Source organism: Haliaeetus leucocephalus, unplaced genomic scaffold, assembly GCF_000737465.1.
Source record: "Haliaeetus leucocephalus isolate CR32 unplaced genomic scaffold, Haliaeetus_leucocephalus-4.0 Scaffold871, whole genome shotgun sequence".
In the NCBI taxonomy this organism is placed as follows: domain Eukaryota; kingdom Metazoa; phylum Chordata; class Aves; order Accipitriformes; family Accipitridae; genus Haliaeetus; species Haliaeetus leucocephalus.
The window spans coordinates 3584968-3721850 of record NW_010973307.1 but is presented as its reverse complement, the minus strand read 5'-3'; the positions used below and the strand labels follow the sequence as shown (position 1 = coordinate 3721850).

The 136883-nt window shown below is 40.5% G+C and overlaps 2 protein-coding genes across 7 annotated transcripts in view; one reads left to right on the top strand and one right to left on the bottom strand.

Annotated features, from left to right (window-relative positions):
* The first annotated feature begins 15677 nt into the window (after positions 1-15677).
* Positions 15678-78297, top strand: HMBOX1 (homeobox containing 1). 4 transcript variants are annotated; one of them, XM_010583156.1, is made up of 10 exons: positions 15678-15763; positions 28310-28789; positions 30757-30842; positions 40381-40491; positions 47643-47796; positions 68874-68956; positions 71196-71291; positions 72987-73078; positions 73287-73388; positions 76571-78297. In XM_010583156.1, the coding sequence occupies exons 1-10, from the start codon at positions 15741-15743 to the stop codon at positions 76706-76708; spliced, it is 1365 nt and encodes a 454-aa protein (XP_010581458.1). In that variant the 5' UTR covers positions 15678-15740; the 3' UTR covers positions 76709-78297. The 4 variants fall into 4 exon arrangements, with proteins under 4 accessions (XP_010581458.1, XP_010581457.1, XP_010581459.1 ...); XM_010583155.1 differs by having other exon boundaries at positions 15684-15763; positions 72990-73078; positions 73287-73418; XM_010583157.1 differs by having other exon boundaries at positions 15684-15763; positions 72984-73078; positions 73287-73355.
* Positions 78298-97222: 18925 nt separating this feature from the next.
* The window catches only part of KIF13B (kinesin family member 13B), a 129357-nt gene continuing 89696 nt past the window's right edge, over positions 97223-136883 (bottom strand). For all 3 annotated transcript variants that reach the window (XM_010583158.1, XM_010583159.1, XM_010583161.1), the window contains 14 exons: positions 135306-135405; positions 134843-134969; positions 133232-133287; positions 131800-131924; positions 130504-130680; positions 128822-128914; positions 127729-127881; positions 126649-126726; positions 125944-125997; positions 117864-117981; positions 116752-116885; positions 107485-107547; positions 104908-105931; positions 97223-102266 (listed from right to left, as the gene is read on the bottom strand). In XM_010583158.1, the coding sequence (XP_010581460.1) occupies positions 101974-102266; positions 104908-105931; positions 107485-107547; positions 116752-116885; positions 117864-117981; positions 125944-125997; positions 126649-126726; positions 127729-127881; positions 128822-128914; positions 130504-130680; positions 131800-131924; positions 133232-133287; positions 134843-134969; positions 135306-135405 (2595 nt within the window). In that variant the 3' untranslated portion in view covers positions 97223-101973. The remainder of the gene's footprint in view (positions 102267-104907; positions 105932-107484; positions 107548-116751; positions 116886-117863; positions 117982-125943; positions 125998-126648; positions 126727-127728; positions 127882-128821; positions 128915-130503; positions 130681-131799; positions 131925-133231; positions 133288-134842; positions 134970-135305; positions 135406-136883) is intronic.

The following is a 136883-nucleotide window of genomic DNA, read 5'->3' as shown; positions in this document are numbered from 1 at the left end:
CCCCCCCCAAAATTTCACTTTTAAAATAACTGTTTTAAGATACCTTGCCCATTTGATAACTGCCATCGTCTTATAGGGACATGGTGTCAGATTTTTCTGATACAAAGTGAATCTAGGAAAATCCATCTATTTTGGCTACTAGATGAGAGAGAACTTGTAACCAATGGATGCAGTGAACTTGTACTCACATCCTGAAAAAAATGTTTTAGATACTTGTTTAGAAAGGTGGAAATTGAGGAAGAGATGTAGCTCATGGTCTCCAAATGCCCTCAAAGTCCTGTTTTGTTCTCTAGAGGATCTTGCAGCAGTCTTATTGCTGTAACTTTTGAATGTCTTCCAGGAGTTCTTTAAATTATATGACTAACCCCAGTCATGGGAATTTAGCTGTGTTTTCAATGCTAAGTCATATTTAAATGGGTTAAACTGGCTTAACAAAGAGTACCCTTGTGTGGATGGGGACAGAGATTTATATAACAGATAAGTGTGCCAATACATTATCAACTGGATGTAAAAAATCATAAAGATCTAAGTAATAAATGAAGTTGAAAGTACCCCTTCATATAAGTCAGTATTTTGGATAATATTCTTACACCTAACTAAAACGAAAAAAATTCATCCTATAGTCTCCTGTGCTTGGCAGCAGAATTGTTAGTCAGCAAGAATGTGCAGAACTTCGTGAAAAATTGTTTTTTAGATAATTGCCTGTTGCAGACTGTCTAGAGGAACTCACATTTTATTTTTGGCATATTGCATTAAACAGTAGCTTTTACATTTTAGGACTGATGTGTTGATTTATATATCCTCCAGTCCTCTGGTGGACATCCAATTTCCAAACTTGGATCCTTCTTTTGAGTAACTAGAGTAAAAATTTTCAGCTCTCAGATGGGAAGAGAAACTTTCCAAGATACTGCCTATCCAGCTCAAAGGAAAATGGTAAGATGGTGAGTGTGATAGGTCTAAAGTGTGCATAGGAAGGGCTTTATGCTCATTCCCATCTGGATTTTGGTGTATATACCTTTGAATGGGTTGAATATCCCTCTGAGCAACATACATGCACTTAGGGAAGGCCAGGAAACTTATCTACAAGTTCAGAAACAAAATGCAAGTAATGTGTGAACTAAAAAGATTTGTTTTTTCTTTGATTGCCCTTAAAATTGGAAGCTTGTAGCATGGGCAGTAAGGCTAAATTAAAACAGCAGCTTATTGCTGGTATTGCCAGTTGTTAGTGTCACTGGTACACAGGAGATATTGCACAGATCTTTTTGAATTATAATTGTTAGAATCCTGTTAGCAGTCTGTGTTGCAGCAAGACATACAGGGAAAGGGCAGTTCCCACCTTTGATGATACAACTGTGCCTCTTGAAGTGTGTTTTGGGAGGATGCTGCTGGCTTGTCTGTGGTACCACAGCAGCTGGTAATAGAGGGGATAGAAGCATGCATCCACACCACAGAAAGTCTTAGGACTTTTTTTAATTGACAACCATTGTAACTTTCATTCATGTCTGAATTACAAATGTGTGTAAAACTGCCAGGGTCTTGGCTTTCTCTCCAACAGCTGCTTCTCTGTTTTTGAGTATTGGGGCTGAATGGGAAGAGGTTAAGGGACTCTGTATCGTTTATTTGGGTTTAAGATAAAGAGTGTGTGTGTGTCTATAAAATATATAGATATAAAAAACCCTCCAGAAGTCTGAATGGCAAATTATAAAGCATCTTCCCTGATCTTTGAAAATACAGGGTGTAGCATGGAGACAGAGTAACAGAAAGACACATCTAGAAATGATGAAAGTCAGGGCTGGAATAATTCTTCACATGGTTTCTGTTCATCGTGTTATCGCTGCACAACAGAGTGGTCTGCAGCTTTGAAGACAAGTCAACCTTGCTCTGAGACAATCTCTTTTGAACCGCTGTTTGAGCTGGTAGGTACCTGACCCATTTGGACAAGAGCAAGTAGATACCTTAAGACTGCTTGACTGCATGAAAGGGTAGAGAGCTCAGCTCAGGAAAACAGCTCCAGGAAAATGCTTGTGCAGAGGGGTTTTAGAGAATAAGCTGCATTGTGGCTAGGAAGCTTTTTGGTTCGGGGGAATTTTGTGGGGTTTTCAGAGCTTTCTGTAGATTGTCTGTCCAGCAGATAATACAGGTTGAGGAAAAAAGGGTTTGCGCAAACACTGGATGTGGCACTGGTTAGTTTTGGGAGCAAGGGGGACATAGCTCAACAGCACATAGATGTTACAGAACAGCTCAACACTTTGGAAAATGTGAAATGTCTGAACGTGAGGAATAAATGAATGTTTTGCTAGCTATCATTTGGCTACTTTCCTGCTGCTTCCCCTAGCACCAGACTGGACCCTGTGTTAAAGCTAAGCACAAATATTGTTTGGTCAAAACCAGCTATAGTAGATAATGCATTTTCTGCTTGTTTCTGGAAGTGGAAAAACTCCATGATCAATCAGCTATGAGAATAAATTGATGGCATCTCTGCCCGTTTTCAGTACAGATGATTTGTTCTAATTCTTCCCATCCCTTTGCCTTCTCTGTCTCTCACATTTAGAAGGTTTCTTGCAGAAATTGCCTGCATTCAGTTGCTTTATATTTGAAAAAAAGGAAGTTTTCAGAGAAGTTAGCAAGTGAAAATGGAGTATGTAATGGTGGCCATAACTGTAGCCTTTGCTGCCAGTGACAGCTATAATTATATATGGGGCACATACATTCTAGCAGATGCTTCCCATTTAAACCACACTGGTTTCAGCATAGACCAAATTTAGGATCTAAGCATGGTGACCATAGCACTTGCTAAATCTCTGATTGCATCTTCTGCCTTTTACTGGCTTTCTCAAATGCTCAGTAAGACTTTTTTTCCTAGTTGTTCTATGGAACAGCTTTGATTTTTCTCACTTTGTGGTTATTTTAAGCTTCAGAAAACAATAAGAATGTACTTTTCTTCCCCCCCCCCCCCTCCCCTCTTTCCTCTGTGCTTTTATGAAAGCAGAATCTGTGTAGATAAAGCACAGTTGATCTGTTAGGGATTACTGTTTCTCAGTTATTCTTTTGCTCTTGCATATCATGCCTTTATGTAGAAGAATATTTAAAGGTGCCGTGTAGAATAGCGAGATGAAAGATTCTTTGTGCATTGAAGAATGGTGTCACAGGAGTCCACCTGTTCTCCTGTAACTTTTTTTTTTTTAAGCTGAAGTTTATTTAAAGTGATTTTTAGTGTTCATAAAAGCTGCTGGGTTTTGACAGCCTGAGAGATTGAAAGGCTGTCCCCACAGGTGGTGGCAGCAGCACTATGGCCTGGTATTCAAGGCACAGGAGTAGGAATCAGAAGATCCACGTTCTCTTCTCATCTTTATCACAGGTGACCTTGAGGCAAGTAGAGTGTTGCTGAAGCTCAGTTTTCTGTGGAGAATTTTACCCTGGCTCATGAGGACATTGTAAAGATTTGCTACTCTCTTAAGAAAGAAAAGACAAGGATAAAAACTTCTTGCATCATCATCAAGCAACAGACCTCATCTCCAGTCTACCAGCAATGAGAATAATTGGTAGTTTTCAGGAGAAGATATTACCAACAGCCCATTGAAAGTCTCAGAATAAGTGGAAATACTTTTGTCTGTGCACAGTTGTCTAAGAGGAGCTAACCAAACCAAAATGGTTTCGTGCAGGTCCAAAAAGACACTTTCTGTTGGTGCGGCCTATGTGAAATCTTAGTAATTTTTGTGGAGAGTTGAGCTGGATCAATCTAGAGGTCCATTTGATGTAGCATTGTGTGTCAAGTAGTGGTCAGTATCGGACAATTAATGCACCTATCCAGCTTGCAAAGCTATTCCTCTGATTAAGTACAAGAGGAGTTTTCTTTTTGACCCTTTCAGGCTATCAGCTTAATTCCCAGAAGCTTCAGATTTAATTACCCATATCATTACCACAACATGCATAGCTGCAGATTTTATTAATGACCATAAAATTATTGAATCGTCTTTAAAATGAATGCAGATTCCCAGTCAGAAGGTCCTTTCACACATCAGCTCTAGTAGAAGTCAATCCCACAGGTTGATGCAGCAGCTCTCAGTCCTTTTGTCAAATGCCGAGCCTAGCTCATCCATCTTTCTGCACCAGATTTCTTGCTAATTTACTGACCACTAGTAATACTTTCTGCAGTTCTGTCACCAGAATCAGGTATTTTTGCCTCTAAAATGATAGCTGAGCGGAAGTTCTACCCTTCTTGGAGCCCATTCTTATGCGTTTAGCAGCAGACTGACCTTTATACCTCTCTGTTTCAGACTCATTCTGCTCACTGCGTTGCTTTTGTTCCTATCCCTAAAATGTTCTTTAATCCGTTTCAATTCCTTTTCCCTGCACGATGCTTTATGACTTTGTAAATCAGTCTGAGTGGTACAAAATCAAATGCTTTCCTGAGATCCTGATAACTTATGTCCACTGTTTCACTCTTGTCTAACCTAACGATTTGGTCGTATAATAAAAAGGATTTCAGCAGATTTGTCAGGCATGACCTTCCTTTTATGAATCTGTACTGGATGTCCTCTACTAAATTATGCATTTCCAAATGTTCTGCAATTTTGGCTTTTATCAACACTTCCAATACATTCCCACAGCTGAAGCTGGATTTCCTGTTCTAAGAGAATTCAGCAGAACTCTGTCACAGCCCACCAAAATTCATCAGCTTTTCAGAATTGTCTATCATAAAACTTCTCTGTTTTCTACTTTTTGTCCTCATCTTATTAGATTCTTGACATTGGAATTAGTATTCTGTTTTATATAGCTCTGAGAGTACTGTGTGTTCAGGAAATAACCGGCTCACTGTTTGCGGTTCAGCAGGTTTGCGTGTCACATGTGGAATGAGTTGCTGAGTCTCAGCCCAGTCGCAGGTGAGAGGATGTAGGCTGGTAGCTCAGAGTCTCAATTTGGTTCCAAGCTTCTTAAATAATTTCATTTGAGACTGGAGGTCAGTTCACCTCTCTGTGCATCTGTTTATTTTTCTGGCCTGCTTCCTAAAGAGTATTTTACATTGCAGGCTTGCTTTGTGCTTTTGTCTGAATATGTATGTGTGAGGGGGGAAGGGAAACTCCAAATCCTTCAAGTGTTCTTGCTTAAAGCCCTTATGCTTATACCTACTTCGAACATATAGCTTGCCACTTGGGCTATGCTTCCAAATACGGATTTCTCTTGGAGGTATGTTCTGACCCACCTACTTTGCACTGCAGATATATTTAGCAAAGTTTTGCTGTAATAGTCCTACAGTGCTGTCCCAAAGCTGTCATCTGCTCTTCTGCCTACCTCCTCCCCAGTTGCCTTCCATGTGTCAAAAACCACCTGCCAGAGTTCTGCATCTGCGGTCAAGGCTTTCTGCCACTGACACAGCTCTTTTCAGTGGTAGGCAGAGCACAGGGGCTAAACAGCCCTGTCTTCCCTGGGTGCTGCTGGCTGGGCAATGCAGCTTGCCTAAACTTGGGTTAATTCCTCTGTCTGCAGCAAAGATCATGAGTCCTGGGAGAAGCCCCCAAAGTTACGAATGAGACCAGCAGAATTGGAGAATTCCATAACCAAAGCCTCAGAGTAGGGGTGATTTTGGTGGTTTTTTTTAAAGCAAAATGCACGAACGGGTACATACTCCTTGCCCCCAAGCGTAGCTCATACAAGGCAAAGGTACTGCTCAATCTGGTTAGGTTGAGAGCAGCACAGGAGGGTCTTAGAGTTGGTTTGTGATGTCGGAGCAGACCATCTGGGGATGCGGTATGTCTTAAGACCACAGGGAATGGCTCTTTTTTTGGTCTGGACCCAGCCTGGAGTGAAAGTAGCACTAGAATACTGGATTGGTGTGTGTCTGCCCTGTATCTGCTGTTTATTGCAGGAGGAAATTGCCAAGAGATACTTAAGTTACGACAGAATTACAGAGACACTGCGTTTAATGGGCTGGCTTTTCTTTGGAAGGCCAGATTCTGCCTCCCTCGACCAATCTTCCTGTTAGATGTCATCCAAGATGGATTCCAAGTCCAAAAAAAAAAATTAAATAAATAAAGCAAGAGAACCTGCACCAAGTGAATCATTCCTACTAAATTTAAACCACTTATTATGGGGAGTGGAAAAAAAAAAAGAAAAAGAAAACTCGGATTACAGGTTTAGCAAGCGTGAGCACATATTTCAGCATGTATTGCTGTATTTGTAATTGCCAAACTACTGATTTCTTGGAACTCTGCTATTAGCATTGTTAAGCAGTGTTCCAGACAGTCACTCCTATAAATCCCTGTTAATATGTTAAGCAGGAGGAGGCCTTTGCAAGAATAATATTTAGCTGGCAAGTGATCTCCATTTGGGGTGTGCTGTCTAGGCTAAAGGGATGGATAGGGGAAGTAACTGTGCCTGCTGTTAGGGTGTCCTGCTTGAGCATCCAGTTGATGCTTGCTTGAATGTTATTGCCACTTCCAGTAGGAGCTTAGGAATATTTTATTTATTTATTTATTTAGACAGAAGTGTAAGAGAGTGTATAAGGTTTCTGTACAGGGTGTACTTCTAGCAGTAAGGCCTATAGTTTACTGATCTCTTACTCTCCTTCATAAACTATTCAGGCAATAAGTAATGACATGAAAAACACGTCAGACAAACAAACAAATACCCTTTTCATGGACAGATACTGTTCTTTTTCAAGCTTGCTATTCCAAATACTGAAGTGCCTCAAGCCCTGAAATTATGAAAGCACATTGCTATATCCCCCCCTTTTTTTAAATTTATTTTCGTAACACCAGTATAACCAGAACATTTTCATCACTTCCAGTCTGCTGACTGAAGTCATCTCTGTGTCTTCTAAACTAGTCAGTGGGTAGAAACAAGATGGGAGTGTCTTGAGAATAAATCTGCTAGAGTACAGCTTTACCTTGGAGAAAAAAGATTGCCCTCTTTCACTTGCATCTGCTGAACCATGTACCTCTGCAGGGGTGAAAGAGCCCCACAGACTTTCTGGCAAAGCATGTGAAAAAGAAAACTTGGATCAGGCTGTTTGCTTCACATGGATAATACCTTTAGAGGTGGACCTGATGAAAGTCTGGGTCATCAGAGAGGAAGAAGAGGGGAAAGCAGAAAAGGAGGGTAGGTCCACAGATCAGTATTTTAAGCACAACCCGTTGACAAGGGCGTGGGGATGGCGAGGGGCAAGGAGACTTGTTTGATCTGCTGCTGCAGTGAGGACACATCTGCCAGACCCCAACCCAGTTCCAGCATCACTGGCGGACGTGCGGATTCTCTGATAACTAATCGTATTCTGAAGTGAACAACAGATGGGAGCCCTGGGTGCCCTATGACTGTCCATCAAACCTACCTTCAGTTGTAAGGCAGAGGGCAGACATCGGTGAGACTGCCATGCTTGTAGTTTCCTTTTATGGCACAATTTTATGCAGGCTTGTTTGAGGATGGAAAAGGGTTGCATGCTTATTTTATTACAAGTAGCTGAGAGCTCACAGAGCTTTTCAGAACACCATTTAATGTTTTGTAAAGTTCTTAACAAGTTCATTGTTTGTATAGCGTGTTATCAGATTACTGTTTGGGAAAAGGGGGTGATGGTCTTAAATCCAGAACCTATTTTAAGAAAGGTAATGCTTGAATTTTATGCAGTGTATTTGCTGTTGCCAAGTGATACCACATGCCTCTTAATACTTTTTTGTGCCATGTAGCAATGCACAAATAAAGGATCATAAGGCACTACATTCCGTTGTTGGTCCTAGTTCTAGTAATGGCAGATACACTTCTAGTTTCTTTTCTTAGGTCAGCAACTGGGCCTAGGTTCTTCAGCTCACTTTGTCTGAATATGCACGCATCTTGCGTTGGGCATCTTTGTATGTGCACAGGATTGTGTAGTACCAGTTTTCTGTGCCTGCCGAGGGTTTGCGGTACCCCTGTCTTGCAATTAATCTCCCTCTGTCAAGAGACCTGATGCCAAGTATGATTTCTGGAATTCTGCTAAAGAAGGTTTGGTGGCATCTACTGAGGTGTGTAGGGGTCCCCTGGAGAGTCATAGATAAAGGAAGGTCTCTGCCTGTCTGGTTGGATGAACGCTCTGTTTTCTTGGGGCTGTTGTACGTTTTGCAGTGCCTCCCATTTTCATGCTCTTGAACTTGCCTCTCACCGGCCATGACCTACGGGGCAACTGAGCATTAGTGTTCGTAGTGGACACTTGTATCCTCTTTGGGACAAAAAAGCTGCAGGTCTGAGTGGAACTGACAGCCAAAGAGGAAGGCCTGTCTTGAAAAGACTGTGCTTACTTTAAGTCCAACATGTGAACTGCACAGCTGCAAGATCAAAAGCCAAGCCCTGTTTCTAGTAGCCTTGGTTAGTTGTCCTCTAGACATTGGAAAAGCTAGTATGTTTTATAATCTTTGTGTGTCCTGTTACTAGTAGGCTGGGATTAGTTTATCAAAGTTTTATGTACCAGATGGATGTTCTGAAGGCACTGCTGACCATCTCGGACCTGCAGGATGCTGTGCTTCTGCTGCTAGTTTTCCTTCAGTTGGGTACCTCTTGCCATGTGTGGTATGCAGGGCAACTCTGTCAGGTTGTTCTCCAACAGGAGGGAGCTCCCCACTGACACCTGGAAGCCATGATAGCAATAGTTTCTTTCTTGTTCCTTGCATGCACTGTTGGGCATAATGTGCTTGGTCTGCATCCTGTTGCACCCAAATTGCAGTCAGACAGGGTAAGTAATTCCTCTCTGCCAAAACCGATACTTGCTGCTAGCTAGACTAGAGAGATGGCAAACTTGGGGCGCTTCAGGAGGTCAACTTCCACAGCATACTGCACAGTAATTCATTTGAGCAGTTCCAGTTGGTGAGAAATTTAACTGCAGCATTGTTACAGTCATAACTACACAGGTATGGACTGCATGTGAACCTGCCTGAATAGACTGAGTGAGCAGAGATGCTTACATCTAACAATGTTCTGCAGTGGAGGTATACTCACAGTACGTACGCATCATGCTTGGCAATACAGAATCTCATTTCAGTTGGCATATCCACTGCTACTATGTCACTGTATTCCTAGCAGAAAACTGTCAAGGTAATTAGTGTTAATTGGGATCTTTTTTGAATGAGCCTCTCATTTATTGTGTGTTTGGCCCAGGCTTAGACTCAAGGACTTGGCAATCTCCCATCTGCAGTTTTGTCCAGATGAACGTATATGCCTTACAGTGTACATATCCACAGAGTTCAAGATATAATCCCTACTGTTGGCATGTAAGTGCTTTAGATCTTCATTCTACTTTAGGGTATGTCTTGCCCATTGTCGCTCTGTAGGAGTTAGCAGGCATTGGGCTGCTCCTTCAGCTCTCTGCTCTTGCCTGTTCTGACATGCACTTACTAATTTCGTGACAGCTTCTGTGATGTTGCAATGCAGCATCAAGCATTTTGAACTGAACCACTCAACTGAGAATCACCATCTCCTTAAATTCTCTCTCACGTGTGAGTGACCATCTCACTCTTCTTCATCCATTTCAGTGCTCAAACTGATCTAAGTGGATTAAGATGGCCTATTTGATCATTAAAGAAGTGGTCTTTGTAGCAGCCCTTAGGTATCGCTATTAGCCTTGAGTTGTGTGCCTTGCTGTCGATCTTCTGCTGTTGAGATTCACTTGCAATTTTAGCCAGAAAAGCTAATTCAAGTCAGGCCTTTGGTTCCAGGCAAGTTTTATATGTGATTGAAGGGGACAACATACTGAAATTCAGGAGGTACCACAGCACAGGTGCTTGGTACATTAAGGCAGGAAGCTCGTTTGTAAGCAATAATGAAAATACAATCCAGGGTTCTCTGCTGAAATGTGCCTGCAGATGTATCTTGATGACAGCATTTCATTTTTCCAGCTGCTGTTAAGGACAAAGCAATACTAAATTATGCCCTTTTTACTGGGACTGCATTGCCTTTTATGTATCTCTGGGACTTCTGGAGTAACTCGGGGTCCTTTCCAGTGAAATACAGGTGAACTTTTCTGCCTTTCTGGAAGCCTTGGGTGAGTTTGGGAAACTTCATGATTTTGTGACCTCAGTCTTTCTGTAGAGAGGATCTGTTGCTAGTCTGCTTCAAAATGGAGCCTGGCTTTTGGCTTGCACTCTAGGCAATGCCACTAAACTTGGGTAAGGAGTTTTCTTTTGTGCAGGGTTGGAGAGGGAAAAGAAGAGAGAAACAATTTTACCTGCAATCCTTGGCTAATTGTTCTGTGGAGATCTACTGCAGGGTATGTTGTGGAAGCAATGATTTACTTGCTTTTTTAAGTTTACCAGCTGTAGCTTTACTGTAAAATTGAGGTGTGTCTCTTCTGAAGGGGAAAAGGCTTCTTTTGATGGTTTCCCTTCAGGTAAAGAGTTCTGAGGAAGAAGGGGATCCCATCAAAAATTTTGTGCTGTAAGCTTGGCAGGATGCTACTGTATTCCCTCACCATAATTCCAAAATATGGCTTTCTCCTGGGTTGTACTGTAAAGGGTTTGGTAAACCAACACAGTCACAATAAGACTGAAAACAGCATTGATTGGAGGTGACTTCTGAGCAGTTTCCTGAAGAATTTTTGTGTTTGTAAAGGTACGCTCTCTTGCTCCTTTTGATTCACTGGCCCAGGTTGCCCAGAGAAGTGGTGGAGTCTCAAACCTTGGAGATACTCAAAAGCCATCTGGACATGGTCTTGGGCAACTGGCTCTGGGTGGCCCTGCTTGAGCAGGGTCTTGGACAAAAGGACATCCAGAGGTCCCTTCCAACCTCAACTGTTCTGTGCTTAGAAGGTCACAACCTGTCCCTTAAGATAAGTTCTCTGCCATAGCAATTCATGCCTTGTTACCTTGCAACTGAGCCAACATGCTCCTTGCAAACATCTGTTCAAGGTAACCCAGAAGCTCCAGTAAATGCAATGACTGTGTTGCTTGTTTAGCAATGGTTCTTGATGAGAGCTTGTTGCACACCTTCTTGGGGGTCTGCACAAGACCATGCTCAAGGTACAGATCAATGTACTAACTTAAAGTAGTGATATTTAAGTAACTTGGAGCCTGGAGACTTAAGAACTCTTCTCTTTGCGTTGTGGTATAATGACTGCATGAAACTGGATGCTGCATGTCGCCAAGCCACAGTGTGTGCTCAGGACGTGGCAGTTCGTAGAGAAGGTTCTTAACCTTGCTTTCCAGGGCACAAGTGTAACACATCCTCAAGTCATATGGCAGAGCTTTTTTTTTCTTTTTTCCTAATAGGCCTATTTTGGGAAAATGGGCTAGAGAGTCCTAGATTAGCTTTAGTATTTTGGACACTAGTCCTACTTCTGTGCATGCACCCAGATGAATTTATCTTTAAGTTTTGATGCAAACGCGGTACCTGGAGTTTTAAAAGCACTGGGTAAACAACAGCCTTGTCTGAACATCTCCCAAGAATAAAGGACTCCAAGCTGCCAAAGGAAAGCTTAACAGGAGCTACTGTGTGGAATCTGAAGCCAGACACATTCAAAGTAGAAATCAAGTACAAATTTGTAATGGAGAGGGTACTTAACCACTGGAATGAACTAGAATGGATGGATCCTTGGTCTCTTGCTGTTTTTGAGGCAAGATGTCTTCTGGACTTAAGTTAAGCCAGGTAGCAGGTTTGTTTTACTTTATGGTGGCCTCAGTATAGAGAAGGTGAAGTGGGTGAAATATAACAGCCCATGTTTATAGACACATGCACGCAGAGTCCAGCCAGAAGACCTAATGATTCCTACAGACCTTAAGCTGTACATTGAGTAAAAGATTTAAATTTTGAAATTTTCTGTGACTTCTAGGAGAGGATTGGGTTTTAATTATGCATGAGGTGGAGAATCTGCCTTTATTGCAAATTCAGCAGTGGTAGAACTTCATTCTCAGGGCTGAATTTCTTCACCATCCAATGCACCAGCTTTATCAGCAAGCTGAAACTTGGTTCTTCTGCATTTCAATAGCTGGTACGGTAATAGTCCTGTTGTAGTAGTGGGGCCTATGTCCTCAGCAGATACCATGTTCAACCACTGATACTATCCTATGTACTATCCTTAAGCCTCTCTGCTCATGTTTTAGTTCTGACAAAATGGTGATGTTTCTCTTTCCCAGGGATAAAAGCTTTTAATTTGTTATTTGTAAAGCCCTTTTTAAGAACTTACCAAGGAAGGTATTGGTGAAATACAAAGTAATGGCATTATTTTTTTTACTATGTGACTCACTCAGAAATTAAAAGGGAAAATTTATTTCTCTTCCAAATAATTGATACCAACCTCATCTTTACCAAGTGACTTCCTCCTTGCTTCTGCAGGCTGTTGTGGATCAGGGTGAACTATACTTCAAAACATTTAATTGCATACAGTGAGAAATGAAGAAAACTGAAGTGGATCCCAAGAATGTATTAAAAATCTGAACTAAAATGAGAATGATTTCATGTCAAGTGAGACAAATGCAGAGTTGATACTCCAGTGCTTCACACTTCCACTTGTCCTTGGCACCGAGAAAATGAGATTTTTAATATCTGAAAAACAGATTGCCATGAAGACTCATCCATTGTAAATTTAAGCTGCCTTTATAGCAACTTAAGCTGGGGACAAGATTGTTCATTACCTCTGATTCTACAGCTGTGGCCATGATTTCCATATTAATATTGAAATTTTTTTATTGTCTGTACCAGAAATAGGAAGGGGAGCTGGTAGTGTTTTCCCTGTGTTAGCAGATAATTTATTTAATGAATAATGCGAAAAGGGCAAAGGTTTGTGAGTTCTTACTTGCATATCAACTATAGATAGTGGTGACACCTGCCTTTGCTGCTGAGATCAAACCTGGTTTGGTGCTTCGGTTTATGCTAAAAGGAGACTGAGGTAAAAAGGGATATTGATTCATGATTTCAGAATCGTGATTTGTTGGTGACAGAAGTTCTGTTGGTTTGGGTTTAATTTTTTTGTCTAAAATTATAGGCGAGGGGTTGCTTGTTTCCCATCTGATGTGCCCTTAAATTACAAAAACATTTAAGCAACCTTTACATGGGTATGGGGGCAGGGAAGGTATTTCTGTGCCACTGAACTTTAGACCAACATCGAGTCAAAGACTATTTGTAACCCTTTTCAATAGCAGCCGTTCTGTTCTGGCATCAGATGTAGGAAGCACTAGCTTCCTCTCCTTTCTGTGTAACTGCATTTTCTTTCACAAGTCCAGCTACCAAGGCAGACCTGAGGATTCCCTGACCTGCCTTACCTCTTGGCTCTGTCTGTGACAGTTCGTGATTGCATTCAGACTGTAATACTGCTGCCTCAACCTTTAACATAGCAAAAATGGAGAATTTCTCTTATTTTCTCATGAACTCTCTCCTCTTTATTTCTGCCGAAATGCTATCATTCCCTGTCTGCACTCACAGATCTGGAGTCTCTTAGAAAAGTTCCTTCTTCCTCCTCTGTTCACATCCCAAATTTCGTCTAGATCCTAGCGGTTCTTCATTTATAACATCTGAGGTCTGTACCATTGTTTTTCTCTTCCATTAGTATCACTAATATCATTGTCCTGCCTTTGTCATCTCACACCTGAGTTACTACAGCCTGTTCTTTGGCTCTCTGTCTCATCTCCTTGTGTTCCAGTTTTAATACTGCGTTTCATGATGATGGAAGGTGATCTTTTCTTTCCTTTGTGGGTTTTGTTCTTTGCTTCTTCCGCACTCCTCACTCTGGAAGCAAATCTTTCTCTGAGAGATCTAGTTCTCTATCATTAGCCTCTCTGACCTTCAGAAAGTTTATATATATTTAAGTCTAATTTGTTCCTCTTTGGAAAACAAAACAGCTTTCTGTATTAAACTCAAAATTTGGCAATAAGTCAACAGCATGATCTCATATTTTTTGTGACTGCTTCAGGGAATATCTTTTAAATGCAGTTGAAGAGATTTAAGAGAGACGTGTTTTGGTATAGAACTATCTTTAAAAGGTTTGGGGTGGCTGACTGCGAGGGACCTGTGTGTTTGTCTTTTCCATCCATCAGTACTTTGGTGTCATGGTTTCTCTCCCAGGCCACAGTACATGACCTGTGACAGTCTGCTGGGACCACTCATCTTGTCTGTGACCTTGCTCTTGGTGACCTCCTTTCCTGGAGAGGAAGAAGGCGACTTGAGACCTAGATCTGGGGCAAATGAATTGTTTTGGAAATGGCAGCAGCCAGCTCTCAGCAGCTCCCTCCCCAAAAACACCCAGCGCTTTCCTTTGCCACATCTGGGTGGGAGCAATCATGTGGGGGCAGGCTTAAAACCCATGGGAAGGTGGGTGGCCAGAAGCTGGCTGCTGCTACTTCTGGAAAAGCTCATTCAGGCCAGCCTTTTGCCCTGAGAGTTCCGAAGTTTTTTTCACAAAGGAAAAAAAGAAAAAAGCCACATAAACAATGGTATAGTCTGTGTATGCCCAGTGGACTCCGTCTGGAATAGGTGCGGTTCGTCCCCAAAGCCTATAGCAGGGGTGGTAGAGGAAGAGTCATGCTGTAGCGTCTGGACCACTCTTAACCACTGAGAAGAGCCAAGATGTGTCCATCCACAAGGCTCGGTTGCTAGTATTACAGACATCTCTTTATGGAGCAGAGTAAATCATCCCATGCAAATCCCTGTGCTACTCTACCCTCTTGTTTTCTATTCCAGCTTAGATACGCCTATAGCCTGAAATGTAAATATTCTCTCTAGTTCTTTCTGCATCTGCCTGGATATAATAGCCTGCCTTTCTCTTTCCCATTGGTTGATAGTTTGACTTTTGAAGCACTTTCAGTCTGTGTTAGTTTGTGGAGAAAGACATCAGCAGTGATAGCTAAAGAAAATTCTATTAGGTCATTCCTTTTCAGAACATAGTACCTTGTCTTCTAAGTTCTTTGCGGATGTTAGCCAAATAATCCTTTTAATAGCTTTTGTGAGTTAAAAGGGTAGGTAACTGTCATAAGGCTAAATGATTGCATAGATTAATTTACTTGTGGCCAAAAGAAATCAATTGTAATTTAAATTTTTGTCGCTGGACTGATTACACTACCAGACATCAGCTTTCTCCTTAGGAATCTACCATGTGCATTTAAGTATATGTCTGTGATTATATATGGGTCTGAATTAGTTACAGATTATCCACAGTAATGTCATTGAACATTGCCAGTTTTTAACCTATGGGCGTGCACAAGCTCAGAATACTCAGCTGGTTGGCCTTCTTTGGATCTGTAAAGTATCCATTTATAACTTGAGTCGTTATAATTCCTAGGCTGTTTGGATATAAAAGATTATTTACCAGACTTTAAGACTATGGGTCCATTGCAAACTATGTCAAAGCTCCTGCTGAAGGCAAGGGCAAGAAAGAGGGTGAAGCTCTAACAACCCATTTAAAAAATAAAGATTGAAAGATTATATAAGAAAATTCAGTGGTTCCAGGGAGCATTTTTCTTAACCATGGTTATATTTAGTGATTGGTATACATTCTACTGCCTTTCAGCAGAGGGATGTATTGGGTGATTGAGAAGAATCCTTAAGGGGCCTGTCCTTGTTTGGTTTTTTGTTTAACGAGAAGTGATTTGGTGCTGCTGCCTGGTGAAACTGCCGTAAGGTTGCCCTCTGTAAGCTGGTTGTATAATTGTATACCAGATAACAAGAAGTCAGAATGTATTTCCCTTTCACAGAAATCTCTAACAGTTTTGTATATTTTAATTGTGTCTTACAGAATGGTGAATAACACTGAAGACCCTCAAAAGGCTTTGTAACGTCCCATCCCCATGTAAAGTATGCTCAGAACTTTTCCAGTAGTGTAAGTACAAGCTAAAAAAAACCCCACAAAAATTAAGAGTTATATGGTGGGTTTTTTTTCTTTTAATTTGTCTAAAAATTGCAAAGAAATGGTTACAATGATTATCAGCAGCTGGCCAAATTGGAGAGTTCCACTGGTTTGGTATTTCCTAGACATTTAAACCAGGGAACAGTAGCATTTAATTCCTCCTTTGGTCTGGCTGATATGTTATTTCTACTACTTTTCTGTCACTTGAAGAGAAGGAAAATCATGCAGTTCTTAGAAACTCAGCCTTGATCAGAGAAAAGGTAGTGTTAAAAGAGAGATCTCCATACATCTACTAAACGTACTAGAGGGATACCAGAGCTGTGCTAGAGAGTTTAGCACCACTACAGGCTTGCTGAAAGGGGATGAGTACACCATTAATATAAGTAGTATAGAGCAAAGGCAGAATACCTAGGGCACCTAACCTAAGACTGGAATTGGATGTGTTGGTCTAAGCAACCACTGCTGTATCTTGAATCCCAGTATGAATTGAATTTGTCTGAATCTCATCCTTGAATTTGAGCCTATTAGTTTGTTCTTTTAAATGACTTCTGTCATGAATCTTCAATGTAATTGGTATCCATGCTGTTTCTTCAATAAATAAGCAAATGTATTCAAAGTTTGAAGCTTGTCAGGCTGAAAGGAAAGGCTTGACCTGTACTGTGCTGTCATCCGTATCTCTCACTGGCCAGTTCTCTATCACTGTTCCCCATACCTCTTTTATAGGCATGACCAAATGCTTGTCCACTGGCAATCAGACTCTTGAGATACTTTGACCTCTTGACATCTGATTGTACCTTCTGTCAGACTGAGTTGGAAAGAGAAATCCTGTCTGCAGAATAGGTAGCAAGAAACTGGGCTGCTGTGAATGCAGTCAGATTCTCCCAGATGGATTATTTCAAGGATGAAGATTATTCATCTAGCACATGGACATTCATAGTGCAAGTGGCAGTGCAGTCACAGACTTCTGTAGAGGGAGTCACAGCAAAAAGTAACGACTGCCAGGGATTTCGTGTTGGAAACTGAAGTACCAATGTATTTCAAAAAGACTTCTTGATACAACCATTAATTAGTTATTTTCTATTGCTGGTGGCCTAGTCTTCTATTCAAAGCTAGTGGTTTCCTACTTGGTTGCTAGTCCCCTGAGCAACCTCCTCTTCTTTCTTGTAGCTGAAAATATGTTGGATTTCAGTATTAAAATCACCACTTGAAATTGTAAAGATCTAGCGCACAGCAGGAAAGAAGTCTGAAGGTAGGGCCACACTGCCCTGTGCATCTTTATTATACTGGTAATTCAGAGTTTGCAGAGTGATCTTAGAGCTCCTCTGTGCTTTGTGTGAGCACAAGGACAGTCTGTCAGCTTTAACTTTGAATCAGACTTTTAACACAAGTTTCCAAACTTTGAATTATATAGTTTTAATTTCCTGTGCTTTAGCTAGATTTCAGTTATGTTCTGCCCCTGTGCAGTTTTAGTTGGATATCATGTTGTTCTGTTGCTTTCTGGAATCGTTGTTGCACATTGATGTGCCTTGTTAATCAGCTACCACCCTCCATCAGAGAAGTAGCAGCTTTTTCAATTTAGTCCAGTATATGTGCAGTTAATATGGTCATCGAGAGAGCAATATAAGTATAGGTGAATAATTTTTGACTGAGTGAAAGCTGGGGTGGACCTATTTGGAGGGGATTAGAGAGTATTAAATTAGATGAAATGGGCCAAGATGACCCATTCGGGTATAAAGTTTCCAGATTAAACCATAGATATCTTTTTAAAAGGATAAGTGGGCATCGTGGTTTCGGAAGGAGAAAGAAGCAAACAGAGTCTTTAAAAAAAAAAAAAGGTTTTAAATACTGAATAAGATTAAAATTGAACAGTCTTAAAACTATCATGGTTAGAGAGTAGTTTGGTTACTCCTACCATGGGGCAGCATCTTCTCTCAGCAGAGCAAAGTAGTCAGCTGGCTGCAGTTACCATTTCACCTACCTAATTTTTATCCACAGTTGGATGAGAGTCAGTACTCAAGAGGAATTTGAGGCATGGTGCGAACACAAGACTCTTGATTTTGGTCTCACAAGAATTAGTAATTTATCTGAAACTAAGGCCTTCTGTAGTCAATGCAAGTATATCTCTGTTGGGTTCTCCGTACATATAATGGGAGTAATTACTTGTACTTCACAGGCTCTTGGTGGTATTGATTAATTAATATGTGTTAATAGTGATATATGACCATCAGTATTTCTGTTGCATGTTTCAAACTATCTCTCAAAATACAATTTCTGATAGAACTAGACAGTTTCAACATCATCACTTAAAAGTTTACCTGAATTATCAGGCTAGTGCTTCTGAATCTAACTGCCAACAATGACAGAGCTGTCTTGGGAGTGAGTAAAAGCCTGCTGAGCGGAAAGAAAATAAGTATGAGTAATGCAGATGAAGAAGAACTAGATTGAAGCCTTGTCATCATTTAGGAAAAACAACAGAAAGAAAGGAACAAGTATGTGAATGATACCAAAGTCAGCATGCATTGAAGAACAGACGGTGAAGTTACAGTGGCTTAGAAAGTCACCCACGGCTGAGCTGTGTTAACTATCCAGCTTCCTTGAAATGTGACACAAAACACGTTAATTAAACCTGGGTGAAAGAGGACTCAGCTAATTTGCTCTTTTTGTCTTCAGTGACAAGGTATCGTGTAAGTAGTTGGTGGCTGAAGGAACGTTCAGTTGGCATTTTAAGCTTCCTTAACTGAAACAATGTCTTGTCTGAGCCCTTAGTTTTACTTTAAGATAAACCAGAGGAGTTAATTCATGATTTCACAGGCAGCTAAGCCACTCTGAAAGGAACCTAAAAGAAATCTTGTTTCATGTGTGCCTCTTATGCCTACTTCTGCTTTTGGCCAAATTGGTTTGTCCTCATCTGTTGAGTTGATAAGAGCAATCATCAGAGCCTTCTCTAAGCTAATTCAGCTTGATAACCCAGGCAGAAACTGGCTATGGGTGGGTTGGTTTGTTGATTGATAGATTTTCCTGCTGGGTTAGTGAACTGAACTGGTCTGTGGAGATTGCCACCAAGTCCTGGAGCTATGCAGAAGGGCAGAAGAGCAGGTCGTAGGTCAGTTCACCCTCTCATGTATCTGTAACCTCAGGACTTGTATCTGTAGGTGTTCTCCTCCTGCTCCGAGCAGGACACACAAAGGTTTGGACTTGCCCTGAGAATATAGACTGGGTCTTCTGTATGTCATGCAAGAGGAAATTTCCTGAGTTCAGGTCTGGGCTACACAAAGAGATGTTTGTTGTTTTAAGAGCATTAATTAGGATATGTGTTTCTTTTTGAAATGCTTTTAAATAAAATAAAACTCTAATATGGATGCAACTGTGGCCAAAAGCCCATGTTTTTGCCATTGTGATTTAGGTTCTTCAAGAAGCCCCTGTTACCTATTCCTGAGTTGTTCTCCAAGTATAATCTCTGTCTTCACTAAGACTGTGCCAGTAAAACTACACTTGCAAACTGTTTTCTAGCAGAAGAAAATTTGCTTTGTAGTTAAGCACAAAATCAGGGAAAGGTAAATTTTAGTTATTTGTTGGGTTTGGATTTTAGTTTTCTGAAGTAAAAAATTTCTCTTTAAGAGAGTGTGTTGATTGTTTCTGCTGGTGATAGATCCTGAGGGAGAATGAAGGTGCCTGAAATACTTCAGAATGTCTCTTTTTCTTTACGTGTGGAATTGAGGTGGTGGAAATCCTGGTGATGGCATTCCTTGAAGCTTGTCCTACACCTTGTCATATCTGATGCTATAGACGGACTCTGTAGGATGGCTGTATGTGTGGTGAGAAAACACTCAAAGTTTGGCCAGGTACTTGGTCTGCCTTCTTGCAGAATGCTTGTGTGACTTTGAACAAGTCATTTTGATTTGTCTGAAGGCTAGCCCGTTTCTGTGAGCTCTTGGTATCAAAAATTAGCATAGTTTTCCTTCCCTGCCTCACAGGGATATTCTATAGACAGATGTGTTTCAAGTATTTAGGTACTCCAGCTAGCAGAATTAATAGAGAAGAATTCTGAGATTCTGTCTGGATTTTAATAAAGGATTGGTCAAATTCTGAAGTGAACTGTAAGAGGAAGAAGACAACAGTATACCTATCCTTGTAATCTTGACAGCTGAAAATACGTGACTTGCCAGTCTAGTGTCTAGGTTGAGCCATGTCTCAGTTTTATTGGCACGGTGACTCTGTTTATGTGGGTTAAAGACACTTATTTCGGTGTGTTGTTGAGATTTGCTTAGCTATGTAACTCAAGTGCACAAGTCCTGCCCTGATTCTGTTACGGAGCTTACATATCCAAAGTCTAGTCTTTGGTTCCGAAATCCAAGAGCTCCTCCTTTGCTCTTGGCACAGGTTTGGGCTTTGGGCCCTGGTTCAGCACTCAGCTGCCACTATAGCTTTTTCTCTCTATTTTTTAGTCCTTCTGACCCCTCCTTCTGCCCTTGAATCCAGCCTCAAAGTTTGAATTCCTGCCTCGTTGCTGTAGAATTGCAACAACGGTAGGAAACCCAGATTTTAGAAGTAGGGAAGGTTAGGGTTAGACAGATAAGGTGTCAGTGTGAATCAGTCTGTGCCTTGAGTAGAATTCAGAAGTATCTGGCTCCCAGCCCTGTGCTTAGTCAGAGGTCAGTCCCTTTTGTAAGACTTGGATTATGATAATAATTGGCATTTATATTATATTTTTGCCTTGTAAGATCGATCTCAAGTTCTCTCTCTCTCTCTCTTTCCCAAAGAGGTAAAGCGGATAGTATAAAGCAGAGTAAGTTACTCACCCAAGTGGCATCAGTGGCAAAACTGCTAGGGTTTGCTTGCTGCCAGTGTGTCAGCATCCAGTAAAAAATAGTTTATCGGCAGTGAAGAATTTCAAAGACCGAGTGGAAAAACAGCTTATGTAGCAGTAGTGAATCTGGGTTTGGGGCTCTTTAACTAGCTGAGAAACTTGAAGCCTCCTGAAGAAATGATATGTTGATATTCTGCTCTCAGCTTGCCTTCTATAATTTGTGTAGCGGTGAGTATTTGATTACGTCGGATTTATTTTCAGAAGTTTCAGGCTGCTCTTATTAATTGTCACCATTTTGATCGAAAGCGTATGGCAGTGTTCTGCATTCATAAGGCAGTGTTTTGCATTCATAAACAGAACTGGTGACGTTTAACCTCGATAGATCAGCTTGTAGTCTGATTTCACTCCTTGCTGCAATGTGAGGCTTTCGTTTCTCTGGGATGAGAGCAGTCATTACAAGCATTACATTTTGTTTGTGAATCAGGATGAATGGGAGTAGAGTCCTCTTTGAAAATCAGAACTAAGAGATGCAACTGCAGGAGATAATTATGCTAACGTATGGATAAGGATGGCTCTGTGTTCGTTGACATGATGAGCACTTAAGGCCTGATTTTTTTCTCTCTTGAAAACTGGTACAACTCCACTGAAAATACTGGAGTTGCAACTGATGAGCATAAGTGTTGGCTTAGATGAGTCAGATCCTTAATCCTCTGTTACGCCCCAGAATTCATAGCATCAACTACTGTTTTGAAGGCAGCTTTGCTTAATATGGTGCAAAGCTTTGGGCGTTTCTGATATATTTAAATTGGCTGTGAATAAAAGGAGATGCATTTGTTCAGTAAGAACAGAAAAGGCCAAAGCTTGAATTTCGGAAAACTAGATAGTGTTATGCCCTAAACACCCCAATTTTGTTCCAGCAGTGCCTTAGAACTGCACTTGATGGGTCACAGTGTTTGCCACTGAACGTGTGTGCATGGTGTGCACTCCTTACTTTGTGATATATGTCAAACGCTCTGTTTGTGGAACAGCTATAGCTCAGAATGGAAGTCCCTCTTGAGCATGTTGTAAGAACCAGCTGCTTCCTTTGGGATGGGTAACGGTGGGTGAGATACAGAAAAGGAAGGAGGAGTGAATGAAACTTAGCTTGGGTCCTTGGATCTCATAAAAATGTATGGAGAGAGAAACAAGCTTGCATAATACAAAGCATGGTTAAAAAATTAACGGACTGAGCAGCTGGAAGTAGTTTCTTTGTAGTCACTGGTTCTGATAGAAAGCATCCGGAGCGGTAGTTCATGTGAATTAGGTTGTCGAGCATCAGGCTGGTTGATAAGCAAATTATATTGCCTTTGGAAATAGCAATGCCATCCTTAATACCCATTTTTGCTTGCTGTCTAGCCCAGAGACCTCACGTAGAAAGGAAACGTAGCAGCCCAGTCATACCGAACAAGGATCCCTACACTGGTGCATGGTCTGGGGACTGGGCATGCAGAGCCAGCACAGCCGCTCTCTCTGCTGTGTTTTTAATAGCTGGAGGACATCCATCTCCACAGTTACTCAGATAGGAGTTCTCACTAGTACTATATGCACATACACACAGGAAAAAACCTGGCGGGCTAAGGAGTTCAAGCTGTGAGAAAGACTGTGATAGTTAAAACACTTGTTTAGTTAACTACTTGTAGAAGGTAATCTTTTTGCTATATACTTTGAGATAACCTACTTCAGCTGAAAAGCCACAACTTTACCTTGTGATTTTGCTATTCCATTTAAAGGAAGACATTCAATGACACCAAGAAAGTGCGTGTTATGTTGCAATAAATGATGGTGCTATACAAGATAAGATTACAGATTCTGGAGATACTGTTAATGGGACAGTGTAGTGCTGTTACGGTCCTACCCTGGACCAGCAGTATATGCCATATGTCAATGAAGGGTAGAAGTTGGCATCTCTCTCTATCCTGTTCGCCACAGTTGATGTGACTTTATCAGAATCATTCTTAAACCAATTACCAGACCTAGGATCCTGTTCTGAACACTTTGGCTCTAGCCCACATCAATATTATGCAGATTATATCAAATAGAGGTCTTATATCAAAAAGCGCAACTGGTTTTGTAAGTCTTGAGCTTTGCAGAGATTATTAGATAAAGCAGTGATGAATTTTAATGGAAATTTGGAAAAGGACCTCTGCAGAAGAGGAGCTTTTCAGCGATGCTAGAGTACTTCCTACTCATGTACAGTGGGTAGAAGAGTGGAAGAAATTATTTCTTGTGATCACTAAAGAGTCCAGAGCCATTTTGTCAAGTGTTAGAGGTGTTAAGGCTGGTTTCTGGCCTTATTCCCAAATGGGTAATTGAATTGCTTTGAACTTCTGCAAGTTCAATTGGACATGGGCTTAGCTCATAGCTGTTTTTATGGGATTATTCTGCTGTGTTCCCTCATCTAGAAAGTTAGTGTCAGGTAAATGATTCTTGTATCTGTGTGGGCCTGGGTCATGATAGTAAGTGAGAAAACCTTGCTGTGTTTTTCCTTACTTTTCTCTATGAGATGCAGGAAAATAAGGGAAGAGAACACCTCTGTATCAGGAATACCCATGGCTACGTACCCCTGCTCAAGATGAGTACTTTCAAAGTGGGGAGGGAGTCCCATATCTAAAGGGTGAAATTCAATAAAAAAGAGGCTAAATAAGTCTTGGTGGTATGACAAGGAAAAGCAATGGTATTGAGAGCAGTTATGCCCCTAAACAGCCTTCACTCCAGAAAGTGGTGTTCAGGTGAAAAAGAGTGATGCTGCATCTGGCTGGTTGAGACCGGCTGGTTATTTTATATCTGTCCATTTGGGAGGGAAAATAAGTTCTTTTTTATTTAGCTCCTTATGGTTCTCCCTTCAATCTGATACTCAGGTACCTCAGGTTCCTTTTGGATGAGCCACGAAAGATAAGCATGAAATTTTAATGCTTTATAGATACCAAGAGTCAGTACGTGGAATTGGTCCATCTCACTTGGGGTGTGACTGCCACCTTAATGTAAGAAATGTAAATATGTTTGATACTTTAAGCTACCTTTTTTTTCTGTCAGGATCTAAATAAACTTGATTCATTTTAAGGGCCAGATTCAGTTGTTAAAAAATTGGTCAATGTTAGTTTTGAGCTTAATTAGTACTTTGCAGAGGTCTTGCTTTCAGAATTTCAGGGGGAAAAATGCATGACAATTCTGCCTTGGTTGGCTCTCTTTTTCTGATATCTCCCCAAGGAAATTTGACAGCCCATTGTAACTGGTGAGAGTTTTGCTAACTGATCAGAAGATAGAGCATGTGATTATAAACTAAGATCTGCTAGTGTTGAGGATATTTTGCTACACTGGCAGCAAAGTTTGCCAAAGTTTTGACTACAGCAAAGCAGTTGATCCACAGTCTTTGTTCTCAGGAAAAGTATTTGCTAGCTTTGTTTTCTCCTGCACACCCCTAACCATTCTGCTTGTCCCTATCTTATTTTACTTCTTATTACTTTTGCAGTTGATTGTATTTCACAAGGAAAAAGAGGGGGGAAGCAAATGGAATTATAGCTAGCCAGAGGAGTTCTGGAGGATAAGAGGCTCTTACAGCAATATGGGGGGGATGAAGTAGTGGAGAATATCCATTAATTAATGAGGTGAATGAAATTGTGATGATTCTAAAATGGCTGATTTACTTAACTGCTTTGTAAATTGATCTTTAAACAGGGTAAGTTTATTAAAATATTTTAAAAAGGGAAAATAACTGAAGCCCTGCTAGAATAACAGTTCTAAATAATGTTACTGTAGTTATTCATTAAAAAGCAGTAGATAGTTGGCAATGTTGGAACATGTTCAATAATACCACATTTTGCAATATTTGTTTAGGGTATTTAATGGAAAATTCCTTGTTCTTGCAGTTGTTTTCCATATATAAACTCACTCAGAAGCATTGTTTCTAGATCCTATGGTTTTGTAGACAAGCACATCAAAATGTGAATAGGAGTTCAAAATCAAGAAGGCCAGTAAAGAAGTATGTCAGATGCAATATATGCTGTGTATGTAAGCAAAAGCAAGGCAGGTTTTAGATCTGTATATGACATTAGTGAGACCAGCAGTGAGATACTGTGTCTGATTTTGGTGTTCTTATCTTCTTAAGCATTGCAAAATTATACAGAAGTTGTCTAAAAGGGTTGGAGGGCTAGAAGAATATTTTCCATGGAGAGACAGACAAATCATTGATTTTGTTTTTGGTTTTTTTTTTCAAATTGCCAACTTTTTTCCAGTGATGGTGTTAAACATAGTATAATGGACTTAATTTGACAGTAGGTTTGCTACTCCTAGATTACTTTCTGCAGCCCACAGATATAACAGGACTCGGTAGAACACAAGTTGAAGTCATCAAATATCTTATTCTTACGACAGAGGACGGCCTTGTCCAGCAGTCCTTGCATCCCTGTGCGATGGAAATTACTGCATGTACACAGCAGGTCCCCGCTGCATCAAAGTGGGACACATTGGAGGCCAGAGCACTTTCCCACATGGAGCCATGTACGACAGAAGCTTGACCATTTCTTTTGCATCTTGAGAACACTGCAGTTCATTATCTGTGATTCACCAAAGGATACTTAGGATTCACTAAAGGATTGTGTGTAATTCACCAGAGGAGATTAATTTGGCCTGAAGAACCCAGATCTAGCAGCTCAGCCCTGACATTTTAGAGAAATTAGGAATCACACCCAAATTTTAAAGGAAATTACTGGTCATGGCCACAAACTGCTGCAGGAAATGATAAGTTCTGTGTTGCTTGACATTTTTGAAACCATCTGGAAAGTCATGCTTTTGTCAGATGCGAGTTTTTCGGTTCACGAGGCTAGAAGGTCAAAAGTTTTGGGTTTCTAGGTCTGTGACAAATGGGAGATTAAACTAGATAATCTAAAGTATGTTTTAGTATTAAATGTTGAAGAGTCAGTTAAGTAGGAATTTGAGTAGAGGTAATTCTGGATGGAGGTTGTGGTTCATTAAATTCCCCAGTTCAACAAAGTACTTGAGCACATGAAACTTGGTGTTGACAGATAAATGATCCAGCAAATGGTGACATTAGAAATACAGGTAAGGAATGCCAAAAATGGGTTTATCTCTAAGGAAAGGCAAGCTGGCATATCTAGTGAAAACATCTCAAGGCCAGATGTTTAAGAAGCAATTTTCTACTTTAAAACCATGCTACTTGGACCTGACATAGGGGGCTTTCAGGGTGTACAGCAGTTTGTGGTATGAGTGAGTAAGTCAGTGTGACACTTCTCTTTTCACAAAGCTTGGAGAAAAGGACTGAGCAGCCCTGCCTCCCCCAACACAGAGGCCAAACCTAGAACACAATGTCTGTTTCCAAATGCTCCTTGTCAAGCTCTGAACGTCTCAGTCTGAGATGCAACTTCCAAATTTTAGTTGTTACAATTCCAGTCAGTTGCCAGTCTACTGCTGCATTGGCTGCTGTGTCCTCCTTTTAGTAGAATAATCTGGGTGCTTGTCTTCTAAAATTTAAAATGGCTTGTACGTTTTCAGTAATCAATTGTCCAAAGGACAGCACATTCCTGTTGGACTGAAGCACTTATATGGCTGTAGTCAGTCTGTCTTCTCACATAGTCATTTTCTTGGATGGGAGTCATCCCCTTGCATTGTCCTGCTTCCTCCTCCCACCTGCACACTGTTGAAACAATGAAAAGGGCTCAATAGTTGCTTGATGAAGCCAAAGATAAGAGCTGCTTCTTATTTCTGTATTTTCCAGGCTGCAAATGCCATTTTTGTGGATTCATGCATCCTGGCTTTGTAGCACCATGTATGTAGCAGCTACACTCTAGCTACAGCTGTGCTAAGCAAGCCAGTTCTCTGTGCTGTTCTTCAGCCCCAAGGCCACTTGGCCACATCCATACTACCAGACGTTCTTAGCCTTGATACCGAGTGGCTGCATCCAGCCAGAGTGTTTGTGGTTTCTGCTCCATGCAGAATCTTGAAAAAAGCCTGCAGATTGGTCAGGAGTGCACTGGTTGTGCTGGACCAAAACTGTGCCAAAGACAGTTACAATGATTTAATAATGCTGCAGATGATGGTGTGGAGATGCTACGGTGCCTCTTCCTGGGCACTATTTAATTTGCTAGTATTGACATGGCTATACCCTCTGACTCAAGGACAGACCTGTTACCATTGCTTAGTCAGGTCTGTGTTGTGAGATGTTACTCCTCTGAAGAGAGTCCCTTGCTGCACCCCCAAAACCTGTGGGCTTGGTTTACTGTGTTTCATGTATTTGACAAAAAGACTAAATGCAGCAATTGAAAAAGTTTTGTCACTCTGTGGCTCCTGTTGGGGATTTCTCTGTGCCAATGCAGAAATGGAAATGAGGAGTGATCTTCAAAATTTGTGGAGAGAAGTAGGCAGCCCTGTCTCTGGAAGGTCTACCATAATCATGACATCCATCATCCCTCTTTTGGTTTTCATAGGGTCCTTGGAACTCTTACTTGACTTTCCCGAGGCTGCTGTTTGCCTGCTCTCACTTGTAGGGATTGTACTTTAGCTCTGTCATGTCTCCTGGAGTCTGAGTGATCTCTTCACCCTGCTCTCATGCAGGAATTGTAATAAACCCTTGACTCATAAGAAGATTCACAAGAAGGATGGAAAATGCCTTGATCTCTTTGCCAAGTTCTGTCTGCCCTCCATCTGCCATCCCTTCTTCTCAAGATATTGAGTTCTGAAGGAGGTGATCTTGTCATTTGTATGCTATTTGGATCTATAGTGAGGAGACTTAGGAAGGAAGAGAGATTAAGGGAGCATATTGTGATTTTTCAGTTCCATTTCTGGTCTTTGCAGCAAATACGTGTTCATTGTTCTGGCACTTTGGGAAGTTTAGGACTTGAAAATGCTTTTGATGAGCCACCATGATGATTGAGTTACATGAGAAGCCTGCCTTTGGAGGGGAAAAGGCTGTAGACTTATTTCTTTAAATGAAAGCTCAGTAGTAATTGGATGTGCTGCACTTTCCTTGTTAGGGCAGGCGATCTGTGACAACATTCCAGGTTCAAAAGTTACTAACTTCAGAAACGGGACTTCAGACAAATCAACTTTGGTCCTACAGGCCACTAGAATTTCCGCTAGGTGTGTTTTTATCTTCTTTTTTTCAAGGTAGCAACAAAAAGTTAGGGCAACTTGAACTCTTTGTATTTAAGATTCGAAAGAGTTGAGAGTCATAAATCTCATGTCATAACTGGTTAAAACTTCTCCAGAAAAACTCAGCGTCTGGCCTTGACCTAACAGTTTTGGAATCTGGGACTTCTGTCTCATGCATACTTACAGTGGGCAAAAATTTGTCTGAAATCAAGTTGCAGCCTTAATTACTGAGCAACCACTGTCTCTCTGTAGCAGTGGTTTATCAAAAGCAAAAGGGTACTAACTGCAGGTTTATTATAGAAGGTGTAGGGAATGCTAGTAGAAGAGAGAAGTGCTATTTGACTACTTCAAAAAAAATAAGCCCTTTTGCTACATAGTGAGACTAGCATTCATGGGACGTTGCCTGCTGAGTTTGTTTGGAGGTGGACTTTTGGGCTGTCAGCTCTGTCATGTGTGTGACCTAAAGTTTTGGACCAGAATTGATCTTCACTGCAGGTGAGGTACTTTCCATGCACCACAGAGACCTATTGAACTGAAGTATTTGCTTTTATATTTTACCTTGTTTTCAGTCTGCTGGAAACCATGTCTCACTACACAGACGAACCAAGATTTACCATAGAGCAGATAGACCTGCTTCAGCGCCTGAGACGTACAGGAATGACCAGACATGAAATTCTCCACGCGCTGGAAACCTTGGATCGTCTTGATCAAGAGCATAGTGACAAATTTGGAAGAAGGTCTAGCTACGGAGGTGGTTCCTACAGCAACAGTACCAACAATGTCCCAGCATCTTCCTCTACAGCCACAGCTTCAACACAGACCCAGCATTCTGGGATGTCCCCATCACCAAGCAACAGTTACGACACCTCCCCACAGCCTTGCACTACTAATCAGAACGGGAGGGAGAGTAACGAGAGGTTGTCTGCATTCAACGGGAAGATGTCACCTACCCGCTACCCACTTGCAAACAGCTTGGCTCAAAGGTCGTACAGTTTTGAAGCTTCTGAAGAGGACTTGGACATTGATGACAAAGTGGAGGAACTGATGAGGTTAGTAGAAGTCTTTGTAAAAAGTTTGGAAAGTCAGAGTGAGAAGTCCCTCAGAAGAAATCTGCATGTTGGAGTACTGCTGTAGTAGTGATAAGTATTATCAAGAAAGCAGGAACTGCTTTAGACAGCTGTTCTCCTGCTAGTTCCCTAATGGTCACTATCTGAGTACCTCTCACCTGCCTCTTAGTCTTGTGTAGTGAACCTCTGGCTGTGTGGGGGTATCCCACAGTCTGTTTTACTGTCAAAATATTTTTTCCCATGCTGTACCAAAAATTGAAATTGATGTTAGTACACTAATTTTCCGCCCTACTCTTACTCAGAAGACTTCTGACTGAGTGTCAATTCACATGGCTCTTCCTCCACTACTTCATACCAGTTGTATTTCCTTCCATATATAGGAGGAGTAGGGAATCTGCTTGGTTAATGCTTTCCACTGGGATCTGCAGAGCATGTATGTTATCTGTTTATAGTTTGTGGCAAGGGCTGACTCTCTAAGATTTGCACAGTGTGCAGATTGGCATAGGAAAACACAAATAATAAAGAAGAAGCAGAAGTCTTCAGTGAGAGCCAGTTGTGGTGGGTTTTTTTTCCAGACTGACCTTCCTTTACTTTTAGCAGCTTCCTTTTCAGCATTATGGCAAAGATGAAAAGAGGGGTTTATACGACTGAGGATGAAAGTCGAGAGTCAGTGGGCTTGATAGCAAAAAGAAGTAAGAGGAAAGGCCAAATGTCTCAAAACAATTTTGGTCATAATGTTGGAATGTCTTTTTTTCCCCCCAAATTTGCAACATTAATGAAGTACCTATGAGAGAACTAGGGTCCATAAGCTCCAGGATAAAAATATGTTTGCAGTAGTTTGGAGATTTAGGGTAAAGGTGTGCCTTTTGGGGGAGAGGATTAGAGATGAGCAGTAAGAAAAAGTTGATCAACTTCATTTACTGTTGGCTGCAGGATAATGGAGTAATGCAGGAAGGTGGTGAGTATAGCAGTATGCTGGAGTTCCCATTGCTGAAGTTCAGTCGTTCCTTTGAGTTTTGGGTTCCTATGCAATAAGTCTCAGGTAGTGCTTTTAGTGCTTATTTAAACTGAAACTACTTTTATTTGCAGGCATATGGAAGATGAGTGTTGGGTACAGAAATAAAAATGAACCCACAACATAGCATTTATTTTGCATTTACATTTGCAAGCTTGAATCTGCCTTGAATGCTGCTGGGGCAGGAGGGGAGAAGGGGAAGGGAAATTACCAAATGATAAAGCCTAGTAAAGTTGGGTTTTAATCGTCTGCCCTTCTCAGGAAGGGAGGGAAGAAGAGGAGGGAAAAGTATGAGTTTACTGCAATTGAAATTTGCTGCATATCACAGTCCCTGTGCAACCTCCAAATTATTTTCTTTTTAGCACAGTTTTGGTCCCTTCTGAACTATCTTTGCACACCTTGTAAAAATCATACAAAGGCTTTAAATAACTGGCACTTGTTCAGTCAGTGCAAGCTGTGGACTAAGGAGGTAGGGGTGGGGGGATAGAGGTTGCAAAATCTTTTCTTCTTTGGGTCTGTTCCTTAAGGTTGGAGAAGGCTTGTGTATGTATATTCATTTGTGTGGCTAACCATGCAGACCCTGCTATCCTTTATTTTTTATTTTTGTGCCTCATTTTTATGACTGAGGTTTTTATGCTGGTATGAGAGATTTATTCATCCCTGTGTAATGAAACTTTGTACATTCCATATGGCAGTGCTGCACCTAATATGAATTATATAGGACATGAGTCATCCATTCTCCTGCTAGGGTACTTTGATCAAACGTGACACTTGTTAAAAGAAGTGTCCACCAGTGAGGCACTTTGACTATTTTAATGCCTGCCTTCCCCACTCCTTGTCCCCTAAATAAAGGAAATAAAGCCATTTTGCATCTTCAAAGTGCACTTTGGTCTGTCCGTTTTTTTGTGTGTTCTTTTGTTTTTTGTTTTGATAGGAGGGACAGCAGTGTGATAAAGGAGGAAATCAAAGCCTTCCTAGCCAATCGGAGAATTTCCCAAGCAGTTGTTGCACAGGTAACAGGTAAGAGCTCAGGGAGTCCTTTCTTCATTTTGGGAAACTGTGTCTAACTGCCTATCTGTGCACAGTGCAGATGTTGGAATATTGCTTGGCTTTCTGCATTGCAGTGCAGATCTGTCAGCTTAGTCATGATAATGTATGCCTTTGATTTAAGACCCATTGTCCCGCACATCATGGAACTTCCCCAGTGAATCACTTTTTCTTTTTTTCTTTTTTTGTGGCTTGTGCTAGCAGATTTTATTTTACAGCATTATAATAAGCCCGAAGTTCTTATCTTAAAATGAAAACGGTTTTCCTTAATTCTTAAATTGTTTGTTGAGTGTGGCATAGATGTGTATCTGCATCTCTGTGTACGAAGCGAGAGAGATATAATATGTATTTATATTATAAAATATATGTGAATAGTCAGGAGACACAGCTATAGCTGGTATCACTACATCCAGGAGTCAGATTATGATAGTTTGAAGTTTTTCAATCATTTGCCTTTGAGGCACGATTAATGAAAATCAGATGTGAGGTTGAGGGGATGACCATATTAGCTCAGATTTTACCTAGAAGGAGGAATAGTTCTCTTTTTGCCCTCTACCCTGTGCCTTGTCTCTTTCACATTCGAGTGACAAGTGAACAGACTGCAGGGATACCACTTCTTCCTTGGGTGTGTTCCAGAGATTTACACAAAAAGTAACAAAGTCTTGCTGCTCCTCCATGGAGTGGGGTGCTATTAGTCCTCCTTTACAGGCTCGCGCTGCTTGTCCGGAGCAGCGTAGCTGGTAGTATATTTAGAATCATAGAGTCATTTAGGTTGGAAAAGACCTTTATGATCGAGTCCAACCGTTAACCTAGCACTGCCAAGCCCACCACTAAACCATGTCCCTAAGCACCACGTCTACATGTCTTTTAAACACCCCCAGGGATGGTGACTCCACCACTTCTCTGGGCAGCCTGTTCCAGAGCTTGACAACCCTTTCCGTGAAGACATTTTTCCTAATATCCAATCTAAACCTCCCCTGGCGAAACTCGGGACCATTTCTTCTCGTCCTATCACTTGCTACCTGGGAGAAGAGACCGACCCCCACCTGGCTACACCCTCCTTTCAGGTAGTTGTAGAGAGCGGTAAGGTCTCCCCTCAGCCTCCTTTTCTCCAGACTAAACCACCCCAGTTCCCTCAGCCGTTCCTCATAAGACTTGTGCTCTAGACCCTTCACCAGCTTCGTTGTTCTTCTTTGGACACGCTCCAGCATCCAGATGAAGACTCGATGATAAAATACAGATAGCTCAATCCCATGTTATACCTATAACACTCATTTTTTAACTCAAGCTTGAATATAGATCTTGAAATAGATCGTTTTTAAGGTTTCTTGATGACTGGGAAAGCCAAACTAGCAGGAGGGAAGTTGTTCTTTTATGATATTTCCAGTACTTGAAATCTCATAACAACCCATCTGTCTACAACATCTGGATTTGCAGACATGCTAGCAGTTGAGGTAGGCAGGCAGAAACGGTGCTTGAGCCATGGAGCCAGGAATTCCTTCCACGTCTCCACTCCTCTCTGTGTTCTTGAGCAAAATTACTTGTCCTTCCCTGGTTTCAATTCCATCTGTAAAATCATGAGATTAACATTTTGTGTAACTCTAAGGAATGTTATTAGCCTTATCAGATGTTAGCACTAGTACTTAAAAAATTAAATGCTAAGTCTAGTTGCTCAAATTGTACCTGAACTCTGAAGTTTTGGTAGTTAGTGGGTCACTCCCCTACTTTTGTGCAGTCCTTGCCTGAATATAGTCCTGGAATAACCCATCTCTGAATTAACCTCTGTATAGCACCCTTCACATCTACCAGCAAGCCAAACTAGCTTCCCCTTCAATAGAAATAATGCAAAGAGGAAACAATTGCAGAGAAAGAGTCTTCCCAAAACAAGCCATAATTTCATTTTTGGTCAGTGGCGCTACTGCATGCAGGACTGTTGAATCAGAATCACCACACCAAATCTAAGACAGAGTCTGTATCACTAAAAGGAGCTGATCTAATTATATTTAGCTAGGTGTCTCAGTGCATGTCTTGATACCACTGCAGGCAGACTGTAGGAAAGTCAAGACTGGTCTCTTCACACCTGATCATTTTGCTCCTTCATCCTCAACCTACTCGCTTGGATTTCAGTTGCTAAAGTCATTAAGTTGGCATTTAGCCTTTGGGAGTTCTCATTGTTTGCCAGGCTGTTCCTCCTGTAAGTAAATGACACCATCCACTTCATAAATGGTTGACTAAGTTTCACACTCATCCCACTCAACCTACCTGCGTAATATGGCAGGGAATCCAGAACATACACAGTGATCAGAGAAAATATTACTAGATATCTCTTTCAAGCCTGTCAGTGGGACAGAACGAAGACTGAACTAATGGCACTGTGTTATTACCTTGTTTTCGAGCCAAAACAATGGGAAACCAGGTAGATCTAAAGGCTAAATGGCTACATTCTTTTGAAGCTCACCCAGTAGTGTTTTCATGGACCTTTCAAATAAGAAAAGACAGTGGTACTTTGCACATGATGCAGTTTCTCAAGCAGAGATAGCTGTAAGGCTTGTGCTACACTGTGATGCACCAGTCTCTTCCTCCACTACCCTTTGCAGCTGAACTGTGTTATCCTCCATATGCTTGGTGGGAAGGTCTACAGGAGCTGATTCGTTTTAAATATAACCCATAGCCTTGTGTAAGCAGATGCATAGTACTTATGTGCCACTATTAAGTATGTAGTTATGGCTTATCTGAAAGAAATAGTAAATCTCAAAGAGATGTTTGAAGGGACCAGATTAAAGAGTGTGCTGAACACTACCAGGGAAAAACATCAGCTTCCTTTCAAAAGCACGGTATGGTGAAGAGTGACTGAAAATAGCTCGGGACAGAGATCCAGAGCAGAAAGCACGTGTCCTAGGGCTCTCACTTCCAGAGTTGTCTTAGGCCTGATGAGTGCTAGTTGACTTGTGTATTCTTCAGATGTATCCAGCATCCCTTCCCATTCATCAGTGAAACGGGCTCTCAAGGAAGGCCTGGAAACCACTTTTGGTTCATTAAAAAAGCAGTCTGCATAGACAGAGGTAATGCTTTGCAGAATGTATGATTCCCAAACGGTATCATCTCAGCATTTACAGACTTAGTCTTATTGATAAAGCTGTTCTGTAAATAATTCCGTAAACAAGAGGAAAAATAGATTAATAAAATCCAAAGAGTGGTTAGTAGCAAATGGCATAGAGGAGGATCCTAAGAGTGAAATGATACCTTTCCAAAATACTGTTCAGGCTCCAGTGATCCTTGTCTCAGGGTCCTCTTTATTTTTTTGCACATCAGGGTGGCAGCCTATTCTGGCCAATGAAGAGGCTGTGAAAGAGCATGAAATGGGGCAATTCTGCAAGAACAGATCAGCAGCCCACAGAGGCTGGTGTGCTTACAGACTCCATCACCTGTCGTAGTACAAACATAGCAAGCTGTTTCTGGAGGCAGTAGGGCAGATGTTGGGCATATTTGACTTGCCCATCCACTGGCTACCACCCTGCATCAGCTGGGAAGTAATTTGTTTAATACTTGAGATAAATGCAGAATAGCATGGCCTCAGCTTTTAGTGTTCATGTCTTCTGCCCTGGGACGAGAGGCAAGAAAGAAACAAAAAATTTATGGCTGGCTCTGTCCAGGAGGAGAGTTTTTTGGCTTGCCTATCCATGCTGTCAACTTTCTCCTTTTAATCTCTGTTAAGTTCTTTACTACTCTGAAAAATTGTGTGTGTGTATGTAATGGGAGGGGAGGATGGCATGAAGAGGGGAAAGGACTAATAGTGCATCTGAACAGTGATGTTAGACCTTTAACTAGGAACCTAAAACTTTGCTTCCTTCTCTTAATTATGGCTGGGTTTGAAGGTGGCCAAATTGGATATATAAGTGATGGACTTTAGCTAAAACAATGTATTTGCATGTCTTCAGACGGCAGGTCTTGGATTAGCTCATGAGAGAGTATAATGTTTCCTCTGTGCTTATGACCGTATTTGTCCCCATTCTGTATCTTGTTGTGTTCTGTCCTTGGTGCACGAACCTCTATGGCAACTTCTGCCCCTTGAAACTTCCATTTTACCTTATTTCGCTAATTCTTCAAGCCACTTAGCATTTAATTCAAAAATGTCTTTCTCCTTTTTCTCAATTCTAATAGTGCAATGCATTTATAGAATACACATTCCTACATCCGCCACAGTCCTACAAAGCACAGGGAGCAGCCTTGTATTTACAGACTCTGCAACAGTAAATGGCTTTTCCTTCTGTTTTTCCTGTGCTGCAGCGCAAGGGGATGGGAGGTGATGGAGGGGTAGGATACGTGAGAGAGGAACATGGACCTGAAGGTTAAAGTCAGCTGTTGCAGTAGAACAGTTTTTTAGGATCTCCTAGTCTTTATAAAATGACTAGAAACTTTAAGTCATTTAGATAATGAATCTGACAGGGAAAATTAAACCTGGAAGACATTCTACAGGGCTGCCTTGTGTACCAGGAGAAGATGGCAGATTGGAAAATAGTAACAGAGTATTAAATGTTGACTTGAAAATAAAGGAATGATTGATAAGAAGCAAAAACCTAGCATAACACTTATTAGTGCTGGTCCTAAATACAGGGGCTGCTTTTTATAGAAACTTTTTTAATAGTGTCTGTAATAAGATAAACAAGAAGCACTTGGGTTGGGCTCTTTATAAATAATCTCCTACTGATAAGAAAAATGACAGTATAAACAGGAGCTAATAATAGTTCCTGCTGAATTTCCTATCTTGTTATTTGAAGCTCCTTTTAACATAGCTGCAGCTTACTCGGGGGTAGGTATTTATCCCTACATGTGGCAGGTGAGAAGCCAAATTTTTATCAACAATAATTTGAAGTCGTGTGCTGCAATTTGCTTTAATTGCCACCAGAATTGTATCTGAGTACCAAGTAAGTTATGGTCAGAAGGCAAAGGATAAAGAGATAAATGTAAACTTATTAAGAGATGCTGTCTTCTAGCTTCCAGATGTAGATGGAGGGCAGGGGAAATGTTTTCAGAAACTAACATCTTTCTCTTATGTACTACAGTAAAGGAGAGAGGGAGGAGTATACATAGATGAGCTCTTTGCAGCCTGGCTAAATGCTTTGATGGATGATGCCTCTGCAAGGTTTGGAAATAGTACCTTTTCCATTTTTTACAGTTAGGGGGTGAAGGAACAAAAAAACCCTTACTCTCCTGAGGTCACAGTGGAAGCAGTCTGTTGCAGAGCAGGAATTTGAATTCAGATTTCTCAATTCTTAGGCTAGTACCACCCATAAAAAAAAAACCACCATTAAAAAAAAAATAATCGACAACAATAAAATGCAGAGGTAATTTTTTTTTTACATACATAGCATATAGAGCTTTCCAGTGTGCAGTTCTGCTAACCTTCCCAATTACTCTGCTTGTACAGTTGAGCCCTGTCCTACTGTCTCTGTCTTAATTGATAGGAGATCTTGAGGACTTAGCTTTATATTATGCTAAACACACACAGCATCTAGCGCAGTGGAGGGCAGCCTTGAAGTACTGCTGTAACATAAATAAAATCCCTTAAGGTTTGGAACTTACACACAGGGATGCTGAGCAAATGCAAATACAAACAAAGCGAAACTTAACTAGTTCCATTGTGAAGAGAACTCAGAAAATTACTGATCATCTGAAATGGCAAGAAGTTGGATTTTGAAAGACATTTTCCTTTTTTTAAATTTTTTTATACTCATGACAACACAGGCAAAGATTTGTTTTTCTATGATTTTGATCTTTGCAGGTTTTCTGTAAACAAGCTTTGCTAATCTCCTAAATTGATAGATGTCCTTTGCAAGCATGTTTTATATAAATCTAGGACTTTGCTTACAAACTGAAGAATTAAAACACAGTCACTTTTTTCTCCAAATCTGACGTATTCCAGGTGCTTCTAAAAATCTCTCCTGAAAGAAACATTAAAGAAATGCAAAGTAGAGTCGCTGAACAAATCTGTGAAGGTGAAAACCAGTTACCAGAGACTTGATGAATAGCGGTTTTGAGGGATATGAGCAGATTTGTACTGCAGATACCAGTTGCCTTCTCTTGAAGATGCATTTTGCCGTTTCTTCTATGTATTTGAAAGGGAAACTTTTTCCCCAAATGATTTATGTAGGAGAGAATGGGGCTGGTCAGAAGAGCATGTGTGTACTGTCATCTCCATTTTGTTTATAATTAGGAAGTGTAACCTGCTATGGGAAGGAGTGACGTGTGACACAAGAAGTCAACATTTGAATTGCTATAATCCTTTGTGATTACCACTTCTTTCTTCAGTATTTTCTGTGAGAAAAGTAGTTGTGCTCATTACAATGTGTTTGTGTCCCTGCTGATGCTGAGCCCAGAGGATGGCAGTCTTCCTTGAGGTCTGTGGTTCAGTTTGAGAGTCAATTTCCTCAAGACAGCTGGATTTTCAGTACTCCAGAGAACTTACTTCATTAATCTGCTTCTGGCAGCAGGATGATTTCTTTTTCCTGCCAGTGCAATTTCCTAAAGTAGCATGATTACAGGCAATGTGACAGGATGGTGCTGGTGGTAGTACTAGTCATTGTCCCTATGTAAAACCCACTTGAGATGCAAGAAACTGACATGACAATTTGGGGGTTTGGGTTTTTTTCATTGAAAGGAGTAGAGGATGGGTTTGTCATTAAGACATTGTAGTGGGATCTAGGAGATCTTGGATCAGTTCTGCTATGGACTTTGCATGTGACCTTGAATCAGACACGCTGTTGGAATATACAGTTTTTGGGCCTCTAAACCGAGCTGAGGTACAGATGAAAGATATTTTATATCTTAAAAAGTGGTATAGGTAGAGGAAACCTTCAAGAAGCTTAGCTGTCATTACAGATCTCTGAAACAAGGAAACAGAATAATAAAACACAGCAAAGAATGATAGGAAATGGAACTTAAAAGGGTCTTCTAGAGGTCATCCACTACATTCCTATGACCAAAACCTAGATCAGCTGCCTAAGCCATATCTGACGTGTTATCTGGGTTTGCAGCATTGCTATAGAAGTCTGCTAGCCAAAGAGCAAAATGGGCTGTGGGCTTTTTGCTAATGCAAGAAAAAATGCTATGGACTGCAGTGCCGTTCATGAGATACTGTACTCAAGTAATAATGTACTGAGAATTTATAGTGCATTTGTTAAATCTGTACATCTCAGTGTCCTTTACAAAGCTCCATTTTGCTGAAGCAACTTTTATAAACTGTGAGGACTCGAAATGAGTCAAATGTGGACATGGCAATACACAGCTTGAATCTTTTGGCTCCTGTTCCTTTGCTTTGTTTTGAGCACATTGTCTGAAGTGGCTAACATCTGTACCACTTTATGACAGTATCAGGCAGCCTCTTGAGCAGAATTTGGATTTTCCGCATTTTCCGCTGTATGACTCTTGTTGAAGATACTTAATCTTTATTTATAATTTTTATCTAATAATGCTTTGCATTTTTATCTTACGTTGCTATCCAAACACTCAACAAACAGTAATTCACTGCAATAAGTGTAAGTGGACTGTAGTAAACAAGTAAATTAATGGTGCTGTTACCCATTGATTAATAGGAGCCATGCAGCCAAAAGCAGTAAGACACAAACATTTGTGTCCCACAGCACTGTGTTAAAGAAATGGCTTTTATAAATCATAATGGTAGATGAAGAACTGCAAATTTTCAAAACTTGGTCTTTTCACTGGTGATCAGGCCTCTAGATTGCCTGATTTCAAGTAGACTGAAGCCTTGTTTGGGGCCAGAGAGTTTTATCAACTTAGATTGACTTCTTTTGGTATTAACTTGTATGCTTCCACAGTTACTTCATGTAAACTTGGCAGAATCTAAGATGTGTGTTTGGTTGAATAATTCTACTTCCTTAGTAGTACAAACTCAGTTATATTTCCCATTGTGGGCCCTGGGGGTAGTCCACTCTTGACTGCCCCAGCTGTTTCTGAACTCTTTCAGTTGTGGAGCAAAGGCAGTCTCTGGGAACGGGCGTTAAGAAGATCAATAGATGTACACGAAGCAAAACCAAACCAGGGTGTGTTGTGTGGGCAAAGCTCTGTTGAATAGCAGTAAGCTTCTGTACTTGAAACAAAACACACCTATCCCTTTTCCCCAGGACAATTAAAACTTCATAGGCTCTGGAATTCTCTGTAAGGAATAACAGTTAAGAGCATAAACCCTGTGATTTTAAAAATCCAGTTGGAGTAAACCCACCTGAATATGATACCTGAGAGTCAAGTCGAATCATTCTAAAGTTAACTAGCTTCAGTGTTCAATGCAAAAAAAAAAAAAAAAAAAGCATAGTAAAACCCCTGTATTAGAAGTGGTAAGACTACAGGGGGTTGTTTTTCGTGAGTTAAATATGATTATGAGATCTTATAAAACGTTGATGCATCTCAAGAGGGGAGAGGTAGTTTGGTTTCTGTGTGAAAACCAGCCTTCTACCTGCCTCAGTATTACCACCAAGCAGGTGGTGGCACAGGTGGTGTTCAGCAGTATATTGTTACTTGGAGCACCTCCTAAAACTTTAGTTCTCAGGAGAGTTTAGATGTTGTTAACCCTTTCTGATAGCTGAAGACCGTTGTGGAAAGCACAGGGAGTCCTACCTGAAGTACTGCTTCAGTTACTCAGCAAACTATATATTTTTTGATGTTTTCAAATGAATCTGCAGTTCATCTCCTAGTGCACTTTTAAACCTTTTGCTTTATTTGGTTCCTCTCCTTCTGATCACTTCTTTTCCCCTTCTGCATCGATTCTTCATTCAATGTCACGCTTTGGAAATAGCTTTATTAACTTCTAGGGGTTTTCCCCCTTTTACTGTTTTCTTAGAAGTCTTGCTTTAAAAACTCTGGAACTTTTTGTCCCTAATCTTGCCTGGATACCTAGAGCTTGAACCCTGCTTTGCTGACAGACAGCTGCCCTTCCTGTTTTGTTTTCCTAGCCGTTGTTATAGCTGCTGATAGTTGGCTTGCTCCATTTCTGGGCTGATTCAATCTATATCATATAAACTGTTTCTATGTTTATCTCCCTTCTTACTCAAGCATTGAATGATAATGATCTCCTAACTATCATTTTTGTATATATATGTGTGTGTATATATATATATATATAAAAAAGTGGGTAGGGGACTTGTTCCCATTTCACGGGTGAAGAAATTTAAGAATCGGGGAAGTTGTGGGCAATTTAAGTCAGTGGTAGATTTGACTTCCCAGTTTGTACCCTCTTGGCTTGTAGGTTGATTTTGCTGGTTGCAGGATGTACCTTCAGTAAGGTCGAAAATAACAGCAGGGAGAAGTTAAAGCAGTTAGGGACAGGGTGGGGAAACTTGAATTCTCTACTTTTTCTGTGATTGAAACATTGCTAGTTCCTGGGCTTTGTAAGACAACACCTTTTATCAGTACATAAACCACTTCAAAATATTTTAAAAAGAACAAGTTTTCTCTTCCTCTTTCTGTCTTGTTTTTGTTTTGTTCTGTATTTTTACAGGTATCAGTCAGAGCCGGATCTCCCATTGGCTGTTGCAGCAGGGGTCGGACCTGAGTGAACAAAAGAAAAGGGCATTTTACAGATGGTACCAGCTTGAGAAGACAAATCCTGGTAAACAAATACAGCCTAAACATCTCCTGCTGATTTATTTATGGAAAAGAAGCCTTTTGTCGCTGTTTTGTATTATCACTGATCATTCACTTCTTGGTCTGGCGTACTGTAGAGGTATTCCCTCTGACCAGTTTACTTTTTAGGAGGGTAGGAACAAATCTGCACTTTGCTTTGCAGCAAATGATCTAGAGCTGACTCCTCCATATCAGTCTATCCAGCTCCTCGGTCACGGTTACTTGCCCTGTCCTCTCACCGCTAGTTAACTCTGGGAATCAGAAGCTGTCAGTGAAGTTGTAGTCAGCTAACATGAAATAAATGCTGAGGCTCTTCAGTATGAAGAAATAGAAAACAGTAATAATGGCTGCATAATATAAAGTTGCAGCAAAAACCACACGGTTCAGCAGAGAGGAACTTTGGGATAACTTCAGAGGGTTTTGGGTTGGATCTCAAGCTCATGGATAGGATGTTGATAGTTACAGTGATAAGCTGGAGATGTGTCTCTCAAATCCCACCTGCTTCTCCAAATCTCAAAACAGATCTTAAATTTAAAAAGAGGAGTAAAGCTCCTTATTATCTTTAACTAACCAGCAATCTTCAAAATCACAGTTGAATTAATTTCCTTGCATTGTTCTTCTCCATAGATTTTGTTTGACCACAGTTATTTTTCCCTTTAGCAGTTTTATTGTAAAGATCAAAATATTTATGTTTAATTTCCTTTAAACAATGGCATGATTCAGTTAACTGTGTAACTGTTTTGAAGAATTTAAGACTCAGGCTCTCTTATGTGAACTTGGCTTCAATATCCAGAATTCTATTAAGAAAAATTCCAGTGAAAACAGATCCTAAAAACTTCTGCTCTGTGTGTAAGCTGAAAATCAAGAGGCTCCAGCTGTCAGTTGGCCTGAGAATACTTTAGCTTAAAGTTGAGTGGGTTCAAAGTGACAACCAAGCCTGTCCTTTCTGTTAAGCATCTAGAAAACTGTTTTAAAGAATTAAAGTGCCAAGGGTTGTGAAGTGCTGGCAAGCTGCAGGGATTGCCAAGAAGACTTGATTTTGCAGTGGCTGGAATTGTGATACTAAGGATCAGCAAAGTTACTGGATACAACCATTCAGTATCAGCTGCTTTGAAAACCTGAAGTTGTACTCTACAAAGTAACTCTCAGCCATTTTCCTTTGATGGAAGGTATTGCCTCCAAAACAGTGGAGAGAAATAGAGGTTTTTTTGAAGGTGTATTTTGGAAAAAAAACCAAAAGTCCTCTCCTAACAATGAAAACTGTTGCAGGGCTCTTTCCTATAGCCTTGCATCTTTTCTTGCCAATATCATTTGGAGCTGTTTAAGAAATAGTATTCTGTGCTAGTATTCTGTCAAACTTAGCACTGAAATATCTACTTCTTCCTCTTAACCTTTCTTTCCCCATATCCACAAGCTCACATCTTGTTCGTCCTTTTGCTCCTGAGAAGTGTCTAAGGAAGGAAGACTTGCAACTGTGAAGGTTACGGCTTAAATTGAAATGAACCGATGTTAACCTCTATTTTTCTGATGCACTGTCTTGCTGAGGTCTTGTTCTCTTTTCTTTATACACATGGAAAAATTTCTTGAAAAGTGGTTGTTTGAGTTTAACCCTTTTTCAAACGAGAGATCTTATACAGAATTTTTAAGAAGTGTAAAAGGCAAGATGGCTTCTCTGCGTATGCCAAGGGACTATTTGGATGCACTTAAGTTCCCTTTAGGACCAAGTAACATTTGGTTTCTTTTTAGAGTCTGAGGTAAAGGGGGGAACCCTCGGTTTTCCCATAGCTGTTGGAAAAGTCTGCTTGAGGAAAATGGTTGTGTTATTTATTGTAGGATAATCCACTGCTTTGAATTATTGCCATCTACTATATTGCAGGTCAGAGTGGCTAGATAAGAGATAATTAACATGCATATGTGCAAGTGTATACAGTGTATTAAGGGAGTTACCAACCTTCTCCAGAGCATCCTGGATTTAAGTTACTGTTCTAAAACCAATTTGGAGCCTAAGTTTTGGATACTACTTACAGTATCCTGTGATTAGTAGACTTGACTAGCTGTTCTGCTGCCTTCTTCAGAGTCAGAAAATGAGGAAATCAGTAGAGCCTCCTGCCATGTTCACAAAGAAGTGATGCTGTCACTGCACTCTCTGTAGAGTGTAAAAGATTGTCCTCCTTTGAAGGAATTTAAGAGATTAAATGACTGGCATGTGGTTTTTCTATTCACTTACTTACTAGAAAGTGACATTTGGCTTTCTGTTCTCATATCCCATCTTTTCCAATTCCAGCTGCTGGGAATAAAATCTCAATCCTTCTTCGAGTGATAGAGTCAGGTCTCTGCACAGAAGCACCTACGCATTTGAGTTAACAATGGGCAAAGTGAAGTCTTTGGGAACTCTTAGTTCCCCCATTTCTTTAATTCCTTATTTTGGAAAATTTGATCTTCAGAGTAAGTCCATTTTCTGACTGAATTTGTTTGTGTAGTAATGGAATGAAAACTTTCGCTCAAAACTGAAGCAGTTTTGAAGGACTAGGACACCAGATATAATCAATTTATGAACTGTTGAGAAAGAACAGTTGTTCCGTGAGGAAAGGACTGGAGATCACTGAGCAGACCTGTAGTCTTTCCTTGGCTCTGCCAGTTTTTCTGTACGACTCTTAGCAAATTACTTCACCTTTGCACTTCATTTTCCCATCTCCAGGATAAAGATGAGACTGTTTTCCTGTGTATGACTTGCCTACCTTGCCTGTAAGGTCCTCATAGCAGGGTCTGTCTTTTACTATGCTTATATACTGCACCCAGCCAGGAGTTTCTAATAATATGGGGGACAAAAGATGACTTATAAATACATCAAAAGAGATTTTATTTTTCTTTTTTCAAAGGTATAATGGTGCTATATACCACTTTAAATCATCCACAAGCAGTCCTGCATCTGCTAACCAAAGAACTTTGTGTTGTGCAGCCTTATGGCAGTTTTGAGATGTTGCTGCTGTTGAGGTGTTACTAGATGTTGTTGCTCCTATACAGAAGAGACTCAGCAATTCCATCATGTTTGTTGTTTGCCAGCTTGCTTTGGCCTCTTGAATATGCTGTTTGTTGTTCGCTTGGTTTTGATTGCCTATTTGCATGGGTACTTTCTGTATTTCTCCTATCTTTGGTGGCGAGTGTTCAGACAACAGCAGACTGGAACATTGCAAAAGATAGTTAAGTCTCATGGATCAGAAACACCACCCCCCCCCCCTTTTCCTACTGTATGCAATAATCTTGCTCAAAAATCTCTTGATCAACGTTTTCCTGGTAGGAGTGATGTCGGAATTAATAGCAATGCTGTGAATTCCAGCGTGCTAGTGATTGTAAATTTTTCTGGAAACAGCCTCCAATTAGGGTGAAAGGCAGTTTTTTGTTGAAGGGAAGAAGTCAATGCTAAATGCTAGTGTTTGAAAGATCTTTAATCCAATTAATAGGGATGCTTTTCATTTAGATTGAGCTTTTTTCGGACAGGCACCACATGTCTTGTGTTTTGTAGAGGACTGAGAGCAATTTGGCAGTAGATAAATAGTATATGTTTCAGAAGCCAGTATATGAGTGCATAGAGTCCCTTAATGTTCTGACTATTTTTTCAGAGCCCATGGGTTTTAAATAAATAAATAAATAAATACTTCTTTTTACATTGGTAGTTGTTAGCCCGATTAGTTTGGCTGGCACTAAGTCTTGGGCAATGCGGAAGGTTTGTTACGGAGTGACTTTAGCATGTCTTTTGACTCTGTGTACTGCAAACTGAAGCCAGCACCTAGAAATGATGTGTTGAAGTTACAGATGGATACAGACTGCTTCCATTTAGGCTGGATATTTATTTCTGCCAGTCTTCTGTAATAGGAAGGCAGCTATGGTCACCTTGGAGAAAACCATGTGCTCTTCCTCCTTGAACAAAAGGGAAAAAGAAAGGTAGTTATTATCAAGATATAGCATCTCTTGTGTTATTCCCATAGCAGTTCTTGTTTAGCTATAAAAGAAAAGCCTACAAAAAAAAAAAAAAAAAAAAAAAAATCAGGGGCTGGATATCCCACGAGATTTGCACTGGAAACGTGTTGTTGGTGATTTACTATCTTACAGAGCCGCAGAGAAAATAGTCCCTGCTCTGATCCTTTCCATCCAAGCAATGAGCTCTGTAGGGAACCTTTTGCTGTGCAGGCTGCTGATTCAAATCTAGCCTAGCTCAGTAGTAACTGAAGGGTGTTTATCATGTGATCTCAGGTCAGTCTGGCTAAAAATAAAGTGTGACATCTGTTCTTATCAGTATAATATATGATAGGTACTTGCTGCAAAGGCTTGCTACTAAATGGTTTCGTGGAGCTGGGACGTGGCCTGAGGCTTGCTCCAACCATTCTGCACATCACCCCTGTATGGCAGGGCCTCTTGGAGACATGTGATGCGGATCAGCAATTGCATGTGATGCTTTTAAGAGCAGTGCTCTTTCTTTAGGATAGTGTCTGGGATGTGCTGAGAGAAGGCAGGCCTTTGCTGTGAGGAATTCTGCGTACAGAGAGAGAGCTGCATTCCAGTTGGAGAGCACCGCTCTTTCCCTCTCTCCCCAAGACCCACCTGCAGCACCCCCGAAGTCATATCCCACATTTGAGAAAATGCTAGCTTGCACAAAGAAAATTCTGTATAGTTGCAAAAGGTACTCAGCACTGGCAGGTAGTGAGAGATGTCGTTTTTCATTTTTCTCTGTGAAAGGAGTTCTTCCCAGATGGTTCACCTCTCTACCCCTTATAGAAGTCTTGCTTTTTGATGCATATACTAAGATGAAAATCTCATACTGCATTTGCTCTGCTCATGCTGCTCAAGAGAGGTTTCACTTATTCTTAAAAGCTGAGGGGTTTGGAAAAAGAATCTGACCTAGTAACTAGGATGTAACTTATTAAGTTGTAAAGAAGTGGAGCTGGGTGGCGAGAATATTGCAGTGAAGCATTGGAATAGCAGAATAAACGGGATCCCCAAGTGCTCACTTAATTGAGGGCGATGAAGAAAAGGTCCATAGTTACCCTATCAAATGTGGCAGCAGTGCATACATCCACCACTTTTGACGCTCATAGATCCAAGCGCATTTTGGGCCTCTGTAGGCATTCAGATGCTTCCATCTTTATGTGTATGCAAAAAACAGTGGTGGGTACTTGCTTGTAATTCTCAGCATACTTCTCTCTTATCTGCTGCTGACATTGATGTTATCCCATAGAAAAGAGAAATAGGTGAATTGATCTAGCAAGGCTACTAAAACAAAAAAAGCATCTTATATTCAGTAAGTGAACATATCAGTAGCAGGAGCAAATTTATGCTTTAAATGCAGATTTTTTTTCAACTTTTGTCTGAAAAATCTCTGCATCTCTTACCTTGATGTTAGGTATCACTGATATTCCTATACTCTCCCTGTGACATGACATCATCAGGTAGGGAAAGTATATTGCTAAGACATTGCAGGGAAAGCTAATTTCTTGTCGCATTTTCCCCTGCCTCTTTTTAAATTATTTTTAATTTTTTTTAGTTTTTGAAGAGCATTTAAAGCCTAGCAACTTGATACTGACCCGGACCCCTAAACTTTGCATGTACTAGAAAGAGTAGATAAGGATCTTGCCTTGAAATGGCCTCCCAATAAATTGGCAATATAGGAAATATTTCATATGTCAATAAAACTTAAGTAATCTGTGTAGGCTCGTTAGCTGGGAATTAGTAAGACTCATCGTCCATTGTGCATGCAAGGCAGAGATTGTGGGCTTCACTTCCCATAGACTTCTCCCAGGTAAAATTTTAAAATTATTTTGGGCTCCACTACCTAACACAGATGCAAGCCCCTGGCAGTAAGGAAAATACTTATTGTGCACTTCTGGAAAGGAACACAGCCAAATGCATAAATAGCTAATTTCTTGCTTTTTGACTGTAGGAATTTGTTTATTGATTAAACTCTAAGTTCCCTTAACCCTTTTACCTTGTTTTAAATAAAACAAGCAGTGTTGTTTCACTAACACAGTATATTTTTATGATTAAATCCTAACCATTCAGAGCAAGTCTGTGTACCCAGAGGGATTTGCTGTCTCAGCCCTGCTTTTACGTATGCCCAATACTACATTCCTCTTGTGAGCAGAGCTGCCTGCTTCTCTTGGATCTATCCAGGCTGGTTCAGTGCATGAATTCCAGTTGAACTCAGTATGCATATGGGATATAGGTCGTGATTTATCTTTTGATACAACTGGCTTTTTTTATTTTTTGCACACAAGAACAGCTATTTCTTCCCTCCAGGGGAAGTCACTGAGCAGAAAGCTGTCCTTCAGAACATACCCTGTTTTATGTACTAATGTCCTATACCAGGTTCCCATCCTCACCAAGGGATGTATGAAAGATCAGTCTCCCAGTGTGTCTTGATTTATTAACTGAGAGGCTGTTGTGAAAAGAATCAGGGGTAAGTTTCAAAGGGCCTTTCCTGAAGGCATTTTGCCAAGTCCTGTCTCTTGCTTGATGCTTTCCAGCTCAGGCTTCTTGAAAGGAGAAATATATCCATAGAAGGGGGACAGAAGAGGAAAGGTGTGTTGTTAATCTGCATTCAGTGACTTTTTCAGGCAACCTGGCACTCAGGAGCCCGTGTTTGCACAGGTCACAGGGTGTGTTTCTGTAGGTGGAGCTACTTCGTGTTTACTCAGCTCTTCAGACACATTGAAATACCTTTGGTATAGATTTACATTTTGCTTCCTGAGACTGCTGTACAATTAAATAGAAACATGCTATTTCCCATTTTAAGGCAGAAGAGGTAGTAGCACAACCTAAATAAATCTCAGCTGGGGCATAGCTCACCCTTTCTGTAAGACATTTTTCCTCTTGATGAAGACAGGACAACTTTTCCTAAGTGGCTGTCAGCTCAGTCATGTCTCCCTTAGATTTCCATGGTCACCTGATACCTCTCTGGCTTGGAGGTTGGGAGTGGGAACTCTAGCTGGCTTTGTGTATCTTTAAGGTGTCTTTGTTTGTTGATGCTTTATTTTTTTAGTTTGAATGGTTTCATCATCTGTCTTGTCTTTTTTTCATGAGCAGGAGTGTGAAAATGGGCATGATTTTTAATCCACTAGGAAACACAGTATTTATTATTCTTAGGGGCTACGTTAAGCATGAGACCCGCTCCTATCCCAATAGAAGAGCCAGAATGGAGACAGACGCCTCCCCCAGTCACAGCTACCTCTGGGACCTTCAGACTACGGCGAGGCAGTCGGTTCACATGGAGAAAGGAGTGCCTGGCTGTTATGGAAAGGTATGTGACTTTGGGGTTTTGGAGATGGGCATTTTAAAGCCAATACAAATATCCGTTTTCCTGCTCTGGTGAACACTAGCTTCATTTTTTATGGATGTGCTTTAGCATCATGCAAGTTAATAACAGTGTAATCATTTGATTCTAAAAGATAGAGTAGGAGATGCTATTTCACCCCTTTTGTTGTTTAAAAAGTTGTTACACTGCTCTGGACAATATCTCATTTTTTGTAGCCCCTAAGACATCTTGTCCTTAGCACAGTCTGAGAGTATTGGTGTTCAGCTCTTCCTTTGCTTTTGCAGAAAGCTTTCCATCTAGCCTAATCCAGGCTCTGTCTTGGTGGGGGTCTGCAGACTCTTTACATTCTACATTTCTCCTTTCCCAGTTTACTGGTTTATCTACTCATTTGTATCATGTTATTTTATAGTTGATACTGGCATTTTGGCAGTGCTATAATTGTTCAGGATGCAGAACTTTATCTAACAAGCAGTAGATTCCTTGTCCAAAAAGGCTCTTACAACCCTTTTACATGAGCTGGGAACAGTACAGAGCAAAGTGGATCTTTCAAATACATATGCAGAGTGGCAGGTGATCATTAGAGCTCCCAGCTCTTCAGTCCTGCAGAGACGAAGCACTCTCTGAGCCTGGTCTCCTGGCTGCCTATGTGCTTTGCCTTTCCCTCTGCTTACAGTAATGTCTCTTTTGTGGATAATACTGAATAACAGAAAAGGGCTAGTGAACTCAAATGTAGTTTAGGGATGAATGCTTATTTCTGTTAAGGGCTAAATGGCTGGGAGGAGTTTTCTTCCCTCTGAGAGCATGAGGAACCTCCTTTCCATGAAAGCACCAGATGACTCGGTGTGCGCTACACTCCTCTCTGGCTTGCAGCTCCATTGAGTCCTTGGCCAGCAGATTTTTAGGATGTGCTTTTGCCCTTTCTGTAATGCTCCTCTTTCCTCTTGCTTGCACAAGGGTCTTTGGAACTGACTAGGAGCAGGAGAGTGTCTCCTTTTGCCTAAGCTAAGACCAAAATACTGAGCTCCCTCAGAGACCCAAGCTGTTTTACACACGAGATGGACATACTTCCATGTGGCCACAGGCCATCACGGGGTCTTTGCAGGGCTCAGACCAGTAACTAAGTGTTTATTTCCCTATCCTGTCCTGGCACTGCACTGATGTTTTCAGCTTTGGCTGAATGTTTCCCCAAAGGAAATAATGTAAATGTTTGAAATTTGTTCTGCTTTGCAAGACCCAACTAATGCAAAAACCTGAAATCTGCTACTACAGGGGACTGGGTTTTTCTAGTGTCCCCCTCTGCACAGGCAGTGCAATGTACAGTATAGGATCTTTAGCACTTCAAAATGCTTGTATGGCTGTCCTGATCGCAGTATGTCGAATGACAGAAACGTTACAGCTCTGTGTACCTTCAGGACAGTACCATCTCCTTATTAACCCTCTTGTGTGTGAAATACTTAGTTACTCTGAAGTAGAATTAGAGCTCTTTGGGCATGGGTGTTTTCCTTCTTGGTTTCCGTCTGACCTAAAGTGCGATAACTACTATTATTTGCTGTTTGAATCATGATAGTGCCTTAGACTCCTTTGTGCTAGGTGCTGTGGAAACACAGAGCAGTAAGAGAAAGCTAAGCAAGGAAGCTCTACCCTCTCCTCCTTCAGATCTCTCCTAAAGTCAGTATCTGCTGTGACACTCTCAAGAAGTCAGACAACCTGTAATGGTTTGGTATGTGTCTGTTAGAAAGGTGTGAGATTAGGTTCTGTATATGGAAAGAGGCAAGTTGGTGCTGACTCTGGAAATCATCCAGTTGTGTATGCAGATACATAATCACTTGATCTGATTTTTCATTACCCTATTTCTTCTTCTTTGTTATTCTTGGTTTTGTTTGCTGTGTCTTGTGCTCTGTAAGGTCTTTGCTGCTGGGGTTTTCTTCTTATTCTGCTGTTTAATGGAGACTTCGGCAACATTGCCTTCACGCTGCCTTTAATATTATTTTGCAAAGCCCTTGCTAGGTCACCGCGAGCACTGAATTTCAGAGCCTTGTGTGTGGGTACTGGGAAGCATGGCTGAGGAGTTTTATCTGAGGCAAGAACACAGTTAACTCGAGCCGTAGTAAAAGCTTTGTATGACAATGAAACTACACCATAAAGCAAGTTTGGGAATATGGTTAACTGTTACACTTTAATAGGCCTAGTTGAGCTGTAAGGATGAGTTGTTTTATGTGACAAGTTTTGAAAGAGTGGGAGAAAACCACTCTCTTGGGAGCCCTAGGAAGAAGCTAACTAATTTCACTTACAAGTCACTGGAGTCTTCCAGGCTTGTCTGTAATATGACTCATAACAGCAGCCAGGATGAAGGTAACCAGACTCCTGGCTGTCTGGCCCAAACAGATCAGGTTCACTTTGGTGCCATAGGGTCAGGAATAAGCATTTGGCCCACTAAAATGGTGTTTGGCATTGCATGTGGTCTGGTGCCATTTATTTGGAATTTTCATTTATGTCTGAAGGATTTTGACTGTGAGTGGAGGCATCTTCCTCAGTTTAATGGACTGTTTTCCTTAAACACAAGTTTCATTGCATTGCATTTGTATGTCCTGCAGCATCTTGATGTGCTGTTGGTGCACACAGGGATTTAGGCACCTAGTTTTGAGCTTTGTGTTTGGGAACCTCAGTAAAGTGCTTGTTCATCTAGGCTTCTAGCTATTCAGCAATGAGAAATACGGATCCAGAAGACAGTTCTGTCCCACTAGTGCAAGTCGTATGAGGGCTATATGCACCTTTCTCTCTGGCTACAAGAGGAGCCTTCTGCAGTTAGACCCAACTTTGGTGATTTAGTTAAATGCCTGAAGATAAGAGGGTTGCATCTAGACCTTAATGGAAACTCTTGTGTAGATAATGCAGAACTACTACTTCCTATAAACTTGTGAAACTTTGCTGCGAAGCTCTATAAACATTTTTTGGGTGAGGATCAAAGTCTTGGGCTGCTCTATCAGTTAATTGTGGTATGTGCTTTTGACTTGGACTCAGTTGGTAAGAAATGCAGTTGCTAAAAGTTGATGTGTCAAACCAGCTGAGAGCACTTCAAGGAAAGAATCTGAATTTAATTGAAAAAATTAGAGAGATTTGCTTCTAGCAGCAGGCTCTCCAACTGAAAATGCATGACACTGGTCAGGATATGGCCCATGAACTGAATGAGAAGGGTGAGGGTTGAAGGGCTCGTTTCTCTTTTATAAAAGATTTAAATCAACAAGAATTCCAGTACAATTAATTATTATATTGGTGCCAACCTGATATAATTAAGATTAAAGTTAGGGCCAGCACATATACTTAAAAGTCTAATGTACATAAGTGTCTGCATACCGGGTATGTGTATTAAAGAAACTAATTGGTTTATACTGGATTTCCAGAATGCTGCTTGTGGTTTCTGTAATTCAATTCTCCAGTCTTTACTGCTTTTTTGGAAATTCTCCCAGGGTAGTTTATTAGTCGCTAGGCTTAGATTTTGGACAATAGATTCAGGTCTCCTTCTTCCCCTCTCCTTTCTATTTTTTTTAAATATCTCTCCAAATATTTATGCTCTGAAGGTTAAGAGGAGCAATAGTTCCAGAAAGTAAAGTTCTATATTTAACTGCAGACTAGGTGTGGTTCAGACAACTGCAGTGCAAGCTCCCTCTCGCTGCTGTGCTAGTGATATCAACCTTGACCTGTTCTCTTCTTGAGCCTCCTGCTCATGAAATATGCTGAGTTTTGTGTGTGGTGATGTTGTCGTGTGGCTTACCCTCCTTTGGGAACAGAGCTAAGACTACAATAGTCCTTTCTGTGAAAACCTGAGGTTAAACTTGAAAGTCTATTTCTGGTTCAGTTTCGTGTTCTTTTTTGTTACGTCTTGTCCCAAAGATAATTTTTTTTTTCTTTCCTCTGCTTTACTACTTCTTTTCAACCCCCCTCATTAGAACTACGAAGTTGAAAATTCCCTTAGGGTTTTCTGTTTTTTAATGAAGCTGTGTTGTCTTGTCTATCTTTTTTTTTTTTTTTTTTAAGTGATTTGTGCTTCTCCTCTAATCGTATGTTGGAGTTGAGGTTTATCTTCTTTTTCAGGCAAAAAACATCTAAGATTGGCAGCAGAATCAATGACTGTATACCCATTTTAAGGCACTTTTGTCGAGTGCTGTTACAGATGGGGGGGGCAGAGGAGGGGGGAGTTGAGTATTGTTTTTTAAGTATATGTTTTATCTAAAGATTAAATTAAAATAACTGTAAATTCTGCTCTAAACAAAATGAATAATTCATCAGTTGAAAGTATTTCAGTTTGTCTAGGGAGTAGGGACTTTGCTTTCTGGTTGAGGGTTATTTGCTTTGATTTTATGGGTCTGTTTTTTTTATTTTAACACTTGCCTGTGCTCATGAAGCATCCTTTTGTAAAGATGTATTTGGGTTAAATAAGTCTAGATGATATAGATGCCTATTATCCCCATTTCATAGATGGCAAAATGGAGTCAGGTGTTTCACTTGGCTTTGTGATCCAAGGCAACTTTATTCATAAGAAAATGGGTTTAGATTTCTCAAGATACTGAGGGTATAGTTTCATGATATAGCTGAGCTGAATTAACAATTTGTCACCATCTCATCCTTAGGTGTTATCCTGTCTCATCACCCTTCCCAGTTCCTCCTCCTCAGTTTCCCTGCTCCTGCCATCCTGCATTATACCAGATATGTTTCTTGTCTGATTGAAATACCAGCCAATTCAGCTCAGTTCAGAAAAAATAAATTCTTTTTATTTCCCCCTGCATTTTATTGAATTGGTTCAGCTTGCCGTGCAATGAGGGTGTGCCAGAACTGGCCCAGGGCAAATGACAGGAATGTCCAACTGAGAGCACAGGGAAGGGGAAGTTTAACAAAAAGGTAACAAATTTTCCATGGCATTTTTTTGATCTGCTTGGTTTTGTTCTGATTTTGTTTGGTTTGAGTTGGATGAGTTCCTGGTTTGGTTAAGAGCATGGTCACACTGACCGTTGTGCTGGCATCACGGGAGAGGTGTCCTTTGATTTTTGCCACGGAGAAGCAATGTATTAACCCTGGCGTCGCTGCCAAGGTCTTCGCCTAATTTGACCAGGTTGTATTCTTGTTCCCCCTTTAAAGCGGACCCAAGTTGGCGAGGAAGGTCATCTCCGTGCTGAAACCAGTCACTGTTGCATTTCTATCAGCTGCATGCTTATGCTGTAGAAGGTTTAGCATCGTCTACCCTCCTGAAAGAAGCACCTTCTGCAATGGTCCCAGTGAGCCAGTGGCGGGCTGGGCCAGCGCAGCCCTGTGCATGGTTCTGGCCCTGAGCGATATCAGTCCTGACATGCGTTATTAGAAATTCTTCCGATTGTGAAAGCGCTATTACTGCAGCTCTCCTGAGCGCTGGGGCTTCCACGGCTTCCCTGGGGAAAATGAGAGCTCTATTAGCTCCTGAAATTCAGTTAGGAAATTTTCTTAGTTAATTTCATCCCATTACTCTTAGTTATGTCTTCTAGCAGAACCTTAATACCGGCCCCATAGGGGATCTAAGTTTCCTGTACAAGGCTTTGGAGGAGATTTAAGTTTTGGATTCATTGCGTTTCTCCCTTTTCAAGCTGACAACAGAGCAGGAAGTAATGTCTTTCGGCCTCTTCCATTAGGCTTGTACATTGTTAGAAACAGAACATCAGTTTCTCATCGATATAATGATGTCCACCGGTTGGCTCGGCAATGCTGCTCATCTGCCTCGGGTTTGTTTCGCAGCCTGCTGGGAGGTGAGGAGTGCGGAGAGTTATGCTTTGCTGTCCCTACAACCCTCAGATGTCATTGAACCTTTCGGTGACTCACTGTTCTCAACGGTAAAATATCTACTACCTGCTTGGGAGACTGAGCCAAACCAAAGAAAGGATGAGCAAGGTGCTAAAAGCCTATAACTCTTGGGTTACCAAGGAAGATTGGTGTTAGGTATTAGGAAAAACTTTCGAACTTTAGGAATGGTTGAGCACTAAGCAAGTTTTCTACAGAAATATGGAACATTTCTCAGGAGCAAATCAGCTAAAATATGTCAGGATGGTTCTGATATACTTGATCTTAATGCAGAGGGAAACATCAGGTGACTTCTTTACATTATTTTCCATCTCTTTCTGTTCTGTCATAAGGAGGTTTTTAGCAACTTGCAGTAGGAGGTTCAACTTAATAATATTGAGTCCTCTGAGACATAGGAAGGGAGTGGTTTTTTAGGATCTTTGTTTGCTGTTCATGCTTGTGAAATGCTTTGACATCTGTGAGTGCAGGCACTTTGCAAAGGCATTCAGTAAAGTTCACTTTACAATTTAGACGCAGGCAGGATCTTTTTATTGTCTGAAAGTTCAAGTGGTTTGGCTCAGGGTCATTGCTGTATGTCTTCATAAAATGCAAGAGCAGCCATTTTATGCTTGCTACACAGTATCTTTCTTATTTTGCATTAGATCAAGCTATGTTCCCTCTTAGACATGCATAATATGCAAGCTTTCTATTCTAATCAGCTGTAAGCAAATCCCAGTTGTTTGGCAGATTGCATGCAGCAAAATACAATGCAAGGATGTCTGTCCAAATTGCTTGCCAGACTCTGGTCTCCTGAAGGATCCAGCACCTAATGAGTTATTTTTCTTTTCAGGGAGCTTAGGTGCTTTTTGTATCTTTGTGTTCTCTCTCTCTCTCTGTCTTTTTTTTTTAAATAATAAAAAGATGATCTGTGGGAGGGGCAACTCCTTGCAGCAGACTCCAGATAAATTTTTTGTACCTGCCAAGGTCAAAATGACTGAATTCAACATTTGCAAAAGGAGCCTTGTCAGTCTGACCTGCAACAGCACTGGCTGGTGCAATAAACCCACATGTTAGGAATGGGAGTTCTTTTCTAGTCCAGATACTCTCCTGCATTTCTCCAGGACCAGTTGAGATACTTAAGTATTCTATCTCCCTCCTCATGAAGGCGAGAAGCAGGATCTCATCCTGAGTCTTCTCGTAGCATCAAAGTAATTGTCATAATATGGGATTGGAAATCTCTGTAAGTGCCCAGATGCTTTCAGTGAAGATGTAACAAGGCATGGTTGTTGCTTACTGTGCAGGCTAATGTAATTTTTGCTGGTTCCAGTAGCACCAGCGTATGGAAGGATCTGTAAGACCAAGTTTATCTCTTAACCTCTTGTTTGCTTTTAAGAACATTTTCTGGTGTCCTCTGTGGTGACCCAACTCACGGACCCCATACGTGGGAGTGTACCCCTGAACAGAATAGAATAGAATAGAGTCATTAAGTTTGGAAAAGACCTCTAAGACGCACGTGCAACATCCAGCTGCCCTGCTTGCCCATGCAGTGATTTCATGTGACCATCCCCAGCATATAAAGCTGTGTTGGGGTATTGCATAAGGAGAGCAGGTATAGAGGCAACCTTGATTCAACCTGAGTTCCTACTAGGAAAACATGAGTGTGACATGGCAGGTCCGAAGAGCACCGTGAACTACAGGCTGCTTAATATCTGCCGAGCTCAGCCTCGTTCGCCAGCAGCCATTTTGTCCTTGAGTGCCTTTTCCAGCTCCATCTTTTGTCCCTGGCACAAGGGCTGACTTTGCGATGTGTGTTGGTACCACACCAACACTGTGGAGTTCTGGCATGTGACTGAAGCTTCAAGGCTGGGCAGTAACCCAGGCTGTGATGATGACAATGATGGTCTTTGTTATTCTTTCTACCTATCCTCTCTAGTCTGTGACTAGTTCACACATGGCTAGCAACCATGTGGCTGTGGATGAAAGCTCTTATCTCCTTTCCTATTTTTTTTAATCCTGCAATTGCAGCTGTGGGCATTCTTATTATTCATATAAATATGTAATTCCTTCTAAATCCTGCTAAGGTCTTCAGGGTACTTCGGGAGAACTAATTATACTTAGTTTCATTTTATATGCTAAAATGTGTTTAAAAAGTTGGAGGTCCCTTTTGCCTGAGTATCATGAGAAAGAATAAGAAAGAACACTGCGTTTCCCTTCCCGTGATCATTCGTTGTATCTACTACTATCAATGTGCTGCTTATTTATCTCATTTCTCAACTAAATAGTCCTTCTCTTATCTCTTCTTAGATGGCAAGTCTTCCCTTGCCTCTAATAACATTCATTGTCACTCTTCTCTAGACCTTTTCTATTTCTACATTCAATTTTTAGTGACCCAGGGTAGGTGAGTAGGGACAGGAGCAGAACTGATTACCATATTTCCAGGGTGAATATTCCAGCTTCTACAGGCAGCTGAATCTGATTCCTGTTGTTCTCTGACCTCCAGCCTGACATCTGGGTTTTGCTGATCACTTTTGTGTATTGATTGAGAGTATGTTTTCCTAGAGTAATCCACAATGATATGTGTGTCTTTTTCCTGAACAGTTGCAACTAATTTAGAACCAGTCATGTATGTGAGGAGTTTGAATTTGTTCATTTCTGTGTGCATTACCCTGCTTTTTGCAAAGTTAGCAAATGAAGTTAAATCGTGGGAGTGTTTAGATTTTTTTTTTTAAATTCACAGCAATTATCTGCTTTATTTGTGTCCAGTGTAAATAACTCGCTTTCCAGAACATTATTTAATGTGACTGTTAAAGCCAGTCATTTTAGGTCACAACTTCTCCGAGCCAAGGGCTTGTATTCTGCTCATACACAGAGCCTAGTGCAGTGGGCTCTCTACAGTCACGTTGAGACCTCTAGATGCTGCTTGCTGTAAGGACAGTGTAAAAGTGTAAGTCTAGTGCTGTGGGTTATCTCTCTGAGCTTTCTTCTATGCCAGCACTAGATTTTCTGTAATCCTTCATGGTATTCTTCTTCCTATGACTGTTCTGTTTAAAGTACCCAGAATCAAATAGTAACAAAAAGCTGGTATTGATTAGCTACATTATTACTTTCTTACCTGTTAACATGATTTCATGAGGCAGGGAAAGTCATGACATAGTTGTCACAGAAGCTGTGTGAACTGGACCCTGGCACATAACAGTCTACATTTTGTGTAGCCGTTTTATAATGATTGTCACTGTGGGCTGTGTGGAACAACATTTCTTCATCATATTACAACCCATGTAAAGGTGATGTGTCTTTGGATGTGCTCTGGTGCAGGGGTATAACAGTTACGCTCTGCTGTCTCCTGTCTGTAGTGGAGGAGCTTGAGACAACGCTGGGGAGTGTACTCGCTCTTTGTGAGCAGACTCCTGGGAAGTTTAGCAGATAAGGCAGTGGCACATGGCTCCCTGGGCAATGACAAGCACAAGTGACCATAAAGCTGTGATCATTCCCTCTTTGGCTCTTTTTCAGCCTGCTTAAAGTCCTGAGAAAGAACTAGACAGCCCTGACCTGCCAAGAAGGGTCATTCCAGGTCCAAGTTCAGCTAGAAGGGATAGTCATCGCTCACAGTGAGGTTTACCTGACCTATGTGTAATATTATCCATGGAATAAACCCACTTAAGTGAATTAAAAAATTAACTTCTTGATTGATCTGGAAAGCATTTGGAAGGAATTAGTAATCAGGTTGGCACCTTGTCACCTCTCGCTTTGATGCAGCCAGCTGTCAGCATGGAGTATATGTGAGCACCATCCAGCTCAAAGCACTGTTGGATTTGCCCATTTCTGGTTTCTAGAAGTACGCAAAGTGTTCCTGCTGACTCTCACTGCAGCTAGTCTCTGAACAGAGTCCAAACCTACCTCAGTGAAAGGAAATTCTCTGCCATCTAGTAACAGATGTGAGGTCTCTATACAAGTAATAAACAGAGTAATTACGAGGAGAAGTGAGGGAGGAAAACTCCTAAGTAAAACTCTTAAGTATGTTGCATCATGTATTTATGGGCTCTTGGTCAGACTGTGGAGCGCTTTAAACAGACTAAAAAGAATGCTTTATCAGAGAACCATATGGGCTTTAACCACAAAAGTCACTACCACATCCTAGATTCTTTTTCATCCTTTTTTTTTTTTTTGGTAGTCCAGGATAGCACAATTGACCTTTTTTTGTTTGATTTTCCTTCAGAACATGCATAAGTTTTCATTTGTTTTGAATACTGTGCTGTTTGTGAGGAACTCTTTCAACAGAATAGGAGACATGGACCTGTTCCAAAGAGCTTTTTTAAAATGGTTTCCTTATAAAGAAAAAAGAATGAGAAAATAGAGCACATAAATACAAAATGTATAGAAAAAGTCATCTGATTTGTTGCTTATTATGTACATAGGCTGGCGTTCTTTCAATTTCTAAATGCCCTTTGATTTTCTCTTAATCACAGGAGCATTGGACTGGGACTTCCAGTTTCATGTCCAGCTTCTCTTGTTTCAGTCAACCTTTATAATATCCTTTTCAGAAACTGATTAATTCTCTATCTTAGAAGCAGGTATGGCCAAGGGTACAAAAGCCCGTTGGGAGATGGCTACCCAGCAGGGTCTTATTGTTTCAGCGGTTAGATATCTAAATTCCTGAGGTTGTTTGTGACCCATCCTTCTTGGATCAATATTATCATTTAACTGAAATAAATCCTTACCTCCATCTCTTGTCTCCAGTGTTGGTCCCCTTCATGTTGTATCCCCACAACCTTATCTCTGCCTTGAGGTTTGCTCAGGTAAAACATGCTGTATCTCTTCCAAGATAGGCTTTCCATTCCTCTGTCATGCTATGATTGCACTTTGAGATGTTCAGTTTTAAATTCATCTTTTTTGAATGCAGGAGACCAGGACTGTATATAGTCCAGGTGAGGTCTCGTGCAAGTATTTTAATGCTTTTCTTTCTGGGTTGGAAATAGCTGGCATCCTCAGCTATATCAGGCTTTGCCTTTTTGGTGGTTTTGTTGCGTTGTGTCGTTTGGTCATACTGACTTAACAGAAAACAATCTTTCCAGCTGATGATCTTTTTGTTGTTGCTCCCAAAGTGTATGACCTTGCATACTGCACTGTTAAATTTCTTTTTAGTTCTTGCCCTTAGGATTGTCTATTACTTTTTATGGTACTCCAATTCACTGTATTGACATGGCTTCTGACTTTGTCATCAGCAGATTTCATTACCATGTTCAGACTTTGTGTCAAGATCATTAAGTGTTCTCATTCTTAAGATACTCCAGGGATGATACTTGAGGAATATCACTGATAGCTGTCTTGCAAGCAATTATTTTGAATTTTCAGCCCAGTTCTTAGTTACATGTCTCCTTTCTACCCTATCTCATAATTATGGTAATCTTTGTCTTTTCCAAAATTATGATTAATTTCCCATTTGTAACTGTATCAAATGCTTTACTGAGGTCCAAAAATTATAAGAATAATTTATTTTTCTAGACATAGGACATACAGTCAACAACTCCTCAGTTGCTTTTAGAGCATTGCTACCAGTACTGTTTAAGTCATGCCTCCTAAAGAGACTGTCCCCAGGGAACTTGGCTATTCTGAGCTAGAGTGGCAACGACATTTAAGAGGAAGCACATGGCAAAAAACATGGTTCATGATAGGGAGCACAAATCTAGGAGTAAGGAGCTGTGGATTGATTTCACAGCTTTGCAGCTGGTTTCTTGTGTCCGTATCTTTTAACTTTGCTGTTCTTCTGCCTGTAAATTCTTCTAACAATATTAAAGAATAAGATTAAAGAACACAATTTCACAATACTTTTAAGGGGTTTATGAACTGGTTATAGAAAGTGCTCTTGAAATACGAAGCATGATGGGTGTTTCTTAATGAAGTAATATTTTTGAGTCCTTGGAGCTTACTATTGCCAAGGTAACTACTCACAATCCTATAGGCAAAAAAAATTATAAGAAGTTGGATAATAAACTTAGTTATTTCCTTTCCCCATGGATGGTGAATGGTCATTGAATAATCTGTAGCAAATAAATAAAAAGATGTTGCTGCTGCCAGATTTGAGAAGTAGTACTCTTCAGGGATCCACAAAACTACCTCATTGCTTAAAACTTTCCTTAAACCTTCTTCTTTGCTATGATGTCTACAAAGAACCTCATGTACCTGGTCTTGGCACCATAGTAGCTTAACCAAATAGCATGCTGGCCTATGTTAATTCATTATTTCTTGTTCTCTTTTGTTTATATCTATCCAGATGGATATAAGGATTGTATTTAGGTTGCAAGGCAGAGAACAGATTGATATTTAAAAAATAAATACCTTTTTCTGCTTTGCATCCATACAGCACTTAATACAATAATAGTTCTGGTCCAGATCTTGGAGGTACTAGGCATTAGGAAAAATATATGTAATGAGCCCAAAATCAGAAGCTTGTGCTGAATATCCTGCAAGAATTGGCCTTTTCTTGTCTTTTGAGTCCTATAGGATCCTTTCATTAGTCTAATCAGTTTTTACTTTCTGAAAATGCAGCAGCAATGGTGGCTGTCTGTGTGCTTCTAAGCTGGGCTGACTCTGGTCCAATACTGGAAATAGAAAAATAAAAACTTGCAGATCTTTGAGGGGAAATGCTAGTGATTATGTTGGAAGTTGTCAGCTCATACTAAGCTTTATCACAAATCTCATGATTGGTATTTTTCCTCTCCTGGAGGCTTAGGACAAAGTGAGACTTTAGGCTTCATAGCCAGAAGGACTATAAAATTTTGAAAAACATGACCTTACTGAGGCTAAACTAATAACAACTTGAGGGACCTTGCTGCTTACACTTGATATTCTGTACATACATTTTTTGTGATGATCCAGTACTGAACTTCCCATTAAAGCATAATTTTGAGGCAAGGCTAGGCTATTCTTCTAGAAATACCTTACTTTAGATGAGCCAAAAAAACCTGTGTTCTGACTCTGATGAGTTTAATATTTTCTTCAAGAGAGCAGAGGATGATGTTTTGGGTTGAGTAATGTAAAATCCAAGTCATACATTTTGCTATTTATTTGTGTTGCCATATAAAGCCTTGGAATTCTCTGTCTCTAATAACCACAGTGTTGATTACGGTACATCTCATTGGAAATGTGGGTCACCAAGCAGCAAAACAGCCCTTACAAGTGGGTGGGCTCTTAATGAAGTGCTGGGGCTGATTTCTGCAGGGTCTCATCATTTCTTGGAGATGTTTCATCCATGGACTGATATGACCCTGCCTTAGCTTTGCCTGCCTTGTGAGAACTAGATAATCAATATACACACACACACACATATATATGCCTATATATATACACACATACATAATAATAAATAACTCTTCCCCTGTACAAAGTTAAAAAATGTAGATGAGATGTTTGTTTCACAGTTATCTTCATAAAGGTCTTGTTTATCAATCAGTTAAGTCCAGAGGACTTAATGCGCATAAATATCCCTGCAGTGTGTAGGTCTCAATTTAAATATTGCAATAATAAAGGAGAACAAGAGATGCTATTATTCATGTGTAGATGCCTTGTTAAGAAGAGCTTTGAAGGTGCTGTGTGCTCACACCAACTGGTTGTTGAAATATTACAGAACAATTCTCACTTCATCATGTCTTAATGCGTTAGTTACTTGCTGGCTTCAAAAAATTTCCATTTTTTTTTTTTTCCCCCCTTTTATTTTGTGAACAATTTAGTTAACTATGTTGGGTTTGGGAGTCCGCGATACCATTAAGTTTAAGGGTCATCATAAAATTTTAGCCGTTGTCTGCTGTCAGTGTCTTCAAGGTGCCTTAAGCAGGAAGTACCTGTGTGTTTCAAAATGCTAAAAACTCCAAATCTTTCTGCTGAGAAGAGAGCTGTTGTGTAATTTCAGAAATACTCTTATCACCAAATCCAATTACAAGGAAGAGTAAATCGCCACCTCCGATGTCTTAACTATTCTTTTTTTAATTGTTAATTATCTCGACAGTAGGGTGCTATAGATTAGGAGGCATATATTATCTTTTGCAAGTATGAGGCTTTCAGAGCTATTATCAATTAATTCTGTTTTTAAACAAATTTTAGGATAATATTAATAGCTTGATAGGATTGTGTTGGTGCTTGAGACCACTGTCAAAATACTGAGAAAATGATTTTTAAAAAATTAGAAACTTCATGATGTTCTAGTAGCTTTGAAGGTCATACAGTTTTATGCACTCCAGTGCAAGGTGTATTTTTGGTGTTTTAATCTACATTGCAGAGTAGGTTCCTGCTAAGAAACATCAGTAAAATGACTGTCTCAGAGTTTAGGCACTGATTTGTGAGACTGGAATAGAGAGTCAGCTCTATTGTACCAGTTTTTTTAATGTGTACTGAAATGACTATGCAATTTACGTACACAAACACATACTGAGGTGCGAAATAATTATGATTTATATATGTCCGGTGCTTTAAGTGATCTAGTCCTATTGAGATCTCTCCTCCAAATTTGCACTGCCCATGAAAAGAAGTACAAGAATGAAACATCTCTTACAGTCAGGGACTTAAAAAAACTGTTCTCTCCCTGGACAGAATATGGCAATACCCTGGGGTTGAAAGCTCAGGCTGGGAATGAGATGCAGATTTTTAAAGAATGAGGCTTTTTACAGTTTGGTTCCAAAGCGTATTGAAAGTTATGGTAGATTCTGCATTGGATAAAACGCCAAATTTTTATTTTGGGACTGGATATCTCTGTAGGTCAAACAGAAGATCTGGGCTTAATGCCAGAAGTGCTGCGAAACCTCTGGTCAGTGCTGTAGAAGAGGTCAAGCTAGAGTCCTACAGTGGTTTTTTCAGTCCTTTAAATCCATATGCCTATGAAAGCCATTCGCTAAATGATAGTGCTGTAGGGAAAACAGTAGAGAGCTATAGCAATTGTGTTCATCGGTGTTTTTTCTGGGCTCGGGATTTTTTTTTAAATTTGCCTTTTGCCTGGATGGAAGGTCTAGTTGAGCTGATGCTGCAGGAATGCCTAGATTCAAGTTCATCTGCTTGCATCCAGAGAGCTGCTGTTCTCATCCTTGGCTGATCTCAAGTGCAAAAGTGCCTCACCAGATGTTTCCTGTAGCAACTAAACTGCTGGTTACATTTTGCAGTCCTAGGGAAAAGAGAAGATGGTGTCTTCAGTGTAATTCTCAGCTCCATCAGAGTTTATCTGTGGAAAGGATATCTTTGAGCTTTAATTTTGCTGTCTAAAATAGAAATGACTTTACTATATATTGTGGGGTGAACTGTTTAGTTGACACGCATACTGTTATTATAGAATCTGTAGAAATATCAGTAGATAAAATAGATGGTGTCATCTGTTGACCTCGCTGAAAATGGCATTAGTGATATTCTTGGCCAGAATTTACTGGGAAATAAACTAGTCATTACACTTTCTGATGAGATTATGCTTTGAATGTCACTTCTCTGACAGTCTGTCTCATGCCATGCAGAGATAAGATCTCAGGCACAGATGACAGACTAACTTCAGAAATATTTCCATTGATTTGACAGCCTGAATAATAGTTCTGTTAAAAGCCACAAAGACTGAAGCAATGACCTCTTGCTGCTGGGTGATACTATGTTGATAAATACACTAATGAGAGATAAAGTAGGTAACTGTATTCGAGTGTTTTATGTAACTTGTCGGTGGAAAGCAGAGTTGCAGTTTGGAGGGAAACCAGATAGGGAGCTGAAATTACAGGCAGTCTTATCGAAGACAGAAGAGCAGCTTGCGCTCTTGTGTATTTTGAGACACCAGAGGGTTTGGCAGGGAGCTTCGTCCGCGGTAGCAGCAAGATCTTCTGTTCATCAACAAGGGTCAGATGGGAGCTGGGGAAAAATGGGCGGTTCTTTTTTTCCATATGTCCCTGGGCCAGTCGCCGAGCCCATCGCTCAGGCTTTGCTTTTAGCATCAGTTGAAGAGGATGTGTGCGAGCTGCCATTGAAGGAACTGGTCCCAGCTGCGTGTTTCAGCCATCTCCTACCCGCCTCCCTTGGCTGCACAACCACTGCTCTTGGCACGTGTGGAAAGCTGGACCAGAGAAGCAGTTGGGCAGAAAACCTTCCTGCAAAAAGGGAATGAAGGAGAGGATAGCACCATTCCTTTCAGTCTGTGCTTAAATTGCGTTGAGCTGGACTGCAGCCTGAGTCTCGGGAGAGATGGTCTTCGGTGGAGGAAGAGTGCTGGGATATTTTGCTCCTGGGCACTTTCCGCATTGGTGGGAGCGGGAACCCAGAGACACCAACACAAAGTTAAGCGAGGGAGTGAACTTGCAGCATGTCCACTGTTCTTCAATAAATACCCATCTGCGTATTCTTACCTCCCGTTAATTGCAAGGTAAATTATCCTCCTTTCAGTGAGATTGCCCTGATGTACACATACCTGAATTACCTCACCTTGAGTGTGTGTAATTCTGCTGTAACAGCTGACCTGTAGTGAATTGTTACCCTGAAACACATTTTAGCCTCTCTACTTCGAATCACTTCCACGCTTTGAAGCTTTAACCATTATGTCATGCTGTAAACTAAGCTTTTCCCCAACCCAGGGTCTTTTGAGCAATTCTGGGGTTTTATCTGTTTGCATCTGACATGCAGCCCTATGAAAAAGCACCAAACCTGGCCGTCCTTCCGCTGCTCCATAGCTTGGGTCGTTTCAAACACTTCCCTGGCAGCTGCAAAGCTGATACGAAGCAGCAAAACTTCCACTGTGGATTATCAGGAACACTACTGAAGCACTGCTTAATGCATCTGATATCTCAGCCTGGATAACAGAAGCCATACAGCCGAGCAAAAAAAGATTGGCAGCTATTGCAGGAATTCAGATAGGGGCACCTTGGTAAAGAGTGGGGGGAATGCGTTTACTTCCATTACAGAGCCCGGGGCTGAGATGGATTCTCTCTCCGTCATTGTCCTAAGCACATTATCCCTGAAAGAAAGAGGGTTTCTCTGAATCTGCAATTTTTCTAGGCTTCAGTGTTATTGAAATGAAACCGCTTCAAGGATATCTACATTCTTTACCATCATATGGATTCTCATCTCATGTAAATTATTTGGCCACTTTTCATTTTAATCCTCCACTGTCATTTTCTACAAAAGAGATCATTTGGTTTCTTCATTGAAGGTATTCAGCTGACAGCTGCCCTTTGTCTAGAAAGCGGTGTGCCTTTGCAGGATTTACTTGTGCCTTTTCTTTTTTTTTTTTCTTTTTTTTTTTCCTTTTAAGTTCATATTGCTTCATATTTTTCATCTGTAGTTTTCTGGAACTTTTCAGATTGTGAACAGGCTGTGGTTCGTAGCTGTGAAGAGAAATTCAGACATCCCACATTCTTTCCCTGGCTCTTAGCAAGGGTATACCTGGCTGATGATAAACAGAACTGGAGGCAGATTAATTAATTTCCTGCTTGCAAGAACAACTGTAGTAAAAAAATTCATGGTGTTTTCACAACTTCTACGTGAGCAAACCAAAACAGTCAATGATGAAGTCTTGAATTTTTTTCCCATGGCTTCCCTGTCTTGCAGACTCAGTTATTCTCGCCTACTTTCCAGAAATGTTGGGAGGCTTTAAATGTTGTGCTTTGTGTCATAGTGTATCACCCACAAGTCCCATTAAGGCCTTGAAATAAGCAATGGGAACAAAATATGTGTTGCGAGAGAGTGGATACTGAGAATTTGGAGGCTGAGGATAAAAATCAGCTCTTACGGTTGAGATTGTATGGTTTTGGTTACCTTTAGCTATGAGATTCTTTTCCTTTAAGACTGAAAACTTCCAAGGATAATCTCTTCTCTGATAAAACCAGCTTGCACTCTGTCAAAGGTTAAAAGCACAATATGGTGATAGAGAAGAATTATTGGGGAGCATGAGTTGAGGGTTGGGCAAGTTTATAGGCAGTTTGAATGTATGGGGAAAGGAGGAGGCAGGTCATTAAGGTGGTTAAGGAATAAGCCAGCAGGTGGAAGGAGGGGCACGTTCTAAAATTACTGTGTCAACTACAGAAACCAAGTTTAACTACTCTGGTAGTGCCCTTCCAGCTCCCCTCTGGTACCCGCTTAGCTTTGTGATCTCCATGAAAATGTCTTTCTTGCCAGGAGAGCTGCCTGAAAATTTCTCAGATTTTTGGTGTTTTTTCATAAAACCAGGATGAAAAAAAATTCAGATTTTCAAGTGGGAATCACTTTTCTTGTAGAAACTTTTAGAAATTTACATTAAAAGATAAGAAATTTGTGTTAGAATTTAAAGAAAATGTTTCAGAATGATAAAAAATATGTTTTGATCCAATCAAATAAAAATGTTTATAGCTTATTCAGTTGTAAAATATGTTAAGAATGACTGTTTGAGCAGCAAGATTTTTCTAAATCACAAAGAAAACTACCTCGTTTGCCAGAAGACGGGTCTCATTCATTGTCCAGTTCTGAAAGTTAGCTCCATCACAGGGAGATTTCCTGTTATCCCAGAGAATTATAAACTTGAGCCTAGGTTTTGTTATTATTAGAAAATGCGAGCTTTTTTGTTGGAGACAGCAAAAGCATATGGCGGTCAGTGGCTTGCTAAAGGGATACCGTTTAGTTACGTGCCAAGAGAAGGATCACTAGTGGCTCTTGTGTTGTGTTGCCTTCATTAATCAATGTCTCAGTTTCTTCCATCAACATAAGAATGGAGAGTTCAAGTATACACTGTTTCTTAATTTTACATCTTTTGTCATTTCTTCCATAAAGTTAGGCATTGTCTAGCAGTTTTGTGACCACAGATGATCTAGGTCCATAATACCACATGATATCAGGGTTTCATCTTCTGGTTTTAGTACACCACCATGCAGATCCATCAGGTTTTCTAGTTTTATGGGGTTTCTTTCATGGTGTTTGATCTTGACTTTTGCAAGTATCTATAAACAAAATAATGTTCAGCAAGGGGAGTCCATAAAATAGCGATTATGACTCCCAAAATTTGCTGAGTTTATTTTTGTACACATAGTGATGACCTGGATTCCTGATTAGGACTCCAGGTCATACAATATATTCATGTCAATAATAGTACAGCAGTTTTCAGCTGTGATGTCTTGATGTTCCTTTATCTCGTGGCACTTAAAAGAGGAAATGGTTCTGGGCAGAGAGTGGGGTGCTCTATTTTGTAGGTGGGAGGGCTGAGACACTGTCATGAGGCAGTTGGACTGGGATCCTGAACTTCTGCTTCCATCACTGTCTGCTAGAAAAAGCATTTTCTGGTCTGTTTTGCAAGCTCTCCATGCTCCAGAAAAACCTTTGTATGGAACACAACCCCTTTGAACAGAAATTTGCAAGTTAAGATAGGCACAAATATAATTTCAAAGACTGTAATAATAGAAAGTATGATAAATCTGGAAAAGGAAAGAATATACTTTAAAAAATACCATGCCCAGAGACTGGGCGTATTGCTGGGAGGGGGAGGAAAAAAAAAGCAAATCTCTTGCTGATAATTCAGGGAGCGTTCCTGCTGGTGGCAGTGCCAGAGTTGACAGTGCTACATACTCAAAGCTTCCCAGAAAATAAGTGTAACCAGGTGTCCTCCTCTTCAGATCTAATGGCAAAGTCTCAGCTTTTTTTTCAGAGTAGGATCAAGCATAGTGGGAATTGCAGTTATGGTCAGTCTCTTCAGATTTACTTTGTAATAGCAACTCAGAGGCCCAGGGAAGAAGTAGCGAATGTTTATGTGTAAATGTGATTGCCTCCAAAGCCCAAATCAGTAGTACAGACGTAGTCTGCCCTTCATTTAGCGAACATGGAGCTATTTCTGTGGTTTCATTTGCTCTCTAAGCTAGCAAATCAAGTGGCAGTACATTAACAGTGCAACTACCTGTGTTAATGTGAGATTTCTCTTAGTCAATGAGTAGCATCTTTGAAATAGGACTCGTTTGTGGGCATAGCTGCAACTGTAAATAAAACTGTGGACAATGGCGTGAAGAAATAGTACCTAAAATTCAAGCTGAATGTTCAAAACTTGTATTTACAGTGAATTGAAATAAACTGGAAGTGAAGTAGTGAGATCTGCATTAGTATTACTTACTCAAAAGAAGGTTGGACAGAAACAGTTGCTGTATGGAACAGAATCCAGGTTTCCATAGAAAGTAACTGTGCTGGGGCCAATCCACCGAAGGAGAAATATGACTGTGGAAAATAATAATTGCCTAAATATGCTTAAATCTCCTACTACCAGGTGATCTACAATTAAAGGAAATGTCTTATTTTCAAATACAGAGCAGCTGTCCAACAGCTGAACCTGCTGCTGATCAAAGTTGATCAAAGAATTCTTAGGATTATATATTATGGACAATCTACAGAAAAAAATGTAGTAGTCCCTGCTTATGGCATGCTTATCAGAGTCCACTGAAGTAAACAGGACTTTTTGTTGTTTTTAATGCAAATCTGATAAGCTCTGTAGAATGTAAATCAGTTCATTAAAATTTGTAAAGCACTTAAATGAAATAAAAGAAAGAACAGTTTAACTTTTATAGGATGTTTACTGCATATAAAGTACAATAAAATCACAATTATTCAGAAAAAATGCTGTTAAAATATGCTATACTCAATATGTTATTCTGGGGAAGATTTAAAATCTTTAAATTGTGATTTTTTTTTAAAAAAAACCAGTCTGACTCTAGAAATCTTACTATATTACTGTGTAGTTTTGTCTGTACAATCTTCATACCATATCTGTCTAAAGTACGCAATATTTGTGTGTGTTTGTGCATTATATATATAAATATATGTGTGTGTGTGTGTGTATTAACCCAGGGATCAAAATAAATATTGAACAGCTCCTTCATTTGTAGGACGCTGCCTAAACTGGGGGTATGTCAGGAAAAAAAACAGGTAAATGATAATAAAGGCAGACGCATGGCCTGTGATGTCTTCTGACGTGATGCTTCACTTGACAGTCTTAACCTGATATTTGTATCATTGCTTACTTTGTATCTCCTAGAACAGTATTCCAAATGCTGAGATAATATTCATTTATCTGGGAAGTTTATCCACTCTATGTGGATATGAGTGCATGCTGATACTACCTTATGCATATGCAGGTTTACATAAAATTTACTGTGTCCGTGTTACTTCTGTAAAAGCGATGCAGAGACTACCAGGAGTGATGCATAAACTGGCAGTTGACACCCTTTAGTGAAGCTGCTTTGGAGCCTTCATGCTCTGATTTCTGAAAAAAACTTTTTTTTTTTTTGTCCCTCCTTCCCTTGCAGTTACTTCAATGAGAATCAATATCCAGACGAGGCAAAGAGAGAAGAAATTGCCAACGCCTGTAATGCAGTTATACAAAAGCCAGGTGAGGAGCTGATCATGGTGTCCCTTCCAAAGGCAATCGCAATTAGATTTCAACATCTCCTGCTAAATTCAGCAAATCTCATTTTATGGCTATTACTAACAAATGTAGCTCTCTCAACTAGTAGTAGATTTCTTCTTGAGCATTCTATAACTTGTGTTGTTCAAAGCTGCCATACTTGGATGAACATGACAGTCAATGCAATTTTCAAACCTAAATGCTGATGCCTGCAACTTAAATTCCCACCATTTGAGATATGAAGTACAAGTTGTGCATTTGAACATTTCATTTATACAGCTTTGTAAATGGCATTGCTAAGAAAATAAACATGTCTGAAAGGTTTTCATTCTTTATGTTCAGTTATTTCAAAGTACTTATACAAGCACTCAGTAGTGATCTCAGAATTTTATTACGCTCCACAAAAGTGGGTTTTACTGGTTCCTTTTTACAGATGGGAACTCTTAGGTTCACAGACTGAGGCTTGCTGGAGATCATACAGCAGGTCCTCAGAGGAGGAAGGAGCATAGCTTTTCTGTTTCTCTGTTTTCCTTACAACTTCTAGACAGGGATCTCATATTAAAAGCTGTTTATTAATGGAGGACTTTGCATTTGGGTCAACAAGTTGTATTTTCCCTGCTCCCAGAGAAGTCATACTTGGGAAAAGAGCGTGAATATTCAGTGTAGTATTAGTGAGCCCAGATTAGTGGACACACCTGCCTTTGCTTAGTTTTGCTAACCAAACATTTACATAGATTTCAGAACTCATATTTTGGGTATATTTAGATTTTATATAACTAAAAATGAATGCAAAAGAAAGCTAAGGCATGACTCCTGAACAGTGGAACCGTCACATGATAGCACAGAATCATAGAGCAATTTAGGCTGGAAGTGACTTCTGGAGATATCTGGTCCAGCAGAACCAGCTTAGATTAGGTTGCTCAGGGCTTTACCTCATTCAGTTTTGAGTATCTCCAAAACTGGAGGTTTTCCCATCTCTGGGTCCCTGTTCCACAATATTGAGCGCTCTCATGGCAAAATACTTTTCCTAATGCCTAGTCAAAATTTCCCTTGTCGCAACTTTTATGTGTTGCCTCTTGTCTTTTCATTGTGGAATAGAATGATCTGGTGGGTAGAGCACCAAAGAGGTTATGATTTTTATTCCTGACTGTGCTGCTGGTTGATTTAGCAACCTTGAACAAACTGCTTAAATTCTTTGTCTCAGGATCGGTAAAATACTGTGAGTAGTACTGATGCAAAGCATTAGGAAACAGCATAGCTATCTATTTCCAGATTTTTCTTTCTTTTACTTGTCTTATCTCTCCTTACTTATTTAAGTTTGCAGATTGCTGCAATTACATGAATGTTTTGTATGCTGAATAAATAAACTTTGAGAAACAGTCTGAAGCAGGGGAGTCTGATCCCCATGAAACCTGCAGAGGACTGAGAATGCAGCTACATTGAATAGGGTCAGGGCCACCTGAAGAGGTTTCCATGCTGTCCCTGCAATGCTGAATCCCTCCAGTCTTTCCTTTTTTTATACTGGTGATCAGGAGAAGGGATTGTCTCCTGTAGCTGGCTGGTGGTGTTGGGATTTTATGTGCTGGTTTAAGTGTAAAACTCTAGTGATCCGGTTTCCAACATCCTGCACTTCTCCCAAAAGATCACGAGTGTGAGTGTCCTGGCACAATGGGGAGGGTGTGATTAGTACCATGGGAGTATGATAGTGGGTGATGGTGGAGAGGAAGGAAAGCACATTGGGGGGAAACACAGAATTTCTTAATTCATTTTGCTGCTGAAGAAAACACGTCATGGAACTATATCCTCGCGGCACATAGTAAGAGAACTAGCCCAGGGGTATGTGATTTGTGGCAGGGTGGTGAAATGAATTTTAGTTTTTTGAATCTCAGTTTTGTGCTTGAACTAGAAAAGCAGCCCTCTATTCTCCCACAGCTCTGGATTTTGTTGACTGAAACTGCAAAGAAATTCCTGTATTTCAAATTTTTAAAAAAAGAAGAAAGGCTACTTTGTTTCTAGAAAGATATTTGGCATTTATTACCATACCATCTGGGCACAGTACTTTGATTCACATAAAATTCACTTTATTCTCAGTTATAATAACTTTTCAGTGCTATCTGTGTTTCAGGGGTTTATCACATGTGTAAGGGTCTTTTGCCTACCTCTGGAACCCAGTGAGTAACAGTGCTGGTTTGTTGGGTTTTTTTTCTCCCTGTTACTTTCATAGGAAAAAAGTTATCAGATTTGGAGCGAGTTACCTCCCTTAAAGTGTACAATTGGTTTGCCAACAGAAGAAAGGAAATCAAGAGAAGAGCCAATATCGGTAATGTATCAGAGAGCCTGCTTTCAAGGTTTAGTACATACGCTTTCTCAGGAGAGATGGAAATGACGTAAGACTGTATTAATGAAAATACTAGAGGTTCTGACGTTCTTAATAGAAATGTGGAGCAATTTTTAAAATTAGTCTCTTGCTGTTCCAGATTTTTTCTAAAATATAGGTAGGAATTTAATTTATGGAATTCCATCATCAGTGCAGGAAAATGATGCAGTTAAGAAGTTTTACTGGAAGATCAGTTTTAAAAGCCAAAGTGAGAATTTTGTTGGTGGAAGGAGAATCATGCTTCCCTATGTTCAGGCTCCTTTGGGTATCCAAAATAAATCTAAAGTAAAACTTAAAAATATCTGCATTGGAAATAAGGGAAATTGAGACGAAGGCTAGTTCACAACCTTAGCATGCTGTTTAAATGAAAGGTGGCTGTTGTGAAGAGCTTTTATCTGGTTGCAAGTTTCCTTATGTCTGTGTTCCACTGAAATGTGCTTGTTCTTTCAGCCAAAACCTGGGGGTGTCTTTCTTATTGCCATCCCTGAGACCCCACAGGGATCTAAGAGTCCAGGCGACTTGTTTTACATCTCAGATACAGGCACTAGGACCAAAGGTTCTGCAAGCCAACTGCTTATTCTGGTTACATCTGTGCTCCTTACTGCTTTCCAAGGGCTTGCACAGTGACAAGTGGCTGGAACAAAGTAATAATTTTTCTTGATGATCAGGATAAAACAAAAGTCACTTCAGAGTTAGCCCTGCAGGTTCTTCGCGCGAGTTGCTGATCGTAAGGGAATTAGAAGTGACTCTGAACTTGCTAGAAGTAGACCTTCTAATGTGAATAAACATAAGACATTCTAATGTGAATGAACTAACATTAGTGGCCAGGATTCAACAAACTTCTGCAATGCAGGCAAAATTTTATGCCCTTAGTTAGATACTATGCAGAATTACGTTTGCGGTACATAGACAGAGATCCATACCTGCTTATTACCAGTATTTTTGCAAATGTCAAATGTTATGCCCTTTTGCCATCTGCTTCTTTTTGCCATATTTATGAATGAGAAAATTTCTTTCTACATCATTTAATGTGTTACTGAAATTTAACCTAAATTTATTTTTCTAAAAATGAAATCTGTCTGTTGAAGGGGTGGGGGGAACAAAGCAAAGTCAGTCCAAGGTGGGTGGAGCTATAGCTGTATCTGTACTGCATGGGGAAGAGGGTTGGAAGAAGATTAAAAAGACCAAAGGGAGGTTTAGATGCATGGATCCTACTGGAAGATGAAGGTATGTGTGTTTTTAAATCCCTTAAGTGCTTTAAAAAATTTCTCCATCTATTTTCAGACACTCCCCGCCCCCCTCAAGTCCTGCCAGTCCAAACTATGTGGGAAGATCTACAGGGAATGCCTTTGCCACTCCAGTGCATTAGAAATTAAGCTAATTTCTAATAGGACTGGCTGGAAAACAAGGATTCTTACTCGCAAACAAGTCTGTTAGTTGGCAGGGAAGGATTTCAGGCAAACCAGTATCTGTACATGTGCTACCTTCCCAAATACTGGAGAGTGAAGAGGAAGAGGCTAAGAACTAACTCTGTTCCTCCAGTTATTCTAACTTCTTGAAAAAAAAAAAAAAGTAGTTACTTTTAATTACTCTAATGCATCAGATAAATTAGGGATCCATTTGCTTTTTTCGAAGAAGCAGCAATCCTGGAGAGCCATGGAATAGATGTACAGAGTCCGGGAGGTCATTCCAACAGTGACGACGTTGATGGCAATGACTACTCAGAGCAGGTAAGCATGGTGAATGAGCCGCGTGGCCCAAAAAGGGAGAGTTCACGCGACACATGAAGAGGCCCTCTACCTCTCACAAAACAGATGTCTCTTGTTTTTGTTTTGCTTTTATGTAATTGTAATGGGGAAGGTGGAAGAGCACAGCTCCCCTATTTGAATGTGTTGAGCAACCAGTATTCACCCACATGGATTTATTGTCATACAACAGGACACTTGGCAAGTACGCAATGGGGAGGAGGAGGGAAGATGTTCAGAGGGAGGCAGAGAAGCAGAGAAGGTAGAAGAAGACAGGAGGATCTGCTCCAAACAAGCAAGTTACACCATTCACGCCACACGCAATGTATGAAAAATGTTAGGAGAGTGTTAACTCACCTAGTGCACCATGCATAACTTGCGCTCTCCTTACCCCTGGCACCATTCTAGTTATCCACCCTTCAGAAAGGATGTACAGGTCTTTAACAGCTGCTCCTATATATCAGGCACCAACATGCTTCCCTGCAAAACTAGGCATGTGTGTTCCTCTTGCACCTATTCTTTCTTTCTGCAAGAAATGTCTCCGTTATAGCCGGTGCTCCAGCTACTGTGAGTTGCTTATCTGGCACCCAGACAAGTACAGCAGTAAGCCCCTGCCCAGTACACTTTAGAATCCCTTTTGTCAACCTTGCCCAGCAAGATACTGAGCACCCTCCTATAAGGTGCTGAGCTCCCTCTGTTTGTCTGTGGGAGTACCTTTCAGGAGTGTCTCAGGATCCGTCCCTAAGACACTGACAGACAAAGGGTGAAGGGTGGGGGGGAAGGATTTGATTAAATAAAGTTTGACATTTATTTGGCCCTATACCTGTTCCGTATTGTTCTGCAACAATGTGCCACTATTGGGATTGTTTACATATTATCTGTCTTTTTTTTTTTTCTTTTTGCATTTTAACTTTTGCCTATTCTCTATTTTTCTTGGTTGTTTTTAACCCTTGACAGCAACTTCTTTTTTAAATTCTCTAGCAAAAGAATACCCCTTCCCGCACTCTGAGCCCTCACCTACCCTAAAGTTGGTGACCCTTCCTTCACACACCTTCCTGACAGGTATTGCATCCCCTTCCCAATTTTCCTTCAGGTGTCAGTGTTGGCCAAACCCCCCAGGGCTGTGTGTGCTTGGCACCAGTGGACTTAAACAGTTCACTTGGTTCTGATGTGAGCTGCGTTCTGTGCTATACCCAACATCTGGGGTGGGCAGATCGCTTTTAATTGACTCGTTTGGGAGAAGTAGGTAGGTCTCCCTCTATAAAGGCTGCTGGTGGAGTGTAATAGCAACTGAGTGTCCTGGAATGAGTCCCTAGCATACTTGGCTGTGGCCCAGTACGACAGATATCTGGCAGAGGCATTCCCAGACGCTCTGCTTCTGATGGGTATTAAGGCCCTTTTTATAGGTCATCACCAGCAGATTTGGTGGAACCAACTTCGCTAGCTCTAGATGATGAGAGGCTGCTCTGTGACTGTTATAAAATGTTTTGAAACTGCTGCCGAGCACTGATAATTCCTTGTCTGTCAGATACAGGACCTGAACACTGAGATGAAGTATTATGTAGACTCCCAAACTATGTTTTTCATCTGTGTGTTATCCAAAATACTTTGAGAAGAGAAATAAATTGGTTATTAAAATTTAAAGATCTTTGTTTAGAGTCCTTAAAAATTATATTTCTCAGTAATCTAGCTGGGCTCCTCTATGAAGTTAGGTTAGGCATTAGCAGCGAAGCTGATTAAATGGCAAGCTCTCCTGATGACCATTTAACGTCCCTTAGCTGTTAAAACCATAAATTCTGTTTTCCACAGCAACACTTGAACTCTAGTAAACTTTAAAACGCAAAGTTCATCCAAATACTAATGAAGTGCCTAGAACTCCAGAAGTCAGGACTTTGTATTTCTTACAGTGGTAAAGATTACTGAGAGGCCCTTAGAGTGTGCACACATCACAATATTTGGCTGACATTTGTTGTAAAGGAATGCATTCCTTTAAATAACCTCAGGATTTTACCAAATCCTGGCTTTTCTGTCCCCCTCAGCATTTGCCACCTGTTGTCTTAATTTAAAAATGCATAACACATTTTAAATTTCACAAGTTCATTGCTTAAAGGCTGTTGGAAGACTGATAAATGTTTATCATTTCCTTTCTGTCAATAATAATAATTTTAAAAAGTTGTGAGATCATGGTGTGGTAACTATTAGTACCCCATTTTAAAGAGGGGAAAACACCATGATTTTGCCTGAAGTTCCAGAAGAATTTATTTGGCAGCTGGAATTAGAGTTTGGGTATTGCTGGTTCCCCTTCTTATTATTGAAAACCAGGCCCTCTTTCTGATGTAGACTGAGAAACATGCACAATTCACTACAAAATTCATGCTAGAATTGTCAGACTTTTAGGTCTGCTATTGTATGGCCATTATGCACCTGTAGAAGGAGCCCCCGAAATCATTGCACTGTTTTCTTAACAGTCTGGGAGGTTTTCAGCATCTTTTTCCCTATTACTGTGTGAATTCAATGTCTTCACAGGATACTGGCTCAGACCAAGGGTTAGTCTAGGTATGTATCCTGTTTCTGAGGGAGGTCAGTAGTAGAATTTAAAGAAAATATTTTAAAGAATATATAGAATGATTTTATTATAGTAGCTTCCAGCTTCTGGATGTCAGTAGTTTTGAGAGGCTTCCTGAGCCAGGCAGTGTATCCACTTTCTGTTTTAATACATTTCTAGTAGACTAATTTTCCCTGAAGTTGTCTAACGTTGCCTTTTAGAGCCATTTTAACTTTAATCTGATCTAAAAATCAGTGAATCCTACAACTGAACTGCGATAAGTGAAGCAGTGCTTCCTATTGCTGCTTTGGAATATATTATCATTCCAGTGAGTGCCCTTGCTTACTAGATCACAAGAAACGATGAACAATTGTTCTCTATTTTACTAATTATCTGTAATAAACATTTACCATATCAACCATCAGCCATTTCTTTTTCAAACTGAAGAACCTCAGTCTATTTAGCCTCTCCTCGTAAGGAAGCTACCCCATGCCTCTCTTCCCCTGGGCTACTGTTCTCTCTACCTTTTCTAGTTCTGTTGTGCCCTCTTTGAATGGGATGACCAGAACTGTATATTCAAAATGTAAACGTAGCATGAATTTGTGCAATGCATAATGATTCCTGTCTTAGTTTGGTTTCCTGACATACCTTGTGTATCACTTTCATCTTTATAATTTAATATTTTCTCAGAATATCCCCCCTCCAATTTCTGTCTTGAAAATTGGGTACCCCACTCCTTGCCTTGCTTACCTTTGTCTGCACAGTGAGGGAAATCAGTCCTAAATCAATTTTGTAAATTCCTTTCACGTTCTACCCTGTAACAAATGTGCAATTCACTGTCCCTAGTCCATTACTTTACACACTAGTTTTATCTGCTGTTTTTCTACTTACGGAGTAACAGTGCTTCTCTCTTCTCCTTTCCACATGCACAGGATGACAGCACTAGCCATAGTGACCATCAAGACCCCATTTCATTAGCCGTGGAAATGGCAGCGGTAAACCACACCATCTTGGCATTGGCCCGGCAAGGAGCCAACGAGATCAAGACAGAGGCTCTAGACGACGACTGATACAAAGAAAGGGGAGGGTCGAAGCAAGAAGTAACTTAGTTTTAGACGTAGCACCTTAGCAGACTTTCCTCGGTCCTTAATATGTGTTCTTACAGTATAACTTTGCAGTTTCTTGTACGTCAGTTAGCTGTTAGGGTCTTGTTCTGTGAAGATGGCATGGTGCCCTCAGCCTTTGCATATACTCTCTCAGTATTAATTCCCAATAAATAATCAACCAACCAACCAACCTCCCTCTCCCAGCCCCAGTGGCTAGAAAAATCTTGCTGCTCTGTCTTAGCATTCAAAGTGCTTCCAGGTATTTTAGACAGCCCTCAATTACAAGTCTTAGGCTACACTTAAGATCTTGGATACCCTTAGAGATTGTGTTAAAAAAATAGTCTGTACGCTTTTCCTTCTCTGAGACTGAAAGGATGCAAGCTGAGGTAGTGGCACAGGGTCGATGGACACCAGATCGGGAGTATCAACAGAGAGTAAAAAGAACACTAGAAACCCCACTTCAGCATGGGAATAAATGATTTCCAGCTGCAATAAGCCGTGCCTCACTGGTCATACAGTGACTTGATATACTTTTGGGTGCTGTGCTGAGAATGTCCATTGGAAACACATTCACATATTTCGGTTGATGTTCACATATTCAACACAGACATCCTCTACTCTCACAAGCTGCGTGGCTTAGTGGATAAGTACTGCCTTCTGCCTCTGGGACCATGATTGAAGCCCAGCCTGGGATCATGAGCTGAATGTCTAATGGACAACAGTCCACTTCTCAAAACCACTATTCATTATTTGGCATGGCTAGCAGTGCCTGCTCAGAAGAGGTCTAGACTTTATTGATCTGTCATTAACAATTTCACCTTTTATTCTCTTGCCTTTTCTGTCCCCACCCTACTCCTCTCTCCACTTTGCCACTTTCAAAAGCAGTGTTTTCCAGGAAAGTATTAAGGTCATAAAAATGGGTGAGTGGATTTTTACACACCTGTGTAACTAATGCCTATGTCCTGACTAGCCTGAAAGGTTATTGGAGAACTTTTGCATCTGACCTTTGCTAGGTAACCATCATAGCATAAACATTCTCCTAAATTCGAACTCTTTTTGTTTGTTTAAAGGCAGGAGGATCTCTTACCTGAGAAATGGGGTGTGAATGTTTTGTGTTCTCTTTACTCTGTCCTTGTTAAGATGTGAGAAAGCTATACTGCTACGAGCAATTTAATTAATAATTGGAAGCCATACTGATAATGGATGTGGTAATATTTGTAAAGCAAACCTACTTTAAGTAGCAGAAACTAATGGAATTGTTTTCCTTGATCATATGTAGCACTTTTGTTACTTTTTTCTTAAAGATATTTATATTTGATAAGTCTTTTTTTTATCATTTGAGAATTCAAAATACCAAACAGCAAACTTGCATTACAGAGTCACCCTGTGATCACCTTGTCATCTAGTATCTAAATGATGAACTGTGTGTGCATCTAAGAAAATTACATCTGCTGGCATTGTGTGGAAATGATCTCCTGGCATCCTGATAAAATGATATGTTGCTGCCGGTAAGAGGAAACGTTTCAATGGAAACAGCATGGGAAGTGTTAGAGACGGGCAGGACTGTGTTATATTAAAAATAAAAATTAAAAACCTATGTAAATTTTTGTATCTAGATATATAAAAATTTGCATAGTGTTTCCTCAACATTCCATTTTTATCTTCCCCGTTTATGTGGGAATAGCTTAAAAAGGGGAAAACAGCTTAGTCTGAAGGATGGGTTTCCGTTTTCTCCCCTCCACTTCTAAAGGTGGAGGGAATGAAGGGAAGCTGCTGTTACTTGGCTTGTTCTCATCCCTTCCTCACGCTTAACTATCAGATAGCATTGTGAACTCCTAAAATGTGGCCCCTCAGCAGGTTTTCAGCCAGCCTAAACCACTTCAAGGCGTAGGCTAACTAGATCATCTTTACATCTGTTAATCTTGTGAAAATTGCTTAGGTAAGTGTGGAGGAGATTTTGTGCTTTCAGAGGGCACAGAGTTGGCACCTCTTTGTCTCTGTAACTTTGAAGATATATAGGTAGGGCTTGGCCTCGTCTTTCACTTATGGATTTCATTGGAAAATTTATGTGCTTTCCTTAGATATAGATCACTGAAGCAGAATGAAGCCGTCTTTTTTCTGTTTTATTGCATTTCTTGAGTAGGCAAATTCATAAGTAGCATCAGGGCGGACTCAGGAAAGAAAGGAATTGGATCAGCGACCATTGCACCATTGCAGTTTTTTTTCTTAATGTGCGTATGAATGTTTTGGTACTAAGGAGTGAGAGGACGGGGAGAGCTTTTATTTCTATTTTTGCACAGCAGAATGATCGAGCGAACTATAGCCTTAGTGGAATTTTACCTATTTATTCATTCCACAGTCACACACCAAGCTGACAAGCAACATCCACGATTTATAGTAAGGAGATTTTAATAATCGATGACCTCTTTACGTTGGGCTTGCCACCACCATTTGTTCTGGCTGTTTCATTTTAAAAAGAACAGACTCAAACTGTTGGACAGCTGCAATTTTAAAAGAAATATTGCTTACTATACCATCTTAAAAAAAAAAGTCATTGTTTCAAGCATCGCCTTTTTAAAGCAATAGGGAAGAATAAAAATAGTACTAGAACTTCTATATCCTGATTATAGGTTCATGTGATGCAGGATTAAAGTAACGCCACTAAAATTGTATGTCTATACCATGTAATGTGGAATAATCTGGTCTCAGTTCTGTTTGTCACTGTCAGGTAGCTGCTGGTCTCATCATGCATCAATATCCTATCTGAAGGTTAAACAGTTAAACCCCTTGTGAACGACTGGAGATTGGCAGATCCTCCTTGTCTGTAGCTTCCTGGTAAATACCATCTTCTCACCAGAGAAAATAGCAAATTACTTAACTGGGGAATCAGACAACTTGGTTTCATGGTGTCAGTTTTTGGGTTGCCCCCGTCTATTTTGGCTTTTCTTTGACCATCCAGAGGTACGAGGAAGGAGTAGGACCAGCTTTTACCATGATGATATCCGGAGAAGTGTACATGATCTGGAGTAAGTGAAAGAATTGGTGGAGAGTGTGTCCTGGAATTTAGCATTTGTTTTAGGTTTTTTTCCACAATATGGGAATCTTCTTTGTCTTTCTGTCTCTGGATTTTCTTGAAAATTATGCCTCATTTTTGTAGCATTGCAATTCAGTTGCAATTTGTGGTAGCCAATCTGGAATTACTGCAGTTTGTTCTCATGTGGGTTCCCTTGAAGTGAATCTGGTGGCAGACTAGGTCTACCTTTTTGTTCTGTGAATAGAGGAGAAATTATTTAAGATGCTTCTCTTCTGTGATGGGCACAGATTGCTTTTAACTTTGTAGGTTAAGTTCTGGCTGTTATTTTGTCGCTCATAAAGTCCTTATACTTGAGTTGTCACCTCTTACCGTCTTCTTAAAACAACAATTTCTACCTCCACTTCTTTTTTGGGTTGTGTCGGGTTTTTTGTTGGTGGTTTGTTTTGGGGTTTGGGGTTTCTTTAATTTTTTTTTAAGTCCACCACCTTTTTTCCTGAAGTATGAGATCCCAGACGTTTGCAAAAGCATTTTGAGATGATAAAAATAAATTGACTTAGACATGAGTAGACATGTTGCCCATTGATGCTGTACCATTATAGAGATATCTTCTAAATACTCTATAAACATACTTATTGTTACAGTGTAATCCCATTAGTCATATGTTGGATGTGAACAAGTTGGTCATGAGTCAGCAGGGCACCCTTGCAGCAATTAAGGAATCTCATTAAAAAGAGCCTTCTTCTCAAGGTTAAGGAAAGCGATTAGTCCCCTCTGTTCATCACTTGTGGGATCACATCTGGAGTACTGTGTGTGGTGTTGGGCAGGAGTGAGTCCATCGTAGCGCTGCTGAGATGAGAGGGTTGAAGCATATGTCATGTGGTGAGAGTTTGTGAGAGCTGGGTTTGTTCAGTTTTTGTTCTTCAGCTATCTTAATGGGTGGGCTTGGAGAAGATGGAGCCAGGCTTTTCTCAGAGGTGCATAGCAAAAAGGTGAGGGGCAGTGGGCTGAAGTTGTATGAAAGAAAATCCCAGATAAATATGAAGATAAATATTTTCATGCTCAAAGTGGAAGAACAGTGGCCCAGAAGGGCAGTGGAAACCCCATCCTTGGGGATGTTCAAAACTCAACTGGACAAGGTTGGATTAGAGACCTCCAGAAGTCTCTTCTGACCTAAATTATTCTGATTCTATACAAACCTGCTCAGGTTGAGGTTTTTCCTAGTTCTGATCTATACATGTTGACTTGTTTAAAGAAATTCTCTTAATTTGTTGTTGTGGGGTTTTTTTCTGTTTTGCTATTCATAAAAAGTTATCTTTCCTATTCTACTAATAGAGGGGAGCTTTATTTGCAGGGTCTGGCTCCAGGCTCCAATCAAGCCATAAGTAATAAATTTCATTAATTATTTGCTCTGTTTACACAGTTCTTCAGGGATATTTGAATTATTCTGTTTGTTTCATTGCCTAACATCAGACTGGTAAGTTTTCCATGTTTTCATAACATTTGTGCTGTAGATCAGTTTTTGCCTTTGTGAGGATTTATCGTTGTCTTGCTGCTGTGAGTGCAGGTGAAAAATTTCACATAGCTGAACATATTAGAGGAAAAATTGTAGTTAGCTTAAGCCCGCTGGTGACTATTATGATAAGCTAGAAATTTTTGGTTCAGTAAATCATTAATTGGTGTTTATCAGAAGCTGAAAGAGTATGACTGGGAAAGAGTCATATTATACTCACTTGAATCCTCCTTTCCTCAAGTGTTAGCTGTTGGCCACTGCTAGGAAAAAAAACATGCTTCACTAGGCAGATTTTAGGTCTGATGTGGATGTTATTTGGAAGAGAAATCGCAATGGTGTTTGCCAATATGGACTGGCTTGGGGTCAGTTAGACTCCCAAGAGTTAATTTCTGTCTTTGAGGTGCATAAGTGCATGGAGATGAGTTCACGATTTTGAGTTCCTCTATGTGGTATAAAAATTTTCCTTCACAATGAGACGCTGCTTGCAAAGAAGTAAAATGAAAGCATTGTGCTGGCCTTCCCCCAGAGTAGTTGAGTCGCCAAGACGTGGTAGCTGTAGCAGGGTTTCATAAGGAAACAGATTTTATTTTTCCTATAGATAAAATCAGCAAAATTCGTGTAAGAGTTTTCAAAACTCAAAATTGCTGCCCCTAAAGCACTTAATGGAGGATGTTGTTTCCCTGCCTGTAATCTTAACTCAGATGCAAAGCTGGATTCACACCTTTCTCTGCAAATTACTAAGCTTCAGTGTGAGATTTTGCCTATAGTACTGAGAGCTGTGGATGTTTAGTAGAAGATTTTTTTCCCACTTTATCCCTGGAATTCTGCTCATTTTAGATCATTTTCTTACCAGAAGGTTTATGTTCCTCCTCCACCCCAGCTACGTCATTGTGCAGCTTTCATTCCCCAGCGTTCATCAGCTTCTTTCAAGTTTGTTGGATAATTACGAGCAAATTCTAGGGGTTTTTTGTCAAAATAAACTTTGCTCTTATTTTAGACAAGGCTTCCCACCCAAGTAGCTCTTGCACTCTTTGAAGTTATTTAACTTGGTAGTGTTATTTTGAGCAAAGTCTTAAGCTTGTAGACAATAATCTTGATTTTGGTGTAGCTTTTATAATTTGGCAGGAATCTTTGTTGGCAGGATTGGTCTTGAAAACTGCGTTATATGTCAGTGACCTAACGTGTTCATTCTTATTAGCCAGCTGAAGATTGTGTGTGTGTGTTAGTAGCAGTAGTCAGGGTTGTATCGTGATCCCAGCTAATTTAATGGAGTTTTGTGGAGTCAGGCATTTTCACTGTGATTTCTTGGAAGGGAAGGTTGATGGCCTGACCAAAAAGTACCTTGCAGTTCCTAAGAAGAGTTGCAGAGACATTTCAAAATAAAACATTCCCCCTTGGGCTTTTTTGCAGCTGGGATACTTACTCAGGATATTGAATCAGTTATTGGCCAACAGACATTTGGCAAGCTGAAAAGCATAGTCCTAAAACCTTCATTTTAACAACTATTACTGTTGTCTAATTTATAGGGTTTAAACTGTCCAACTAAAGAAGTTGCACATTGATGAAGGATGAGGCATTCTAGAGATGGCAGCTATAAATTCGAATTTAAAATACACAAAAATTATTTTTCTCCTTTGTGAGAAATGTGTTTTAACTAGAAAAGTGGACTTGGTCGTTTTGAGGACTGTCAGTAGGATGACAGCATTTTGATGTTGGTTTTTGTCCAACAAATATAAATAAACTCAAATAAATGAAAATAATCTCAGTGGCACCAGTGAAACAGAGATGCGGGGAGAAGAATTCAAACACCTAAAGAGTTGTTCATCGCTAACCTTGGCCTTAGGATTTATCACTTAAAAATAGCCTAGAGTTGTTCATGCCTGTTTTCGCGTAGGCGTCCATTGAACGTAGGCGATGCTGTAGCTAAGACAGTATTGGCACAATTACAATAATCAGCACAAACTACTCTCTGTTTTTGTTAAGATTTTTCTGCCACGCTCTTTGAAAATCCATATCATACTTTAGCTTGCTGGAAGAAGTAAACAAATACATTTTGCTCTTTCAAGATACCAAGATACGCTCTGTGATGCCTGCAACATGCTTATCAGTGTAGCATCTAGGCAATAATACTGACAGCTTATGTCGTGAAGATAGAAGAGGATTTGCCATTTTGGGTGTGGGGGAAGAATTCACAAAGTGTATTTTAAATGCCCCTGTTAATCAGGCTGATCAAGAAAACTAACTAATTGGTTTGATTGCTGCAGTGTTGTGCTCTTCCCCATTCTTTCCAGTAAGCTTTGGAGTGCTCTGGCCAACAGCTTAAGCGTGAGTGAACTAAAACCATTGAACTAGAGTGAACTGCATAATGGGCCTTTGATGTTTCTGTATGTTCAGTGCATCTCTCACTCAGATGGCTTGGCAGAAGGCGCTCTCTGCCATTTATTCCCTCTCTTCCCTCCGCTGTTAAATGGAAGCGGGTGTATTCTGCTGATCAAAACATCCAGCACACTTCTGCTAAATCCTTTCAAACTGCAGCCAGGGTAATTGGGATGGGTAGGATAAATGCGTAAGAGTATGGCAGTAAGAGTGATGGCAGTTCTTTTGAATGACTGGGTGTCCTCCTGACATGTAATTAGCTGCTTTAGAAAGATGTGGATTGGCATGGTCATAATTAAAAGGATTTCTGTCTTTTCTGTGATTGAAAACAGAAGATCTTCCGCCCCCTAATTCTCTTTAATACCAGTGTTATTAGTGACACTTGGAACACAGCTACTTCGTAAACTTAAATAATGACCTGTTCCTAATGGTAACTTACAACAGCAGGGACTGAAACCGAGGTTAGTTTTCTATGCAAAGCTGCTTCTCTTCCTTTTATGTTCCTCCCCACACACCACCACCCCTCCCGGTTATGTACGTATTGCTGCTCACTGAGTTTCAGAAACAAAACAGGCGTTTAGTTATGTGTGACAGAATTATTACAGATTACCCAGGGTTCTGGTTTAGTCCGTCTTGATTTGTTTTAGAGTTGTAGTGTTGAGGAAGATTAGCCATGGTCCAGGACTCGGCTGAATTACTCTTCCTGTGTTTTCATGCTGCCCACAGGTAGAAGGTTCCAATTACACTGTTGTCCTCCGGTTCCTGAAGCAGGGAATGTAACTCACTCTTCTGTGTCACTCCAAGTTCTCCTTCGTAGTGTCTCAGTTTGGAAGCCTTATCAGCAGTTGTTGCCAAGTATATAACCGTATTGTCCTCAAGCTGTCTGCTGTCTCCTGTTGCAGGTAGCATGGTGTAATAATATGAACTGACTCACCTTTTTCTTAAGAAATCTCAAAATAGCCTGCAACTGGATAGTTGGCTGGACAGTATGCTTGCCATTCATGACAGGAGAGGATATATGGCGGTGACCTAAAATAACATCGTAGTCTTTCTCTGATACGTTGCTAGATTCTCAAAAAGCATCTGTCATAGGGTGTTATGTGCCTTTTTATTCTGTGTTTTTGTGAGAAACATTTTCTGTTGACCAGTCTTGAGCACTGAAGAGCCTGTGCTCCATGTTTGCCCATAAGTTTCTTGACCATATTTTTCCATAGTGCTGTTCTGCAGTAGTTACTTATCAGACAGGTTTCCAGAGTTTTTTGGTATGCAAAGATGCATATAGAGACTCTTAGTCAAATTCAGAAAAATTAGCAGGTTCCTAACTCCAGCAGATTTGAAAAAGAAGTTAGGAACTTCCTTAGGCTCTTATTTAAATCCTTCAGTTCCTTTTCAGCTTCTTTGTACCGAAATACTTGTGTAAATCTCATCCAGTGTCACTGTGGTCCAGAACAGACCTGTGCGTCATGGGTACTTCAGTTCTTCCAGCGCAGTTACCACTGGTGGTACTACACTCACAGTAGCAATGGTAGCAACTTCCTTTTCTAGGACATATGTTTTTAGATGTTAACTTGCTGCTGTCATGGGCCTCAATTCAGCTTCCTATCCTCCTCTCTCCACCCCTTCTCCTTAAGTAATTAAAGTCTTCCATGTTATGGCAAGATGGCATATGTAGCTTAAATAACCCACCTCTATAATTAAGAGGTTGACTTTAGCCTTCTGAGATATATTTTACATCATTTGAGATTTAAAAATACATTTTACTTAACAAAGTTTATCTGTCAAATCGCTCAAGGAGGGCAAAGAGATAATGAAAGTAAATTATTAATTAATACTTCTCACCCAATATATTCCATTAAGAATATTAAGCATATGTTCCATTCCTCAAAGTATGTTTTACTTTGGATTTTTTTTTTTTTTTTTTAAGTCTGCCTGCTGATAAAGTTGCTGCTATCTCTCTTTGACAGGACTGTAGTGACAGTACTGAAAATACCCTTTAGGAGCTAACCAGAGCCAGGAACTCAGAATATCAACTCACTGATCAGTTTTTCCTATACCAGAGAGCAAGCCATTTCATTTATGCATTATGGCAAGTGAGCAGATCTTTTCAAGACCAAAATGACAGAGTCCCTTGACACATTCAAGCTGTTCTTCTGTTCAAAAGGTTTGGTATAATTTTGGAGTAGAAAGGAGCATCTCACCTTTCTGCATATTAGATAGAGTGGTCTGAGTTTAGGTGGAGCTACATTGGGTTCAGAATGGCAAAGAAGAAATTTGATGTGTTGCTGAGAAAGACCGGGATGTATTGCACAAAATGTGTAACTACTACTTGAGAGGGGTAAACATCTTGGAAGCTTTATTGATGAGATAGTTGAACAGTTTATTAAATGCTCTGAAATCTCCAATGTATGTTTCTTTGTGCCAAGGTGTCTTCATGGCACACCGAATAGCATTACAAAGTTCATTTAGGAGTTGTTATTGGAATTTGAGGCATGCTTTTGTTGGGTTTGTTGCAGAGGTAGTTGCCTATCAGTTTAGCTAAACATTTACATCTCGGCACACAGCTGCTCATTGGGCAGTAACAGTTTAATTCTACAACTCCTCCTTCCTCGAGAGCTCTTTTAAGCCACAGTCCTCTTTCTCCAGGTGCTTGGAGAAAATAAATACTACTGAGATGAGGGAATAGCTCCTCTCATTTTGCAGAGCTTATCAGAGCTACCCTCGGTTGAGAAGCTGCACCTAGATTTCAACAATACTCACTTACTAATGCTGGGATTTGTAGCAGAGCAAGAATGAAACAGTCCTGAAGTTGCATTGCCAGTAATTCAGTTCAGTGAAGTAGGCTTGAAAATTAGGCATCTGGTTAGGAGTAAAGAGTCAATGAAGTCTCCACAGACATTAAGAAGGTATTTGCAAATGTGTTGAGAGAAAAAAAAATATTATTCCATTTATGTTTATAAATCCATTGGATACAAATGGTAAAATTTGTAGAGTTATGTTGAAAAGGCAGACACTTTCAATTAGGGGATTTTTTTTTTTTGCATTTGGAAGGGCAGAATGGTTTGTTCATCCCATTGGATGAAGTAGATAGAATAGGGAGTTTGCATCAGGATTGTGGGAGGCCATCTAATATTCATGGTCTCCTTGAAGGTGATAGACTGGTCCCTTCTGGCCTTAATTGTAAAACTATGATTCCAAAGAGGTAGACTTATCTTTTACTCTTACCGTTATAACCTGTTCATAGTATTTAATAATTTATAGAGATTTGAGTACTAGAGGGGTTCTCTGCAGTAAGAGCTTATTTAAAAAGTATCACTTTCCATCAGAGAACATATTGTGCCTTATGTCTCTAAATCACGTGAAGTTCCAGTTATGTATGATAAATACCTTTTTATACTTTGTACTTCTGCCATAATGGGAATCAAACAAACATAGTTTTGATAACAGGTGGTTTCTGTATGCTGCCGTATTACTTAGATTTGCTCCAGTATCTTACAGATTCAATCTCTCTATTCTACTGACACAGCGATGCACATTTTCATACCAGTCAGTGTTGAGCAGCTAAAGTAGCTCTGGAACAGCATTATTTTGTTCAACTGTTATTTTTGATTCTTATTTGAAAATAAACAAACAAAAGCCCTAACCAAAAGCCCAGGTCAGTCTGAATTTCTAATCCTAAATTCATTGTTGCTATTCATTACATTAGACATTCGGGTACATGAATTCCAGTTGTTAAGGGTACCTTGCATTGATTTTTACCATTACCCAAGAACATTCAACATGAATACAATTTGATCAGTCATGACCATTTCCTCTAGCTGCAGTGCCTCAAGCAACTGTTTTTTACAAATACTTTCATCAATTGCCACAGTGCTTCAGAAAATATCACAGCCAGCAGAAGTCCTCTTGCTAAACTGATGTCTCCTCTTATTTCCTCCACTGAGCCTGTATTTCCTTGAAGGAATTCCAGACAAGTGTTTTGAGCTATACCTCCTCCAACTGCTCTGAGCCATTCACTTTCCTCTGAAGTTGATTCTTGTTGGTACCGAATTTGTCACACATTATTTTCCCAAACGTCAGTTCTTTTCACAGAGGTAATTTATTTTATCTTTCATCCAAGCTCCTTCACACCCTGGTAATCCTATTTTACCTGGTTTACTGGTGGTTTTCTCATACTGAAGTGCTCTGACCTGAACCCATTGTTCTTACGGTCTCTAAATAAGGGATATATATTGTTTCCATCCTAATAAAAAGCAATCCAGTGTAATGCTGCAGCTTAGATTCGGTTCAGTCTCATGAAATCTTTCAAGCTTTCTGCTAGCCAAAAGACATTGGGTTTTCCCAGCATGGTTAGTTAGCAGCCCTCCTCCCTTCCCTCATTTCAGTTTTGAGGCTTAGATTAGAAAACTGGGGAAATAGCAACTTTTAAGTATAATCTTTTTTATTACTACTTGGACTGTCTTTTTTTTACTGGGAAGACTGGTACTGGGCTGTGCACTTCAGCAGCTACTAAACAATGTTCTAGGAAATTACTTGCAAAAATAAAGGTATATCTTGGATACAGCAGTGCTTCTAAACAGACTAATTTGAGGTTCCTTGCACATAATTATAGTGCTCAGGTTTATCTGTTGAGTTCAGTTCATTGTGCAGTTTGTTCGCTGCCTCTCCCACTCCTGCTAGGACTCACTTGTTGCTGTCCGTGCCCTTTCTCCCCTTTCGCAGTCTTCGGTGACTTTTGCCATTTTAATTTTGTTCCTCCCTGCTTTCTCTTGTTTCTCCTTCTCTTTTTCCTGTACAGGCACTTTATTACCCTCACACCTTCAAGCAGCGTATTTATGGTTAGACGTTTTTAATTCTTTTAATGCTACTTTAGTCCAAGTCAAGACGTGTTCACCTTTCCTTTTGCCTATTAGACAGTGCTGTATCAATTGCTTACTTGAAGTCCAAATATAAATTGTCCACAGTGTAGTATAAATATGAAAAATTTTGTCTACTCTGACCATTTAAAAAAAATTTAGCTCATAAATTTAGTCAATTTACAGCAGGTTTTTTACTTGCAACCTCCTATGTGAAATAAGGTAGTTCCAAGGTGTTGGACCATGGTTAACAGAGAGGGACAAGGTAGTAGCATTTTTTTCTTTCATTTTATTGCTTGCAACTTAGTGTTGGAAGCTGTCTTAATTGGTGCAGTTGATTTTCTTGGTTAGCGTGCTGTGGCTTGCTTTTTTTTAATGTGAGGGTTTGGGACAGGATGCGTGGATTTGCATAGCTTTACTGAAGGAGGCTGTGTACTGGTTCCCCTTGTCGCTTCATTCACCCAGGGTTTGGGATCATGTTTTGCAGCCCGAGTAGCTTTTTATTATTATTTTTTAATGTTATTTTAGATTTGAAGTTGATTGGAAAAACTTGAAATTACTTTTCCAAATGAAAAATTATAATGAAAACAGAGTTTGGATTTTGAGCTTCCCGTCTTTCAGCATTATCCACTGAATTTTCTCTTTCTCTTTTGGCTTCTGCGTAAATTTAGATGTCATCTTGAGGCTTGTGCTGAACGAAGCTTGTGACTTGTTTCTAGTTGCTCTGGGGTCAGAGCCCTGTTTGTTCTCTCGAGAGGGACAGATTTTCCATTTCATCACCCGTTGCAATATGAACTCAAAAGCAAAAACCCTTTTGCCTTGCTTTTGGCTCTAGCTGTACTGTTAGTAATGTCTTTCTGCATCTCGTCAACAGCCGACCCTCCTTAATTTGCTGCCAGAGTTGTTCTTGAGGGTGACGGGCAGCACTTCTCACACCAGTGCGAACGCTCGGCGCGCTGCTGCTGGCTTAAACTGGGAGAGCACCGTGTCTCTTTGGAAGTCAGATGTCAGATCCGATATGATAAAGTGATATCATTGTGCCACAGAACCACCGTAAGACAGGCTTTTACCTTAAAGATAATACAGGAATTACAAATTTAAACTAGATTTAGTTGAATAGCAGTTCTATCAAAGGGTGACAAATAAAAGTCAGTTGTGTCCATGGGGAGCACTATTTTCTTGACAAATCGCCTTGGCTGTCTCCCTCTTGGTCTTTATGATCTTCCCAAGGCTGACGAAAGCCTGGGAAGTGTGAAATATGTGCAGTACTTTTTTAATTTTATTTTTTTTCTTAGTGTCAATTTTAAAAGTGCCTAAGTGAGTAACAGGACTCCAGAGTGAGCTGGAGGAACAGGATTAGACCTCATTTCCCTCTTAAGAAAAGAGCCCTCCCTGCAGTCCCTCCGCACGTACGACTCCAGACGAGCGGTGGGAGTCCGGAGCTCTGCAGAATCCGGCTGGAAAGAAATCTCCGCTCCTCCCTCACGCTGCCCCCCTCGGTTTTCAATCTGTTGGTGGGGATCTTCTTAACGAATCTCGTTTCTCTGCCAAACCTTAGCAATCTCCGATTTGGGGTGGACGGTAAAGAGGGGGGAAGCTTGGATAGAATTCAGTAGGAGACTGCCTCTGGGATTGCAGATACAAATAGCTTCGTGCATTAAACGTGCACCTCTGGACAACCATACGTCTGAGACTCTGGATAGAAAAAGCTAATATACATATTTAATCACCCCTTTTTGGAATCACAGAGGCAGTTTCTTCCTATATTCTTAATTATTTCTAGGCTTATAATAGCGGCACCTGCTAAACATTTTGTCAAAATAATTGTAACTATTGGCAGGTGGTTATAATTTTGTAAACATACATGAGAATTTTATGTGAGTTTAAAAAAAGATAGATATCAATGCTAGTTTAAAAAATTGTGTTAAAGGAGAATTTCTTCTGACCGTAGTAACAGGAAATAACAGAACACTATTAAGATGTATTAGTACCACTTAAGAATTCAGAAAATGAAAGCAATCCATATGTAGATGTTTTATTTTTCATTAGTAACAAAATGTTGTTTTCACTCTGACAACTTCATAACATATGAGTTGGGAAAGCCTAGGAAATTACTATTGGCAAGAAAAGCTATAAGGACATCTCTTCTGCAGAGAACAGAAAATTAGCTTGTAGGATGTTGATGGGTGTTGATATAAGCAATGATCAAATGGGAATCTATTGCTGGGGTACTAATGAAAATAAAGTGTTTGTGGAGCCTATAATACACACGGACCGTTCATCGTTGTACCGTGGCCCTGCTCTAGAGATGCCTTTTTTAACGGTGATTTTTTTTTTTCTAAACCAAGTGATTGTCAATAACAGTGGTTGTAATTGAAAAAAGATTAATGTAGTAGTGAGTGTTGCAAACCTAGAAGTGAAAAGACAGTGGAACAGGATCAGAGGCACAAAAAAATGAAGCAAAACCCCCAAACAAAAACTCTTAGCAAAGCGCCGGGGAGTTGCATTTTTTAATTCAAAATTTTGTGCGTCTTAATTTTGTTCCACTGTCACGTTGACTCGGGGGCGGGGGGTGTCGTATCAACCTTGCATCTCCGGTAAGGGCAAGCGAGCATGACTGTAGTGGTAGTATTGTGTGTGTTGGATGGCTGGCAGTCGCCTACGGTTACTTCACGTGTCTACCACATGCATCAATAATATAAGATGAGCTGTGTCCCATCTCTGCTGGTCACCGTAACTCGCCAGCGGGTTCTTACGTGTCTGTACGTTCCTCTGTCAGCATCTTCCACTCGCGTATTTGTTTCTCCCGCCATGTGCCCCGACGAAAATGGCACCTGTGTCTCATCTGCTGTAGGTGTTCTGCCTACCTCAAGAGGTAAACATGGTATCCTAGAGTCATATGTTCACAGTCTGTTCTTTTTTACATGAGCACTAGCGCGCGCGCACACACACACACACACTGGAATGTATATTCTCCTCCCCCCCCCCAATAACCTCTTGACCTGATCCTTGCTGTAGCCACCACCAACTCCTCTTGCAAATTGGATGCTGCTTTAAATGTGAAAACAAATGTTCAAGAAGCTATAAAACCTGAATGAAAGCTAAAGCTGAATTTATAAAGCCTTGTTGCATATGAGCCAAAAGTGCAAAAAGCTCTATATAATGAACTAACCTGCCACTCATATAAATATAAATATATATAAATATATTAAAATCAGACTGTTCTACAAAATTGTGTATTTGTATTTTTGTGTACGTACAATTTTCTGCTAAGCAGAAGGAGGATGTAGTATAGGATGATGTGAGAAGAGATTTTGTTTAATCATATTTCTTTGTTACTTATTTTTGTTAACATCCAGATGCCTGTCTTTGTCTTCTGTGTATGACACTGTTCGAAAGGTGCAGTATCTCTCTCCCGCCGGCATATTAAACCTCTTCCACCATGAAGGAGTCGGGTAATGCTACACATCATCATCAAACCCCGCAAATATGCCTCATTCTGGATCTTAACAAGGGCTGCTTGTTCAGCTTAAAGACTATATATTTCATGTTGGCATTTAATGGGTGCATCGTGTCGTTGCTCCTAATAGTGATGTCAAATATTCATGTGCTGGTTGATTGCTTTTCATGCAGGTGTTCTCCACGCACGCTGTCTACACCATCCACGGGCTGTAGGATCTTTGCTACTGGTCCTCAGCCTGAAGTTTCAGGGCTGGGGTAAAATGAAGTAGGGTAGATTGGGAAGGAGGATGAACAGATCCTTGTGTTCAGAAGTTGCTTATGGAAAAAATGACGCCAGGGAAGCAGTACTGTGTGTCACAGGGGAGTGAATCTCAGGTAACACCACCACAGAGGAAGGTGCCATGGGGAGCTCCTCTTCCCCACAGCTGTCCGCATGCTGCCAACGTGTATTTTTGCTTTCAGGAAGGCAAGTGGCAAGGAAATAGGTTGTAACTTTCCCTGTGCCACTTCAGACACGTCCTCCTGTCCCTTGCAGGAGTTGCACGCGAGTTGTGCGCATCTCTGTGGCTTTACGACCGTTTGGTCCGTTGCTGTAAGAACGCTTGTAGCAGCCTCGTTAGACGAGGTCCATCTTCGCATGACTTGATGCCCTTGCAGTAAAGATACTGATTTTTAGGAAGAATGTTCTAATATCTTCTCCAAATCACTGCATTTATCTGCAAGATGCTGATGGGTCTGCTCCATCATTTGCCACAAGGAGAAAAGTAACAGTTTGTCTCCCTTGGTGCACTTGGGAAGCCTTAGTTATGCGTTATAGAGTGGAGAACTATCTATGGAAAGAGGGAGTCAAAGGAGAGCTAGATAAAACGGGATATAGTGGGAAAACTAACGCAAATCTTTGGGCACAAGGTGATGGACGTTCACCTTCCAGTTCCACCACAGACTTGCTGCAGACCCTTGAGGCAAACCGGTCCTTTCTGCGTGCTTCGGTGTTCCCATCTCCAAAATGCAGGTGAGAGTTAATATCCGTCGCATCTTCCTCAGGCGGCAGGTACTGTGGAAGTATGAAGTATCAACTTCTTCCCTTGTGTCCTTTACTCTCTTTCTTTCTTTCTTTTTTTTTAAATTTAATTTCTAACAGTGTTTGAACTGAATTTTGGCCCAGGGAGAGCGATACTGCATCTTTACATGTAGGGCTCATATTTATAACAATGTGTAATGACTGTAGCAAAAGTCCTTGTTTCTATATGTGAATGGACAGAGAAACAAGTGCTCTATTGTATTGATTAAAATAGTTAAAATGAGTCCTGTATCATTGTATCTCCTATTCTGGATTAGTGCCTTTTGGACAGTAGACTGTTCTGTAATTAAAATGTAGTATAACTGCTTTTTTGTACAGTTTTGTTTTAATAAAACTTTTTTTTAATTTGTGTTTATTTTAGTATTGTACCTATTAGAAAATAAAAATGTATAACTCCACAACAATGCATTTCTTCTATAGTCCTTTTGTGCAAAGCTGTCTGGGTGTGAAAGCCCGAGAGAGGCCTTGGACATGAGTAAGACCTAAAATGGGTCTCGAGAACTTGGTAAATGTAGAAAATATTAACTAATTTGAGAAAGACTTAAGTCTTTGTGCCTACCGTTTTTTCTAAGGACGGTCTCTGGGAGGGATGAAGGTGGCGGACGCTGTGGTGGGACACTGGAAGGGATGGCATTGCGTCCTTGGAGCGTGAGCCGATTCCGGCAGGAGCGGTGGGGACGGGGCCTTTCCCAGCGCGACTGGGGGCACATGCGGAGCCCCTTTCCCGAGGAGAGCGGTTCTCATCACTGCCCTGGGTGGAGGAGGAGGAGGAGGAGGAGGAGGAGGAGGAGGAAGGGTGAAGCCCTCTCCCCACTTCACAGGCAAAAACCAGGAGTGCGGAAAACCTTAGTTTGGAGATCTTCTAAAAAAGAAAAACACCAGAGGACTGTGCTTTGCAAAAAAACCTGCTTCCAGCCCATTTTGTGCCTTTGTTTTTTTTTTTCCCCCAGGGGACTAGATGATCAGGGCACATAGTTGGGAAAAAAAAAAAAAAATTCAGCACAAGTGGGTGTCTAGAGGTGAGCAAAATCCCCCTTAGCAACCTGCCCAGGTCGTGGCAGAGCATCCCCTGCATGGCTCAGACGGAGTCGAGCGCGAAGCCCGTGCGCAGGACCCCCCCAGCGCTGTACCCACACTCACCTCCAGCCGAAATCCAGCAGCTCTGTTGCCTTCACCACTTGCCTGTTGTGGCCAAAGGGCTTGAAGACAAGCGAGGACAATGAAAGCAGTATTAATTTGAAAGAAAGCAGGGGAAAAAGGTGGGTTTTTTCCCCCCCTTTATTTTCCTCCTTGTTTTGATCGGTGCCTTTTAAAAACAGCTTTGGCTGAAGAACAGAAAGTGGAGCATGGTTGCAATGTGGGGAAGGTGTTAGAACCACCTTCCGGGAAGAGCAAGGTTTGAACAAAGTAACGGCACTTCAAAAGGCTCCTGTGTTTCAGACAAAGATATTTTTTTTTTTTCCCCCAGAAGGTAAAACATTAAAGGGAAGTGGCTTTAAAAAAAAAAAAAAAAAAGGCAGCTGTATTTTTGTGCACTGATTGCAAGACAACACCGATAAAAATATCCTTTGCTAAATGACTTTCAGCAGGGTTTGTGGAATCAACACAGCATTTGTTGCTTTAAAAAAAAAAACCAAAATAAAACAATCATCCCCAAAAAATCCAAGTCAAACCCTGCCAGTCGTTTCCAACATGAAGCCATATTTTGGTGAAAAATGTTGCCAAAGAGAAAAAACGTAACATGACCTGGGGAGGGACTTCCAGGGACGCCTTGCTGCCCTGAAACCTTGGTTGGGTTTCTCATCACCCCGAGGCCTTTTTGGCTGTCAGGGTTGGCAGTAGCAGGCTTCCCCGCAGCACTGACCTCGTACCTACAGCATAACCCCCCCGAACCCACAGCAAGGTAGAAAAGTCCCTGGAAGCCCCCCCAGCCCCACCACGCAGGGCCCCACCGTGCCGGGGCTCATTGACGTGCAAGGCAGCAGCAGGGAGACGAGGGCAGACGATTTTTCCGCCGTGCGCTGGCTCAGTTCTGGGATAAAAGATGTAGAGCCGGGCACGGCGCGGCTGCCAGACGCGGGTGGTCGGTTGTTTGGCAGCGCTCTGTGCCTTTGAACGAGGCTCGCGCATATCGAGAGGCTCCACTAAGCCCCCGCGGCAGGTCCCGTCGCGTCACCACGGCCGCTCCTTGGGCACCGGCGGGCGGTTTTAGCGCAAAGGGACAACCCGCAGCGTTGTCCCAAGCGGTTTGACCCGCGCCGCAAGCAGCGAGGTGGGCAGGCGGCAGCTCTGCCGAATAACGGGTGTTTGCTTGGTGTTCCAAGGGCCTGGGAGGGATGCTGCAACAGGAGGAATTTGTAATTTGTCTCTTTTTTTTTTAATCGGGGTTTTTTTTTAGTTTGCTGATTCACTTCCATTATATTAATTAGAGACATCGCTAATCTGAAAGAGACGCCCACCTGGCCTCTCAAGACTCTGCCCGGACCCCCGTCCGTGGCACAACCCAAAGGCAGACGCCTCCAGCGGTGTCAGAGCGAGGAGGCTGCGGCAGGGGGTCCCCAGGGCTGCGGTGGGACAACGCCAGGCAGATCGCCCAGATGGGGACATGTTTGGTTTGGGTTTTGCCTTTTTTTTTTTTTTTTTTTTTTTTTAATATATAAGAGCCAAAGCGTTTACACCCCAGACCCAGGCAATGCAACCGCAGTACTGGGCTTCCCACCCCCACATGTCACTGGTCCCTGCAGCAGGTACTGCAGGCAACAGGGCCACGTTTTTAGGCTGTAGGACACAAGTTGCCCCCACCATGAAGGAAATGAATTTGCAGTTTTCATTCCTCTATGCTGCAGCTCCCATCAATGGGGCAACGCCAGCAACTGCTGGGATCTTGTACTGCCGTGGGCAGCGATGCCTCCAGGAAGCACGAGGACATTTCTTCTTTTTCAGACAGTGGTTGGACAACCCCAAGACCATCTCATGGTTCTTAATCTGGACACCTAATCATAAAATAAATTATTTCTTCAGTCTTACCTCTTAGTTCTTGTTGCAAATTCAATAACGAGGACAGGCAGCGCTGGCAGCAGCTGCCGTCCCTTTCCCCTCATGGCTGGCCAATGTAAACCAATGCTGAGCTTGGAGCAGCCCCTCTTCTCATCCATTGCTTGCTGCGTCTGTACAATTTTGGGGAAATCAGGTAACACCAGGCTGTAATCACATTAAAGTAAGTGTTCAGCACTAAGTTCAGGCTGATCTGTTTTTCCAAAAGGAGCTATCCCCATCCCAGCTCCCTCCCCACTAACCAGGTTGTGGATTTTTAAGCAGTTTCCCTGCAAAATTTGCCCCATCCCAGCCAGCATCCACCTTCCCTGCCCCCAAAGAACTGGGGCCATTTGCCCAGTTTTGGGGGACTGCAAGCAGCTGGTTTTTAACAACCCATAAGGGGAACAGGAGCAGAGGGAAAAAAATAATCACTGCAGCGATTAAGGGCAGGGCCAGCAGCAACAACCCCTTGTCCTGTCTGAAGCCCACCAGCTGGAGAGCAAGGGGGAGCATGACCAGACCTCCATCTGCTTTTATTTAGCATAATGATAGGGAAAATGAGCATTAATAAAGCTTTCCCCTGGCTCAGCATAGCTCTGTGGACCCACGGCCGGTGACAAGGATTCCAAAACCTCAATGGCTGTTACCAAAGGGCTATCTTCCTGAGCATCAAAGAGGAGGGAAGGTAAAGCCGTGGGTTTCTGCTCATTGATGGGAAGGTCCCTAAATTGCAGGCAAGAGGGCAAAAGTCTGGTTTGAAACAGATCTCGGCACCCACGAGTGATGCTCCTCCATCACAGGGCTGCGAATGCATCTAAACATTTTGGTGATACGATCTGGATTAACAAAGCGCAGACTTACCGGCTCTAAAGAAGATGTTTATTTAGGTACTGCAGGCTGCATTGCATGTATAATACAATATAACAGTAATTTAGTATTGTACAGAAATAATTAAAAACTTTACAGCTCATTACAAAGTGTCTTTGGATTTTAGCTCATTTAAAGTACACCAATCGACACGTAATACCACAGTGTAAATAGCCACTCTTTATATACAGACCCACTACATTTACAGAAATCAACAGAAAGACGTGCTGGAAAAGACACAGCGGACGTTAGCGGTGGTGAAAAAGCAAAACGTACGCTGGCTGCAACGAGCACACTTGGGGCGCGCGGGGAGGAACGGCACTAGAGACAAGGATGTCTGAAGCGAGGCGGGAACACGCTGATTCACACCCTGCCGGTTATTGCTCGGAGCTCAGCTCCTGTATCGGCTTCAAAATCATTTTGGCAGGGGAAAGCGAGGGGGAGAGCAGCTGCCTTCTACCGAACAAAGGCACCGCTCCTGTTGAGCGGGTAAGGCCGGTGAAGGGGAAATGTCTTTAATGCATCTCTCCCGCTCCGCGCCAGGCACTCCTGACTCTGCCTGGGTTTAAGGAGCCCCAACCCACGTCCCCGCTCTCTCCGTTGCGGCATTCGGATGCCAGAGCCAGGACAAGGCTTAGCCAGGCTGCGCCAGGAGGCTCCGCCGCCGGCTGAACCCAGCCTAGCTGGGGACTCACAACAGACAGCGGCAGCCACGCGGTTCTTGGGGCTGAAAAATATGATGGTGGTTTAGGAGGAGGGTGGAGAGCGCAGAAACCAAAGCAAAGACGGATAAAGGAGACCTAGGAACAAGACACTTAACTGTGACCCAACTCAAGAGTATTTTGTAGTGTGACCAGCCTGCACCTTTACTTATCACAATCTTCCTTTCCTAAAAGCGAAGCAGGCTCGTCGCCGGTATGAAATCCAGCCCCTCGCTGCATTAGCTGCTGACCCAGGGATAAGGCACTGCAAAAACTGAACTTCTTGTGCAAAGAACTGGCAGTACCAGCGTAAGGACAACACAGGCATAAACACAGAAAAAACTCAACAGCTCCGTTATCGTACAAACAGGTCCGTACAACACCCAATCTCGTTTCGTACAGGTTTTCACGACTGATAGGTAGGAACAAGGCGCATTTCTTGGTTTGTAGGAGAGCAAAGAGGTTTCAAACATCCTGCCTCGTGGACGGCAGCAGGAAGCTTCCATCTCGACCACTGACAAAACTCTCTTCTTAAGGACTCGGGCAGTATTACCATGCAGAACTTGTTTCTATTCATTTTCCTCAACTAAACTACATCACTAAACAGCAAAGAGCCGAAGCCCTCAAACTGAAAAGGTATTGTTTTGGACATAGAGATCGAAACACCATGAGAGAGCTGAACATAACACAGGAAAAAGTCTTGGCTTGGTTTGTGAAAACCCCCAAAAGTCTCTCTGAAAAGCATCCTCTTGGCTGACCTGGAGCAAACGACACCACGCTTCAGAATCCCGCACCCTGTGCGGAGGAAGGGACCTGCAGAACTGCGGACACAGCTTTGGACCCTTACAGTTCCTACCCACCAACACAATTTTCTACACCCAGAATCCGAGACCCATCCACGGTTCAGGGATACAAAACACAAGCTTGCACCATCGGGCAGACGCAGGAGATTAGATACTCGCTACAAATTATAGTTCCTGCATTAAATATTCTTCTTCCCTGTATAAAGTGCATGAAAATCTTGGAAAATATGCATAGCTATTAACACGCCAGCCTCAGCTGCTGGGCAGTTCCAGTTAAGAGCACCTCCTCCTTTATGCCGAGCATAGAGTTTTTCTAATGTTATCAATAAAAAATACATATCTCTATTACCTTCATTATAGTTTTAAACTGTTTTCTGGTTAGTTGGCTTAGCTGGTGCAAAGTAACAGATGGCTTTGAGCAGAGGGATGTGCACTCACTGTGCCAAAATCTTGAAAAACATCTTTAGAAGAAACCTCATGTGACCAGGAAAGCTGAGGTGAGCAGGAGGGAGTTGGAGAAGTCCTCTAAGAACATCCTCACCGCCGAATTTGGGTTGTTTGGCTTTCTGGAGCTTGTGCCACATCAGGGTGATTCGGTTAGGGTGGCTTCATTTTGGGGGCAGGTGTCAGGGTGGAATTTGAGAAGAGGTTTAGTTTCAAAAGTCAAATGTGACAGTAAAAACCAAGAGAGCTATGAGTAAAATCCTTCCTCCACCAAAGTCAACAAGGCGCTCTGTTTACAGAGCCACTTCATCATGCTAAACATCCAGTGATGTTTGAAAACATACCAGCCATTTTTAAGATGTTTGCTTCCAGGACAAGTTATCCTAGAGGAGGCAGCAAGTATGTTCTATTCAAACCATGTTTCATACCCCTCTAAATACACATAGCACAGTTTTGTAACACAACCAAGGGTGGGTAGAAAAGGAAATCCACCCCGTATCAGCTGGTTGTAGGCTCTGACCACATGCCCCAGATGTGCAAACACTGCAATACGTCCTTACACGGTCAGAACTGTAGTACAAATACGGCCAGAGGAATTTATAGTGGGTAGCATAAATAGTGAACTATTAACCCAACTGCCTTCTGCTTGACCCTTTTACTCCTGCGACCTTGATACCTTTACACTGGTCCCACCGAACTCCAGTCTTCAGAGACAGCGGTGCAAGAAAAGAGGCTTCAAAAGGACTTGGACAGGTTCTTCCCTTCAGATCTCGCCCAAAGGGGCCACCTAGCAAACACCAAGAAGTTTTAAAGATATCCCTAAATGCAGTAAATGAAATGCTGAGACTAAAAAACACAGCTATTGGTTAGGGGGCTGTTTCACATTAGGTTAACTTTCTGCAGCACATCAGAACAAAGTGCAATTAGAAAAAACAGTAAAGATGGATTTTAGAAAACTTACAAGGCAGTATAAGAGGCATCATCTTAATTAGCAGGTGGTCTTTCATCAGCAAGACTTGTCATACCTCAAAACGAAACATCGTTTTATTGCATGAATCACATCTATAAAAACAGTCACAATTTTAAAAACCAGGATTTTAGCATCCGAATTCTTTGTTACTAAATTTCTCCCATCGTCTTGGCTTGAATGGACAGGAGGTTCGTGCAAAGGAAAAGGAGGAAAAACTGTACACTAAAAATATCTTTAAAAGCTGGTCTGTACATTTTATATTAAGATTTCTTTACGAAAATTTAGGAAACACTGAAACTAGTTACACAAAGCTGAAAGGATATACAAATCCCTGGCAGTACTATGCATGCTGCATTGTAACCCATCCTACTTATTTCTGCTACAGATTAGTTTCTATTTTAATTTTATTCCTTCTGCATAAATGATATTAATTACAGTAAATCAGCATAATTATCTCCTTCGCTAAGCATCCCTATCTCCTTTGATGACAATGTATCTTTCCCTTGGACCTCTGAACCAGATGGCTAAGGCACTTAGATACCCACGTGCAGCACGGGCAGCGACTAGATACATATTAAAGTTTAATCGTTAATTTAGCATCCTAAATATTCTCCATGTAGATGAAACGTCTATTGCTCAAGCTGTCCAATCCCCCTGTGATGACTAAACAAGATATAAACAGCTCAGAATATAAAAGTCTGTGGCCTTTCTTGATTCGTTAGAAAATGAGTGTGTGTACGTTGATATACGCACAGCTATATATACACACACATGCAGTAATACATAATTTGTGCCACAGGCAGTTAAAAACCAGCAAGGGTTACCAAAAATAAAATCACGTTTTATAAAAGCCAGCCCAAACCTCCCACTTTCAAGAGAGAGATTAGTTTTGGGGACGACTCTTCAGCTCTTCAGCCGGGTTTGCTTTCGCGTGCTGCTGGGACGGTTTAGCTGGCGACGGAGGCACCTCCTCTTTGGATTGACGCTTGGTATGGTGCTAGCAGAGCTCCTCTGTGCAACATCAGGCGGTGGATGATTGTAAAGCGCAAACATTTCATATTTTAAAATAATAAATAAAAATAAATAGACTGGATTAATCCCATTACAAGGATAGCAACCCTCTGCTCTCATAACTGGTAAAAATCCAAGTGTCTCCAGAGGTTGGGTGGGAACATCGAAGCACTTAAATGCTGATATCTCTGCAAAAATCCTCTTGGCCCACAGGGCAGAACCAAGAGAAGAAGGTCCTGCCACTTTGGGGCAAGTGAGACAGGGGATCCTATCATGGTGAGAGCACACATTAAACAGATGAGACAGCAAATTCGCTCAACTCCCCTCTTTCCTAGAACGAAGGGATCAAAAATATTACAGGGCAGGTGATGGGCCTTCTCCCATTCCCAACAAATCAGCTAGAAAGAGTGTGCTGATTTCCACAGAAGGAGAGATGGACAACAGGACAGTAATCAAGATGGGCACTGGTTCCAGTCACATAACCAGAGAGCTGTTGCTTTTTTAAATAAAGGGGGCTTGGGGGTTCTTTATTTCCAAATAAAGTTTTCCATTCACTTCTCTGCCTGTCTAGAATTATTATAACCTTGCCCTTTCACCACGTATTATGCGATACAGGCACAGCTCTTATGAAATTAGAACAGAATTGTTATTTTGGCGAGGTTTGGGGTTTTGGTTTTTTTTTTAGAACTGCCAGTCACACCGAGAGAAGCACTGGTGCATGGGTAGTATTTTGCAGCTATTGGAAAGCCATGCCATAATTTGAACAATTTACGTGTCTCTTCCTTCTCTGAAAGGTGGAAGAGAGCAGACCGTACACCCACCCACCGCCACCAGCTTTCACCAGCTGCCATCAGTCATACCCTGAAGCGTCACAATTTGTAACAGGAAACAAAGGACGTAGATCCAGCACCATGACAAGGCAAAGAATTAACATGTCAATCACCCAAAGCAGAGGAAAAAAACCTTCATTAGTGTTTGCCACAAACTAGAAGTTCACGTGGTTGGTTTTAGCTTCCCGAAGGTAGAAGCCCTGCTCCCCTGGCTGCGTTGCACAGTGTTTGCTGCGGTGGGTAGGGCTGTCTCAGTTTGCCCAGGATTTCCTGTTCTCCGCATTTTTCTGGCTCTTCTCCAGTCGCAGCGTCGATCCTCCTTCTGATTTCGCCAGGGCTGTGAGCGAAGCCAGGTTGGAGGCTGAACCGGAGAAGTTGCCACTCTTTCTGTTCTCGGCGGCGGCTCCTCCTTGCAACCTCAACCCGGTGCTCCGCCGCCTTGCTGGTCCCGTGGCCTTTTTAACTCTGCCTGGTTTCACAAGCAATCCGTAGCCTGGGTTGCATCTGAAATACTGCTTCCCTCCAATCGAGCCATCGTTCTTACCTTTGACAAGAAGAGAAAGAAAGATGATAGACAAAATGGCTTTTATTCTGTGCATATGGTGTGCTACAAGGAGGACACCAGAAGAAGAAAGCAAGAAGAAAATACGGAAAGGGAAAATGACTGTTCCCTATAAATACACTGTGAAGGTAAACACCCAGGAGGGGAGAGTACTATGGGCACTAGAGGACAAAGCTGGTACAAGAGCAAACAAACCTGAAGGTCGATACACTTACTGATATAAAGACAAGTCTTCCAACTCCCAGAGAAGTGGGAGTAGCCTTCCCAAAGGAGTGAAGATAAAAAGACATCAGCTGGTTTTATAGCTGAACTTGATAAAATTGAAAGATTAGAGGAAGCAGCTGCCTGCGACAGCAGAAGGCTGGACTTGATTCAGGTGGCTCCTAGCTGCGGGCTTGTGCTCCTGTGACACCAGTATAGTTCGCTGCTGAACACCAGCAAAGCCACTGCATGGAGACAGTTACTCTGAATGGGACACTCCACCTTATTCTTCCTCCCCGCTTGCTATTCAGGGGAATTCTTTCAGGGGAATTTCACCAAAAGCGTTAAATAATCAGTTCAGCAACAGATGCATTAGCAAACTACCAGGAAGGAAGGAAAAAAGGCATTTAAAAGAGCTTTTGGTTTTCCGAGTTGATGAGAGTCTGAAGTTGAGAAGAGTTACTGTTTCCGTGTCATAAAACCTCCACAGAACAGAAAATAATTTCTTTACGCTGATGCTGTTGAGACCTTTCTATTTCTCCCTTTAGATCATTTAAAATTCTCACGATCACTGTTCTGGGTACCGGGTCAGAGACCACTCGGGTCTGTAAAGGGAATGCGAAAAGATACAACAGCTCTTTAAATGACATAAGGTCACCCCTTCTGTTCTACGGGTGTTTCCTTCTCTCTACCACCGTTACCGTGTTGGGTTCAATATACCCTCATGTGGCTAAGGATGTGGACTTCTACCCGTTTGTAGTGTGACAAAGGTACAAGTTTGTGACTGTATTTCCCAAGTGAAGCTCCAGATGTGCTAGAAGCCTGTTATCCTCTAGCAAATCAGGGACTTAATCCTTGTGGAAACAGAAAGGAAAAAAAATATCCAGTAACACCAGCAGCTGAGTCCTCAACAGACCAAAAATCTCGTAGCCATTCAACTCTTCCATAGACAGTGAAGCTGATGCTTACTGGCTATGTGCAAACAGCTTAACAGAATTAGCACTGTGGACTAGAGTAGCCAGACAGGGAGGGAAGGTGACTTTCCAAAATCAAAATGAATCTGTAAATATATTATTTTAATTTTTTAAAAATAAGTCATGAATTCAGGACTGAGGATTGGCTCTACAACTTTCAAAGGGATTAGAGCTACAGTTTGCTTTCCAGGAATGCAGACTCCAGAGAGTTTTCTGAAACCAGCTGAAAACACACCATCCAGTTTAGCTTTTATGAGCACACCATGCGCAGGGAAGATAACTGCTCATTTAATGGGAGTTCTGGATCCTTGACACAGTTATTTATCTTGGTGAACGGCTCCAGTCCCAGGGAACTGTGCAGCAGAGACAAGCGTTAGGCAACTCCCTGGGACGTGCTGATTCACCCAACAGAGCCTGCACTGCAAGACTTGGAATGCTACAGCTTGGTTAAAAGGATTTAAATAAGGAGCTTTACGTGCCCTTGGTAAACCAAACCCTCTTACTATCAAAGGCAGCGGTATCTACTGCTTGTCTCTTGAATTTTCCACTAGCACACCCTGCCTTCCCCCAGTCCTGCCTACTCTTGGAGAAAATGAGTCCCATGAAAGTGGACATGAACCTGCAGAGGAAAGGAGTTAAGAAGCCTGGAGCTCCAGCAGAGAACAAATGCCAGCCATCATCTTTCTTTCATCTTGCGCTGAAGTCACTGTTTTCCCTGCATCATGATACAACAGCACATATGAACGAGCCCTCCCCAGGAACAGCACCCTAGTTTCCAAAAAGCATGTATTAGAGCCTAAATTCTGTGAAGTCTACAGTTGTACAGATAGGAGTAGTAGTCAGATAGGAATGACAAATAAGAAGCTGAAATAAACCTTAAATCATCTGTATGTCCTGGTGGTCATTGTATGATTATTTCCTACTGGTTTTCATACACATAGGTACACACACAAAAAAATAGTCTTTTGCAATTTTACAGCTTATTTTAAAATAGCTTGCGAGAGACTAGGTAACCTATAAAGAGACTTTGCAACTTATTTAGCCTAAATGTTCCTTTGCTCATTTGAATCCCACAACTCCTGTTGCACTTTGGACACCCTTATCCTCAGAGCAGAAGCCCAGGAGAACTCTTTGGACACAAAGCCCGTCTCCTGCAACTATACACTTACCGAGTTGCATTGTAAAAGCAATCCTGATTCCTACCTCCATTGTAAGAAGCCAATGAAATAACTGAAAGGGGACACAATTCAGTCAGAGGTCAGTGAGACCAGGTTTACAAAGGCAGACTGGAAAAAAATTACAGTAGGGAAAGATCTTTTATATTTCCCTTCTCGAAATACACCCAGTAATGGCTAATGAAACCCCCTTCATCAAAAAGCGGCATTAAAATGAACACCACAAATTCTGACATGCTGTCTGCTTTACACCCGGTCTAGATCATATTTTACCTGAAGGTAAATCCAGTTCAACACCAACCCATGTTCCCTCTTGAAAGTCTGTGGGCCCAATATATCTAACGGTGCCCGTCTTATTTGCGCCAACTGTGACATATTCTCCCTCCTTCAGCCACTCAGGAGTTTCATTGGCATCTTCAGAGTCAGAAGTCACCTCCAGTTTTTCTTCTGCCATCTCTGATCCATTATGGTTCTGTCCACGGGCAGTGGATGTGCTCTTTTCTCCTTCTTGCTGCTCTTCTGTGTTTAGTGAACATGTGGGATCTGTCCCCAGCATGCTTGTAAAAGACTTCAGCTCTGATGTCTTGACTTTCTGGATTTTGAAGGGGGAGGCTGCAATGCTAGGCTGGGACAATTGGTCAGGACGAATCTGTGGTTTGGGAAACTCCAGTTCTGAAGCCCCAGAAGCCACTTCTTTTTTCCTAGCTTGTCCTGCTGACTCCATTGATTGTTTAGATAACAACTCCTTCTTTGGAGTGGAGGTAGAAAGAAAGGTTTTTGCATCAGTGGCTACAGAGACATCATTTGCCTGCTCACTTGGAGTCACAGGAGATGTGCAAGATTTTGATTTCAAAGCATCATTTCCATTCACTTCAGTGCTGTCTTTAGGTCTTGTGTGAGCACTTTGAAGGCTAAAGGCGGGTAGACTCTCTCTCTTAGTACCGAGACAGCTTTCTGAAGAACTGTCCAAGCGCCCTGGCATGTCAGAAGAAGAGACCTGAGCCACAGTGGGAGCTGGGAAGTCACTCACTGCAGGCATTTGACCTCCTGGTTGAGCCACAGCATCACTTCCCGCTGCAAGGGCTTCAGAGAGGGTGGCTGTCGAGACACTATGAGAAAAGTACCCACTGGAGGCTTCACTCAGAGGACTTGGAGGTCCTTCCTGGCAGTCCTGCACCTGGGTATCTCCTGTGGGCTGCTGCAAAGGCACTTTGGGTGTCTTCTCCAGACTCTTGTCTGCCTCGGACATCTGCACTACAGTTTCAAATGGCTGTTTCCCTGCTTCTTCTTGGTTAATCTGAAACAGAAGAGGATAGGGACCGTGGAGCTCTGTTATCCACAATATCTGGGCTAAAAGGATACGCACAAGGCCTCTGGGTAGTACTAAGGCCTTCAGCTTATCTAAATCCCTGTGTAGCTGCAATCTCCAAAAGATGCAAGCTGATCCGAAGTCAGCTTTGCAAACCTGGTAGGATTGTCAGCTCATTTCTTCCATTAATAAGAAAAGTGTCAACTAAAAGAAATACGTTCCCCAATATTTACTGAAAAATTATTTATATTACAGGAATGGTCATTTGCTGTTTGAATAGCAGGATTTATATGAAATGTGAAACAGCCATGATCTATAAGTCTCTCACAGTTATTTGGCTTAACTCTCAGGATTGATAAATCATGCCTCTCCAACTAAACTGTCATTTATGTCCCCGTTCCCAAATGCCATTCCCACCTCAATGCCGCCAGCACCACACACTTTCAGAGTATGAAATTAACTGCACCTCATGAGATTAACAGCCCATTTTAGTGATGTATTTCTTGGCTGTAAAGTTTACTAAATCTGATAGATCAATATCTTTTGCCAGCACATGTACTCTAAAAGATTAGGATGTCTCTAAATCTCTTTGGGAGGGAGGGAGGAGGCTGCTAATATGAAGGGGGGGAAAAAAAGTGGTTGGAGGACAGCAGATTTGTACATATTCTGTCTTAACTCTCAGGTGTACATCTTTGTTTACCGTTCAAAATTTTGTGGTTTATCCCATCTAGTGGTTAAGTGTCCCAAACTACAGGATTTTCACCTTATTCTGAAGTGCCTTTTCCACTAGCAATGTAAGTGGCGTTTGAAGAAAGAGAGATTTGATTGAATTACAGGAATTTCAGAACTAAAGGCTAGCTTGCTATTGCTAAGCGAAATGTAATACAGAAAAGTTTTTTGAAGTATTGCTGCGGATTAAAGACATATTTTTAGCTTTTCTATGGAGAGGATGGTGTACATGTGGACTCTGGGAGCTCTGCTCTTGTTTTGGGTTTTCCCTTTTAAGCATTCAGATAACACACATTTTGCTAAGACAATAAAAGCGCAGTGGGAGAAAGCTGATTTGCTATTCATAAGACTGAAGTTCTGCTGAACTGTGGGAGATCATAGGGTCTATTTTCTCTCCAGCTTAGCAAGAGCCTTTTTTTCACACCGATACCATGAATTGGCTTGAAATGTAAAATTGAGAATTAAGCTCAACACTCAGAATAACAGACACGTTCTGTTTATAGAAAGCATCAGAGCCTAGCAATTTGCCTTTTAAAGCACCAAAACAGCTAAATTTCAGCTAGTTAACTGCTAATGCAATCATATGATTGACCAGGCTTTCAAATATAAATGTGTAACTAGCGATATAAGGGGAGATTTTACCAGGACCCAAGAAAACACAGCAACACACACTGCATTTGTTGTCTCACAGTGAAGCAACAGTAGAAGCACAACAGGTTTTAAGTAGCTAACCCAGCAGTTGCTTTTGCCACCTCTGGTTTCCAGGGATGTGAATATGAAAATTGTATCATCACATCCTGGGACGTGCTCACCTGTTTTATCTTTGCAGCACTGGCATCAATACTGGCAGACTGAACCATAATTCGTGGGACGGCCTGCAGGAATGAAAAAAAACAGAGCATCGTTCACTTAAAGGATTAAATATTGTCAAACTGGTGAACATTAAAACTTACATTTGAAATTTTGGAATCACAAACAAACCTTTGTCACAAAAGGATGGAGCATTGCTGTTTTATTGCATTGTGATGACATACTCCAAAGAGGTAAAAACCTGAACCGAGGCATCCCCAAATTTTAACAGATAAGCAGCTACGTGTACAAATTCATAGTGTACAAAGTTTTCTTTTATGCAAAGACAGACTGCTGAGCAACCAGATGACAAAGGGATCTGAGGTCATGCTGGTCTGGCTAGTGAAATCCTCAGCTTCAGTCCATCTCCAAAACTCTTTCTCCATCTCCAGTATCTTAATTCAGTTTAGCTTTTAACATTGTTCGCTTTAACTCAAAAAGGAAGCCAGAAACAAGATCTGTGCATCCTCTTTTCAAAGAGGGCATCGCCACTGCCTGCTAGAGTGAAGACTACACATGCCATTTGCTAATCACAATATACTGGTCCTGTGCCAGAAGAACCACTTCTGTGTTTCAACAGTATCTTCTCTTCTATCGCATGGGGCTTGATATGAACATATTGACAATAAATGTCCCTCACTTGCTCCGTATTCAGGTTTTTGTGTTGAAGTTTTGAAATAATCACTCTCCTAAGACTATAACAGCAAATTGTGACACTTGACTATAAATCTTAGGCTAAGCTGTCAGCTTGGGCTGTCACGCACTGTTGACACAGGAGGGAAAGGGACCACCAGTTCAATGGAGAACCTTGGGAAAGGGAAGCATGAAGAAAAGGAGAGAGGAGAAAATAGCAGAAACATCCCTCTTCAGCGCTGTTAAATAACATACTGCAAGTGCAGGCTCATACTTTCAGGGAAAGAGCTCTTTAAGGGCAACTTATTATACAATTTGGGAGCGGTCTGCTTTTTTTCTTTTTTCTCCAAGGGACTTGAGAACTCCTTCTGTAGAAATAAGCAGGCAGTGCTCATCTCCGAGACAGCTATTTCCCGAATTCAACAATCTGTTTAAAGAACTGAAACTTTCCAGCTGAAGAGTAAAGTACTTTTCTCTTGCATCCCTTCTAAGTACAGTAAAGCAGGAATATGACTAATCCTGCCCCAAAAGAAATAAACATGGGAGAAAAGAACAGCTATTATTTATACAGATTGTCAGGGACTAAATAAAAACATGGTTGTTCAAGGTAAAAAATAAAAAGACAAAAGACAGACAAAAACCCCAACAGGTTCACAGTGGACCAAAATAATTTTTTTTAACACATTAAACCTTCGGTTCAATAAAAGAAAGCAGAAAAGGAGGGGTTTGCTTGTCATTAAACCTGCTAATGGAAAGTACACCACTGAAGTGGGGTTCAGAGCAAACTGGCTCTATTTTGGGTGCACAAGGTATTAGCATCTTGAGATCCTTACTAGGACATGCACTGGGGCTCCAGGAAGCAGATGGTGACCCGAATCAGAACAAATCAATGAAGCCTAAAAATAAACACATCTTTAGGGCTCATGATCCAGTGGTTTTTCAGATACCTCGTACTCCAGAACTTCAGTTTCCTTTGGAATAAAGTGGCAATGTTTTAAGACAAAAGTATTAACCTGAGAATGACTGTAGTACTGACTTGTGGCCGAGTCCAGAGATAGCTTAGAGCAATGAGGTGTGTGAGTACTCTGACTCGTCCTAAGTATTAACTCAGGCATGCAAGGATAACTTGATTGTCCTAGCAGCCAAGTGTTTCACTTTAACAAAGACTAGAGAACAGAGGGATTAACTTTCTTATGAGAAAACTCTGCAAATTTTAGGTTTAATAGAAGCTTATCACGGTGTTAAAGGGAGCAGAGTATTTGGCAGAACACTTACTCTCTCCTCTTCAACCACCTCTGAACCAGGGGTTGGTCCATCTTGGGACTGCAAAGCCAAGCTATTAAATATCACCTTTTAATAAAAACCAACCAACCAACCAACCAAAAAACCAACCCCCCCCCCCCCGTAGTTACAAGGCATTAGGGCTAATCCCTAGGCAGGCACTTACATAGCACTTTAAACCTTTTGCAGAGATGCAGCTGAACCTCAGTGAGAAGCCAAGGCTCTTGAATTCAAATTATTCTAGTTAAATATCTCCATGCTCCAATGCTAAAAGCACTGCATTTTGGCATCTCAGAAAGGTTGTGCAAAGGAAAGACACTGTCCTTGTTGCTTCCACACTACTGTTTGTGATCTGATATAGGAGGGGAAACAACCTTTTTCAGCAGACCTTGTATCAGGAGCTAAAGCCAGTGCCAGGCTCTCACACTGGCACCATAATACAATTTGATCTTTTTGTCCCATTTTCTCCCAGTATATATGCTGTCTCTGGGCAGTGCTTTGAGGTCTAGCATTATTATCCAGAGATAAGCACTCAGAACTGGAATAAGAAAAAGTATTTAAAGATATTTCTCAGTTCCTTTGATTTCCTTTTCTCCCTTTAAAACAAACACACAGAGGGAAGTGTTTGTTTCGGTTTTTTATCTCTCAAAAACCTTCAGTCTTACAGCCTGTAAATCCATGAAATCAAAAAATCCAGTTGATATCAAATAGCAAAAGAAAGAGAACCGTTACACTTTAATCATTCCTCATCAAGTTCTCCTCCTGAAAGGATGACAAATCTCAAAACTACAATAACTTTGCCAAGCACTGTTTAGAAAAACATGGAGAAAAAAGCAATTATGAGAAGTGGCACTTGCCCAACTTTGGTGTTGACAAGAAACAGATGGGCAGAAACACCCTCACTGGGGTAGTAAGGGTACTAAAACAAATCTTTGTTATGAAATGTAGTCAAGTTACTTGGGGGGCATACTGAAAACAATGTGTTTGACTATCTGTGAAGACATTTACTGGATGAAAAGTATTCCTGAATCGAGAGCCAAATTCTGTCGTTAAATGTTTGTAGATAGCGACTGCTAAACTAGACATATATATTTACCCAATGGCAAAACATGACCCTTTTACAGTGATAATTTTTGGCACAATTTCTTCAACCCAGATCACAAAATATGGAGTAAAAGAGAACATAAAAGCAATTCACTTTAAAGTGTCTCTGAATCTTTGTAGAACAAAAATTGTCTTTTTCCTGAGAGCTGCTACTCTGTGCAGTGAGTGTATAAGAATTTCTAGGAGTGCGTATTTTCTGGTCAGATGAGAGGTCAGTTTGCACATGCTTTGAGGTGACCAAAAGCCATGTAAGTTACTAGTGGTTAGCGTAATCTGGAGACCTACCTGGTATGTTGGTGAGCTTGAACAGACAAAGCAAATGTGTATCTCACCCCACTTACAGAGGCACCAAAATGAATCCTAAACGAACTCTTTTTATACCATTTATTACATATATATAATGGCAGTCTCTTCAATGAGCTCAGAAAAACACATTTGGTATTTCTATGTCGTTAAACATTTTGTAAAATGCCTCTGACAATGATGACTGATGACTTCAGTACAAAGCCTTTTGCTTCACGTCACTGGATGAAAATCCTTCAATGTTAACACCCAATAAGCAGAAAGTTCAGTGGCAGTTAAGAGAACAGACTGGGCCAGCGTGTACAAGAATTATCCTCCCAGCTCCACAAATGGTCTAGCCAAGGTTATAGCTGATGCAATCCTAAAAGGGCATTATCAGAAAACTTCCATTGCTCTTGTCTATGCTTTACCATCCGCAGATAGGAACGACTGAGCTCAAGGACTGTCACACTGACAGCACTATGCTCACATCACCATTTAAAAGGAGCTTTTGGAAACTTCTGCAGCAGGGCATAACAGTTGCTTCATTAAATGTAGATTTAAATCAGTTTTGAGCACACGGGATAAAATACTTTCACAAGACATACACAGCAATGCAGTAAGAATTCTGAATCCCCTAGTACATAGCCAAAAAAGTTGAATCCATTTTAAAAAGGTCCCCCCCAACAATATTCCTCTCTGCCCTCAATTTTAAAATCATTTTAAAGTCATTAATCATTCAAATAGAAAATCTCCTGCATTCCAAAAGGAGATCTGAAACCCAGCACAAGTTAGTTTGTTGGGTTTTTTTGGTGTTTGTTTGTTTTCTTCTCTAAAGACACTGTGCATTTAACTATTAACCCAAACAAACCCCTCTTATTCCACCTTCCATATGTGGAACATTTCAGCCTATAATAACACTTCTGAATTCCACATTTCTAATATACTTTATGCAAAATTAACCATATCATTTTCTATGCAGTTAAATTACTTCATTCCTAGGTCCGGGCAGATTAGAAGGGTAATTCATAACCATTTTCAAGTTAGTTCATAAAGAAGTTTCAGCGGTTTGCTCTAAGAACTTAAAAGCCAGTTTTCCATACTCATTCTTATTAAAAACTATTTGTATGAGGATGATAGGGAAAACTGAACTCAGAAAGAAATCAAAACACTAACAACTCAGCCACAAGAAGTAGACACATATGAGCTCGGCTGGCCACAGAGGATCTGTTGAGCTATGCTGATTATAGCATCCAAATGATTCTTTATTTGAAACTCTGAAAAAAGCCTTCAAGATTTTAAAGAAGGTTCTCTGAGGCCACATTATTTACATTTGATTAAGGAATGTCAGTTCTAGCAATTATACTATGCACCATGCACATCCATGAAACTGTTATTTTTTAATGCACTGCCAGAAAAAGGCTTTTGTCTATTTAGATAGCTTTTCATTAACTGCATTTCATTATTTTTTAAGATTAATTACTACTTCTGCATCAGAAGGTGAAAGAGAAAAAAAATTAAGAGCTGCCCTTCTCCAAGTGTCACATGTCTGCATTTCTATACCACAAAACAAAAATGAATTATATTAGCACATGGAAATTCAAAGAGTTTGGTTGTTGGGTTTTTTTTGTTGTTTTGGTTTTTTTTTACGATAGCCGTGACTCAAGATCTCTCATTTAAGCCATGTGCTAACAAAAAGACATCTGAGCACCCAACAAGGCTCTCGAGTATGAAGGTGACCAAAACCCACTTACCAAATGCACTTTGGTCAGAGGAATGTGCTTTTGCCACAGCAATGTCAAAAAACAGGAACTGAAATTTAATATGTACATTTTTAATGTCAGCACCCAATGATTCCCTAAAATGTAATTACACGGGCAGTTCCTGGAGATCAACAGGGTCATAAGGTAAAGAACAGTAATTCTGCTTGGTGCACACTATGAAAGCCTCAGCATGTTAATAAAAAAGCCAAGCTTCAAGAGCATGTACGTAATATAATTAAGCACAGATAGATGAAACTCCGATTCTCCATTCACCTGCATATTTTACACAAGTATTTTCAACTTTTCCCCATCAGCAATAAGGTTTGGTAGGGCTTTAAATCTTGCACACTGCAGTACTAAGCTTTCTAAAGAATAGACTAGGAAAATAAAAAGCAATTCCAGCAATCCAAAAGAGTTTAAATTGCTGGCTTTTTTTATTTACAGACTACTGGCAATTAATTTAAAGGCATCAGATAATGGAGAAAATAGGCATTTCTAACTTAAAAGTATATAAACAGCTTCATCAGAAACCAATCTTTTAGGTACATAAACAGCTTCATCGGAAGCTGTTCTGCTAGTTACATAAAGAATCCTATTATGCCAAATTAATTCAATCTAACTAATTAGAGAGCAGGAAGTTCTTTCAATTATTTTATGTGCTGTCTGAGAAACACACTTGAATACGAGAGCAGATTTCATTAATTGCGGTTCATTATTCTCCAGATTAGTTACTAAACTTGCATCAGAAGGTCAAAGACAGCAATTTTGTTAGCTGCCACCACCTTGACTGGAATGTCTCTGCATTTTTGAAACTCAGGCAACCACTGACTATAAATAAAAATAGCACTGGGAAAGACCATTTTGTTAAGATAACTTCTGTATGTGCTTGCTTACTTTAAGGCTGATGCCAGCCTAAGCAACAGTGTCTGACTGAAATAAAAGGCTGCTAAAATAAAAAGAAGTTATTTTCAGAATGAGTGATCAGAACTCCATCTTCTGTTTACTTGCACAGAATCAGAGATTCAGTAACGCATCCACTTGGAGAGCTGCTTGGTCATGATGAACTTAACTTCAGTTATAAACTTGGAAAAAGGTTAAGTACTGCTTCCTTGGAAAGGATGCTCAAAAGCACTAAAATCAACTTAACCATAAGACCCCGCTTACAAGGCGCAACGAAACAAATCTGATGCTTTCTGCAGAGATGTACAGCCATCTAACCCTGGTAATTTAACTATAACATATTGGAGATTTAATACAACAGCTGGGCCAGCCATCTAGCTCAAGATGGTTCACCAGCATTTTTCCAGAATGGGTTTTAATGACATTAGATAATTAAGTAGTCTCAAATAATGTAACAGATATGCACTGAGAAGGGAGCTTGACAAGAACTTTGGAAATTCTCTTTCGCTGAAGTTGTTCAATGAACCAGGAGAAAGTAATAAACTGATCCACTTAGCTTTTAGGTATTTATGTTCAAAAACCTGTTATTACACAGCTGCTCGCTTGCTTTTAGCCAGGAAAGGATGATTTAGATATTTCCATTTTCTTTGTAAAGCATTCCTTTAGTAATTTCTATTCCTGAACCTAGCTCTCCCAATTGTTTATGGCAACAGAAGTCCAGCAAATCCCAGTTACGGGTCAGATTCCTTTGGAATTACAGCTGAAAAATCCTTTCGGCTTCACCTCTCCCTTATCCTTTTTGTAGTTTACCACCTACTCTCACCTTGCGCATTCATTTATGTCCCTTGCCACTGCGTATGAAAGTTTTATTCTTCCACAGAACTAAGATGTGTTGTTCCGTATTTTCCGAGACTCAGAAATACTGTTTTTTGTGTCCTCTCCATTGCGTAGTTTACTACAGTTATGCAAGAATTACTAAGCTTGCTGTCTCGCTCTGGCAGGTTAGCGATAAGGTGTTAAAGCTGATTGCCAAACACTGACCCCCATAGCAGCCCCATCGTCCACTGAGTACAATAGCCATTCATCACTGCCACCATTTAAATTCTTCTGGCCACATTTGCATCATCAGGCCATTATAAAGAAACAGCAAGAAAGATTACTAGACATAATATTTATGATCTTAAAGCCAGTCTTGCTACAACAGCACATATTTAATTTTTTTGTGCTGCACAGGAGCAGCTGTAGCTAATTCTGTAGCAGTTCCTTCAATTTTTGCTCTCTCTTCTGTGCACTGTGATTGCTAACAGGAGTGAAGAAGCCCTGTTTCCTTACTGATAGAGCTGCAAAGAATATCTATAAACCTCTCAAGCCAGTGAGGTGTATTTGTAATACAATTGACTTGTTCTATTACAAAACTAAAAGTAGAAAATAATTTCAAGATTTCATTTTAATATACAGATTCAGGGGTCATGGAAAAACTTAGGTTGCTCTCCAATGCAACCAAGCATTAAAACATCACACACTCCTGTTTATACATTAGCTTTTATTTTTTTAAAACAAAGCAGAAATAGCATTCCCTCCTATTAAAAATGTTGTGATCATGATCTGATTACTTGAGTTTTCATAGTAATCCATAATATAAAGTAAAATCTCGTAAAAAAAGAGATGTCTTTGTAGTTTAAAAACTGACTTCAAGACAAATAATGCAAGTCTGATCTTGAACAGTAGGAAGGAGTGGGAACAGGTGGTTAGACTAGAGGCAGGAAATTAGGCCTTGCTTCTAATCTCGGCTCTCATTGATTCGGTAAGAATTCAAGAAGTTGTGAAAGGCTCTCACTGCAATTGTAAAGAGCGCCTATTTGCATCTTTCGATACCCAAATACCTTTAAAGAAATCCACTGTCTTAATTTTAATCCTCTAAATTTCATAGCTGAGTAAGTTTATACAATTCCAGTCTCAACAGTAAGGCTGTTGTAAGCAAAAGACAACATGAAAATGTAAAGCATTAAATTAGATAATATACGGGGGTAAAGTTTGCTCCTTTTATTACTTTGTAGAGAATAAAACCACAAACTAAAAATATTTTAAATCTGCCTTATTTTTATTTGTGCTATGTCTGTCATAAGTTACTTTTAAAAATATTTAAGTGTTAGTGTATTTGGTTTTACTCTATTTATTTATTTAATATTTCACTGTACTTCTACAATGACAAAACAACTTCCTGTAGTCCTGGGACATTCTTGTAACAGCAAGTTTAGTTGTAGCAAACAATGGAACAGAATGTCTGGATCCAACCACAAAAAATAGTTGCTTGGGAATTTTAGGGTTTGTTTTGCTTTGTTTTGAGAAAGATATCCTTTAAAACATTTGTCTGCACACGTCAAGAGGTGAGGAAAGGCCTAAGTTAACAGGTAATGTGCTTCCAGAACTCCAGGCAAGTGAACAAGGTGATAGCAGAGTTAGCTGGATGGTTAACAAAGCACAGACAGACATAGCATAGACAAAGCATAGATTTCCACAAACTTTCACAAGTGAGATCTGGCTCCAGATTTATCTTCATAAGAGTTTGTTAAATCTTCCAGACTCACACTATAGAGGACTATTCCTTTATAAATAAACTACAGCCTCTCAAATAAAGGAGATAATATTATTTATAACGGGATTCTGTATTTCATCTGTTTTCTTTAAAAGACAGTAGCTTTTTCTAGTCTGCTTGACCATGCGTTATCTACTGCACAGAAGCCACATCTGGAGCAGGTGAAGTTTTGCAGCACAGCATCCAAAAAAAAAAAAAAAGAAAATCAAATGCTTCTCTGACATGTGGAATAGACAAAAGAATGAACAAAAGCAACTGTCCAAAGTACATAGCAGAAGAGGGTAAAGGGTGACATGAGCTGGGGTGAGGGGTGGGAGGGAATGGCATATTGAAATAACAAATTAAAAATAGAATTACATTTTCCACTTGGCAATACACAAACAACACTAAGTGCACTTCATAAATTTTACTATTGTTGCTCCAATTGGTATTACCATAAATCATGCTGGTACTGTAGTTGGCACTTCTAAAAAGCCAAGTGGACTGAGTGTATCAATAAGTTTAAACAGCTCCACTATCTCTGGACAGAACAGAGGGGAAATGCATCACAAGGCTTTACTGTGACTAAAAGCTTGGTTTGCACTGCAACAACATATAAAACAGCATTTTGCCAGCAAGTCTAACAGCACTCACCAATATTACTGCATAGCCTATTTGATTCAATTTTTTACCTGCTGTACAAGAGGAGAGGTCTGCCTGCCCTTTTTCTCATCTCTAACAGGAAAGAGAGACTTCAGCAGCTTTGGCATCTGAGGCACAAAAGACTTTACAGGATTCAGATAGGAAGCAGCAAGGCTACCAATACCTGTTGGAAAAATTAAAAAATGAGAACAGTTGTGCTTTGGGGAAAGCAAAAGGAAAAAACCAAAACCAAGCCAAAACCCCCTAAACAAATTTATTACAAAATGTTATCATTTTAGTCTAAGATGACATCTTCCAGTGCTCAAAGCATTAACCAAGGAAAAGCATTGAGTGCTTGTTCTTCCTTTGAAAGGGACATGTGTATTTGGGTAGGTCTTAATCTGTGGCCTCAGTATACAGAAAATTTTTTTCCATCACATGGTGTGAAAAAGCTTGTCATTTGCAACTGGAAACATAAAATGCTTTGTAACTTGCAGAAGCAGAAAAAAACCCCACCAATCTAGAAGCAAAATTGAAAAAGGACATCCATACAACACACAACTTTAATGACAATTACAAAACTTACTGGAAGCAGAAGATGAGAAGATTCAAGTTAAGAAACAACGTTAGGGGCATTCAACTCTCCTTACTCATGCTGCCATTTTTTCTACACTACTCCCCCTTAAGAAAACCTAGATAGACATACAAAACATCACTACTATGTACCTCTGCGCTCTCAGTTATATACTAGGCACATCAGCTGCAAAACATCCATCCAATTCCAGTGCTGCTTGTTTTCTAAAACATTAGTAGCCTTACTGTCTTTGTTGTTTTACTCAGGTAACAGCATGTTCTGAGGCCAGCTAAATTTTGGCTTTTGAAATTGAACTACTGAGATAAAGAAAACTTTAAACATGTGGCATTTGCCTCTTAGCAGAACTAGTATCAGATTTAAAGAAGAGGCTAGTTAGAGTTGCCTAGAGTCTGAGTAGCTTAGCCACAACTGCTAAATGTTCACAGAGAGAAAACTGCACAGACATTGCTCTGGAGAAGAAATTTCTCTGCATCTCTGAAAGCAGCTCAGCTTTAACTGACATTCAGAAGCTGCAGTAACTTCACGCCATTTTTGGAAAAGTTGTCTTAGCTTTAAGAAAGCCCTTACCCGGATCAGGAGAGTGGTTTTGCTGCCCAGAGCCTGGCAGAGAGGTACGAGATGGACTAATGCCTCTACTGGAATTTGTGGCACCTTGGGATACGTCTTGTTGACTCTCCCATCGGCCCTAGAGAAAAAAAAGTTTTATTTTTCAAAGTTAGCACACCAGCAAGAGTACAGCAATACTTACATACCATGCCAGCCTTCACAGCCCCTTTGCAAAATTCAGAATGCACAGAGCTGAGGAAAAACCCTTCCCCAGAGGCACTTTTAGTTGAAACACCCAGTCCTGCAAAGATAAGCACCCTCAGCATCAAGGCACAGAAAAAGTCTACTTATAGACCTTAAAGCTATAATAATTCACTCAATTATACAGCTGTTTTGGAAGTTGAGTACATTAGAACCAGGTGAAAATAACGTAGTATTGTCTGGCCCAAATTCCTAAATATGTTGTGTATCTACTCTGGAAGCAGTCATGAGTGAAGTCTGGATGTAGAGTGTCAGAGAGAAGGGATGAGGACAGACAGAGCTCTGAACAAGGAAAGAAATACAATCTTAGACCTAAAGGCTGGACCTAGGTCTAGGGTGCCTAGGGTCACAGAATGGATGAGCTGATGAGATCAAGAGGAAACAACTGTAGTACTGCAATTTTTCTAACAGCCTGGACAACAAGCTGTGGATACCAGGAGCCATGAAAAAGATTAAAGACAGGTTAGAGTTTTGACATGGTTAGTGGAGATGAAACATGATGATTTTCAGATCTGCAAGAGCCTGAGTGTAGATAAGGTAGGAAGAAACAGCAACCAAGAAGGTGGTAGGCCATCTGCCTTCCCAAGATCCCAGGATTCTCTGGCTGGGTTTTCACATGGATCCCAAGGGAGGTACACACCATTCTGAACGTGGGGTGCCATTTCTCACACTTTTACGAAGGTCCGCTGCGGTGTTGCATCTTTCATCTCAACCTTACAGGTCAGAAACTGGCTCAATGATAAAGTCTCTTGGCTAACAGAGAGAATCTCCAAGCTAGTATTTCACACCAGTGCACAAGTGTCAAGAATCTATGGGGCCAAATCATTTTTTCCTAACTCTATCATCCTGATATATAAAATTGTTTACAGATTTGTCTGCAATGGTTACACTAAGTGACTGGCCAGAGGGTGTGTCTGCTCAAAGTTTCAGCTGGATACAAGACCCCATATTGCTTCACCAAACTGAGCCCCACGTTCGGTGTGCAGAGCTGAGAGGCAGGCACTGAAATCCATGTGGTTGTCCTCCAAACTTCTGATATGGGCACACTTGCAGTGCCTGTCAAAGTGGTTCCTTTGCACTACTAAAGAGTAGACTCCAATAAAGCTATATGGTGCTAATTTACTTAATTTATAGGAGACCTTAAGGCAACTCAATATCCATTTAAGAGTCTATGGGTCAAAAGAATCTGGTCTCAAACGCTACAAGAAGTCTCAATGTGTTGCAGAAAAGTATTGTCCTGTTCAGGTAGCAGAGTGCCCTCAGGACTACACGCCTGCAAAGTTTCACCTTTCCAGAAACAGAGGTTGCAAAGACAGGATGATGCAGCCAAACAAGTCTAATCTCACTTCTGGTAGAGTTATACTAGGATTGGTACAATACCTGTACTTGTCTGGATTATATAGTATCTGTACCTGAATCTTGCTTGTTCTCTTAAAAGACATAACAGAAAGAGATGGTATAATGAACATACTAGAAAGGAATCACAAGGCACGGATAGACCTGCTACATCCCAGACCACAAGTTTCATGTATTTTTCCTGGAGGAAGAGGGGGGAAACGTGCCTTTTCAAGAAACTGCACCCTGTTGGATGCAAGGAAATAATCTGACCTTGAACAGAAAAATGATGGGCAGCTAAACTAATCTTAACTGTAACTTGAAGTCATGAATGTTTCACAAATAATAAATAAGCCAGGATAGGAGGAATAGATTTCTCCAATGGGTTGAAGGTCACACTAAGCAGCCCAGAGCAAAAATCGTTTCTATTTGGATCTATAAGTTAGTCCCACAGAAGCTCTCCTGCTTTGAATAGCAAGTAACTTGCACTTTTGCAGAGCAGCACCCGTCTTCAGACCTCTACTAGCTAACATCCATATTAGATGTAGAGACAACAGACGCTGTTTCTGTGAAGTAACATTTGGGATACCTAAAGACTAACGGATGTCTGAGTTCACTGGAGGCAGCCATCCTGAATGTCAAAACTGATATAACCCAGGCTGGGGCTAGCAGTAACACCAGGGGTTTGTTTAGTCTTGTATTTTTGAGGACTTTGGTGTTTAAGCCCTTCTTGAAAGCTTTCTGCTCTGTCGGCATGGATGATAGAGCTGTTCTACCCATACCTTAAGCCCCCAACTTAAGCATTATCTTTGACCTGCAACTCATTTATGTCTTACACACATCAAAAAGTCATGCCTATGTCTGGAAAATTCTTTCCACAAAATGCTTCTATGAAACAGTCTTTCCTATTCCACTCCCCAGAAACTCTTATTCAGGCTTTGGCAGTCTTGTGTTTCAACTAGTGCAGGTTTCTTTCTGGTGGCATTACTGCATGCAGTCTTGTCCCACTTATATCCATTCAAAATACTGCTTCAGAGACTGCTTTCTTATCCTATCATTTTGATCATTTCACACACTGCACCAGACATTGAAAGCCAGCATGGAAACAGCCAGTGACTTCAGAGTATGCTCAAACTGTCTTCCCCTTCGGGATATGAAATGTTTCCTGAAGTCTCTCTCCTTCTCTGGCTCCCACTGACGGGTTAGTTTGCAGGAGAAGAGCCAAAACATGAGAAAAGAGTTCATACACTATCCAGACAGGGAAGATATCTCAGTGTAATTCAGTATTTTTTGGATGTACCAGCTCGGGGTGCTGAAGGAATTTTTTTTAAAAACAACAACAAAAAAACCCCAAAACCAAAAAAACCCCAACTATTTGGTGGGAAGTTGTCACAAGACTCAAACAATCTTGAAATATTGTTACGTTTTCTTGCCTTCTGGTCTGATGTGCAATCAGCCTGGCAGATGTTAGCATTAGTTAAGAAAAAGAACTATGGAAGAGTGCAAGGCATCTGAAGGCTTCTTTTTTGGAGGACATAACAAAGCTTGATTAGTGTTACTTTTGGATCTTAGGACAATGATCCACTTACTAAAGACAAATGGATAAAAGGTGACATGTCTTAATAATTTTCTATCTATAAGCCAAGTCTAAGTGCTTCTGGAAACCAAAGAGACATAAGAAACAGAAAGACTATTATGGGAAAGTTTTCTAGCTTACTAGAACACTGACTCAATGCAGGTAAGGAGCAACTGAATCATTTTCTGAATCACGATTTGCTGAGTCAGAACTTCCCTTCATTGACTGTTCCTACAAAAATAATTTCAGGCAAGTATCTTGACTTTCTAGACCTGTTTGGAGAATGATGAAAAAAATTGGAGTAGGTAAGAAACAGAGCAAAACACTTTCAGAATATTTATCTTGCACAGAAAGAATGGCAATGTTCAGTGACTTTTTCCTTAGGAAAACCTTTGTTCTTAGGATCTTTAGGAAATTTTGCTTCAGCCTTGGTATTATGGATGACTGCATTTCTACATAATTTTAAATATTTTGCCAGGTTAAATAAAATGAAGGTCCTGAGAACAGAAATGTGTACTTGAGAAAAGGATTTGTCTGGCCATATACTTAGGGCGCGTTGGGTTTTTGAAAAACGCTTGCTTTGGGGAGAGTGGAAAGATCATCATTTTAGACTGAAGGACAGATTTGTTAGGGGTAATGTGAGCTTCAACTCTGAGGTGACAGCAAACCATTAAAAAGTAAGTAAATCAGGGCAACAGGTGGAGAAACATTTGCGAAAGAAAATACTGGAGACAACTGAAAGGGTCAACTGTTGTGCGAAGAATCTGCAGAGGCAAAAGGTAGTTCATGAATGATTGATTTTACTAAGCTGGATTGAAAGATAACCCATCTCAATCTCACAAAAAGAAAAAAATATAAGAATTATTAACTATATTAACTTGATGAAGTTCCCAAGTTTCACATATGCATGTTATATAGCACTCTCACATGATTGCTTTGTGCATTCACTACACTTAAAGTCTAAGCAATTGGTATTATTTAAGTGCTGTGAATCTCTATCAAGAAGGGTGGTGAGAGAAAAGAAGGAAGCTTGTAAATCATTTGCCCAGAGGAGCCATCATTTCATGAATATATTTAGTCTCTGCCAAGTGACCAAACAGAGGTCAAGTGACTTAATTTAACAAATCAAAAATAGACACCAGAAGAATGCATGTCCCTTGATGTATTTTGATATGGAGCTGTTTATGAAGTGTTTTATTTCTAGAATACCTTCTCCTTCTTCTCCTCTGCTTTCCCTTCTTTCACACATCCTCCATGAAAAACACCAGGGAATTTATTTCAGGTCAGTACTGACATGCACAAAATCTTTAGAGCAAATATGGGTGATCACTACCTAAGTCATCTGTAGGCTTTACCTGACAACAATTCTTTTCTTGAAGTTGACAGACCATTAAAAAGCTGCCACTGGGTAAAAGAAATGAATAGTTCTTGTGGTTTATTATTTTAGCAGTTCAGAAAAGGCTTAGGAAAAAGTGACCATGTAGCACTTACATATAAGCATTCAGCTGGGACAAAAGGCACTTGTTCTCGTGAACAGCAAGATTATTCAAATTGATCTACACGGTACCAATTTGGTGAAAAAACTCTGGTTCCCAGTAAAACCTGACAAAAAACCTTTCCCTGCAAAACTTAACAGTGGCACAATCTTGTCTTACTTGGCTTTTGGATACAAGGCTTTTGAGCTACAAACTACTGGACCTTGGGAAAGGAAGGATGACTGTCAAAGATAGAATGGCTATTGTGCAAAGTTATTTTAAGAACAACTCATGAAATTTTTAATCAGTATGTGATTATAGTCTATAGAAGACCAGTAAAACAAGTCAGAGGTCCCTTCCATTCTTTGTGCATCTGATTCATCCAGTTTAAGTCAACTGAATTTTAAACTTCCAACACAAGCCCCCTGAAACGTAAAAAATCCAGCTCCATATCTTACATCACTACTAAGAACTCTATACTCCTGCATTACCTGGCATGTGCTGATGTGCAAGGTGAAATAAAATTAATCTCATTCTCCCATAATGGTATCTGTAGTGATAACAGGAGTAAAAATTGGCTTTTTCTCATTTAAGCAAGCAGGTGTAACTTAGAGGAGAGACCAAATGCAGTCCTGTTAACCTAATATGAAACATCCATAAGACTGTCTTCTGAAGTAAATATTTCACATGAATGCATATCTCAGTGTGAGAGATATCACGCTCTTTGACAGCTCTCTGTGGTGTCAGTACACAGAGATATTCTTTAACATTTTTTCAAAATGTGCGAAACCCACACCTCTGCTCCAGTCCTGGAGGAGGGCTTTTCAAGCTCTTCATGGGGGTGTGACCACCCATCCATGTTTGTAGTAGCAAAGATTCAACTATGGCTGCAAGATGAATCCAGGTCCTAATTCGGGAAACTTCTGATCTGCCTGATTTTGTTGCACCACTACCATCTTTACTTCTTATTGTAACCTGTTTAATATTCTTGTTTACAGGGGAACGAGTCCTGGCTATTCATAGTGCTGAAGAATGAAGCAGTGCCCACATTCATAACTTGACCAATATGAATGATGCTTTACATAGAGGAATGAGACTCAAGAGCCCTTTCCACAAAGCTAAAAATCCATGGTAAAGATAGCAGGAATGCAAGGAATAATAATGTTAAAATTAGAGAGAAAAATGAAGTAATAGAATAAAAGTCAAGGAGAGGAATATTCTCAAATCTGTTGAGAGCTTCCACTAATACTGAAGTATGCAGGCTTAACAGATTAGTTTTGCACCCAGTTCAGGATGCCGTTACTATCCTGTGACGGATGTTTCTTATGATATAATAAACCACTTGTTTGAGATTAGCTTATTATAGTCACTTGTAAACAAAACCAAATTCCTGGTAAAATAACAATTTATGACTGCTGGAGAAGAGTTCTTTTTCACTAAATTTCTCTGCAAGTGACAAAGACTCTAACTTAGCTGAAACTCCGCCTATCAAGCCATTCTCAGATCCTTTCTGCTAAGATAGAGAGGACTGATATCACCAGTGTGCTTTATGATGCTTGTGTGCTATAGGAATATTTAAGAATTTGTTTAACATTTCATTGTGATTACAAAAGCTTTTGTTCATCTCCCTATGGAAACTGAACCAGAGATCCATTTGAAACCAGAAATTTCTAACAGGGGCATTTGCACCCCCCACGTCCCGAGTAACAAGTGCCTTGAAATGAAGCAATGCTGCAAGCAAGAAGGTAAACTACACAATCTCAGCTCCATGTTACAGTAGTACAGTGTGTTTGTCAGCGGCTACATCAACCATGGTAAAGAGCTGCGAAACCCCAAGCAAACCACTACCAATTAACTCTGGTTAACCAAAGCTTGGTACAACTAAGGGCACAAACCATCACTCCTCTGAGAGTTTTAACATGATACTAAGGATAAACATGTTTTCCATTGGCCCAGTATTAATTTAAAATCATTCTTTCATAGAAATCAAGAGTTGTTAACACTGAACTATCTGAAGCCATAAAGCCTGAGAAAGATTTGGAAGAAACTCTCAACTTTTCTCTCATCTCCAGGCTAATGTACATATGACTGGCATATATTTGCTTGCTTTCATGTCTGTTTTTGGTTTTTTTGTTTGTTTGTTTGTTTTTTTCTGAGATGGGGCCATTTCTGAAATAACTTCACCCTGTCCAAAGAACTGTGAGAAATGGCATTAAATAGCTATAGCTCTGTAACAAACCATAATATGCACCCAAGAAGGAAAAACTTCTCTCATTTGTACCAGTTTCACACTGCATTAATGACAGGCTTTTCAATGGAAAAACACATTTGCTGTGTACTATGCAAATGAGACACCACCAGCAGCATCTTCAAAGCAGGAAGTAAAGCGTGTAAGTGAGCAAAATAAACTTTATAATGAGATAAAATTATTATCCCACTCATTAGGTGGACCTAATGCATTACCTCTGCTGGGACCTTTGGACTCTGAAACATGCAATGAGAGAAATCATTGAGGGGAAGGGAGGAGAAAAACAGAAATCATTAAGAACTCTGGTATTTAATTTTTGCTTTAAAAACCTACAATATTGAAACATCCCACAGTTCTCTCCAAACAGAAGTTGCTATAAGCACTTTATCACCTGCACATATTTTAGCATTCTCTACACGGAACAGATGTAGCAGATTTAGCAACCAATGCTAGAGCACTACATCAAAATTCTATTATTCCGTGCAACTGCATTACGCATTAAAATGCCTTGTCATCACTAGATACTCCCTTTTAAAATGACTACACGGTCACTGGGCAGAATATCTATCAGGAGAAAACCCTTCAGTTTATCTAGGACTTGGAAAATAAGTTTAAATTTAATCTTTCACTTTTAAAATAAATACTTTTGATCTATACTGTTGTTTTTACAGAGTGTAATGGGCTGAATGATCACCCACCACAAGATTAAGGCTGCTGGCTTCCCTCTGAAGGTCAGAGACTCTCTTCATAGGCCTCTATTCTGTCCTAGAGGTGAACTTGAACTTACATATGAACCCAGATTTGTCCCTTACCCAGAAGGTTTGCATCCACCCAGGTGAAAGCTTTGGAAGAGCTCTGAAGCTTGACAATGAGAAAACTTCCCGTGATGACAAATGCACTCCTGTGTGTTGGACAGCTATGTTTAATCTCGTCTGCTCAACTCAGGTCTGCCATTGTACATCCCACAGCGGTTGGCAGCAGTGCTGTGTGACTGACAAAGGCCTGGGAACTTTCACAGAGAGGTCTAGTGTAGCACATCCAAAGCTAGTTATGTCCTAGGAACAGTCCCAAGGATACAAGGAGCACATAGGTGTGCCCCATCTTTTACAGGTGTTTCCCACTTCTGCTGCTGTAACTGGTATAGTGTAGCCCCTGTAGCTGCCTTTTTTCTACAGAAGATTTCCCAGGAGACCTTCAGATACTTACCCGGTTACTGCTTAGGTTATAAGGGGGTGCTAAATCTTGGCGGCTTCCAGAAAGCTGAAATAGTTAAGACAAGCAGAATTATTTCTTAACAAAAACTTAAACAACTGATAAATATGCCTCTTGACAAACACAAGGAAAGGTGAAAATAAATAGTTTTGCGGTTAAAGCAGAACTGAAATCCAAGAGATGAAAGGTAAAATCCCGATTATTTACCTGGAAAGAGCCAGAATTTGACAAGTTTGATTACCAGCTCTATCAAAGGATTTCTTTCCAAATTTTGGACAATAGAAGTCTCATCTTTCTTACGCACAACACTGTTAAAAAGTTTAAGTTCAGTAAATACTTGTAACTTGCTTTCAAATCTTCTAAAGAAAAAAGAATCTTCAACTTGATAGCTAAATGAAAAAACCTCCAGAGTTCAGAAAAAAAAATGCAGAAGGTTCTTTTTATGTTGCTTTTTCAAATAGTCTGGATTTATGGGGGTGCTTTCAAGCATTCTAGCCTGTATGATGAAAGCATGGATATGTGCAGATTTTGTCTCCTCTTCGCAATTTACATGCTTACAAATAGCACAGACAAACAGAAGGGTCAAACTGCAGGAAATTTATTGCTATGCTCCATGACTCTGGCATCATAGGGATCTGTAGCTGAAAGACTGGACTTGCTGCCCTCAATATACTGCAGATGCCAGCATGGAATACTCACCCGGTTCACATTGGGAGAGCTCAGGCTCCTGCGGCAGAGTTTTCCTTTTCCCATTAGCTGCTCTTTTACAGCAACTTCCTGCCAATCACAGAGAAGCAAAACAAAGAAAATATACCTGTTTTGCAAGAATCCAAGCTCCAGTCATCCCAGGATAGTTTTGTCTGTACAAGAAAAATGTTTCTAAACAGCCTTATGGCACAGGCTCCTGTCTGTAAAGTCTACTGTAATCTAAAGCTTGCATGTAACGTGGCTAGAAGTGTTAAGAGTGGATAAACTTCAACATCTAGTATATTGCTGATTGGCACATGTAGGATTTTATAGCTAGTTCTGATTCTAGGAGATGACTGTTACAGAAGTGAAGACTAAGACTGCCTTTCCTAGCTGAGGTCCTATTTTAATCCTTTAAACTAATTATATATGACAGGGAACTTGCTTTCAATACTTAGACTGCATCACACTTCACCATTAATTTATAGTGGACAGGCAGATCCTCTGGCTTGTTTTGCATAAGTTTCTTTCGTGCTTGCATAATTTATATCCAGAAGAACAATTTTCAATAAATGTTTCTCTCTCCTGTATTTTTCCTGGTAAACAGATCAAGTTACAGTACTTAAGATTAACCCAATCAATGTCTTATTTATTGACAGAACGGGTTTGGTTACTTCAACGTAGAATATGGGAAAAATGACAAGAATTCTACTAGTAACTTCAGAACCCATTACTAAAGCCCAGGCTTCAGAAAGGAAAAGCTAATGCCACACAACTACTTTTTCTGAACCATAATTAGCATTGCATGGTCTTAAAAACAAACAAAGGATCCCATAATAGTGCATTTAACATAAAGCTCCCAGTCCCGTCCATCCATATTGCAGGTAGTTGAGTGAGAACATCTCTGTAAAGAGAGCTACATTTGCTTCTTTGGATGTTTGCCACACACACACTTTGTAAGGCTGAGGTATGCACTGAAGCGGTGTTTTTGGTTTGTTAGCCATTGTATGCACTTATGAGAACATTTGCATTGCCCTACAGTGTTCTCAGTAAGCATATTCTCTGCTGTCTGCTACAGCCTTAAAAACAGACCTGGCGCAGACGATCCAAGGTGAGAATGTTCTCCACAGCCAGCACACTCCGCAAGTACTTCTCAATATAGGCTTCAGAGTCAGCTGAAGCTGCATCTTCAACATTTGCTGCCATTCTCGCTAGTGCCTCCCGCTCTTCAGCTCCTTGAGCATCCTAGGAAGACAAAAAGAAATGACAACCTTTTAAAATAAAATAAAAATCTCCCACATCAGTCCTGAAAAAAATGCATTTTTAAAACATGCAGGACAGATTCAACATTGTTTTCCCTTAAGCTCAGGGCAGATTCAGATGTCTTGTAACAAGGCTTATATTTAGAAATCTCCAACACTGAAAGAATTTGTGCCATGCCAACTGCATCGGTGCGCCTACCACTGTCACAGACATCTCAAGCTATATGTGGTTATTGTTCTTTTGGTTTTTTGGTTTTGAGAGTCTACAGTGAGAGACAGACATTGACTAGCAAAAGGGCTGCATTCAGATATTTTGTAATTGATAACACATTCAGGGCATTATCTATCCTGTGAGGAAAACAAAATTTCAAGTGACTTGCAAGGAAAAAATAGAACATTGCTTGAGAAACATTTCAACGCAGAGTGCTAAATACAGCAGAACATAAAAGACAGAATCAGGCAGCAATCAGACTTTTGGCTCTTCATGTGTTAATGTTTTTACAAGTGCTCTGATAGAGCATCTGTTTGGAAGGAAAGGATTATCATCTAACTAGGAACATGCTCAGGAATCAAGAGTTGCATAAAGACATTACTTAAAAAATGCCAAGTTGTTATTTTTTACATATTCTCATGCTCCCTACATTAGGCACTTCACCTACCCATCTTTATTCTCCTTTTTCTCTCTCTTTAAAATGTTTCTTCAAGGACCTGAGCAAATAGATGCTCACTCAACAAAATACATTGTGACCCTGGTAAGACATAGGTTGCTGCTAAGTCACAGCATGTAAAGGAATATGCTTAATCTTTTATAAGAACCATAGTTTATGCTTGCAGCAGCAAGAGCTAACATGCTCAAAATAAGGGAAAAATCAAGGAAGTTAGAGACTCTTAGCCAATTTCAGATACTCCGATTTCTTATTCACCTCTGGAATATTTGAGACTATCTCAAAAGTGACACCACAGCCAGGAATGGAACTTCGGTGAGACATTCTTCGGAGGAAACTCTGTGCAAAACCCTGTAGGGAGGCAAAAAAAAGGAAAATATTTCTTGCTTTAAGGAAAACATGGTTTAACATATTTCAACTGAAGTAAATACAGTTTACAAAGAAAGAAGTCTACGCCCAGGAGACTAGCCAATAAATATATAAGAGTCAAAGATTTTAACTTGGGAGACAAATCATTTGCTTGTCTGTATTTCAGATACAGAGAAAGTATTAAAATTCCTTCATTGCAAGGTGACTGCTTAACCAGCACACAAATCATTTGCTAGGTCTAGAAGTAGGGTGGGGTTTTTTTGGTAGAGCCCTAGGTGACTTGTCTTGAATATTGACAAGTACAGGCATTACATTCTTGACCAAAGAGATCGTTATGAAGAATGATTTAAGGGGGCATGGTCATTGTTTATGCTGACTTGGCGCCTTGCAGGGTTAAGAACTGGACTGTTGAATTAATGCAGAGATGAGTCATTCAAAGATGCTGCTGAGACGAACACCAGGGAAAGGTTATTGACGAGGATTTTTAGAAACCTAGCAAGAAAGCCAAAAATTCTGTGTCGAATAAAAGTAAAAAACATCATTGACTAAATCTGTAGAAAACACAGTTGATGAAGACTTAACACAATTGTAATTATTGGCATGCTCAATTTATCTATTGAACACACTCTTCCATTCTATACAACAAGAAATTCACTGTTCTGTTTCTGAGAAAAAGCTTTTGCCTGATCAAAGCACCAAGAACTGTAGTTCTTCTATTTCTAGCACTAAAAGCAGTTTAGAGTTGTCTACAGGGTTTCTGGGTGTGACCACACCTCTTCTGCTCTTGCTTCAGATCTTAACTACAGATGTGCAAACAGAATAACAATTCAGGCTTTCTGCTTTGTCATTATCACTGCTAGGGGAAGCTGGATTCTGAGACAACGCTGAACAAACTCTTCCTCACCATTTTTCTCAAGAATTAAATATTTTTCAGGACATGATTCTGCAAATGGAATGACAACCTTCTGCTTTCCATTTATCAAACATCCTGCTTTCACCTACACATTATCGTAAAAGCACAAGCCAATTGGAAAACATAAAAGACCAAGAGTGATTAACTTTGACAAATTACACAAGGAGACCTCTGCTTCAACTACTGCTAGTTTATCTCTAAAGATCTGGATGCATAAATAAAAATGGTTAGCAGTAACGTATGAACATACTATAGGAGTAGGGAAACACACAAGTTTCTTCTGATGCACAGTTTTTGCAAAACATGAACTCCAAGCTCATGAGAAGTTAACTCTTTCTACTTTCTCCAGTGATTGGGGATAAAACACTCAGTAGTTAATACAAGTAATACCAAATCTCTCGTACTTAGATGCCATTCAGCCTTTAAATAAAAGCTGCATTATCATCCACAATATACAAGATACTATGAAAATTACTTGGCAGCTTAAAGTCTCAATGCATGCCATTGATATGGTGCTTCCATTCAGGCAGAGATGAAGGTAGATACAAGAAAATAAGAGTCATAGCAGCAGCACACTGCACATATCACAGCCTTCCCCTCTTCAAGCAATAGTAAACATGGGGCAGAGTGAAAGTGTGGAGGATTATAAAAGGTATACCTGTCTGCCATACACATTAACACAAATGCGCTTGCGTAACACTAATTGCATTTCTGCAGGATGGCTGAGCTGGACAGTGGCTCTCACAATAAGGTAAACTCTTTCATCTGCTGCTGTTCCTTTACTGAGCTGGATACAGTCGTGGACTGTGGAATCCCATGAGGCTTCTGCTTTCACCTGCAAAGGAAAAAAAATGTATCCTCTAATAAGCATAATTAGGTGTATAATTAACTGTAATTAATTAAGCATAATTAACAAAAATACATAATACATAAATTTTGAGAGTCAGCTTCTCCATTTCACTCCCTATGAAGAAAAATCCCTGTGCTTTAGAAGAGGCCATTTAAAAATCAAGATCAGTTTGCCAAATGAAGACATTGGGATTAAAAATGCCAACTTGCTCAAACTCTGGAACATTTCCTCTTGAAAAAAAGATCTTTGAATACGCAGGATCATTGCAAATAAATTATAAAATATGCAGAACTACAGGACCATTTGGCCTAATTTATTGAGAGAAACCAGAGAGCAACAGAGATTGCAGTGAAAATCTTCCATCACACCACATAAACTCTCCTGTCTGTATTTGAGAAATAACTGTGCTGAAATATTTCTAGCAATACAGCAAAAGCTGGAATTTCTCTTGAATGTTAAAATATAAGTATTACTGAAGACTTAAATGGTTTATCTTCAAGCCATAAGAAAAACAGCCTGGTAGCCGTCTTTCCAGGCTTTAAAAACAAAACAGAACAAAAAAACCTACCAAAACAATCAGGAATAAAGCTCCTCTAAAAATACAAAAGGAAATAAGTTTCAGAGCAAGGAGCAAAATTTTAAGTTAAAAAAATAAATCAGAGATTCTAAACCTAATAGCAAAAGTTATAAACCAACAATTATAAAGTTGTAAAACTATGAGCTATGTGGCAAACTGGAGTATAATGAACATAACAATGCAGAGGTAAATATGTTAATTGTAGCAACAGTTAGGATTGTTTGGTTTTTCAGCTGGGGGCTTTCATACTCTAATTTGCTCAGGGGTTTTCTTAAACATGAACTTAGAACCTCAAGCTTTTGTAATGCTTGGATTTAGATGAAGGAAGATCCTTGAGTTTTATTATTTTTCAAATCATGGTTATACTCCTAGCAAATGTTCCTTGAAAACACAAAGTCAGTCATATAAGAAACAAGTGTTGTATCCTTTGTATGCCATCTTTGATGCATTATTTTCACATCTGAATATATAAAAAGAACAATTAAAAGAATCCTAAACTAACTAAACTGGTCTGCATCTCTGCTTACCTCACTATCATGATGCTTCACAATCTGCAGTTCAAAGAATTCCTCCTCCTCTTCTGCAACAAGAGTAGCATCCCACCCACCCGCTTCTGGGTCATCAAGGTTATCCTGGGAACTGAAGTCATCAGCTAGAAAGAAAAGTGAATACAGAAGGTGAGGAGACGCAAAGCAATTATCCTTTTTAAAAACATCCAGCAAGTCATGAATTCACATTTTCATCACTAACTCCCCAGCTTGGCTACTTACACCCTACCTACAAAAGAAAAACTCCCTGCATTGTTCCACTTCAAAAAGAATCCCATTTCTATACAGAAAACATGCACAAAAATTTGGGTAACACAGACTCAAGCGTGCCTTATAAAGTCCTCTATTGTGTGGGAATGTCCCCCAGTTATAAACATCCCCTCCCTGCCCACAGGTGTATTTTCAGCACTACTGCTCAATCATACTAAGTACATTGCTCATTTGGTATTAGTTAGGTAGTGTGGTGGGTTTTTTTAAATAAAGATAAGCTGCTGGTTGAACAAGTAAAAATACAGTACGTTCAGATCATGATTAAACAAACCCTTAATCTGGTTTTTGAGAAGAAGCTCAAACTGTTCTGGCTCGAGTCCCTCACCATGAATGAATTATTAACTAGCTCCTCTCTGAAGCCATTTGATATCCGTGTGCTTTTTGAGGTGAACAAACCATAAATTTAAACAGCATTGCAGCAAAGACCTCCTCACAACAGGCAGAATGCCACCTCCCCACCCTCACCTGATGCTTCTAATACAAGTGTTAACCCTCTTTTAAACATCTTAACAAGGATTTGTTCAACTGATTAGGAACTGTTGGCTCCCTGGACTACTCAGGGGTTGCCACTTTCTTGGCTACAATCTCCCATCTTTGGTAGAAGTATCTGACAAATACATTGTTCAAACTGGATCTTGTATTTGGATGTATTGAAACATACATTGTTTAAAGAAACACTTATAATCACACTCTGTAAAACTAACTTGAGCTTATCATGCCTTTTTTTTTTTTTGATATGCAGATGTTATTACCAGTGACCTCATGTTTTCTTCTAAGTCATCAGAAAAGAAATGATAGGATATAGCATCAATGCCATATCCTTGTGAGACCTCAGAAAGAACATTCCCCACAGTAATTTTTTCTTTACATTGGCTTTGCTGCTCACTCCCTTAGGTGTACTCATTTTACTTATTAAATATCTGCAAAATATTTGGATTATTAAAACTTATGGTTCCTTCCATATATAATGCTGTATATTTTGAAACATTAAAGAGTATGTTTCAGTGAAAAATGTGCACTCTCAAATTAATCTACCTGCCATTCCAGGCCTTTCTTCATTTTATTAGCTTGCTTAAATTCTATAATGTCATTGGTTGTACAAAATTTGTTTCAAAGTACTGTCATTTTAAGAAACACTTACCATTCAAGTCAAGGAAAATAACAGGAATGTGAGTTTCCATACCAGGCACAGGAGTCCTACAATGTAAGACAGAGACAATAGCGGCATTTAAACTAACGCAGATTTACCTAGCACACGTACCTTATGATACAAGCCCATAGTACATTACATTCAGTACAACTGTAATTTTAAGCCAGACCATTGATAACCTTGTCAAACAGATTTATTTTAATTTACTGTTGCAGATTCTGAGACTCAACTAGATTGGTATTTCTTTTATACCAGCTCTCTTAGAAGTATTATATTCTTCAGCCTCTGCTTTTAGAAATGTTTTCTCCCTCTCAAATGCTAATAGCAAAATTTAAGTTTATTTACTCTGACACACACATTTATTGAATGCAAATCCCTCTGCATTAGTGATGGAAGTGAAGACAGCAGAGTGAGAATCAGAAAATCCCATGTCAAAGTTTTTAAACTAACATTGATGCTGCCACACTACACAGTTATTACTCTTTCTTACAAAACACACATGCTTAAGAGTCAAAGCTGCCATTTAAGGCATCTTTCATATCATGGAAGAAAGGGTAACATAGGTGGTGTTTTATTTGTTTTTAAAATGAAATATTACATGGCCTACCACTTCTAAGCTATACAACATTAATAAGGAACTAAAAAGGTGACAGGAAGCACAAAAGACTTTAAGACTCCTTGTTGCAATCTTAGCTGTAAAAAGGGCTGTAGCCATCCCATGATGAACTTGGACTTGATGAATTTTATGGTGAACAAGAGCAAGCTGGAGTCTTAAGTAACATATAAGGTGCTTGAATCATACTGAACATTTCCTCTGGTGCAAATGTGTTCAAAACGGATTCTTCCTCAAGTAGGTTTCCTGCAGCTCTCCTGTTTTCAAACCTAGTCAAACACTTTGATGTGAAAGTTGACGGGCTTCCAACAAGCATTTGCCATTTTTATGTTTCAGAAGTACTAGCTTTAACAAACTTCAGCTTAAAATCCATGACACTCAATTCCATCAATAAATACTGTTAAAGGTTTGCTCAGAAAAAAATTTCAGAAAGTCGAAAGCAACTGAAGACAAGAGGTTTGAAGTGAAACAACCTTGCTTCCTTATCTGCAGTTGTTACTCACAGCTGCTACAGTACGGCAATCTCCGTCTAGTGTAGTTTACTATTTTTAATGTTTAGAAAATTACATGGAACACTTGCTGGCTAAACAGACTTTGCGCTCCAACCAGAAGCGCAACAAAATGCTCCTGTAGATGCAGTTTTATTATGATGGAGCAGCCTTTTAAGTGAATGAACTAGGTAATTAACATATTGGCTAATTTTTTTAAATGGTAAGTGCAGTGGTAATAAATATTGATTCTGTTTTTTCAGAAGGTCATAATTACACTCTGATCAATAATAGTATCGTTTATGAAATAGCATTTCTGGATTTCAGATATACAGCCTTATAAAATAATGTAAGCAAGGGGCCTAATTTTAACAACTTTGCTCATACAGTGTGTACAGAGGCCAGATTAAGGAAAGCAAAAAAATGGCAACAATCCAAGCCAGGAACAGACCATGCATCATTTTTACATTCGTTCTTGCATATGGCAATGTATGTTCATACCATTCTGCTGGAGCTCCAGGGATCCCACTGCCAGCAGAAGGAACCATTACAGCATTCCTTTCTTCAGTGAGTGTTAGCCTCATCTCTAAAAGCTGTGCCTCCCGATCTGCATCATCTTCTGTTTTATCTGGAGAAGCAGGACGTCAGTCAGGACAACAGAGAGCATTTCTTACTCAGTGCCTTTATCATGGGTTGATGTTCTTATACCATCCGTAACAGAATAAACCCCACTCTGCTCAGAAATTCAGCACACGAAGAAGAAACGCACAGTGTACAAGAACAATGAACAACTTTATATAGGTTTCTCTAACTTTAGTTTCACTGAAAGCAAATTACTGGTGAGTTCAGAGATTCAACTCTCCATTAACTTCTTTTCTAAATTTTACAATATATTAAGATAAAAAGTGTGTGAACATGTCTCTCAACCTACCACTACTGTTACCTTTAATAGCATTTTGCTTACCAGGCTTCCCAACAAGTTTTTGCAATTGCTGATCAAGATACTCCTGACGCCTTGTTAAGGCACACAGCCATTTCCGACGCAGCCTTTCCAAATCCCTATCCTGTAAAGGGGAAATTAGTTGTGTTAAATATTGACCCAGGAAAGCCAAGGTTTCCTATTTGTGGCTTACACATTTCCTCAACCCTTCTGCTCATCCTGTACCCAAGAAGCAGATAAGAAAGACAGAGTAGACATCCAATGAATCACTTAGCTCTTCTCTTACTTTCTTTTGCATAGGACAACTTAAACAGAAACATAGAATAGTTGAGGCTGGAAGAGACCTCTGGAGATTGTCTAGTCCAACCCTGCTCTGTGCCTAAAGCAGGGTCAACCACAGCATCTTGCTCAGGCCTGTGTCCAGTTGGGATTTCAGTATCTCCAAGGATGGAAACCCCACAGCCTCTTCAGGGAGCTGTTCCAGTGTTCGACCAACACCATGGTTTTAAAAAAAAAAAAAAAAAAAGCTTCTTTTGTGGAGTGGAGACTCATTGCCTCTTGTCCATTCACTGGATACCACTGAAAAGAGCCTGGCTCTGCCTTCTTTACCCCTTCCCATTCACATACCTTGACAAGATCCCACCTGAGCCTTTTCTTCTCCTCAAGGCTAAACAACCCCAGTTCTCTTAGCCTTTTTTCACAGGTCCAAACCCTTAACATTCCACATCTTATCTGAAGTATTTTTGCTTGCCAGCCTGAGGCATCTCTTTCCCTAGCTGTTATTCTGTACTACCCAGCTGAACAAACTTCAGTTTACACATCATCTTTGTCCCCAAACTAGCCTAGAACTCACTAGCCACTACTTTGTGGCAAAGCTGGAAACCCCAGTCCTTATCCATGACTTACCATTCACACTCGGTGTTTAGCAGCCTCATATTAGGAATCCATCCCTGCCTCGCATCATGCCAGTGTCCCTAGTAATGGCATTTGCAACTGAGCCTTTTAAAATATTTTTTCGTAAGTGCTCATGTCCTTCAAAAAAACCACCTCAGTATCCTTAAGAACATTCAATTCATTTGTCTCTGGTGTAGAAATGCTCAGAAATGATGAATGATACTCTACATGCAGCATGTTGGGTGCCACAAAGATGAGCTATCAGCTCTGGGATGCCTTCAGGCAAGCCTCTTTTACGGCACCAGCAGTTCAGATTCATTTCACATCAAACTATAACAAATACTTTGTCAAGAAAAATGGGTAGATGCGAGACTATAAACTACAGTTGTATTACTCACCCGCAGACCCCTACAAGCATGCCGGAATCTGTCAGAGAGCATTAAACCTAAATCTCTGGTTGCTCACGTTATACAAAGTTGAGATCTATAATGACGATGATGTCCTTTTGTTAAAGTTATTCACAAAAAGATGAAAAATATATCACAGATATTGTACCTCATCAGTTCCCCTTTAAGGTTCATGTTACTGTGACATTATATACAAAAAAATAGTGTGCTGATTTCAGTAGTTTTATCACTGCTGTCTTAGGGCTCCAGGAATAGAAACCCCATTGCTTGCCCAAGGGTTGATTACTGTGTGGTATATTCC

Excerpts from the sequence above, each read along its gene's own strand:
- HMBOX1 (XM_010583154.1), top strand. The coding sequence starts at position 15,741 with ATGCTCAGAACTTTTCCAGTAGT. Across the intron at positions 15,764-28,309 it reads CTCAGAACTTTTCCAGTAGT|TCTGCTGGAAACCATGTCTC; the intron begins GTAAGTACAAGC and ends CCTTGTTTTCAG. Across the intron at positions 73,079-73,286 it reads GCAATGACTACTCAGAGCAG|GACACTTGGCAAGTACGCAA; the intron begins GTAAGCATGGTG and ends GTCATACAACAG.